The 127,421-nt window shown below is 34.9% G+C and overlaps 12 protein-coding genes across 13 annotated transcripts; 5 read left to right on the forward strand and 7 right to left on the reverse strand.

Moving 5' to 3' along the window:
- The first annotated feature begins 3,096 nt into the window (after positions 1–3,096).
- Positions 3,097–34,494, forward strand: LOC120345335 (uncharacterized). Of its 2 annotated transcripts, none has more exons than XM_039414747.2 (27): positions 3,097–3,395; positions 4,223–4,409; positions 4,481–4,884; positions 5,036–9,907; positions 10,436–10,577; positions 12,781–12,844; positions 13,606–13,695; positions 14,433–14,620; positions 15,611–15,758; positions 17,165–17,271; positions 17,747–17,915; positions 18,981–19,130; positions 21,848–22,010; positions 23,190–23,303; positions 23,757–23,805; positions 24,371–24,444; positions 25,381–25,496; positions 25,951–26,083; positions 26,508–26,615; positions 27,191–27,334; positions 28,239–28,419; positions 28,972–29,116; positions 29,677–29,861; positions 30,330–30,484; positions 31,020–31,092; positions 31,668–31,820; positions 32,428–34,494. In XM_039414747.2, the coding sequence occupies exons 1-27, from the start codon at positions 3,234–3,236 to the stop codon at positions 32,496–32,498; spliced, it is 8,547 nt and encodes a 2,848-aa protein (XP_039270681.2). In that variant the 5' UTR covers positions 3,097–3,233; the 3' UTR covers positions 32,499–34,494. The 2 variants fall into 2 exon arrangements, with proteins under 2 accessions (XP_039270681.2, XP_039270682.2); XM_039414748.2 differs by having other exon boundaries at positions 14,436–14,620.
- Positions 34,495–35,976: 1,482 nt separating this feature from the next.
- Positions 35,977–37,849, forward strand: LOC120345338 (T-complex protein 1 subunit theta-like). Its single transcript, XM_039414753.2, has one exon. The coding sequence runs from the start codon at positions 36,042–36,044 to the stop codon at positions 37,692–37,694; it is 1,653 nt and encodes a 550-aa protein (XP_039270687.2). The 5' UTR covers positions 35,977–36,041; the 3' UTR covers positions 37,695–37,849.
- A 963-nt stretch (positions 37,850–38,812) lies between these two features.
- LOC120345341 (endoplasmic reticulum-Golgi intermediate compartment protein 2-like) lies at positions 38,813–41,562 on the reverse strand. The gene is made up of 5 exons (XM_039414755.2): positions 40,753–41,562; positions 40,542–40,680; positions 39,890–40,095; positions 39,460–39,677; positions 38,813–39,386 (listed from the first exon to the last, which is right to left on the reverse strand). The coding sequence occupies exons 1-5, from the start codon at positions 40,929–40,931 to the stop codon at positions 38,995–38,997; spliced, it is 1,134 nt and encodes a 377-aa protein (XP_039270689.2). The 5' UTR covers positions 40,932–41,562; the 3' UTR covers positions 38,813–38,994.
- A 231-nt stretch (positions 41,563–41,793) lies between these two features.
- On the forward strand, positions 41,794–43,679 carry LOC120345340 (shieldin complex subunit 2-like). The gene is made up of 2 exons (XM_039414754.2): positions 41,794–43,463; positions 43,541–43,679. Exons 1-2 carry the CDS (start codon positions 42,168–42,170, stop codon positions 43,661–43,663), a joined length of 1,419 nt encoding a protein of 472 aa, XP_039270688.2. The 5' UTR covers positions 41,794–42,167; the 3' UTR covers positions 43,664–43,679.
- A 55-nt stretch (positions 43,680–43,734) lies between these two features.
- Positions 43,735–51,796, reverse strand: LOC120345348 (ADP-ribosylation factor-related protein 1-like). The gene is made up of 6 exons (XM_078115093.1): positions 51,059–51,796; positions 46,230–46,338; positions 45,513–45,600; positions 45,243–45,407; positions 44,929–45,100; positions 43,735–44,766 (listed from the first exon to the last, which is right to left on the reverse strand). Exons 2-6 carry the CDS (start codon positions 46,320–46,322, stop codon positions 44,679–44,681), a joined length of 606 nt encoding a protein of 201 aa, XP_077971219.1. The 5' UTR covers positions 46,323–46,338; positions 51,059–51,796; the 3' UTR covers positions 43,735–44,678.
- A 2,527-nt stretch (positions 51,797–54,323) lies between these two features.
- On the forward strand, positions 54,324–91,279 carry LOC120345336 (AP-3 complex subunit beta-1-like). The gene is made up of 25 exons (XM_039414751.2): positions 54,324–54,503; positions 54,992–55,067; positions 55,661–55,831; positions 55,924–56,084; positions 56,971–57,037; positions 57,621–57,803; positions 58,545–58,697; positions 59,549–59,701; positions 73,612–73,746; positions 75,148–75,280; positions 75,365–75,474; positions 76,257–76,433; positions 78,645–78,834; positions 78,921–79,039; positions 79,527–79,644; positions 81,378–81,527; positions 82,329–82,487; positions 84,586–84,707; positions 85,387–85,469; positions 85,790–85,895; positions 88,566–88,608; positions 88,975–89,059; positions 89,358–89,455; positions 89,878–90,013; positions 90,352–91,279. Exons 1-25 carry the CDS (start codon positions 54,400–54,402, stop codon positions 90,506–90,508), a joined length of 3,189 nt encoding a protein of 1,062 aa, XP_039270685.2. The 5' UTR covers positions 54,324–54,399; the 3' UTR covers positions 90,509–91,279.
- LOC120345344 (uncharacterized) lies at positions 61,285–65,360 on the reverse strand. Its single transcript, XM_078115091.1, has 5 exons — positions 64,115–65,360; positions 63,570–63,632; positions 62,683–62,869; positions 62,152–62,262; positions 61,285–61,585 (listed from the first exon to the last, which is right to left on the reverse strand). The coding sequence occupies exons 1-5, from the start codon at positions 64,307–64,309 to the stop codon at positions 61,383–61,385; spliced, it is 759 nt and encodes a 252-aa protein (XP_077971217.1). The 5' UTR covers positions 64,310–65,360; the 3' UTR covers positions 61,285–61,382.
- LOC120345343 (uncharacterized) lies at positions 65,418–68,271 on the reverse strand. The gene is made up of 5 exons (XM_078115092.1): positions 68,009–68,271; positions 67,314–67,484; positions 67,087–67,231; positions 66,551–66,691; positions 65,418–65,919 (listed from the first exon to the last, which is right to left on the reverse strand). The coding sequence occupies exons 1-5, from the start codon at positions 68,033–68,035 to the stop codon at positions 65,714–65,716; spliced, it is 690 nt and encodes a 229-aa protein (XP_077971218.1). The 5' UTR covers positions 68,036–68,271; the 3' UTR covers positions 65,418–65,713.
- Positions 69,098–73,636, reverse strand: LOC120345347 (uncharacterized). Its single transcript, XM_039414763.2, has 5 exons — positions 73,509–73,636; positions 72,622–72,735; positions 71,676–71,859; positions 70,729–70,884; positions 69,098–70,286 (listed from the first exon to the last, which is right to left on the reverse strand). Exons 1-5 carry the CDS (start codon positions 73,512–73,514, stop codon positions 70,108–70,110), a joined length of 639 nt encoding a protein of 212 aa, XP_039270697.2. The 5' UTR covers positions 73,515–73,636; the 3' UTR covers positions 69,098–70,107.
- Positions 91,280–92,159: 880 nt separating the features above from the next.
- LOC120345549 (uncharacterized) lies at positions 92,160–94,731 on the reverse strand. The gene is made up of 3 exons (XM_039415036.2): positions 94,196–94,731; positions 93,227–93,407; positions 92,160–92,916 (listed from the first exon to the last, which is right to left on the reverse strand). The coding sequence occupies exons 1-3, from the start codon at positions 94,462–94,464 to the stop codon at positions 92,398–92,400; spliced, it is 969 nt and encodes a 322-aa protein (XP_039270970.2). The 5' UTR covers positions 94,465–94,731; the 3' UTR covers positions 92,160–92,397.
- Positions 94,732–100,235: 5,504 nt separating this feature from the next.
- LOC120346097 (sphingolipid delta(4)-desaturase/C4-monooxygenase DES2-like) lies at positions 100,236–102,419 on the forward strand. Its single transcript, XM_039415748.2, has one exon. It carries the CDS (start codon positions 100,317–100,319, stop codon positions 101,454–101,456), a length of 1,140 nt encoding a protein of 379 aa, XP_039271682.1. The 5' UTR covers positions 100,236–100,316; the 3' UTR covers positions 101,457–102,419.
- A 12,314-nt stretch (positions 102,420–114,733) lies between these two features.
- LOC120345982 (T-complex protein 1 subunit delta-like) lies at positions 114,734–116,870 on the reverse strand. Its single transcript, XM_039415604.2, has 3 exons — positions 115,708–116,870; positions 115,193–115,423; positions 114,734–115,118 (listed from the first exon to the last, which is right to left on the reverse strand). Exons 1-3 carry the CDS (start codon positions 116,818–116,820, stop codon positions 114,852–114,854), a joined length of 1,611 nt encoding a protein of 536 aa, XP_039271538.2. The 5' UTR covers positions 116,821–116,870; the 3' UTR covers positions 114,734–114,851.
- Positions 116,871–127,421: the final 10,551 nt, after the last annotated feature.

The raw sequence follows: 127,421 nt of genomic DNA on the forward strand, positions 1-127,421 counted from the left end.
GGAATTTGAATCGTGCAATAACTTTGAATTAGTGAAGAGGTTATCTACTTTTAATTACTCTGTCGTAACTAATTTATTTTTTGTATGTTTTGCAGCTCTTTCAGTAAAAGAGACGCTATAAATAAAAGACAATTTGCCTCAGAATTGATGAACTTTTATCTGTTGTATGGCGACAAATAAAATATTTACTTTGAACTTTTAAATAAATCCAAAATACATATTATTACAAAGGTACCATATATTTGTATAACTTTTGTTGAATGATGATACATGCTAAAAATAAAACACACTTTCGAAAGCACAAGTGTGTTATAACATACACGAAATAAGCAAAAAAGATATTTCGATGCGAAAGAATTTTCAACACAGTCATGTAAAAGAAATTTGTATATACACTTATCTAAGTTGGAAGAAAGAAATGAAGGAGTACCACAATAATAACATGTGATAGCAATACTCTATAACAGGGGTCACCAACCCGTTGCCCGCGGGCACCAAGTTAGAGTCTAATATTTGACACGATATTTGAATATTTTGCCCAGCCCTATATTAAACTTGCTTTCTATGTATTTTGTAAATTTTAACCTAAATCAGAACTTTGCTGGTGTTCAAGTTTGGTAAAAACGTTTGCGGCCCGCAATAAATTTTCTCATGAGAAAGTGGTCCACGACACTAAATAGGTTGGGTAGGCCTGATATAGAATGTATTAGTTCTCAATCGAGCAGCTTTGAATTATTGCAACAATTAACTTTTGAGTTGACTAAATTATGTCAGCAACTCTTCATCTTTCATACTGTATGTATTCGCTGGACAAGTTTGTAGTGCTACCATATCTTGTCTTTAAAGATCGCTACTGCCCAGTGCCTACCCAAAACGAAGCGAGGCGGGCATGTTTTCGCCCGTTTTATATTTTACGTCCACAATGCAATGAAAAACGGCAACAAAAGGAGCGTTCGACGGGAATGGTGGTGAGGTGATATTTTGATAACGGCTTGATACATCATAGCGGCCGGAGTAAAAACACACAAAATGGTACGTTGTTAGTATAAGGTTGAGAACCACTGCTGTAATAAACGGGGCACGGGAAAGAAGGTTATTACCTCGATTTGCACAAATTCCCGAAGGAATCCAAGAGCAACGTTTACATAGCTAAATATTAAACTATTTCGTCGACATAAACATATATATAACATCTGAACAATAAGTTTTTTTACTTGTAGGATGGGCGAGGTGTACCGTTTTTTGAAAAAGGTTAAAAAGGTGTAGCCTACCATGAAAAAAAGGTTGACGAGCACTGCTCTACAGTGAACTATTGCACTGAGCAGGAAATAAGGTATAACAGACAACATTTGGGTAAAATAACGTAACGTGCAGAGACAATTAAAAAAGTTAAATAACGATTCATATGACCACTTCATGTCCTATAAACAAGTCATAATAAAGGTGGCACTTGCATATCTCGAATACCCATCTTCTCGTTCAGTGAAGTTTATTTTATCGGCTCAGTCTGTAATATTGGTTTTCCCCCTTCCCGAGGCGAAGAAGAACAAATATATCTATTTTTGATTAGTTTGTATTATGGAGTTTTCAAAATAAACTATCTATGGAATTCCTAACCACAGCTACCGGTATGACGTTGCCTCTCATATATCCGCTTATATCTGAGACTTTCTGTGGCCCATAGGGATAGCTGTCAACGCTTGTTTTTGTAGCTTGTAATTTTATTGGCTTATCATAATATTTTTTTTATAAACTGTGGCATTTTTTTTGTTACACTTGTTCTGAATTCCGCAAACACGTAATTGAACTTCATGCATGAGTTCAGGTGACGTCAGGAAGTCTATGGCGTCTCGGAGTTCCCAGGAATGCTACGGGCTTATCGACAACAACAAAGTCAAGAAGGTAAAATTACGACTCGAGCGAAGCAAGATTTCATGGATTCAATCCCAGAATCCGGTTTCAATATAGTATATATTGGTCTGCAATGAATGTGTCGATGAAAACTTTTTGAAATTGTTACAATACAAATAAAATATCGGTCTACTGTGTTCTCTAATCACAAACAAGTGAACAAAGACTACCGTACCGGTAGTGGCTGTGCTGCTGTGCATGGCGGTATCGTACTGGCAGTACTGGAGGTGGAGAGTAATGAGATTTTGTCAAAATAGCCTAGTCCACTCATTTCTTGTAATTTATAGTCTAGTATAAGCGGTTTCAGAGTGGAAAAGTACTTTCAAAACATGCAACAGAAATTGGGTACCGGTATTTCAGTATTTACCGGCAGACCGGTATCTTCTGTTATTTAGGATAGGATAGGATTTACATATTTATCCCGGGGGAGAGGAAAGCCGATAAGACGGCTTATCCATATGGCGAACCACGGCCTCTCGTCCGGTTACCATTCCAAGTCGGCTATGGGATTAGTTTTTTACTGTATTGTTTGTTTTCGGAAGCATGGACTTGGTGGTGGAGGAAGCCGTAACCGACCAGCGGTTACGTGAACCACCCAACGACGGCGAGGAGTCCAGCAATCCTCTCGCACATAACCACCCCTGCATGGGATTCGAACCTGCGAACCCACGCAGAGTAATTAGAGGTGCGGTGGCGAGCGTATTCCTAACGCTTAGCCCGTTGAGCCACACCGCTTTCAAACTTGGCTGCTTGGTGGAATGGAAATATTTCTCGAACCATTGGTTGTCGTACTTGTTAAAACATGAAAGCAGTTGTCACAAAAAGTATTTTTTCAAACTGACTCAATTATTCTGGACTATAAGATTATTTAATTATGATGGTTTATTCTAACTGTCTAGTAAAACAGGTAAATAGTTTTTGTTCTAAGAACCAGGACAAGTCAATAAAAATATCACTTAATTCCATAAGTCAAGCCAATTAATAAATCAATTCTGGAGAATTGAAAATTCAACCACAGGGAATTCGAAAATATTGCTCAAGTTTGTCTCAATATCAATAGTACAGTAGTAACATGCCAAATTGCAAATTGTGACTTCACAGTTTTGCGAAAAAACACTCAGTTTGAATTTGTATCTCTGTTGCAGCAACCTATGTTTTACTGAATTTTTTCTTTGTCATTATTCAGCTATGAATTTAGTTATACTAGATTAAATATACGAGTGGGTTTTTTGGTTTCAATACCCTTTTTCTGATGGCACTTAAGTGATGTGTACTCGAGGTTATGATATTCATGATTGCACAAATCTATCAGAAAAACCATCATGGAACAAGAAGTTCGAAGTAGCGATATCTTCACCATGTTGGCAAGCTTAATAGATCCACAGTCTGGTGGCTTACAAAGCAGTCAAAACAATAATAATAACAGTAATCCCACCATTCCTATGCATATCAGTGTATCCCAAGCAGATTCAACGGAAAGTCAGGTAAACTTAAATTTTTGATCATTTGTTCTATTGTTTTGTCAATTATCTTGTACATATATTTAGTTGGAGTATTTCCCTTTTTTTCTTTCGATCTTTTGTAGTAAGCACCGCCCTAAAAAAACACCGTCGTCACTGTTCAAAATAAACATTAGTAATTATTCTTTTACAATTATTATTCATTGGTGGAATTCAGCGCCATGGTTAGGGTTAGTGAACGTGTGATTACTTAAAACATGACAAGCGCAATCTACAGTACTCAAAAAACGTGGGGAAGTTGTTTTTATATCACATATATATCACATTGTTCGCATAGGTGGTGGTGCTTTTACCAAAGCGCCATTTATTTATTTGGACTCATTCGTATGCTTTTCTGATTTGTTTTTGTATACGTTTACCCATTTAGTCCAGTGTTTCTTTACCTTCTATGTTCACGGATACCTTCATATTTCTAAAAAAAACAGCTCTTTGTTCCTTTTGCTAATTGCCGAACTAGATATCATGATGAAATTAATGTAATCATTGTCAAAAAGTATGCAGAATTTACCAACAAATAGTTCATGAATAGAATAATTCTTTATCATGTGTAATTTATTATCCAAACTTTTTATATAATGTGAAAGTTGTTGTTTTCCTTTAACATGAATATCAAATTGATGGCTGAGTTGTAGCACTAGTTTACAATGTTGGAACTTGATTGAATACCCCAAGACTTCTTTGCGTTTAATATAGCGACATAAAAATACTTATTCATTCAATTATTATTATTTGTTGTATAATATTTCATTAAATATATGAAATTTAATCCGAGCATATACTTCTTATACCAGGTTGGAATGAGTTCAACTATGTTGAATATTGCATGTCAGGCTTCAACATCAAATGAAATGCCTGGTTTAACAAGATCTGTAGCTAATAATGGAATTGCCGGTATGGAAAGGATGTCGGCATTTATGCATTCAAATTTTGGAAACCCGGGCGGTAGCATTGATGCTATTTGCACTGGACCACTTCGAGGTATAATATTACATCCTATGTCTATTTATTTATCGAAAGGCATTGTTGAAAATATTTTTTTCTTTATTTAGATGCAATTTATGAGTCTGCTAGCCATCTGGGATCTGTACCTGAGATCAGCAGTGGTTTGAATTCCAGAATATCTCAATATGCCCCAAACACAATGGATTTCACAAGTTCACAAAATCATGCTGCAATAATGGAAGCTTTAAACACTGTTGACACTGCTGCTAGTTTTCCAGAACAGCACAATGAGAGGTTCTCACAATCTTATGTATCTTTGCTTCATCAACAAACTGTAACGACCGGTAGTGGTCGCTGGGCTGGTGATCAGTCATCGACTGGGTTAACAAGCTCAAGAAGACAGAATGGAAATGCTGGTGTTTCAAAGCAACGTGTAGTCAGTTCAAGAAGTTCCGTTGTAAATGACCATCATTCTTCCGCAAGCAATATTCAATCGACAGCAAAAATCAAGGTAATGAAGTAATATTACCCATTGTTATTATTTTGGATAAACAGTTAGGCTATAGGAGTAAATTTATGCAAACTTTGTTATGAAGAATTTCATTGTATTTACGGTTAACTAACTTATCAACTAATAAATCATATTCTTTATATGAATTTAGGTGCAAAATTCTTCGCACCACTTTCCTGCCAATACAGAAGGTCGTAACATGCACAATTCTGAAAATCGAACAGGGAGGGGAAACATAGAATCACATCAATCTGCTAATCTCCATAGCATTCAAATGAATTCTGAGGATGTGGTAGAGGACCGCAGTAAAGAAAAGAAACTGACAACAACGCCGATTCCATCCGATGCTGACAAATCCAGCTGCAGTAGTACTTCCTCGGGTAGCATCAGCGGCCCAGAACATTCTCCCGAGCATGTAACAGATCATCATGTGTCTTCAAGCAGAATCGATTTATTTCAACATCAAGTTGAAAACAATAAGAAAAATTTTAGCAACAGCCATGCATATCAGGTTAATCAGGAAAGCCACACTGCATCATTGAATGGGGGTAACTCTAAAAACTATCCTTGCTATGGCAACATGAATGTGCTGAACTTTGGAACTATCAATTTTTCTCCAGTTATGGGCAATACAGCTACGGATTTAGGTAATGGAATTAGACCGATCAACAACCAGAATGAATCTGCTATCGCTTCAAACAACGCTTTATCAGAAACACCAGGAGAGAACATATTTGAAGGTGCATTGCCATCTTCTAACAAACAAACTGAACCAAGGGTTGGTATCCCTGGAAAAAGCGCTCTTTCTAGTGCCAGCTCTTATGCACAAATGCAAACTGTTTCTGTCGTTCCCCAACTATCCAATGTTTCTCATCTTCCATCACATAAGTCTAAAAAGTCTGTGAATATCCAAATTGATCCGAAAACAAATACAATTTCAGAAATGGCTGGCATGGGTTCATCATTATTGGATAAGCATAGAGAAAAACAAAAAAAGAATCGAAATCAAAAACACAAACTTGTGCAACAGAGGAGTTTTCAACAAGAGGTACATGGGCTGGGACAAAATATTCTTAGTGGTGGGGGCATTGGACAATCCAGTAATTTAAAACCAAAAATGAATGCAGATCCAACTAAAAAGAACAACCCAAACAGCCAATCATATCAAATGAATTGGATGACACAACCGGGGATCTTACCACCCCATATGAATATTGATCAGTTAAAAGCAGCTGGCCAACATTTCAGCATTCCTATGAGTTCCACAAGAGAAGGTGTTAATAAACCTATTAAAAATAGTACAATGGATGTGTATAAACCTGGAATGGCTCCGAAAAAGCCACGTCAATGGCAAACTGTTACTGCAGTTCAAGGCCCCAAACTTCCTCCTATGCTTTCGGAGCAAGATCGCATACCAAAACGTGGACGACCATCAAAGAAAATGATGCAGCAGAATTTAAAAGTCAAAAAAGATGCAGAAAAAGAGAAACCACCTTTGACTCTTACACAGATACCAGTTGCCCCTGAACCTGAATCATCACAATCGCAGCCAACTCAACCGCCCACAAATCTTGTTTCAATGTACACGATCAATGATAAGGGGCATATGGAGGAAATTGCTCCCAAGGTGAAAGAGAATAGAAGAAGTAAAGAGAGAACACAAGCTTTTTTAAAATTTCTTGATGAAATTAAGTCTGCTTCCAAACAACAAATGATTGTAAATCCTAAGTTTAGCGAGAAGGCAAAAACAAGTACAGAAAAAAATGTAAAAAGAAAACCGCGGGCTAGAACGAAAGTATTTGGTCGTCCTGTGTCTCAGCCACTCACTGACAGTGGCATCACCGAAACAATGTACACATTTTCTGCTCTTGCTCATCAGTATAAAATTTCAAGTTCAATTGTTGAAAGAGCAACAGAAAACTTGCTGAAATCAGCAGCGTTAAAAAGAAACAAAGAGCAGAGCTCTATGTTGGCTGTGCAACAGCGTACAAGTGACAAAAACAAAGGTGCTATGACAAAAAATTCTAAAAGTAGTAATTTGTCAGCTGCTAGTCACTGTGAAATGACTAAAACCAGTTCAAGCCAGTCAGTTACCAGTTCTGCCGTACCAGTACCTAAAGTGGCTGCTGATAAAATACCCATCACTTCATTCAAAAAGGTTCGTGATTCCGGTGAAACCAGAAGTGCAGAATTAATCAGCAGCACTACCAGCAATTCTGTGAATAAACCAATAAACAATAGCAGTAGCCAAAATGTAGTGGGAAACAACATCACTACTACCAGTTCAGTTCATGTGAATAGCAATAAACCACAAATTGCAGTCGCTCAAAATATAAATGAAAACGAAAATGTACCTATAGTAGTGACAGAAAATGCAGCGGAGTTTTCGACCAACGTTAACAAGGGTAAACACAAAAAGAAGAAACACAAAAAGCACAAGAAACACAAACATCCGGATATATCTTCAAGCAAGAAAAAGAAGAAAGATAAAGAAAAGAAAAAGAAATTAAAGAAAAAGTTCAAAACAAAGCTAGGCTACAGTCTAACACCATCATCAAGCGTTTCGCTTGTAAAACCACCAACCAAACCGCAACTTGGTTCCGAGCTTGATATACCAGATTTCCAAAACATTGCACAGAAAGAACAAGAAGCAAAATCTGGACTTTTAGCCCAAGGCAGTAACGAGGCATTTTCATTGAATTTCAGGCAATCTGACAGAACAGATAATTCCAATCCGTGGCAACAAGATGATATCGGTCATGATATTGATGACAGTTCATCAGATGAAGCGAGTGTATCGCCTGAATCTTTGGTGGATAGATCTTCGGAATCGTTTACGACTTCTGCTTCCACAAATGGCTTATCATCATTTGCACAATACAGTAATTCAAGGATAGGATTTGGTACTTTTTCTGCTGATAAATCGTCTGTCAGTACATACTTTCAAGATAAAGGTGTTATGGTTCCTGCCCTGGTTTCACCTACAGCTGATCATTCCGACTCTTTCACAACCCAAAGTCAGACACAAACCACCAAGAAGCACTCAAAACACAAAAAGAAGAAATTTTTTCGAAAGTCTAAAAATATTTGTGACCCGGCCTTTCTTGTCATTTTGGATGAACTTCTCCAAGGTTTTGAGCATCTTAAGTTAGGACCACTGCGAAAGCAACAACGAGATCGTCAATCAACTTCAAACACAAATGTATTTTTTTCCATTGGTGTTAACGACTCTTCTCAGAACAAACTTGGGATATTTCGCAATATAACTACTATAGCTAGGAGTGAGAGGGGATCAAATGTTGTCAAAGGAACGGTGTTTAATTCAAGCAATGAATCGGTGAAAGTGTCAAGTTTAAAGCCGGTTTCTGATAGCTCGCTGAATAGGTCTTCTTCTAAAAACAACACGATTTTCTCGTCTCCAACATCAAGCATTCAGCCTGAAAATCATCAAACTGGGCCGGTTGAGGTTACTAAAAGTATCGCAACGTCCAACTCCTTGCCAAACAACACCAAACACGTTCATCAAGGTGATATATCTTCTCAAAATACACAGGGTGCAATTGTGCTAACTAAAAGAAAAAGAGGGTGGCCCAGAGGTAAACCAAGAGGTCCAAAAGCAAAGAAAGGCAAAGTTTCATCAAAGCTTGCCAAATCAATCCAGAAGACCACCAACAACTTGCCAAATCACAAATCCAATTCCATCAATATTTCTCCCAGGTCAAATGACTCGTTAGGCATTGCTGTTAAAAAGATAAGCAAAAAAACAAATGATTCTGAAGTATCTCCAAGACCTAATGTACCAACAGCTAAATATGATTCAAAATCACTAAGCAATATTCCAGCCCATTCAGAAGCGGATAATACTTCTTCTAAAGATACTGTATCCCAGGGTAAAACTATTGAAAATACATTCAATGACAAAGTTTTAGGTGAATCACTTATGCAGCAAATTAGAATGGCAATTGAAGCCAGTCTTCCATCAACAATAGACAAAGATGCCATAACTAAATCTGTGGACGTGGCAGTGCAAAATTATCTGGATAATATGAATAAAACCCAACAAGAGGATTTTGGCAACAAAATTTTAACTCAAGCCAGTAGTACTTTAAGTGAAAAACAAAGTGGTTCAAGAGCACAAGTTTTTACGAGTGTGTCACCAAAACTCAATGCTGACAAACATCCAAAGAAAGTTTGGGCTTGCAAACATCAAGATACTGAGGTCATCAAGACCTCAGACATTGTCCCAGTTACACCTAAAAAACGTCCAGGTAGGCCACGCAAAAACCCATTAAATGTAAGCTCCGATTCTGCTCAAGGTACACATCAAGTTTCTCAAACGTCACTCCAAAAAGAATCATTTAGTGATATCATCCAACGAAAAGTTCCAACGACCAGTGCCACAGTGATTCCAAGGAAAGGGAGAATATCTGCTATCCGACCGCAGAGCAAACGTTTGAAACCTACCGCGAGAAAACTTGTTGCTCGTGCTAGGAGCGATATCACCAGGCGAACAGCTTCAAATTTACCTGCTCCGTTCCATAATGAACCAATGTCGAAGGAAGATGCTTTGGTTTCTCTAAAAGCAATAAGTTCATCTAAAGCAGTTAAAATGAAACTAGTGAAAGGTTATTTAAGCGATTTTGAGCCAGGATTGTATTCAGAATCTGATGTGGAAGATCATATGAAAGAAATAATAAACATTACTGTTGAAATGTACACATGGGACGTATACAAAGAATTCGAAAAAGCTTGTTTTGAGGTTGAAAGAGAAATGGGATTTATGGATGACTCCGATTTAGGTAAACCTAAAAATCTCGCTGTAAAGAAAAGCATCGAATCAGTCGTTGAGAAGTTAAAAAACAAACAAGCACAGAATATACACAGTGTTGCGACTGTTCTACTTGAACTACATGATGCACCCAATGATGACAGAACTCAAGAATTTGAAAATGTTTCTGACGAAGAAATAAATTCACATGAGAGGTCTATTCTTAAGAAAAGCTCCAATCAAATTATTAACAAGGTGGGTAATTAATTTTTATTTTGTAATTAGACATTATATGGAGTAATGAGTTAAACATAACTCAACTCAAATAAGCTATTTAGATACTTGAATATGATCAATTACCAAATTGATTATTTATGATATTTTTATTTATTTTGATCAATTAACAGTCCAATTTATTTACTGTGATGAACCAACACAGAAATAAACAAGTTTGTACTCGGGGACTTCAGCAGGGTCAAATGACGTGACTGTGTAAAGTCTTGCTATATTTTGAAGACACAAACCACCACATTAACTTGTTACTGATAAATATGATGAATACAAAACCAGTTGTTATTAAGTTCATTCTGTAAAGATAAGCTTTTTTTCGTCTAAAATATTTTGACGTTTAAATATATGCAAATAAAAAAAAAATTTCTGGGATTAATTTGAATGACATCTTGTTTTACCCTCTAACTTTATCTCATTTATTATATCTCTTTGTCTCCGAATATTGTCAAGTTTTTTTTATTTTTTATATATTGCATAAAAAATTTTTTTCAGGTGAAAAAAAATGACAATCTTGCCAGAACTGTTTCAATAAAACGTCCTCGTGGAAGACCAAGGAGAATAGTAGAAGGAGAGACTCCGGTGAAAAAAATGAAAATTTTGAGCGATGATAAGAAGAAAAGAAAATTAGAGAAAGGTATAGTGAAATTGTATTGTATACTATCTGAGATTTTAATCATTTTCGATCTGATATAGCTCTGCATATTTTCTCATTTTTTTTATTTTAATTTATTCTAAGTTACAATTTTAACATATTTTTCGAATATTTGTTTCGTATAAGGAAATAATCTTATAAAAGATGATCCAAAGAACATAACCTAGATAATATGCAACATATTTTAAAAAGAAAATAACTTTTGTACAAAGCGTCCCAGCTTAATAAAACTTGTGGGTACGATCTTACACAAACAGAAGTTCAAGTGTTATATAAATGTTCTCCATTTTCGTAGAAATATTTAAAAAAAATTATGCGTTATGGTTGTGGGTCAGTTTGTATTATGCTATATTAATGATGCAACTCCATTTACACATTCTAGTTTGTGGCAAAATAAGTCTTCATTAAAGTGACTAATATCAATAAATCAACTTGGATGCACAATAAACCTCTCATTCAACATTAGGTTATGAAAAATGGCATATTCTTGGTTCATACCACAGTCTGATCCCAGCACATAACTCGTGGGTTGTGGTTACACTAAATTGGTTGCTCTTTTCTCCCTAATGACAGCAGAAGAGACCTACGCATAAACATGTTTGTTATAAGTTTTAAAAACCTTGCATTGACTTTTGTCTAATTGATAATGAACAAGTTTAATTCTGATTTGGCCATAGTTATGACAATCCTAATTAATGTTTTATTATATAAAATTCAATTGAAAAATTAACGTTAACCTATTTATAGATTTGTATTTCTAAATGTTGACAAATTACCTTTGAATCTATTCATATTATTACACATTTGACCTGATGAGAATTCAAAATATATTTTAGCTTTTCAAGGGAATGCAAATCATTATATTTATTTTCATCAAAATTCGAAATACTGTGAATAAACAAATTGGAAGAGCAAGAGAATTATTAGTTAAATCTTTTAATTTTATATTAATCTTGGATACTTCACAGTTTTAGTTGAAGTGGCTCTAACTTAATTAGGATACTGTTGAAAATGGATATTGATAGTTCGGAAATTGATTATATTCAATGTACTATTTAGAAAATCATCATTATAGGCAATCATGATCTGACTGTATGATAAAAATTGGCTTCATTTAACTTTTACACTTCGAAGGAAGTAGGAAATAAATGCTTATTTTGAAATTTTCGCATTACCTTTATATAATCGCTGCAAATATCTAACAATTTTGGCAAATTTGTCTATTAGAATTTTTTCAGTATTTCTATCTGTTCATGCTTCTTATTTTTGAAAGGCGCCCGGAACAGGAAATCTTTTGGTTTTGACTTCCTCTGTTTGCAGAATAATCTAGCGATATTTGAATCTCAATAAAATAGCATTTTACTGACTGAAGCAGTTTCAAGCATTTATTCCTAGTATTGTTCTGATAGAGGAACTGTAAACTGAAACATGAATTTCTATCCATCAGCAGTTTTCAATATTAACTATGACTTCTACATGTTGGTTCTATGAAATGAGAACTCCGTCCACATCGCAAATTAGTTATAGTCTAAGGAAATTTATTATTTGTCAATAATAATGATATATATTATAGTGAATGGATTATTATATCATTATATTGTATACATATGAATGTAATTAATAATATATTGGTGTTTCCTAACTCAATTATTTTGTTTGGTTATGAATAGATTACATATGCTAAAATGAAACAAAACTTTTAACTTCGTTACTATCAGATCGTTTTAATTAAATCCTATGACCACCCCTTCACCCAGGTTGTAATAAACTGGGTAGACAATGCCGAACCGAAAATATTTTGGTTCTTCCAATAAATAGAAGCGTTTTACATATCGTTAGATATCGATGGCTGTTTGTTCAGGGCAAAAAGCCAGACTGAGCGTCGTATAAAAATAATTCTCATACTATACTCATAGATAGTAATTTTTGCCTCAATGTGTACACAAATCCATTATTCTGAATCTCCCTTCCTGCAGAGATAATGTGGGGTTACTATAAAATATTATTCATTTACTGTATTTTTCAAATCACCCAAAATATTTTCATTATTATGTGATGCCATTTTTAGTAGTACTGCCACTAGTAGAATATTTTATTAAGTATAGTGGGTGGCATCTGCCCTGAGGGAAAGTGAAGATTATATGTTTTTCAATACTCTAATTTCATCTTTTCCTGATATTTGTAGAAGAGAAAAAACAGGCAAAAAACAAACATCACAAACAAGTCAAGATATCTGCAACAAATACAAGGTATCGGGTTATGTTTTCATACTTAGTTATTGTACTAACAAACATAACACTTGAGTTTATGGTAATATTGTAATTATGATGTTCCCGGAATTTGGATATGTGTGTTATATCATAAGAATATCTTTCAATTTAGACAACCTTATGTTACTACATTCCATTTCAAATACTCAAAAACTTGCTAATAGTTTTACGCAGAATGCATTTGGACATTTTGCTGGACATAATTGAGAAATAAGGGCTATTTTACATTGTGGTTTATTAGAAAATTCTTTGGGAACATACAATACTATCTGCTAAAAACGAAAAAGGCAGCATATTCATGTCCCAGTTAGTTGTAAGTTGTAACTTGTAACTCAAATATTTGCCATTTCCACAAATGTGTAGGATTTCAAGATGGAATGAGATGTTCATATTTATCTTTGGGGAGAGCAAAGCCGATAAGGTGTATTAACTATATGGTGAACCAAGGGTCTCTCGTTCAGTACCAGTTCATGTTGGTTTTAAGAATGGTTAACCTGTTATTTATTTCAGTGTTTGCTTGATCACGGAGAAAGTCATTACTGGCCAGTTACTGACCTCTCCATGATGGTGAGGTGTCCTGTAATCCTCTTTCTCATAATTATTCCTCATAAGTTTCAAACAACTATAAGTCTTTGTAGATCTTAGCACAATGGTATTATTCCATGCAACTCTATCTTGTGGATTTTTCAATTGAATATTACTATTTTACATTCCGATTAACTTCCTCATTCTATTTTCAGTAAAGAGGAGTCGAATCCCGAAATTTCCACAAAAAAACCCGTTTTGCAAGCTGGTTTATATTCTTCAACATTTAAGAAAAATCAGAAAAGGTAATTAGCATGTAACAACAGATATAACGTTATATGGCCTGATATTAGAAGCTTTGAAGCCTAGGAAAAATTAGCAATAGACTAATGGTTATTGCGACTAAGTTGACTCTTGTTTCTGACTTCAATTTGATGAAAATTTAGAATTTTGATCCCTGAACTCCTTTGGGAATTAATATCATGATAATATATGCTTATGCAGGAGCAGTAGAAATACAATCAGTAATATTATAAAAACATGGAGATGTTTGCCCGGTCATCGTTTCTTAACGTGGTTTACTTTTATATCGTTCCCACTTACATGGAATTTTTTTTTAATTTTATGATATGCAACCTTCTTTAATAAACTGTTAATTAGGCTTAATTAATGCTCAGTCAATTAGGTAAATTAAATTTTTTGAATTTCTGAAGAAATTTTTGCCTTCAATTTCCTAGTGTCCGAGTGGATTATTAGTTTATTAATCTTTAATTTAAATATTTTTGAATGTTTGCATTAAATATCATTGCATTGAAATTTCCTTTATGGAGGTGTCACTGTCAAGTACAATGTACAAATTCCATGCCTGCCACTTCACTTAGGTATCATATAACTGGGTATCTAATGCTAAATTTGGAAAACTCTAAAAACTGGTCTTCTAGTAATTTAGTACCGGTGCTGACGTATCTGTGACCACCAAAGCCTTTTTCATATCAAAGTTGTGAGAATCATTCACAAAAAATAATTTTTTTTATTATTTCAGCAGCATAAGTTCAGCCAAGGATTCTGCCAATTTATCACCTAAGCTTCCTCCACCATATGATGCCGGTCTTTATTTTCGTTCAACTTTAAAAGATTTTCAACTTCCGTACGATGTATGGTGGATGTATAAGCATAAAAAAATAACTGTCAGTCAGAATCCATCAACTTCGTTCGTGAAAATCACAAAAAGTAAGTTACTTAAGACTTTATTGGTTTCGTCTTATTTCCCAATCGGGGCAGAATTTAGCTTTGTATTTGCTGCAGTATTACGTTTATTCTTTACTTCTTTATTATTACTATATTACTATTAATAATATCCATAATGTTCACACAATAAACTTCTTAAACTGCACAAAAGCGGAAGTGCCACTTGCGCATACCGACTAGGTGAGGGCCCAAAAAAGATTGAATGAATGAAGTAATTTAATGCATAATGAGGGAGGGAATAAAGACTTTCAAAATAGGCAAAGGAAGGAAATAAATAAACAAGGTTGGGAACCACTGGTTCAGTGGCACCTTAGGGAGGTACCTTAGGTTTTCAATCTTAATCAATAAATAAACAAAATTATTGCATCGATTATTACCCAATAGCAGTTACTAACCTGTATTGAAGATATGGATTGATACATTGTAAATAGTTTCTCGGGTCTCAGAATTTGAATTTTTGTTATTAATATTTTGATATAAAGCTATAAATTGAACTCAAACTGAAAAATGAATAAGTTATGTCATCTGTTTCCAAAATATTCTCAAATGCCAAAATGTGAGAAAATATTCATGTAATCAACTAATTTCAAGGTAACTTATCAAGGTTAGACTCTGCATCGCCTATACTGTGTTTTAGTGATTTCAAGTGCTTGACGAAATAACAGAGCTTGACATATGCCATTCCCATAGAAACAGTAGCTTTCATCATATTCTAAAAATAAATGATGTGGTTGCTATTCTAGCGATTTAGGAGTCTTACCACACTAATACAAATGTATTTCTGTAACATTTTGTCTGTCAAAAAGGTAAAAAAAAATTATCACCATGGCAACTGCTTTGCATAAAAGTTTTATTTGCTTCTCTGGCATTGATTTTTCTAACATTGTATCTTAAGTGCTTGTTATTGAATTTATTTAAATGTTCAGTCTTTCAACCTCTTTTGACCAAAATCTTTTTTTCTCCTATCAAAAGATATTTACACCGGTTCACGACCCTCTGTCGATGCAAGTGATCAAATATGTACCTGCAACCCAGATATGAAAGAAGCTTGTGGAAAAGAATGTTTGAACAGATCGATGCTTTTTGAATGCCAGCCATCATCCTGCCCATGTGGATCAAGGTATGGTTGTTTGCTTGAGAAGCGATGCTTTTATGACATGTTCCAGGGATGTTGTCAATGACTTGAATATGTAATTCACATTTATTTAATTTCAATTTTTGATATTCAATTTTTTGATATTCGAATTTCTTATATGTTGCCATTCCACGGATTTTGGTCTGAAAGGCCTTGTACAAGCTACCACTGATTATGAGGAACTACTATTTTTGGAAGAACCGTAATTTTACCGTTTTGGCATTGGCTACTCAATTTATTACACTCTAGTTGAGGTGGTGGACATGCGATTTGAACCAGAATTGTGAAACCTGCGATGGCAACACGGTCAAGTTTCAGGCTTTAACCACTAGGCCATCTCCCATTGAATGAATCTAAAATGGTCCAACTTGAAAAATTACCATTCTAAGAAAATTTAAGTTCTCTCTGTGTGACCAAAACTGCCTTCATTAAATTTCTGACAATTATAAAAAGTAGATGACCAATCAAATGTTTGTTTATTAACTTGATATTTTTCAGGTTATTTTGAAGGAATCGGATAATAAAAGCGGTAAAATAAACCATGTAACCGCGTATTGGTTTAAATTTGAATGACATTGTGCATTACTCACCGCAATAATAAGTCTGAAAATGCCCTGCCTGGGGGGTTTCATATTGATTGTCTAATTTTATCAACTAATTGTCAATAGTTCATCACGCTTTCTAGTGTTCTGTTTTTCCAATAGTTTGTAATCCTAGTCTGTGGTTTTAAAGGTGTTTAAAACAAGGATTCGGTGTCCAGGGAAATTTACATTCGATCCATATTCCCAAATCAGAGATGAACAAAAATTTGACTACGACTCTAGATTGATGTAAATTTCGACTTAGATTCTAACTCTTGAGGAATCCATGTTTTGAATAAGAATTTGGCAAATGAAAGCCTTTTTTGAATAGAAATTTTAATAGGAATGTTTTGTCAACCAATTTTTTATTTTGTGTTGTTTCCGAAAATTTAGACTTTAAATATTAAAAGTCGTTAATCCGACTTCGGGAATCCAAAATTTCAACTTTGATCTCTGGGGAGTTTGAAAATTAGACTTCAATGAAAACATGTAAAATTCTGATTCTACAGCCTACTCTGCGACCTCTTAACAGGGGCGCACTCAGGGGGGGGATTTTACGGGTCGGAACCCCCCTTTCGAAATGTAAAAAAAAGTATTTTTCTGTAACATACATTGCAATTTTTCGTAGCTTGAAACGCTCTTTGACCTTCATGACCTCTGAAAACCCACATTTCCCAGCTTCCGGTAGCGGGTTAGACGCTGGCAATTGAAATTTTCAGCCCCCCCCCTCCCCCCCCCCCTTTGACCATTCCTGGTTACACTCCTGTCTCTTTATTTTGAGATATATTTTTAATGAATATGTTATCACAGGTGCACAAATCAAGTCATCCAGAAGGGTAGTTGGTATAATGGCTTGGAACGTTTCAAAACTAAAGACCGAGGTTGGGGCATTCGAAGTAATGGACGAATAAACAAAGGTAATAATAAGCTTTCAGGTTGAGGAAATAGATAGTTGGGTGTTTGAAATTGCTAGAATTCTAATTTACTTAGAATAATATAGTATTTACTTAAAATTAAAAGTAACGCTAAAACAGTCTTTATTGTTGACATTTAAAACGAGTGACACCGATTCCCAATTTCATTTTGATTTACTTTTTTTAAGACTATTGTCTTAACTTTATGTAGGATGTTGATCATATTGATATTGTAATATTCTCAAATACGAAATAAAATTTTTTGCGGGGAAACAATAAAAATCCTTTGGGGTTGAAAAATGCTTGTTTAAATTAAAATTGTCTATTAATGTTGACTTTAGTAAGCCTGCAAAATCAGATAGACTTCAACTCAGTGCCAAATTAATCGACGGAAAATAATAAAAAATTATAATAAATTCGATGTGCGTTTCAGTGTTGTTTCTATTCTCGACTGTAATAATCATTTGTTCTTTGTAAGGTTCATTCATATTGGAATATGTGGGTGAAGTCTTGAGTGAAGCAGAGTTTCGCATTCGTACAATCGAGCTCTATCATGCTTACAACGATCATTTTTGTGTTCAACTTGACGCAACAACCGTCATTGATGGTTACAGGATGGCTAATGAAGGACGTTTTGTTAATCACAGGTATGTTATATATAATAGTTTTTTTCCAACTTTTTTCATCACGACCCACTTGGCCTTACTAACTTTTTTGCGATACCTGTGAACTAAAATAAACTTGCGTTGCGTTGACTTGCGCGTTCAGTTAGGCAACAGGAAAACGAGTTTTGGCTATCTGCTTACAAATTATATTCAATTATTGGTACAAACGCCATTAAAACAATTCAGCCATTTGCATCTCCATGGCTCCGTAAACACGTATTTTTTGCTCTGACTGAAATTAAAAGCAAAAAGGGAGCGACGGAACCTCGTTTCAATTGTTTCTCAAAGCAGGCACACACATCGCATTAACATTTGCAGAATAATTTGTTTAATTAGTGTTTTTTCTCAAGTGTGCCGCAAGAATTTTTTTATTTGCTTAGTGTGCTGCGAGCGAAAAAAGTTTTGAAATCACTGGTCCAGGTAGTATTAGAGTGATAAATAAGAATAACATGTTGTTTATTTCAAACAATCGGGTCATTGTGAACAAACATTGCTTTTCTCCATTCTGGATTCTCAAATATTAGTCAGTTTATCAGACTGTATCATATCAATTTATTCCACACTTACGCTCATACCATTATGCCTATATATGTTTATTCATTTTAAAGAAAATTAGTGTAAACCATGGCACTCACTAAGAAGTAAACGAGAATATCGGTCAAAGACCGAAGACTTATCGATCAAAAGTTAGGGGATCCCCCAAACAGCGCTCTTACTCCATAGTGACACCTTGTGTCCCATCACTAATTAATTAATAACTCGCTAATTATACGACATAATTCGCCCAAAATCAATAGGCTCCTGGTCCGAGATAAGATGAATGCACATGCAAAATCTGGAGCAGATTCAATCTCGCTTTCGTGAGACAAGAACACTTATGAACAAAATTGCGACCATGGGTGACCACAGAAATGCCAATAGTTGCCAAAACCATATAATATTGTAGTGGTGCACTCCACCCAGGGGACACTGATTAATACAAGATTTTAAATGAAGTCTTTTTATAATAAATTTTGGCATGAAAATTTTTCTCTATTATATTCACAGTTGTGAACCGAATTGTGAGATGCAGAAGTGGTGTGTTAACGGTGAATACAGAATTGGATTATTTGCTCTTCGACAAATACAACTGAACGAAGAACTGACGTATGACTACAATTTTCATGCTTATGATATCGATGCAAGACAAGTTTGCAGGTTAATATTTTAACAAATTATATCTTTGTTATTTTTGTCCACCAAAACATGCAATCAAGTAATCAACTTTACTTATTAGATACGAGACAACGTTTAGACATCATAGATAATCATGCCAATTTTTATTGTCAGTATATAGTCCGTTAGGCAGTCACAGGCTGAAAACAGATAATTTACTGTAATGATTTAGTGTCTTAAAAGCGAAAATTTTTAGTAGTTGCTATTAGAGATGTGCTTAGCTTATTAGTGTTAGTACTAAGAATTCTTTTGCAATTGGTTTAAGATTCAGTATAAACTTGATACATTTTCCTTTATTTCTTTTATTTCAAAAGTTTACCGCGAGAGATCAACATTTTGATCACATATTTCTTTAAAAGTTTTCAGGCAATGATTTTCAATTTAATATATTTTTATTTTAAAGAATATATTTTTGGAAAACTCTTAATAGAAGTACAGGGTGTCTCAAAAGTAAGTATACTTTATTAATTTTAAACAACTTTTCAGGTACACATCATAGAGCGGTCATTTCTTCAGGAAACAAAGTATGGATAAGTAGTAAAATTTAGGTATTGTTTGCATTTTCCATCAACCCACACAATGACAAAGAGATTAAACGCAAGCAATGAGGTGCAAAATTGCTGTTTGGCAAAAAGCATATAAATCAGTAAGGCAATCTAGCACCTCTTTAACAGAGAATTTGGAATTCATTTGGCTCCTAAACGAAGAACACTTTATGCAATTCATCAGACATTTAACGAAACGTGATCTGTAGTTGATGCACAAAGATCAGGAAGACCAAGGAGTGAACACTCTTGAGGAAACATTCAGAGCCAAATGACTTTCAAATTCTCTGTTAAAGAGGCGCTGAGTTTGTCTTACTGTTTATATGCTTCTTGCCAAACAGCAATTTTGCACCTCATTTTGGGTTAATCACCTCGTCATTCTGTGAGTTGATAAAAACTGCAAACGATACCTAAATTTTACTACTTATCCATACGCTGTTTTCTGAAGAAATGAACGTTTTATGATAACTACCTGAAAAGCAAATCGAAATTAAAAGTGTATACTTACTTTTGAGACACCCTGTATATTTTATATCTATTTTAGAAGAGTCCTATTTTAATCAGATATCTTAGCAGGACATTAAGTCTTCAACAGTCAAGATTTCAAAACAGCAACATTGCAGTATTGTATAGTCTGACAGATGGCAGTGGTATTGGCAGGACAGGTATAGTGCTTATGGAACCCTTTGATAAGTGTATACTCAAAATAAGCGTCAAGTCAGAAATTGAGTGATATTCTATGTGGTAAATCTTTAATGGAGTAGTGTTACTCATCTTGAATTCATTTCCATTGTTATGTAAATAATAACTCTGAGAATGTATTGATTTTTATATGTATTTAATAAACGTATATTCCACCCGCAATAGATAATTTCTCTATTAATAATTATGATTATGAATGTCTGTATCCCATTATTTTGGTGTTCTGGAATTTTGCGTTGTCATGACTTTTGAACGAATCAATATGAATTGCATTAACTGCTAACTTCTACTCAGTAAATCGCACATAACTTATGATTTTATTGTGAATATACTGTGTAAAATAAAAACAGTTAGTTTTTGTCACCTCAATTTAAGAGTAATATAAATTCAGAGAGAGTGATTTTTTTTAATTTGTCCAAACCCAAATCCTTGAGATGTTTAGACAGATATCATATTATATGGATTGCAATTCTAACTAATATCATCTGTCATGAAAAAATTCTAGTCTTGAACAGGTTCTCAAACTGGACCCTTGTCCCGTCATCCCCCCTCGAGGACTCGAGTAATGGCCGTTCACGATGAATACATTCATTTAGAGTAAATTGAATCTGATTCCTTCGATTCTCTGACTGTATTTATTCTTCGGCTTTCATGTATTGGCTTATATATTATTAAACATAGTGCAAAAAATAACTGATCGAAACGAGTTAACGCAAAAGTTTCTTGAAAGCAACAAGATTTCATTTATTGGATTACACATACCAATACATATACTTACCGTATATATTATTAAACGTGGTGCAAAAAATAACTGCTCGTAACAAGGTAACCCCAAACCAGATAATCTTGTAGAAGACCAGGGGCCAATAATAGTATTGAGTGAGTGTCCTGGGAAAGGGGCCTTGGATTAGAGCTAGGATCTGAAGCCTGAACCCGAATTTTGGGTCGGGTCTGGCCTGAAATGTCAATCATTACGTTCGGGTCGGGTCGGGCTTCTCTATCGCTGACTTTTTTTTCAAATAAATAAATGTTTATAAAAAATATATACCAAAATTATATGTGGATACTAAACTAAGGAATACTTGTTATAAAAGAAATAATTTGAATAAAACAGAGAAGAAGCTGTAATTGACATTTCCATGACCTTTTAACTCCTGAAAATATCCATTGCAAAATTTTCGGGGCTTATTTTAAGAACTACTAAATAAAATATGAAATATCGGGTTTGCTTCGGGCTTGGGCCTGCAAATCCAGTTGATCAGTCGGGCTCGGGTCAGGTTTAATACCCACGGGCCCGGGTCGATCGATCTTACCCGATCCCGATCTTACCTCTATCATGGATCATGAAAGTCTGAGAACCATTGGTTTTGAGTAAAATTTCCTATTCTCTGATCTGCTGTGTTAGAATATTCTTTTCTGCTTTAACTTTTTATCCAACTTTTTCCATATCAGATGTGGATCGCAACATTGTCGTGGATTCATTGGCGGAAGAGATCAATGTTCTTTAGCTTCAATCAATAACAATGAAGATTTGTCTTCTGCTCAACCATCAGTCAGTGTTAAGTCTGCAAAACTCGGATTGAAACGCACAAAAGGAGCATCGCGTCACACGAAGGTATTTGTAAACTTCGTTTCATTGTAGATTAACATACAAATATATTCATAATTTGCAAACCGATACCTTGTCTGTGATTCGCTAAGAGAATGACCAAGCCAGACGTTTCCCAAACTGGAGTACATGCAGGGGCGCAGCCATCAGGGCGGTTACATGGGTCGTAACCAGTGGTGGGATTCAACCGGTTCGCTCCGGTTCTATAGAATCGTCTCACAGAATTTTATGAGATCAGCGAACCGGTTAGCACTACTGGTTACTGTCAATGTTTTGTTTGTAACAGAACCAGCTGAAAAATATGACTTTTGTGATAGAACCGGCTGACAAAAAATATAAATCCCACCACTGGTCGTAACCCCTCGTTTGAGAATTTTTTTTCATGCGAAATTTCTTCCACAAAAAGCAACAGCGTCGTTTTACGGTCGCGCATCATGGTTTCGTGGTCAAAACGATATTATTCTGTGTATTATCACCGTAGCGGAATTAACACTGCCAGACTTTTTTCGTCTTTACGATATGGTCTCTTTTTTATTTGACGCTGATAATGATAAATAACAATGCGTAATTGTTGATTGCAATTCAGTAAGGTGTATTTTCTTTTCTCTGTATGAAACAGACATGAAACGAATTTAACTGCTGTTATGGGCTCTTAAAAGGAAAGAAGGGTCAGTGGCGTAGCATCCACCCCCGCGGTCTCGGGGGGCCCACAGCGCAAAGGGGCCCAAGCAGTTAGAATTTAGAAATTTAAGCCGCAAAACCAAAAGCTGCATTGCAAAACCAGTAATGCACATCTTATAACGTTGATGTTAGTTCTGCTCAAATCGTTTTGTTATGTAACAATGCCAGGGAGTCGTCGATTTTCGGCGTCTTGTGGTTTGATCGCACCGGCAAAATTACGAAGGCTGTCAGAATGATGTCGAAAGCAAAACCTCTCAGTGGCGCACAAAAACGCAGAAAAGGGGCAGAAGAGAAAAAACGTATAAAAATAATCAAAGTAACCAGGATAAACGGCAAATTTTAGGTTACTATTGCCTTTTTATAGGGACATGTTATTAAAGCAAAATAGGTTTTATTAACATAAATTTACAACTGGTCAGATTATGGTTTAAGTAACAAATTAATAAAAAGTGCATGAGAATGAACATTAGCAGTAAGTATGCAATCAATTATATTTTATGACAGGATGATGATATTGGAACGAAAGAATTCAGTATCCTGCAGATGAAGCCAATATCAAAACAAGATAAAGAATTCATCAGATTCCGACAGTTATTTCTTCTTCGCAATTTAACACAGGTTAGAAATTTTTCGTTGTATCATATTTTTGTTTAATGAATGTTGGACTAAATTTGCTTCTAACACAGTATTCTGTATTATTGTCAAAGTTTTACAATATATTAATATACTGTAGTTTACCTTTTTTGAGATCTTTTCACGTTAATGGAATTAAATTTTCTCGATTCCTTGGATACCAACTAAATATTTTTATTTGAGATTACTTTACTGATGCCAGAGTGTTTACTCAAAGTGCAAAATTGATTTACAACATTACAAGCGTAAAAATTTACTTATGTAGTAATAGTATAGTTCAGTTTGGGAAACCAATAACCTGAAACATTTGACTGTTTAGCTGTTCTAATACCTGACATGGACTGGACAGACAGTGAATAATTTGCAACATTATAAAGTTGTCATATCGAATTTCTCTTCCCTGGGATGATATCCTCATATTTATTATTTATATCACAGGTGAAGAAAAAAGAGGAACAACTTATGAAAGTGAAGAAAAATGAATCAGGTATATTTTTGAATGATTTCGTAATTTTGATGCTTTTGTTGTAAATACGACATCCCAAGTATCCACTCTTGTCAATCTCGTCTCAGTTCACGAGTTTATGATTTTCAACAGTCTCATTGCCTTTCTTGCTTTATATTCAAAAATTTCTGCATTCATAGGGCATACATTGACTCATTTGTTGATTTCTCAACCATTTATTCGAAAATCGTGACTAAATTTATGCAGCTTAGTAGATTATTTTTATAAAAAGAAAGAAAATTTCCATTTTTAACTGTTAATATTGGATTGAAAAAATAGAATTGATTTTTCAAAGTTCCTTGGATATGCAGCAAAATTCCTCCTTTTCAAATTTTTAAACTTTTTTTTTTTCAATCTTTATGGGGTCTGAGACAAAATTCTAACTAACATCATCAACTGCTTGCACATACCAAAGTAATTGGTGTGCACAATACTACACCAATTCTGAACACCATTAAATAATAACAATGAAGGTAACTGAGAGATGAAAGGTAGGGAAACTTTCTTTACATGAAGATAAGTTTTTTATACAAATTCTGTTATTTAGATGACTCATCAGCAATGTCATCTTCTAACACCAAGTCCAAGTCAAAACTGAAGAAAACTCAGCATTCAAAAGAGGTGAGCTTAAGTTCTATTGGTAATCCTTTCTCCATAACTAGTTTCAATTTAATGATTTTTCATTTTTTTTTCTGTTGGACAGGAATGTCCATGGGGGATTTAAATATTTGAATCGATTCAAAATTATTTATATTCGATATTCTGAATTTTATAAAAAATTTCAAATAGTATCTTTTGAATAATAAAGTCTAAGAGTATAACCGAATTTCATTCCTGAAAGTTGTGAATATAGAAAATCAGTCATAACATTGTTTATCTCAGGTTTCTTGATTTTCCTAATTTAAGCTCATTGGTTATAACTATCGGTAGAGGTTATATTTGTGTTAGTGTGCAAGACTCTTTAATTGCACATCATTGATTATATATTGATTTCACATTTTCCTCGTCAAACACAACGCAATTTAGAGTATATTTAACATTCTAAATTCAAAAGTATTATTTTTAAAGTGTACTTGAAATAGTTGATTATTCGGATTTGACCATCGCTACCATTGAATGAATATTTATCTAAACATATTTGTAACTTTTATATTATAATATTTATGTGTATCATTCATTACTGTTATAGTATATTATAATCAACATGCCCAAATTTGACAATACACAAATAAATCATTCTTCTTTGTGAAAATGATCACTCGGTCATTTAAGTTGGAACGGACTTAATTTGTTTGTTGTCTTGCGTGGTATCAAAAGTGACAGACTTTAGTACCAAGTTCAGCTTCAGATTTACTGTTTAAAATTTTGGTCTTACTCGTAGTCGCCATTACTGTTGGAGAATCATCAAAAAAGAAAAAGAAAATCTGCGATTGTATTCTGCTGAAGCATCAACTGAAAAAATCTTGCTTCTTTTATAATCTATTATTTGAGTTTGGATCCCATATTTACTTATTTATATTTATATATAAACTTATCTTTTGCACTTTAATTTCATAGGAAAGTGAAAAAATCGAAGCAGCATTAACAGAAATGTATACTGCCATTGCAACATGCAAAGATCAGAACGGAGTATCAGTTGCAATTCCATTTATGAACTTGCCATCGAAAAAGAAGTAATTTTTATTTGATTATTTTTTTATTGCAGTTGCTTTTTGTAGACCAGGTTACCAGCCTGTTCAGTGCAGTAGGCCTTCTGATTGAAAGTTATGAACACCATTAAATGAAAGTAGTTAAAACAGTACAATTGGTCTCTAATGGAAGAAATGCTTTTCGTCAAAACTACACACAGAAATTGCACCCCTTACTCAAGAACACACAATGTTTTATTTTCTTGATTTTGTAAAGGTACTAACTTGAAAAATCCTTTAATGAAAATAAACCTATTCATTCATATAAGATCTCTCATTCCCCGTAGAAGTATATTAAATTATTATATGAAAAATTCCGGGTATATTTTTCATCATGTAAAACTCACAGATCCCCCTAATCATTCTGTGAAGCCCTGGTTGGAAACCGCTGTCCCAGATTACTAATAGATTCAGGGTAACAAAAACTTCTTATTTTCAGGAACCCAGAGTATTATGAAAGAATATCAGATCCCATTGATTTGAGTGTGATTGAACGAAACATCGTGTCTAATCATTACAAAGATATTGAAACATTTAATAGTGATGTTCAAAGGGTCTTCAAGAATGCTGAAGTGAGGACTTTACTAGTATATTTTGTAATATTCTAGGCCAGAATGAACCATGCTGTATAGTAAAGTTATTCTTGATTAGATAATTAAAAGAACACAATTGCTTTAATGGGTATTCATCACTGGAGATGTTTATAAAAAAGCTCACATTTTTAGATTCTCCCTTGTGTCCTACTTTATATTACGTATTATTTCAAATAAATGAAGTAGATTTATTGTGTAGTAAATTAAGTTTCATTATGCATTTAATTCAACAAAAATTTCATTTGAACAAATTAGAAATACAGTAAAATTTACAGAAATTTTTCGTTTGATCCCATATTTTAAAATTTGAATCTGCTCATTGGTCATTGAGAATTTTGAAAAATACTTTCATGGCTGTCTTTTTGTATATTTAATATTTGGTAAATTGCATTACAATATTTAGAAATATCATGGAAGAAAATCCACACTGGGTAAAGATGTTAGTCGTCTGCGTAAAGCATATGCCAACGCAAGAGGTGCTGCCATGTTGCTGCTTAACGGACACAAAAAGGTAATTATTTCGAGTTCCATAGTTCCATTAGTGATTCAGGAGCAGTTAACTTGCCACAAAACTTACAAGTGAATGATGAAGAATACTATATTTTTTTTTTTTTTAAATTTGGAGCGATGGCGGCTTAACTATGTTGACATAGCAAAGTAAAAATCTCAGTTGCAAAACCCATTTTCCCCACCTTACCTAATGTGTAATGATAGTGAAGTAGATAGTGCCAGAGCACAAAGATGCAGTTTCTTTCGAAATTAGTAGTATTAATCAGTGTCTGCTTGTCTAATTGTCCCTATTTGGTGTAAAAGGTGTGAAAACGCATTGTATGAAAATGTTGACGAAAATTTTGATTTTCATCTCTGATTTGAACAATCTAACTTCGTAAAATCACCCAAATTCTAATGTTTGCCGATACATGCAGTATTGTGAAAATACTTCATTTTTTGCATAAAAATAAATATCACTTGAGCTCATTTGTAATATGAATGTGGAATTTTCAAACTGTAAACCTAGAATTTCCTGGAATGTCTATATATTGTTTAGACTCAGATATGAACTCACAGCATTTAATCTGAATTCAGGTTGCAGCCTCGTCAGAACTATCGAGCGAAGAAGACATTGATGAGGCAGATGAACATATTCACAGAAAAAATGAAGATCATATTCGATGTATCTGTGGTATATACAAAGATGAAGGATTGATGGTACAATGTGAGAAATGCTATGTAAGTAGAAAGTTAAATATTATTAATCACATTAATATAATAGATGATTTATCAGAAAATCTCGGCTCTTGGTTCCTTCCAAATCCTTCAAATTTGACTGACATCTTGTTTTAACATGAGTTAGTGTAAAAAGCTTTTTATTGCGACCCACATTGATCCCTTTCGCGACCCAGGGGGGTCGGACCCCCCAGTTTAAGGAATTGCGCTCTAGATAATTTAGACTTTAATCTGAATATTATTTCCAGTGTTGATGACCCCAGGGTTAGTTTATTAGACCAGACCAAGTCGGTGTCACAGGTTGAAGATCTAAGGTTTAAGGCCTGACGGACGATGTATAAAATTCAGTAGACAATGGTAGAGAATATAGCTTCGATTTTCCTGAAAACTTAATAGGCATTTACCTATCACTAGCTGTTTTCTAGAGCCTTGTTCTGAGCAAACAAAATACTGTTATTAATGTTTATATTGTCAAAGAACTCTCATTTTCAATGTCACATGAATATAATTGGACACGGAGTGGACATATGGATTGTTTTGTTATTATGTTGCTGTTGTTGTTCTTGTTCTTATTGTTCTTTGTCTCAGAAAAATATCGCTTTTCTCTTCGATTACTGGACCAATTGCTTTAAAATTTTCAGTGCTTGGAGATTTTTGCTAGAAGGCTATTACTTTCATTCATTTCTAATATTCCGGTGAGCTGTATGGGATTCGCTTTTTTGTGTGCTATGACATCATCAAAATTTGCCATCACATGGCGATTTCATGACAACATATTTGCCGATCACGTGCTCAGCGACCGATACTATTCCGTGTCCATATACGAGTATTTGAGCATCGCTCTCTTGTTATAATTATAACATATATTTGTAAAATCATCATTGATTGTTTGATCACAATACAATAGGTGTGGCAACATTGTGATTGTATGGGTGTGAAGCCAGGCAACACAGACTGTTACATGTGTGAAGAATGCGATCCTCGACCTTTCTCAAGAGAAATCAAGGTTATTCCTCCACCTCCCCACACTCCAACTGGACATACTTTTTATATGACATTGCTTCGGGACAATCTTCTAGTAAAACAAGGTTAGTATGTTTTCTCTTCTTAATCAAATTCACTTAAACAATTGTGGTTGAAGGAAGATTGAAATCCTATAGATCAATATTTCCATCTATAGTTTTTTTGCTTTTACAAGCAATTTGATTTGAACAAGAAATTCATGTATAACCACTTGATATACCTGACCCATTTATATTCGTATCAAGGGAATTACAGTATAATAAGTTGTATGTGTAAAAATTATTTTGTAATATTGTCTATCTGCGATAGTTCCTCATACCAAATGATACGATTGATATGTCTTAACCACAGAGTCGGGAATGGGTAGGATTGTTAGGATATTAACCCCTAAATTGAGTTTCTGTAGAACATTTGACTGGGAAGAGTTGTGAGAATTCCAAGTTTTACTCTACCCTTGTCTTCGTGCCTGATCACTTTTCCCAGCTAAGTTTTCATTTTTAAGTGAGTTTCTATGATAGGTTATTGAAGCAAATTCAAAATTATCTCTAATTTATCATTTCAATTAGTTGAAATTTAATTAAAGTAGTCCATTTTTTATGCTGTTTACCTATATTCAGGTGATTGTGCGTATCTGATGAGAGATCACAGATTACGTCAGAACAGCAATACTCTTTCTATGCGAGCATCAAACAGAAAACTTACTAACATTCCACAAGATAAACTTGATATTTTCCGGATCGAGCAGTTATGGACTGATGAGAGGTACGACTTGTATTATGAATTATAGCATCTAGTTTATGTTTATTCTTTTTCTATTATTTATACTGTGTTTTTATGACATTTTCCTGATCCATTGAGGAATTTATTCTGTACTAACATACCACAGTATTATATGTAGCACAATAGTTTAGAGCAAAGCTCATGAATCTAACCCTAGAGTTTGTATTTATTTGCTGGTAAAAGAGCCGGAGACGAAGTTTTATTTTGAACTCTCATGTGTATTGAGCCGGTACTCAGGTACACTAAGGCAATAATTTTATTCAGATTTTCCTTATTTTAGTTTTATTACGAGTTCGGGGACTATCTGTGTTAGCCAATATACCTCTGCCCATAGATTTCAGTCCCTTTACACAACTTGATTTAAAGTAGGCGAACAAAATTAGTTACCTCCATATTGGCACACATACTTCTGGAGCGCCGGCAAAAATACAGATAATGTCATTTCAGAATTTATTGCATAATTCACCACCAAAAAGAGAAATACTTGCTAGCATAAAGACATGTTGGTTTAACCGTTATTTTTCTTTTTTTCTTCTATACAGAGGTGACAAATATGCATATGGTCATCATTTTCTGAGACCACATGAAACTCATCATTCTCCCTCTCGTACATTCTATCACAACGAATTATTTGCTTCTCCTTTTAATGAAATCATCCCATTAGAAGCAGTTGTTGGATTATGTTGTGTGATGGATCTTTATACATATTGCAAAGGAAAGCCAAAAGGTAAATCAATCTTTAATTTCATATGTAAGCTATATTATTATTGACACCTTCACTACTGCTGGCTACGATCGTCGACATACGCACAAGGTTACTTGCAGTTATATGTCTTTTGTCAATAAAATGTGGGGTATTTTCAGTCCTCCAATCTGCAGCGAAGGGTACATGAAATATGTAGGAAAATTCAGCAGTGGGTTAAGAGTTAAGATTTGTACCAAACGTAGCTTCGGGCGTGGTACTGGCTGATTGCTATGTAATCACTTACTATTTTGAAAATTTTTTATTCGTTCTGACCACTCGGTAAAAGATCATGCCATTGTCGAGATTTCAATATTTATTACAAAAATTTAGCATTATATTTATTTCGTAATTTCGATTATATGGTGTGCTTGTTAGATAGCCAACGAAATTAGATAACGAGATTTTTGGTTTCTCAAAATTGCTTGAATTAAAATATTTCTATTCCACTAGATTACAAGATGTCTGACATATTCATTTGCGATTTCCGAGTGGATAAAGCAGCCGGCTTATTCACAAGGATTACGAAGAAACGTTTTCCTATCTGCACCAAACCCCATGTGTTTGACATGTATAAGCATAGAATATGTCCAAAGAAGAATTTTCAAGTATGTATGATTTTTCATATGCTACCATTTTTTACTCTTCTGTAGATTTCTATGTAGCCATGATGATGTGTGCAACTTCTCAATACAGGAGGGCCAGATACAAATAACTGGGTAGAATCGCGGACCGTGCTTTTATTTAACATAGGCTCCTAAAGAGTTACAGCACGAAAATTTTGGCTATTGACCTGACATGCGTTGTTCGCTTTGCACAAGCTAGCTAGCTGTTAGGGCATTGTAACGTTATAAGCACTGATAAGAAATGGGATTAAGCAAGGCTTTGCATCGCAAAGGGATGAGAATTACTCACACATACCAGATTAAACTAAATGAACACTTTGTTTCGCAGGCGCACTCTATTCAAAATTGGCACTTTTCTGCGAGCTGTACGATTTTTCCTTGTTGGCTGCATTTGGGCCGCAGGTTGCAAACCCTTGATGTAGCTCATAAATTTCACATTTTCAATCTATGTAGCTTCAAGGATTGCTATAAACCTGTATATTTAATACCAAATATTTTTCAACTAATTTTCAAACAGCCACATCAAGTTCCAGAACACTACAAAAAATCATCAGGGCGGCCACCTGCGAATACTGAATCATTACATGAAGGTATAAAGTTTTTAAATTTGTTTTCCAATAATTACCTTCAGGAAATGTTTCACTTTTAAGTAAGTTTATTCATATTCGAGCAATAGATTCAATCGTATTTGTAATTCATATATCCTCTGAAAAAAATCAATTTTTGCCTTTTTGGCACCGCCACACGATGCTCCAGAAGTATGCGCACCAAGATGTCGCACAACCTGAATTCTAACCGATACACACATACTATGTTCAGGTCGTGCGCCATCTTGGTGCGCATACTTCTGGAAGTCCGACATTTTGCCCCTTTGGCACCGCCTAACCTGTCTTATGAACAAATTTAACAGTGCAATGTTGGTTATCAATTTTATTTTATTCATAAATCTACCCCAACCCTGCATTTCCTTTGCTTTTACTTTACAATATAAGTTTTAAAGTTGGTTTTTGCGTTTATAAGAAGCTTAAAGAAATCGAATTATACCCAAACTGGGGCGCCCAATAGATCACTTCTTTTCCCTGCATGGGACATTTTCATTTTATTAAAGTACCTGTATATTTTATTTGATGTCAATTATACAATGAAACACTATTTTTATTTACAGATGTACAAAGTATAGATTCTGAGTATTGCCACGTAAACAATAACGAAACGGAACATGAAGATGACAATAGAGATGAAATACATGTTGGGTCTTCTATTTGGAGAAAAAGACAAAGATTGAATAGAATTGCTCACCAGCTCTTGAGTAAACAAGGTAATAGTTATATTGTTTAGATATAGTAATCGGACAAAAAAAAACATATAAATCGGTTTGTTAGTTATTCTTGTATGGACAAATGCCCAAATCTTTACTGCTACTGAAGCCAAAGGCAATTTTATATGCCCACACCTTGATACTCATGTAGTATGTGAACCAAGATGGCGGAGACCGGAACGTAGTATGTGTACCCGGTTAGGGTTAGGCCATAATTTCTCGTACATTTACTACGTGAGTCACTTGGCTAGTCCCCGAACTCTTAATAAAACTAAAATAAGGAAAATTGGAATAAAATTATGTCTTAACTCCAACCTGAATGGTACACATACTACGTTAGTACCATTTAATGAAGTGAGATTTTTAAGAGAATTCACTTAGAACAATGTCACACATCTATTCAGAAATAAAGGAGACTCATTTCTAAGCGAAGTTATGCAATTCTACTCAGAAGTTACTCATTACTCAGTAAAGTTACACACACTCATAAATTTAAAAGACCTATTTCAGTGACATAGGTTTTATTTGTGTATATGTTAAACATGTCCTGATGTAAACAATTTTGTACAGTATACTTGTAAAATTTAATTTAATATCATCGAAACAGCTGATGTCTCGTATTCGGTGGAGCCCGGGAATACTAAACGTCAGAGAAAGAAATCTCAGCTATCAGTGTAAAGTCTCAGTCAAAAAAGATGGAAGGACACAAACTTTGTTTCATGTGAATGAGGGTTACGCAAAGAATAATAATCCATACAAGATAACCTGGAAATGTGTTTGTATAATATTGAAGCTTCTTCTGTGCAAAGGCCAAAATTGCTCATTTTTTTATTCTCGCTTCGACTAAATATTTTGGGAAATTTCCCTAAAGTTCACAGACTATTTTATAATGTTGAATTTATGATCGACTTCTTGGGTATCTGGAGTAGATTTGAATGGAACTTGCACGCAGTCTGTACTTGTCTGAACTCTCCTTCTTGGGTAGTTTCAGTATTTTTTCTTCTTTCTTTTTTTCAGCAGTATTTTTTCTTGTAATCATCCTGTTGTTCGCGCACTTAATCCCCTGCATGTCAATTACTCATCTTTAGATTGCTAGCCTGGTACTATGTGATGAATTGTTGGCAAAGTAGATTGAAGCTCTATCCGCCTATAAAGTTCGTCTACCTGAAGTTTATCATAGCTGGAAATCCTACTCACCATACATAAATGACTTTCTGATTGACGGACATTTTTGGTGTTCCTGAAGTATGCGTACCAAGATGGCGGACACCAGAACGTAGTATGTGTAGGGTTGGGCCATAATCTTATTCCAATTTTCCTTTCTTTAGTTCTGTTAAGAGTTCAGGAACTAAACAAGGGACTCCCATAGTATTTGTACCTGAAACTATGGCCTAACCCTAACCTGATACACATACTACGTTTTAGTGTCTGCCATCTTGGTATGCATACTTCATAAGTACCCATTTTGTTATAAAAACCTTTCATTAACCTCGTTAGATTACTCATGATTAGACAATTGTGTTGTACTACCTTCAGATTCTGCGAAGTAGAACTATGTTAGAATACTGTTTTGAATGCCAATTCTATTGTGAGTGTCATGGAACTTATACGCTTTACTAATATGCTACTTGTCCGTTTGCAGCATCCATGAATATAAATATATTATGTCACAAGTACCAAAAATAATGAATGATGAAATATTAGTTTATTGTTATGGAATCTGATCTTTGATGCAAGAAGATCGAAATGCATCAGAAATTTAGATACTTTTTATGATTAAAGTTGGCTAGTCGACCAAAGTTGTAAATGCAAACTTTTGCCTGAAATTGATATGTTTGAAGGATTGTGTATGTTTGTAATGTGAAACATATTTACAGAGATTCTGGTTAATATCTGTACTTAGAAATGGTGTGGTCTCCTAATGTAATGTTTCATTTTAGTTTGGAATCTGCCATAATTATTTGTTGATTATGTCAAAAATGAACGGTTCCAAGATTTTAGAATTCTAGTGGAGTGAGGAAAGAGTTTGTTGGTTGCTCCCTCAACTGATCTATTTTTACTCGTGTATCGGTAATCAAATTTGCTGTGTGGTGTATCGTATCATATGGAAGAGGAATGTAACATGTTTGAGCTTAAGATCCAGTTTAATGATATACAATTTGAGTGATACTTCTATGGATAATGCCAGTTACCTGTGCTGACTTTTCAGTTATTGTTAATCATGCTTTCAGCTGAACACTTTTCTGTATACTCCAATTATTATCATCGCTAGCCTCAATGCTCTGTTGCAATTTTGTTCCCCTTGGGATTCCCATATGCTCTTCACAAATATCTTGTATACACGTTTTAAATCAGTCTTTCATGTTTTAATCATTTTATGGTTCTTTCATGTTCCCTGCATAATTTTATGAACTTGCTCTGATCATTGATTAAGCTTTTCTTTTGTGCTATATTGTATAATGATTTTCATGCAGCTTTTAGAGATGTGCGCAGTTCTGCACGATCATAAATTTGTTGCTTTCAATGCTCTGTATGAGTGTGATGTATAATATACATATATATACTGTATGATTTTCATGATTTCCAGCGGTGTATATGCAAACCTCCGAAAGAGAAAAATGAACCTTTGAAGATATTGAAACCGTTTCTCCAAGCACAAATAAGCCTACAACAGAAAAAGAAGTATGTCAGGCAACCTATTTCAGATTTTTGGCGTGTGTCATTTTTTGAGACTTAAGAGGGTGCTTGATTCTCAGTCTGCAATATTGTTATTCAAAAAAATTGATTAAAGGTGCAGAAAGGTTGAGATATCGACAGGTAAGGTAACATTTTGAGACGCGACTTGCAGAAATGATTTCAACTAATATTAAGACGAAAACCGGGCACAAATACGGGAAACCATCTAATTATCGCAGACTCTATAAAGAAGAATATGTTAATGTATCACCAATGACTATCTTTAGTAATTTATTAACAAAAGAAAACATGGTTACCAACAATAAAATTATGTATAAAGGCTTCGGTATTCTAAATCTATAAATATACAAAACAAAGTTATAAGCGAGAAATGACGTTTAGATAGTTACACAAACAAGAGTATTCATAGAAGTATTTTGCGCCCATGGTATAACATAATGTTAACTACATACTGGAAAAGATACAAGATATTATAAATAAACGATAAAAAACATAGATGGCCAATCCAAGAAAAAATGATAACCGTACAAATACTCGCCACAAAACACTCCCATTTTTGCGCGTAGGAACTATAATGGTCGATCTTTCTGGAAAAAACGTTGGCCATGTTATGGACTCGAAATACTAACGCACGTTTCGTTGCGATGCGCGGGTTTCGCGTACTTTTGACTGTCATGTGCATTTCTTGTTTGTAGGTTTGCGGTGTACATCGTATTTGTGTGTAAATCTCATTATTTAGGGCCACCAAAGCAGTTTAAGTATGTTTTGATACATTAGCTATACTGATGTATGGAACGGGAAGATATAAAAATAAACGGGTTGGCAAGCGATTTTTTGACTTGGGGCTTTGCAGTCAGTCATGCGGTACCGGTACCGTAGTTAAATGCCTGTTGAATTGTAAATCCAGAAAGAAAATATTGAAAAAAGGGGTTGGCATGCATCAGTTGACTACATCTCTGAATGTTACAATTTACAGATACCGGTATAGGACACCCACGGCCACACATGCAGACAGTGAGACAACATACTGACATAGGCAGAAAGGGGTGTGGTTATATCGTACATTTGGATTTTGTTGCCCTGTGTCGACGTTGACCTTAGTCCTACAGTCCTGGTCGTCAGAAGGAGATTTATGAGCCCACAGTGTCATGTTCTATTCTAAGTTGTTAAAGTTATGAAATTTACCATAATTCTTAATAGAGTAATAACTGAATAATGTAATGTGTTGGCCATCCTCCTTTCCCCACCATTTCTTTAAAAATCTTCTGTTTTATATTTATACTACTGTACTAGCCCACTTACATCAGTTAATCGAGTCCACTTTAAACTCCAACGTTTTTCATAGTCAAAAAGGATACTCACTTCATTAAATTTGATTAACTATTACCGTACTGTATTAAGTTGATAAAGGCTTATACATATCATTATGACACAGTTTATATGTCAAAAGTAATAATTAATATTTTCTTCATTAGAAGGCTAAAACTATACTGCACTGTATTAGGATAAAATCAAAGTAACAAAATGGCTTTTAGAATTCCAAAAGCGCCGGGTTTTGCACAGATGATGAAAGATGGCGCGAAGCATTTTCACGGACTAGAAGAAGCCGTATATAGAAATATAACTGCTTGCAAAGAATTAGCAGCAACTACCAAGTCTTCATTTGGGCCTCATGGTATGAATAAAATGGTCATCAATCACTTAGAAAAACTTTTTGTGACAAATGATGCTGCTACTGTAATTAAAGAATTAGAAGTTCAACATCCAGCAGCTAAAATGGTTGTACTTGCCTCACAGATGTGTGAGCAAGAAGTGGGAGATGGAACAAATTTTGTTTTAATTTTTGCTGGGGCTCTTCTTCAACATGCGGAAGAATTACTTCGAATGGGATTGTCAATACCTGAAGTGATTGAAGGATATGAACAAGCAGGAGAGAAAGCTTTAGATATACTAAAAGACCTTGTTCACCGTGAAGTAAAAGACCTTCGTGATCGAGAGGAAGTTGCAAAATCTCTGCGCACAGCAATCGCTAGTAAACAATATGGAAATGAAGATTTTCTTGCTGGTTTGATTGCTAATGCATGTGTTTCAATTCTGCCTCCTGAAAGTCTAAGCTTCAATGTAGACAATGTTCGCTCAACTAAAATTCTTGGTGGAGGAGTGGGCGGCTCGAAGCTGATCCATGGCATGGTGTTCCAAAGAGAATGTGAAGGAGATGTCACAAAAGTAACCGGAGCAAATATCGCTATATACAGCTGCCCTTTTGATATGCTGGCTACCGAAACCAAGGGTACAGTTTTGATAAAAAATGCTGAAGAGTTGAAGAATTTTAGCAAAGGCGAAGAAAACCTTTTTGAAAAGTATGTCAAAGAGATTGTTGATAGCGGCATTAACTGCATTGTTACTGGTGGAAAAGTGAGCGACCTCGGTCTCCATTTTGCAAATAAGTATAAGTTAATGATTGTCAGACTGCAATCGAAATTTGATCTAAGAAGACTTTGTAGAACTGTAAAAGGCACTGCTCTACCAAGACTGACTGCTCCTACACCCACAGAAACGGGCCATTGTTCCAGTGTTTGCACAGATGAAGTAGGAGACACAACTGTTGTAGTATTCGAAAAGGCACAACAAGACAGAAGTGCTGTATGCACACTTGTTTTGCGTGCAGCTACGGATAACATAATGGATGACTTGGAGAGAGCTGTAGATGATGGAGTAAATAATTTTAAAGTTTACACAAGAGATCGCCAGCTTGTTCCTGGAGCTGGAGCCACAGAAATAGAGCTTGGCAAGAAAATTTCTTCATTTGGTGAGTCATGCCCAGGACTGGAGCAATATGCCATTCAAAAATTTGGTCAATCTCTGGAAGTGGTCCCTCGTGCACTTGCTGATAATGCGGGCCTCAATCCAACTAAAATAGTGTCGGAGTTGTATGCTGCACATCAAGAAGATGGCAACGCAGCCATTGGAGTTGATATCGAGGAAGGAGGTACCTTGAATGCTTCTGAGGCATGTATATGGGATTCCTATCTGGTGAAATATTGGGGAATACGTCTTGCTACGAATGCGGCGATCACTGTGTTACGAGTAGATCAAATTATTATGGCAAAGCCAGCAGGTGGCCCGAGAGCTCCCAAGAAGCAAGGCGACTGGGACAAGGATCCAGATGAAAACTAGACATTAAAACGTGAAGGGTCAAGTGCTACCTGTGTCATCTACCCGAAGCTGGTCCACATCGAAAGTGTTTGTGAATTATATTCTGGATGTTTTTGCATGAATTTTGTAGAACTTTCGTAGTATCGGACTGCTCAAATATAAATCAGCTCCATCCATTTCTTCGAATTACTAGGGATGTTTGAACTTGACCTACTTCATATTTGAACAAATCTTGTTAGTTATTTTGAGTTTTAATTGGACAAGTTCTGTGGTAGTTTGAATAGGGTGTTAAAAGTAATATTTCAACTAGGGCTGTTAACCCTTTTCGTGCGGTGGGCATGTATACGTACCAACGACAAAAGTCGCTAGATTGCGGCGGGTACGTTGATGTACTCCACTGTTTCATTTAGCAATCGGTCGCAAACTGTTGGTCCAGTTTTTTCGGGTTTTAGTTTATTGATAAGAAGTCTTCTTCGAGATTAACATAAGCGACGGTAAATATCGCTTTCGTTTACGACGGGAATTTTATTTGCGGCGGAACGAGGGAGTGTTTTTGAAATTTATGCAAATTTTGGTGTTTTTTGGGTTGTAATAGAAGACATTATCCCTTCCATCAACCAAAGTATTTTGAGTTGGATCACGAAATTGCTACAGCAATATTATGCTATTGTTTGCCAACCACGAAGCGGTAACATTAAAGGATTTAGCGAACATTTCTATTTTTTATCACGGTTTGAAGTTTCAACTTCCAAGAAAAAAAAAATGCATTTTTTCTATCCGGTTTGTGACTCAGACGTCAGTGAGCAGCAGAGGATCATTAGTTTTTCGTTAGTCGATCGATTAGTTGTGGGGGTACAAATGCATAAAATTGGCGTAGCAAATACGATTATTTAATAAAAAATAAAAATCGCATGGAAAGGGTTGGGTGTTAATATATAACTACGATTCCAACCAGCGTTTTAAAGATGAATTCTGTACCTGATAACTCATCTCACACCTGTCTATGGGTATCTTATTTCTGATGCTTTTGATTGTATTGTTCAGACCTCCTGTTGTTACTACAAAGCTCATATCAGGCATTTGTCAACCTACAAACATGTAATGACAGCGCGATCTTCAGATAGCCAGACTCGGTCAAATAGTGCTCCCAGCCTCCCATGAATATTTATTGAAATACTTTCACATCAAATTGTTCTAAACACAGTAGGCTATAATGTCTGCATAGAATACATAAAATTTCGGCATCAACAGTACCTATATTCAACAGGAAGTCACTAGACTTTGTTGTAAAACAACACTCTTAAGAAAGTGCGCATCACTATCAGCTCACACTATTATTAACGGGTGCACTATCAGACAAAAGAGTTGCAGTTTTTAAAGTTGCTGCATTAGTTTTGCTTGAGAGGTCAGTTCGCTTTTGTTTTGTATAATCAGATACAATCCCAATCAGGATATTTATAATATGTGATGTTGCAAATATGCCACCTACAATTCCGCACAACCGTACAAAAAATCTCCCAAGTGGCATTGACTGCTCTTGAATCTCTACTGCAATTGGTGAGAAGCTATACTTGAAAAATATTCCAGCAATTCCCATACTATTGTCAGTCAATGTCGATTGCTCGGACACAGAGAATTGATAAGTGTTTGTGTTGAATCGCCTTGAAGATATATGCGTTGCTACAGCATTTATGTAATACTGGAAAGTAGCACCTGGAAGGATTTGATAATATCATAAGAATGCTCAAAATATTAATCCAATCAATAAACACACAATTAAAGTCACCTTGAACATTAGTGAGATGTTCATCTCCATCTAAAACATTGATAAATCCGACTTTCATGTCCCCGAATGAAAAATGATTGATTCGATGCGAAAAGTTGTAATTTACATTGTTTGCTAAAAATGACAAGTGAGCATGTCCACCTCGCAGTGGTATAGATTTTCCAGCCACAATATGGAAATTACCAGACACTTTGTTCACCAATACATTTCCATAGAATCTGAAATTATCAAAATTATTCTGTTTACAAAAGTGAAAACAGGCCTGAGAATTAAAAAAATATCGAGAGGTTTAACATTTTTAGTTTAGTAAAATAACACTGCGAATCACTCAAAGATGGACAGTGAAACACTATTACAAAGCTTGAAAAAATGCTTGCTTGTTTGTTGATTTAATTGAAAAATAAGTAAATTTATGAAGCAAATTCTACACCTGCATGCATCAAATGGTCCCAAAGAGGAATCCTTCTCTGCCTGAAAATATATCTGTGTAGCATTGAACCCATGTTTTATAGCAATTTCACTAATTTTAGTTCCATCATCTTCATCTAATAGCACAGCCTTTTTCTTCAATAATGAATCTCTCAAAAATGATTCCTCTGGAGAAAGTTCAAAGTTTACTTGCTTCTCTTTTATTTCCTGAATTAATATATCAATACATAGTGGAAATATAACATGTAAAACTTTTAGTAATGCTTTGTCCAGGCCACAGACATGTCAGATAAAAAATGTTGGTTTCAAACAGAATTTAATTGAAGTTGAATGCACTCTTTCATAATGAGATATCCAGAAATGTCCAAAATCCTATTTTACAATCTAATTGATCAATAGACAATAACCTATTTTTTCATGCAAGAAATCACAGATAATTCAGTCAGACAAACACAAATTAATATGCATTATTGACAAGAAGTCGCGAAGGAACAGAGCCGATTACCAAAAATCTGCGACACGAAGATTTAAAACGAGTCAAAAACCAAACTTATGAAGTATTCATATCATCATTAAAAATAAAGCTATTCATACAACCAAATATGCATATCAAGTCGACTCCATAATAGTATAACACTAATACAATGACTTACTTCTGTAAAGACCCAGGCTTGGCCAGTAACGTCCACAACATCAGCTCCTATTAATCTGCAATCCGATGCTACAGTGATGTCAAAATTGAGCCAAACTTTTTCATTATATTCCACATCAACTTGGTATTTGAATTTCAACCTGCAGAACAAAAACATTTATATTGATTCAAGGCCATATATCAAGTATAAAGTCTGAATATAAACAATTTACCTTGTGTCCAAAAAAAATCCAACTTCAGAGATGACCAATATGAATATAAGCAAAAATGTGCATATGGATATGGCTCCACCTCTCGCAGATGTTTCCGAATAAGATTCTGGAATCTTGGGAAATGCATCGAGCTCCTTGACTGTAGTCAGAACAGTACGTGGACCTCTGTGACGAAGCATTACGTACAGACATAGACAACACTATATTATTCAGATATTTCTGAATTGTGGAATTATATACTTTCTAAAAATCCGTAGTTGCACCATAAATGATAGAAATTGTAAGTTCTAGTTTAGAATGATTGCTAAAAAATTACTAGTCTTAATTACTATCCTGTCAACTCTGTATCCATCACGGCTAAATATAAAATAGTCTTGTAACCATACCAAGTAACGCTAGCAGCGCAACTCAGCTTCAACTCAATGTAGTGTACCGCTCGTTTTCTGTTCACTTTGCTTATACCCGAAGGCCGGGGATGAATCGGAAACATCGTACTTGATCCATCGAAGAGTGTTCTCAGTGATTAGGTTCAGTTTAGTAATGTCTTTTATACTATAAACATAAAATATTTAAATAAAAAAAATTCGCAGTCCTATTTTCTCCTAATTTTATATTTATTTTATCTCTCCATATTCTATGAATGCAGTCAAATTCAAGAATTTGTCAGTTTAGCTACTTATAATATTACATATGTAATTATCATATTTTTACTGGTAATAACATTGTTTACGAATAAAAAATTTCTCATATTACTTGGAAATTCTTGTTTACCAATCCTCGTAAGTTCTTGGTAAGTGTTAATGCCCCTGCTGTTGCATTTGCATGCGGGTTGTAGTTTATAACGGACACTATCTACATTTCGGCATGATGCGTCTTTTTAGTTACATTTTTTATAATAAAAGCTATTTACGTCACAAACTTAGGGAGAAAGTTTACTTCATCCCACTGCACTAGTTATCTTTGGTGACATAAACCAATGACATATCAACAGTGACGTATCTACTTAAAATGGCGCCCATAGCAAAGTCTAAAATTGCGCCCCCTTGATACTTGTATGACGATTTGTAATGATTATTAATGGATTAGGATACTTCTACGTTAATATTTGTTATTAAGTTTCAGTTTTTCCCAATGTCAAATTATTTCATTGAAACGTTTTATTATTAATACTTTTCGCCGTTTTTGCACCTTTGTTCAAACGGCGCCCATGGCACGAGCCATGGCTGCCATACCCTAGATACGCCACTGCAAATTAACTGCATTAACATGTCATTGGTTGAGATCACAAGCCGTCGTCGGCAATTTGCTGGCTCTAGCTAGCGCTAGGGTGTACAAACTGTTTCCAGGAGTCTAGTACTTCTTTGGCTGTACATCAAGGTTGAGGGCAAGGCACTAAGCTCTAGAATTATGTAAATATGGATTTTGGATATATAGATGAAGATTCTATGAAGTTGTGCATAGCTGAAATGTATGACAATTTCGAGACGAGACAGCAAAAAATTATTCAACAACAAGTGTTGAAAAAAGATTTTCTGTCAATGGAAGAAAATCACAACTTATTAACAACAGCAACTAGTCAATCCTTTTTGACCCAGAAATCGGTTTCTGCGAAAAGTTGTGCACCAGAAGTTCTAACTTCAGGCAACGCAGATCTGGCATGCACTTTAGATTTATCTTCTTTAACAGAAGATAAAGTTGAATTGGAAGGAGTTCTTGTGGTGAAGCAAACTTATCCAATTAGAGAGGTGTGGATACAAAAAAGAAAAGCCTGGATACCAACTGCCATGATAGTGGTTTGTGATGCTTCCGCCAATGAGAAGGAGCTTATTATGTGGGGAAAGCAATGCAAGAATATTTTACTCTTGACAACAGGCACTATATTATATGCACGAAATCTGATTGTTAGAAAATTTAGAGAAAACTGTGTGTTGAATATGACAAAAAACAGTGTGTGTTCTGTAATTGGATCATTTGATGATGTTCCCAATGAAACAAAATTAGGTGATTCATTACAAGCATTCATTAACCGCATTGAAGCTCATAAAACTCATTTTAGTTGGTATAAGCAAAATAATGTGGCTTACAAACCTAGGGCAATCAGATTCTGCAATTACAATGAACTTAAGCCAGGCAGTCTCACACATACACAAGCAGAAATAGTTTCAATAAGTTCATCTAGCAAGTCAACAACTGACCATAATCCTATGAGAATTACGGTATCATTGCCTGAAAATACACAACCGTGTGCACTATTTTTACATGGAAGTGCACAGATCTGGAGAAAAAAACTTGTTTTGCTGAGAAAATATATGTGGGAGTTCTTTTACTTGGCTTGTAGCTGTTCTAATGATGGTGACACAATAGAGTTGCACACAACAATCATTTCTACTGCTAAACCCATCTTCGATGATATTTCAGACACTAAAACTTCAAACATTTCTATAACCAGTGTTAAACAATTTGATAATTTAATTAAATTTAAAGAGTTACACTGTGAAGTGCAGTTATGTGGCATAGTAACGAAATCAGTAATTTGCCAACTTGGTAGTAGACAATTGTTATTGACAAATGAAACACCCATTCATTTGATAGAAAGGGTGATAAATAAATGCTTTAAAGTTGGGCATAATGATGATACCTTTACAACACAAAGCTACTTTGAAAATGGAGAAAGTGCAACTCCTATTAATTTAATCATTCCAACAAATGAGGTATGTATGTCGAAAATGGCACGATATCTTTGGCGAGCTAAGCTATTCTTAATCATTTATAATTTTGTTCTTTATAGATTGGAGTTCTCACTATGCAAGTAAAGAAGCTTCTTTTTCAGAAGAACTCTATAGAAGTGAAATTAGAAGACACAATTGTTATATTCACTGGTTTTGTCAGTGATGAAACATCTAAAAACTGACTTCTGATTTACTGAATGATCGCCATATTTCAGACAAGCTAGTTGGGAATATTGGCACTCTCAGTGAAGTCCTATTTTTTTTTTATTCTGTTGTCTCAGCTTGATATAAATATTAGGCGAAACCTCTGAAATATTTATTCTAATCCTGAAATGATTTCAACCATTCCATTTGTAGATAAATGCTATAAATATATTTATTGCACAACATATACTATTTGACATTAGGTATTTCACAATCACGCAGACACAGGCAGATGAGCATATTTCACTATGGAACTTTGACAAGATGTCATTTTTACACTGGGGAGAGATATAACCATCTCATACCGGGAAGACCTGCCCCAAAATGGCCAATCACAGTGAGAGTCGCACCAGTAATATATTACATCAGGGGTCGGCAACCTTTTGTCGATCGCGGGCCAAAATTAGGGGTTTCACATCACTGGCGGGCCGCACATATTTTTAGAAAGTTGAAACCGAACGGATGATATTTTTTATAACCAGAATCAAGCAGTGACACATCTCTCGAATAGAATATTATAGCCTTATTTCCTCATTGCATTGCATCTCAAAAAATTCCAATCGAATATTTTCAATATATTTTCGGCACCATTGAACCCTTTGCACTTAGCATCAACTTTTCTGCGTTTCATTGCCATTTGTCTAATATTAATCAAATTATAGACTCATTGAATGAGTAATTGTAAATTTTATACCTGTTAGATTATAATATAATTTAGTCTACATGTGTCACACAATAAATTCTGTTACGTAAAGAATATAATCTTCAAACCACTGTTTTGTTACTATGATTCAGTGAAGTGTCGCGGGCCGTAGGTTGCCGACCCCTGTATCCTGCTCAACCCTTATGAATGAGATAGTTTCATCCGAATATTGAGTGTTAAGCGACAATTAGTATCAGAAACAAGGAGGAAAATACTTGTGCCCTTGGAGTTTAAGCAAACATTTCGGACAGTGTTTAGATACTGTAAGAAATGGATCGATGTTATTTTAATCATGCACCATCTTTCTGTCTCGGTGGCCTGTAAGGATTTCTTTGAACACATTTCACCATCCATTCAATGCCTTCATTCACACCTTGACTGTGAAAAGCAAAATAGGTGAGTTAAGTGCATTATGTCAAACTGAGAGAAAGTTACATTAATTATAAGAGTTATTCGGCATCTTTGTGATAAGAAAACCGTTATTAGGGTATATCATGATATAGTGAACAGCTACTAATAATAAAATTAGAATCCTCTTACCCTGTTAGAGCAGATACAGATCTTATCATACAATCTCGGTTGCCAATATGAGTGGAGGAATCATGAAAAGCCTTCTTAATATCCAAGACTGTAGCGCATGATAATACATCTTGCTTGTTTGCCAACACCAGTAAGGGAACAGTATCAAGTGCTTCACTCCGCAACATATTGTCTGCGATAAACAGATTTAGTTTTAACACATAAATAGACTTCTAAAATCTTAAGCTTACAAAAGGTCCCAATACTTTTCATTCATTCCCGAAATATTCTATGAATAATAAAAGTTTGTAATATGTTTCTATATAACCACTTACCGAAAGCTTGCTTTGATTCTTGTATCCTATCAACATCGACAGAATCTACAAGGTAAATGATGCCATGTGATTCCGCAAAATATTTATCCCAAAGACTTTGTAATTCTTCTTGTCCACCAAGATCCCAAAACATAAGCCTTGATCCACTGATGTCAATCTTTCCAACTAGTGAAAATTTATACATATATAATTTATATATATATATGTTTTTCAGGGGTTAATGGCCTAAAAATGAATACATCAAATTATCTAATGTTTGAAAATACTTACTATTCAGGCCAACTGTTGTTGTAATTTTCCCCAAATTCATTCCTTTGTAATTTTTTGTAAATTTTGTTTTGGTTTGCTCCAAAAATGTCTATTGAAATATATCAATGCATAGTTATGTACAATGAATGGTACATTTTCTAATAATAATCCAAAAATATTGGGCCAAAACGGAGAAAATATAAAAAAAAACAAGCAAAGATTTCCAATTTATATTTATTACGTTGCAGTAAAATGAATCTAGCTCAAGTTCCAAAGTTATTCAATACTATGAGAGTCATTAATGTCAACAACATCTGAACATGTATCATTGTCCTTGGAAAATATTAGTATTACAAATACTGAAACATTAGCAGTACTGTAATAATATGTATCATATATTCTCTACACCAGGGTTTCACAAACTGGGGTTCGCACCGATAGAAAAAGAGTCTGAAACATATACCAATAGATCATAATCTTATCGAATTTCAGTTAGTATATAAGTTTATCTGGGTGTCGCTGCTCGTTAACCAATTTCGGGTTCTTGCGCCACCTTTCACCCTGAAATGCCATATTCTTTTCTTTCTATTGTCCGCATCAGGTGTATTTTCTTTATAGTGATAAAATATACACTGATTACTGATTTATTTCGACTCCATAATCAGCATAACTGACAATAAAATGAAGGATGAATTAAATGAGCACAGATATTAGCAAGAATTAGTTGATAAAGCTTACCGTTTTTCCAGCATTGTCAAGTCCCAGAATTAAGATACAATATTCGTCTTTCTTCAGAGCATGTCGCAGTAATCCCGAAAGCAAAGTGTACATTTTTAGTTTTGAAATTCTGATCAAATTGGTAATATAGGAAAATTAGTGAAAAGTATTATATAAAAATCATATTATCAGCCATTTATTCGTTCGTTTTGTTTTATAACTGTATAATCAAAAACTCTGGCATATAACGAATCGTATACGAATAAATCGAAATATACTCATACGTTTAATAGCGATACCGTACTACAGAACTAATTATAAGCGCACATCTCAAAAATATGTATGTAAACCCTAAACGGCGTCAAGCCATCTATCTGTCTATAGATCAACGTCTATTATTGCCAGGTATTACAAATGGATGTTACCACCACCTTTGACCCTAAAACAATCATAGTTTCACCATAAATAAATACTGACGTAAATATATACTAGATACTGATCATGTCTAGGAATAAGATAATTGGACACGTAGTGGACATAACGATCGTTTCAGAATTTTGTTGTTATTGTTATTATTTGTCTCCGTCAACACCAATTGCTTTGAAATTTTCAGTGGTTAAAGATAACAATTTTCTCCAGAAGGCTGTTACTTTTTTTTTCGCTATGACGCCATCAAAATTATGTGACTCTACGTGTCCATATATTTGAGCATGGCTCTCTTGTTCAGAAAATATTCTAGTCCAGTTTATTCCAGTGAGTTCCCTCACTGTAGGTAACGTTGGAATTAGGCTGGTTTCATTATCAATTTTGTCACAGAAATAGCAGTATATTTTACATTGATTCGTGAATTAGCGGGTGCAATGAATTACATCCGGTATAAATGGAGTAACATAAATGAGGTGTCGCAAAAAAGACATGTTTTGATTGCGAGTAATATACCTGTATTAGAGACTTCGAATAATGTGTGTCTGGTTACAAACACACAAATAACTTAGAAAAACCAGCCTATGTCACCCCAAATCGCCATAGCTCTTGAGTAATGCTTGCCTGTCCTTGCAAATTTTCGTAGAATACAAGCAAATTGTTCCTCGGAATATATTGTAATTTCGTAGTAAAATTTCTGTTTTTCCCATTGATCAGTTGTGAAATTAGGGGAACTGACAGCACAAATTAAACGAGGTTTCATTGTTTCCCTGTAAATACAAACATTTAACTAGGGAATGTATGTAACCTACATTGTATGCTGAGACGTAATTTCAGTATGTTATAGTTGTTATTTGTGCTTGTATTCTACAAAAATTGGCAATTAAGATCAGAAAACATTAAACCTTCAGATTCTCGTATTTTAATTTTTTTCGGTTAAAATTGCCTGTTGGGGTGGGACAATTATCAAAAGTGTATGTTTATTTTACTTACTTAGCACGGTCATGTTTGATTGTCCATAAAACATTACCTAACTAAACTTGCTCAAATCTACGACTTATTACTTATCGATTTTAATCGGTAGATCGTGAGATATCGCGTGCATCTAACAGACAAACAGACAAATACCTATCAACATACTTACCGATTAAAATCGATAAGTAATAGGTATATATAGCAGTTGTTCTCAACCTTTTATGGCTCATGGCCCCCTTCCAGCGCCTCTTTGCACTCGTGGGCTCCCTGTTCGCCATCTCAAAAAACTAAACGTGCTGGATTGTATTATGTTTTAACGACCTTTTATGGAATGCAAAATCAAACCACAGACAAGAAAGTAAAAGCTTTTCAGTATACAATCAATGAGAATCTTGCGCTTGGGACTGTCGGACGAGGTTCTTTATGTTAGAAACCGACTTTGATATAGATAGACTAATGTCACTGTCAACACCAAGACGGTTTTAGATTTTGTTTTGATGGCAACAAGATCAGAAGAACCATATTCGCACACATAAGTTGCGGAAAATTGAAGTAGCAGTGAAGGAGCTTTCTTGCTAAAGTAGTGGGTAAGAATGTGATATGCATTGAGCAAATTCTTTGTCATCTCGATTTACTTTGGTTAAGCCAAAGCCAACGTAATTGTCCCTTCAATTTGGGCATTGGGAATTTACAGATGGGTTTTTGCGTCTATAATATGATAGCGAAGGTTATCTCGCAGTGTAGTGAAAACTACAGGATAGACGGCCTGCCGGCGAACTCTTTTGATTGGTAGATTCCAAATCCCATTATGATCAAACAATTCACACACAAGAAAGTGAATACACCCTGCGATCTCAAATAACCTATTCAGGCAATGAAACAGTGGTGAACGCTGAACGGGAAATTTTATGAGGAAAGTATGCAAACGAAGTCGCTTTATGGTCAATTATCAGCCTTGTGTCGTGGCCCTCCATGAACTGCTTCGTGGCCCCCTTAGGGTGCCACCGGCCCCCGGTTGAGAACCACTGATATATAGTATGAATATTAAATATATATGGCGGGCTATTTGCAAGTAATAGTGATTGTTCGCCCTTGATACTATACTTGCGAGAAAGACAAAATTCTGTTGTATGATCAATTCAACATTTGAATCTTCCATAACGCAGTCTTGTAATTTATTCGGTGCAGGTATGATATAACCATAAAGTTCAAACAACCTTTCGTTACTATTGAAGTTTTTAGTATTCCTATCGTAACATGAAATATAATATGGCAAACAGGCGAAAACGTTTACAGTATTTCAATTATTCAGATTGCAAGCGTCGTCCGAGGTACAATGTTGACCCGACCAAGCATGTCCCATCGCTTGCTGCGAAGATAAATCTCTCGGCAAAATTAAATATTTTTGTCATTATTCACCAGTTTTGGCAAGTGTACATCTAATATATATATATATGTATGAATATTGTATTATTATTAACGAAATCTCTTCACTTCAATATTTATACCAGTTTGTGGATTTAATGCACCGTCGCTATCCTCGAGAACTTTCGTTAAACGCTACGATTTTCATTTTTAAGGGCTATGAGATTCTGGACAGATTCCTAGTGTGTTACGACGATGAGTACATTCTTCGGTGAAAGAAATGAGTGTTTTCAATAACTCAAATGTAATAAAGCATGTGGAGAATAAAAATTAAAGAAAAACAATAGCATTTGGTTTTCACTAAAATAGCCCGGGATTTCGTTCGAGAGTTGTAGGTCAAACCAGTTAATGTCAAACTCAAGTGTTGATATCCGCCCAAGAAAGACATATATATCAACAAATTCATAACTGTGTGGATACCAGACGCGTCCAACTGTATTTTTCGATTACTGCAACTGCGCTAAGACACTTACGATAACAGAATAAGGGCTGATTTATACTTTTTATATATAGGCTACATTTTGTAAACCTAGCTAAAAATAGCACACAAATCTACAGAAAACAAGCAAATGTTTCAAGGTGTCCGAGAATAGGTTTACCATATATATGAAACAATAAAAACCGGAAACTAATACGACAAACCTTGGTTCGATTCCTAGTTTTAGTAATATTTAACACATATAAGTATTAGTAAACCAAACCACTGGAAAATGTGTACTTTTTTTCACAGTATATAGATATTTTAACGGCAGTGGCGTTAACGTCAGGTGTTAAATTGATGTATTAAACATGAGTTATTTTGAAACAGCAATTAGGCATTCCTCTCTGTGAACTCGTGAAGCGAGTCGCAAATCAGTGATAAATGGACTGCCTCCTTTAAATTAAAAACAAAAAAAATTTTTCACGAATTTTGAATAAAAAATATCATTATGAATGCCGTACTGCATAACCATTCAAGTCTACCCGACGTCACTTTCGATTGCTAGACCAGCGGTTCCTAAAGGATGCGCCGCGGCGAGTTGCTAAGTGCGCTACGAATATCAATTGAATTTTGTTAATCCCTGGAAGGTTCTCTCTATACTTCATCATTGCAAAATTTTCAACGCTCATTTTGAGAGTGTTTTGGAGGGTTGGCGCTTACGAACTGGTTTACATGTTCAAAACTATTATTTTTATTTAAAAATATAAACCACGTGCCGCTTATAAGTACTGATAGCTTTTTTTAAGGCTAGTCTATCGCAGCGTTTGCGGTATCAATTTTTGATTATTGTAACTACACTAAATGTCATCGGAAGACACAATATTAATTGAGGTATTTGATTTGCAACTATTCTTTGGAAACACAACAAAACAAGAGAGCTATGCTAGTAATACAAGTATTATCGTAAATATATAGGTATTATTACTATAAAAGTAATAGCCCTCTAGCGAAAAATATAATCTTTACTCACTAATAATTTTAAAGCAATTAATTCAGTAATCAAGAATAAAAGCGATTTTTTCAAAACGATACGAAGAAGAATAAGACCAACAAGAAGTTAAGAACAAGAACAAGATTACCAAAAATATGAAAACGATTCATAGGCCCACTCACGTGTCCAACAACAAAAACGAGGCATTGTTTACAGCCACGCCTGAATATCTGTCTGAGCGAAAGAAGTGTCTGAGCCAGGGATTCCCAAGCTTTTTTCACGACGACCCACCCCAAAGACAACTTTCAAATGTGCAGTGCGACCCCAGGTCAATATCTATATATATTCATGAAACTTTAGAGCTCCTTCCACTGGAATTTTGAGTTTGATCATGTGGTGGTATTAAGTACAAGAGAGCTATGCTCAAATATATGGACACGTAGAGTCACATAATTTTGATGACGTCATAGCGAAAAAAAAGTAATAGCCTTCTGGAGAAAATTTTTATCTTTAACCACTAAAAATTTCAAAGCAATTGGTCCAGTATTCGAAGAGAAAAGCTACTTTTAAAAACGTGTCAAGCGGTACTGAGTTAGCAGTCAGGCAGCATCTTACCTGTACACTGTAGGCCATATACGGTAATTGATCACAGAACAGTTGTTCCCTTGCAAATTTTATGTTGTTTACACTTTAGGACAGATAATTGATCAGAACAATTCTTCCCTTTCAAATTTTATGTTGTTTCCAGTAGACTCTCATCAAAATAAACAAATATAGTAGGCTACAAGTGCTACAACGCTTGCATTACTGCACTGGTAGGACCGTGAAAGAATAAGTTACGGTAATTTCATTGTGGTAAGACACCGGTACCGGCACCAGTATCGTACTTACGTACTGAGCTACCAGTACCGGTTAGCAGTCAGCCAGCATCTTACCTGTACACTGTAGGCCATATACGGTACCGTAATTGATCACAGAACAGTTGTTCCCTTGCAAATTTTATGTTGTTTACACTTTAGGACAGATAATTGATCACAGAACAATTCTTCCCTTTCAAATTTTATGTTGTTTCCAGTAGACTCTCGTCAAAATAAACAAATATAGTAGGCTACAAGTGCTACAACGCTTGCATTACTGCACTGGTAGGACCGTGAAAGAATAAGTTACGGTAATTTCATTGTGGTAAGACACCAGTACCAGTATCGTACTTACGTACTGAGCTACCAGTACCGGTACCGAACCTGTAGGTCTGATATTCCGTTCCGCATACGATAGGCTATAAAACTTGCATTGCAGCATTAGTAATACCGCGGAAGGAATAAGTCAATTTCACTGCGTTACGGTACCTGTATGGCAACTTACCAGTACCGACCTACAGTAGCTGTAGTACTGAGCAAGACAATCGATCGCGAAACCGCTTGAAATAAGTGTAAAACAGTGTTCCCATGAGTAAAAATAAATACCGCGAAATTTTGTATGAAATATCATATCTCATAGGATTCATATAAAATTTAAGAATAAACAAAAGTAATAGCCTTCTAGCGAAAAAATTAATCTTTAACCACTGAAAATTTCAAAGCAATTGGTCCAGTATTCGAAGAGAAAAGCGACTTTTTAAAAACGTGTCAAAGAACAACAAGAACAAGAACAACAACAACATAATATTGAAACGATCGTTATGTCCACTACGTGTCCAAAAACAAGCGAAAACCAAACAGTGATGTCACAATAAGCACCTACATTGTTTATAGCAAAAGCATAGAGAGATGCCTATGGGCCTGTTTTATAGTAAGCCATGGTACAAACTGTTAAATTTATCATGGTTTGTAAAATCTTAGATGTGTTATACATCCATACTCTACAATACCTCAGCGACCCCACCGACCCCTTAACATTTCTGCGACCCTACCTACTTATCACTCCGACCCAATTTGGGGTCGCGACCCCCGGTTTGGGAACCCCTGGTCTGAGCGGTGGCATAAATTCTAATTGTTACATCATTGTCAACTCATTGCTGCTTTGAAATTGGCACTAAAATAAATAAGGAAATCGATGCTCGGGGTAACATCCATAGCAGCATTTTTTTTTTTTTTGTGTCTTTCCCAAAGTCTCAATACGGACAGGAAGAACTCTCCGGGTTAGAGGTCAGAGAAACATTGATTGCGTTTGCAGGTTTGAAGATTTTCATTTTTTTCATATTCTGATATTCTTGATGTCATATTCAGTGGTGGGATTCAAGTTTTTTGTCAGCCGGTTCCATCACAAAAGTCATATTTTTCAGCCGGTTCTGTTACAAAAGTCATGTTTTTATTCAGTAATGCTAACGGGTTCGCTGATCTTATAAAATTCCATTTGACGGTTCTATAGAACCGGCTGAATCCCACCAATGTATATATTGATACAAGTTGCACTAATCTACCTTTCAGTATTATGCTCTACCGTAGTCTATCTCTCAATAACTTTGTGAAATTTTTCTGTTATTCTGTATGTTCGAGGCCCAATCTCGATTCTGTGACTTGAAAACTCTTGACTTTAAAAATTGCTCGGATATCATAGGGACCGAACCAGTAGACTACCAGTATCGCCTGGTTTTTCTGTTTTTGGCTACTGGCCTATGTCAGCCTGAGATGAACATATCGACAAGACAGCTTAAGCTTTACAGCTTTATATTTCAATATTCAGATATTTGAACTCCACAACTTTATCATGCTGTCATAGACATAGAGAAATAGACAAACTGTCTCATACAGATTACGTACCTATTTCAGTTCCAAATAAGTACCGTAACTTAGGCCTAGCTGTTTTTGTGTTTTCCAATTTGTCCACGTTTTTTAAAAATAGCTAATAAATCTTGCTGTCTTTAGCATTCAGGCATTCCCTTTTCAAAGTTAGCCCATATTCATTTTGTTTTTGAAGTCGTTCTGGAAGTTTACATTTCAATAAGAATAATTATCCTGTTATTAATATTTTCATGAACAGTTTTATGTAAATGTCTGAATTATCCAGGGAATGTCAGAATGTGGTGGAAATGGTTGTACATATTCAGATTTTATTATATTTTTGAAAAAAAATTTCCGAATATCTCCAGTTTTTAGTTACATTTTTATGCAAATATCCATCTTGACAATAAAAGAATTCAATGCTGCAATAAGAAAAATACAATTTCAACCTCGAACCGATTTAAAACATACAGAAATAAAATTAACATTGTTTTTATATTAAAAATTTGGGAGTCATACTCCGATCACACTAAGGAAAAAATACAATTTACATTTTCTATAATCATTATGTGTAGGCTACCTTATTTTTCGTTTGATCATGAATATGGTTTTGAGTATGGCCTGGAAGATTAAAGAATTGTAACATAACTATTACCAATTGGACCCGCCAGTATCTAGTTGCTACCTATAATAATTTGATTCTAACAATTGCTTTCTATCATCTATTACAGAGTTTCCCAACCTATGGGTCGGGGTCGCTATGGGCCGCCTGCAAATTTTCTTGGGTCGCTTGTTTTTTCAACAAAATTTAGTTTGCGGCCATTACAGTACTACATGCCGTTAATAAAATTTATTTTTCTAAATATTAAATTTTTTAAATTTTAAAATAATTTGGGGGCTCAAAAAAAGTTGACAACCACTGATCTATTACAAATTACAATAATATCGTTTCACAACAGGCATCGTTTTTAAACGTTGACTTGTTATCAATTATTTTAATTTTACCAGCATCCTTGCTCGCATACTTGTGAATCCACGTTTTTTTTATTTTGGGGTGTAGAATTGAATAAAAAAATAAATCTGGATTATTCTGGTATGTGTTTTTGAATTCGGACTAACGAAAAAATTTCATGACATAGTTATTTTGAAACATTCAGACTCAATAATATAACAGTTTTATTTTTAGTGGTTTTTAATGTTAATTTAAGCTGCTGAACTTCACTTCTTTGCTATAAAATGTCTTACAACAATGATGGGTTATCATCTATGGGTGGAGGAGGAGATGTTGAAGTTGAAACCGATCCATCTGCGGGAGGACTTTTCACTATGGATTTTAAGAAGTGAGTTGTGGGTTGACATTTTAACAGAATCTTCGACTCTTGGTACCCAAGCTTACTCATAATAGTAGGCTATTCATAATTAGTTCGTCCATTACTATATTTGGTCCTCCCATAGTGTGTATACCAGGTTAGGGTTATGCTATATTTTTATTCCGATTTTCCCTATTTTTTTTTTTCTATTACAAGTTAGGGGACTGTCTGTGTTAGCCAAGTGAATATAGCCCCTACCCATAGGCTTCCGCCCCTTTATGCAACTTGATGTAAAATAGCCAAACAAAGTTAGTAACCTCCATATTGGTACACATACTTCTGAAGCACCCTGTAGGTCAATTGAAAATAATTGTTTTTATATTCACTGTATACACTGTATTGTGATGATTGAGACATTTTTTATTCTTCGAATATTCTTGCAGTTCAAAGTTAATATTATGTAAACAAAGACCATGGTGACATACCGGTAATAACTTTTATCTGGTATTTATTTCCAGGCACGAGGATCTGAAGAATATGTTGGATTCCAATAAAGATGGACTGAAACTGGATGCCATGAAAAGAATAATTGGGGTAAGAAATTCTAGATTGTGTTGTTCAATAAAGAAGTACAACATGATGTGTATTGCGAATTTCTGTGAGATTCTGTACAATGTTAATTACTTTTTGCTCAAATTTATCTGAATTATTTTATATTTTGTAATACAGTGGGCAGGGATGTCCAAAACGATTCAAATATTTGAATTCATTCAAAATTCAATTCTATATTGTAACATATTGAATTTAGGAATAATTTAGAACATTTTTATTTAAAGACAAGAATATGAAAATGTACGATGTCTCAACTTGTAAAAAACATACAGAGAAAACAATCATCTTTATATTTGTATCATTTTAAGTATAATCACCATGAAGATATAGTGATTTTTGCATTTTCCACATGAACGTGCCCCTAGTCTAGAATTTATTCAAATTTCATATAACAATGTATTCGAAATAGCGAAATATTCGGTTCTTGCTTCTGACAGTGGGATTGGGATGAGCCTTGTACGAACCCAAAGCTTGACTTTTAGATTTCCACTCTCAGACAGTATTGAACACAAGGTTTTGTAATAATTCCAGATATAAGCTTCATCTTCTGACAAGACTACTATTCCTTATTTCAGATGATAGCTAAAGGAAAGAATGCCTCGCATTTGTTTCCAGCAGTTGTTAAGAATGTCGCATCAAAAAATATTGAATTGAAAAAGTTAGTTTACGTCTATCTAGAAAGATACGCAGAAGAACAACAGGACTTAGCTTTGCTGTCAATATCTACTTTTCAAAGGGGATTGAAGGTATTTTCTTGTTCCTTTGTGTTTTACCACAATATTATACATTTGAACATACATTTCTATGTTATATTGTTCTCCTATGAACTGCTTTGCAGGACCAAAATCAACTTATTCGAGCTAGTGCTTTGCGAGTGCTTTCCAGCATTCGAGTTTCGATTATTGTTCCTATCATGATGCTTGCAATCAAAGAAGCTGTTAACGATATGTCACCATTTGTTCGGAAAACTGCAGCACATGCAATTCCTAAACTATACAGGTGAGTTGAAAGTTTAATATGGGAAATCATATTTAATAGATTTTTCGAATTATTGAATGTCTAATCAAATATTTTTACTTGCTTTTAATGCTAAAGTTCGACTATTAGGTACAATTATGGGTAGTTGTTATTTCCTTTAAGCAGGGCTTATAGGAAATAACCTGGATCCATGGAACTGTGACGAAGCCAAGCTTCATACAAATAAATTTTTCAATATTTCAAAATTTGAAATCCTCTGATCATGATTTTGATCATGCGGGAAGCCCATTTCTGAGGTAAAAATGACGGAGCTGGAGCCACAGTTTGAATATACTGGAAGCTGTAGCTGTAGCCATTGTGATCTCAAACTAACTCTTCAGCTCTGCCTAAAAAGCAGTTGTAATTTGTATGATGTTTTCCTAAAATGAATGTTTTATAATTCGTGTGTTTGTATATTGTTATTGACTGAAACATTAGTTGATTTCAGCATTAGAAATTACAAAATTGAGCAGCATATATGAGCAATAATTTTGTTGCCAGTTAATGAAAAGTTTTTGAGATAACTTTCAATATTCAAAATACAATAAATCAATATACATGATAGTGGAATAAATAATTTGTAGATTATCGCAAATTGGTTTTTACTGATAGTTTATGGATACTAAATTATTTACTTGGAATGCATACTTATGTGGAGTTTTGTGAGATATCTCATACAAATAAATAGTCTCCTTTCACACAAAAATCAGCCTACTATTTGGTCAATGTTTTCATTGTTCAGTTTCCCATGCAAACATTAATAATCTAAGCTGACAGATAAGAAAGCAAGCAATAGGTTGTGCAAGATCTCTCCATATTTTTGTATTTGTTTACTACTCATGTTTTATTAATTTATATTTTTTTGAAGTCTTGATCCTGAGCAAAAAGAAAATTTGATAGAAGTATTGGAGAAGTTGCTCAATGATAGAACAACAGTAAGATCAATAATATTGATATTATATATTGATTTATGACATATTTATTGGAATTTGAAGAACATATTGGTAGGCTACCTTATAATTCCATATCCTTACCACAGTGCATATATGTATATATACAATACCTTCTATACTTTTGAATCGTATATATGATATTTATTAATTTTGGCATGGCAATAAAATTATCTTCCCAACTTTGGTACAAAGACAACAACGACTCTGACTGACATCTCTTACAATTGGTTGAATACTCTTTCAATTAAAGATGTGTTTATATAAAAAACCACAAATGTATTTTATGATGTTGATGGTTTTATGAGATTATTGGCCGATCGACCTATGAAAATCAAATTTGAAATCCAGTTTAGATTTTCACAAGAATCAAATTATGTAGACAATTTTACTCCGCAAAGTATGATTTGAATTACTATATTGTAAATTAAAAAACAATAACTGTTCGAATTCATGAAAAATAATTTCCAAAATTTATTCAAACCAACTTCTTTGGACATTTCTAGTTATGATGCTGTTGTCTTTTTTTTTATATTCACTGAAGTTTCAAATGTTTTATATTTTTTAGCTCGTAGCTGGGAGCGTAGTGATGGCATTTCAAGAACTTTGCCCGGATCGCATTGATCTCATGCACAAGCATTATCGAAAATTATGTGGACTACTGGTTGATGTCGATGAATGGGGACAAATTACTATTATAGATATGCTCACTAAATATGCAAGAACTCAATTTCTTGATCCTAATAAAGGAGTGAGTAATATTGTTTTATTTGGGGTGGTTTTCATAAGTTTTAAAAGGAATAAAAATTATTTTTGAATATTGATAATGATGCCGGACGCATTTTAGTCTACCTGACTACCTGATATCTAAGCTGAGATAGAAATTTTCAAATCGGATTATGTATTTTACTTCTAATGGGGGGCAACTGAAGGGAATATAATATGACGAAAATTGAAAAAGTTGACAAAGTATTCTCAATGCATAATTAACAAGTTTTTGTGGTCAACATTTTCATCAACCAGGGGTCTGAAATCGTTTTTCAAGGGGCTGTAAGTCTTGCGAGAACTTTCCTGCTCCACACAGAGGCTTCCAAGAAAATATATTGATAATCGTCAGATATGAGCTCTTCAGTATTGTCTATACCAAGCTGCTTGACCATTGCATTTTAGACTTATTCATTTATACTTGTAGCTTTTTCATAGAAAAATGTACAAATGTTTACTTTAAACTACCGGTAGTTCTTTTTATCCTCCTATATATTAAATCATATAAGCTTTGAAAGAAATTTCCTGATTCCGAACTTTTCATATCTTTCAATTATTAAAATTTCACTGCGACTCTTCAGGGATATTATTTTTTATAAATCTAGTATCTGATGACTTAATACTTTTGCAAATTGCAATGTTTCAATTTGGAGTAAAAAGTAAATACAATTTATTGGAATTTCACAGGAAGAAAGTTTGCTAATTTCGAATAATTTTATTACTACAGGAAGCTGATATGGAAATTGCAAATAGACCTTTTTATGAAGATGAAGAGGAGATAGAAGAGAAGCATGATACAAAGCCTAAATATGTGATGGATGAAGATCACCAACTTCTTCTTAGATGTGCAAAACCTTTGCTGCAGAGTAGAAATGCATCTGTAAGTATTTGCTTTTGTCATTAGTTCCATGGAGATATCTGCGGTTGACGCTCCAGAAGTGTATGTACCAATATGGAGGTAACTAATTGTATTCGCCTATTTTACATCAAGTTGTGTAAAGGGACGGAAGCGTATGGGTAGGGGGTATGTTCACTTGGCTAACACAGACAGTTCCCGAACTGGTAATGGAACTAAAAAAGTAAAATCTGAATAAAATTATGACCTAACCCACTATGGGAGTACCCTGCGGTTTACATCTACAATTTACTATATTTTTAATTTGTTTTGTTCCTCTCCTTCAAGAACTTTTCATGCCCAGTTATTTAATGAAACTTGGAAACCAAAATGCCTAAAACCAATTATTTATAATCTCATGGTATAAAATGTTTTCTAAAAAGTAGTATATGGGGGCATGTTATTGTTGGAGCCTGACAAATTTGTATCTCGGATGACTATTACATAAATGAAGAACTTGTTCATCCAAGAGAGCTCTCTTTCAGTGTACTCCCTGACAAGAAATTTTTACGGAAAAAGGTTTTTTGAAGAATTTCAGTTGTGTGAAATTGACTATTGCATTGCTGTTTTCTTGATTATATTCATTGGATTGCTTCAAGTCTCTTGTCCTTTGACATCTACTGGTGCATGAATGTTTTCAGTGCCTTGGTATTTTAAACTTTGCTCAGAGCTGAGTCTCTTCGAATTAGTGTGTGTGTCCTTTCTTTGAACAAATGATCTTAATAAAGACATTTTGTAATAGTCAAAATTCAATATGGAACAAATTTCAGATGCTTTATTTTGAATCTATTCGAAGACATGCAACAGTCTATGATAAATTGAATTTCTAATTCTAGGTTGTGATGGCCGTTGCTCAGATGTTTTATCATATTGCACCAAGATCAGAGTTAGTTTATGTCGCAAAACCTCTTATTCGTCTACTGAGAGGACATCGAGAGGTTCAAGCTGTTGTGCTGCAGAATATTGCAACAATGACTTTGAAGAAAAAGGTAAGTTTTATGAGAGTTCAGAAAGTAGTATAAATTTGATTAATGGGAAATAACAATTTTGAAGGGTTTCAAAAGTTTGATGGTGGAAAGGAGCCATACATTCAGAACTGAATCAAATAATGAATGCATCTGAGAATTGTTATATTCAATATAGCCTAATCTTGCTTTTAAGAAATATTTAAAGTATTTCCATTAGAAAATTTGTCAATTGTAGCATTGGACATCTGAATATATTTGATGTGCCCTATATGAAAATATTATTTCAGAATGGTGAATTATGAAATTTCAGCCATCCCTGCCATATGACTTCCATAATATAGAATACCTTATTGAAAGCAGCATTGTGAATCTATTGGGGTACAGTATCAATCATAGAACCATGCCTTGTTATGTACCTATAAAATATTAATATTGGAAAGGATTTACATCTAAGGAGAGTAAAGAGTAAGATGATATCTTGGCTTAATCATATTGATCTGGTGATGTTTTAATAAAAGTAAAATATGAAAATTTTTATAAAGAACTAAAAGTTTATTATCAATGTGTTACTGTGTTCGCTTGCTGGGCGATCATTTCATGTATGTTGACAATTTTTTCAGTTATATGATTTTTGAAAATTAGATACATGAATTGTGAGGTGACCGTACATTTGAACCCACGTACATTTGAACCCATGTGTATATCCACGGGTTCAATCTATATGCGGGTGCTAAAACCCATGGGTTAGGGTTAGTGTGGGTTCAACTATCCGAAAAACAAAAAAAATTTCATAGGTGCAATAGCATACAGGTGCAATTGCCATGGGTTCAAATGTACGTGGGTTCAAATGTAATGGAACCGAATTGTGATAGTGAAATAGTATGTACTGGTAGGTTACTTGGCAATCATCTTAATCGTATGCAAGGGTTAGTTATGTATTTAATAAGATGCAATTCAGATAGCCTTTTTTGTGGAAAGCTATCAGACTGCCATATAGTCAGCAAGTCTGACTTTTAGATCAGCTGCACAAGATGTGCACTGCCAATTTTGATCACTAGGTGTCACTATTGAGTCATATAATCTCTGGTTTATTTTTGTTGCTGTTACTAGTGAGACAGCAGTAAAGTGACAAGTCCCTTGGTATTGGTGAAATGTACTATTCTACCATCTGCTGTCTCTAACGATTATTATATACTCCCTAACTGTTTGTAACATGTGGTATGCAATGTAATGTCACATTCTGAATATACACTTGAGATGCTTCAGGTGTAAGAATAGGTTGAAGCTAGGATCAAAACTTGCTATTTATTTGTTTCCGTATTCTCATGATGTATTTGTGTTGGAATAATGCAGTTGCGGGAAAGCTGTATTTTCCTTCTGATGAAAAAATAGGATTTTTGTCTATTGCATCAACAGACACTATGACTTTGTGGTGGTGGCCTCTGCTGCTCTTATACCTGTTTATTAACTCTAGAGAGAAAGCAGCAAATTTGTGATGCTTTTGAACAATCAGCAAAGTTTCTCTACTCATTACTCTCTCACTATTGAAATAATAAACCACCTCTGAATTATTACCCAATTTAAACATCACATAGAAGTGTTGGTTCTACAGCATAATAATTTATTTTGCTATTAATAGCAATAACTAGGATAATGAAGGATCAAATCGTGATCTGATCATTCCATAACGAACAAAACATGGTTATGTCAGGATCGGCATATGTAAGGCACAATCCATAGCTATCTTGACTTTTCTTATACGCACAACGTCGTTTATTGGGTCTCCATCTCCGTCGTCTATGTAGATTGGTGTGTCTACAGCTATTTTCACTTGTTCACAATTCATTCCTGACATTGATAAAGTCAAGCAATTCATTTTATAGAATGTCTGGAACAATTGACTGTCTGAAATTCAAAAATTGCAAAAGTGTTGTATTAAACTGACCTGATAATAAATTTTTTTGGTACACAACTTTGAGACAACAACCAGTCCATATTAACTAATTGATTATATATATACATGTGGGTGGGTAGGGCTTTTCATTTCTAATCTTGTATTCGAATCGAATAGTTGATTATTTGAATCAGTTCAAACAAAAATTTTGAATAGTCGCCATATTTTTTGTTGTTTGTAATAGGTCGAGGTGACTTAGTCAATTTTTTTTAGGAAGCCATAGTTTTAAAATGCAGTGCTAACATATGATTTTTTCTTTCAAATGAGTTATTGAGAAAACATGTTTGAAAACATGTTTCTCTTTGTGTATGAAGATTGAACTGTCTGAGTAACAGATTCTATTTTTTTCAAGTAATTTATGTGTCTGGAGGTTTCATAGCAATAAAAAAAGGCACAAACAATTTTTTGTATTCAAGATTCAGTTCGAAAAAAATATTAATTCTGTAATTGAGCTAGGGTTAAAAAAAGCTAGACAAGATGTTACATAAATAAGTTTCTGTATTTTCGATTCACTTACCTATATCGTGGAAGAGTTCTACTATATTTCCGTTCATGTCTTCTGCTTCCAATGTCTCTACAGGATGTTCTTCCTCAAATCCTTGGCATGGATTACCATGTGTACCTGTTCCTACAAATTATAAAATTATCTTATTTGTTATAAGGTCATCGCACAATGATTTTTTTGTGGTATGAGGACTATTTATAATAAAAATACAACGTTAATCATTTAATTCTTTCAATGTTCACTTTGAATCTGAGTAACATTTAACAGGGCTATGTAGTCCTGTAGAGTTTTGTTATCAATGTCTGAGTTAAAAAAATTTCAGACTTCTTATGATGATAATCAAGGTCAAAAATTCTGATAGGCACTCAAAAAAATCATTAAATTGACTAAGAATTCTCAATACACAATTAAATCTAAGTTTTTCGCGTTCAACTTCTGATTTTTTCGGAGTTCAGAGTTAGAGTCATAGTCAAAATTTTTGTCATTCTGGAATCGCAACCAAGTTCGTTTTTTGAATGATCTGTAGTTTGGAGCTTGACTAACCAGCGAATCTTTTAGAACGTGATCCTCTACTCCATTGCTGTCTTCTTTTTTGTTTCTCATTACACAAATATTGATTAATGTATGTTGGTATTATACTGGGCTTCCAAGCTGGGTGTAGGGTGTAATAGCAGGAACGTAGATGCCTATATTTTTCTTCGTGACATGTATATGCATTCACAGGACCAGTCTGTAAAACAGAAATGCATTGAAATATAAAAACACTATGTGTTAGTATCATTATCATGAATAGCCTAACTAGGAATGTCGTTATCTCGTAAGTTTTGTTTTCAAAATTTTCTCCTGCAGTGCTTTAAATCTTTTTAAAAAAACTATGCGAACTTGAGAAATACATGAACACAGGGGTTCAATGAATGACTACGGTACCGGTAGCGTATGTGACTTTAACTAGAATCTGTTATCTGATCGTTTGAAAAGCTTCATACCAAACTCGCAATTGTGCAAATTCAATTTTGAAGGCCAGATTGTTTTAAAATATCGTCACTAGTTCGAGAACTAGCAATTAACATCAACTATATGCTGACACCTCGATCTCGTAACAAAAGTTATCAATTTAAAGTGTATACATACAGCATATAAAATAGCTTAGCGTCTGTGACTTAAATAATAACAGCAAAATTTGGGGTGTAACATCGAGTCCCACACGACGTTTGAGGGAATTTAAAAAAAAAATAAGGGTAATAGCCTCTGGTGGAAATTAGGAATTGATAGATTCATTTGTTCTAAATAACAACGGCACTTCTTGTCCAATGAAGAGAATTCCTCCGAAAAATAGTAATTTAAAATTCCTAATTTTTAGTGATTTTGAATTTCATTTCAACTGGATTTCATGCCATTGTTGTGACTTCTATATTCACGAAAGTACTTACCACTGGTGGATATTTAGGAGATCTCTTGGGCCATGGTGGTCTTCGTCTTAATTGTGATGAGATCTGTAACATAATATTATTTATTATAAATGTATTTATAGATTCGGATGTCGAAATTTCACACTTTTAATGGAGTCAAAGTTTTCTACTGACATTCTAAAATAGACTTGCATAAGCCAAAATATAAAAGGGCTCTGTAGTTGAGTCAAATTCAAACAACACAAGTATGAACTTGTCCCTGACAGAACAGCTCTGTTTTGAATGCAATATGAAAAAATATTTTTTGGTATAGACTGTCAAAAATGTATTCCTAATTTGGTTCTGTTTTTTAAAAATATTTTCCTGATAATTTCCCAGTTATAGTAATTGAAAGGTAAAATGAACATTATCCAATTATTTTTCTATTTTGTAAAATTATCACAATTTTGAATGGGTTTATTTGAAAACTACAATTAGAAAATATTTTAAATTTGGAAGAGCAGATAAATGTTATTCCAATTGATACTCTTATCATATTTCAAACAAATTGTGAAACCAAAACTTACCTCTGCGAGTGCCAATGCAGGAAATATGGTGCTTGGTTTGATTCCTGGTGTTAATCCCGTTTCGTCCGGATAATCATTTTGTGCCCTTACTTTACTGAAATATGATAGAAGGAGTAACACTGCCAAATTGGTTCTGGTTGTATTTCTCAATTGAAACATGTTACCAATTCTATGTGATAGACTAAAAAAATCCATAATGCTATGCTGGATTTTCTTCTGTTTGAAGATAAATTTCAAAAATATCTTTTAGTTATCAACCTGTGCTTCTCACTTAAAATATAAAAATAAAATTCATACTTTTGTTTTCTAACATCATCTCTATAATACTATACCACACACTGGCTTGTGTCCACTCTTTATATGGTTGGATTACTTTTATGCTCATAACGTTTGCGGTTCAAGCCTTTCATGCTGTAAAATAGCCCCAAGCTATTTATTTAAGGATTGTTTGAGCCTAAAAAATTTTTTCTAGTGGTGATATGAAGAAGTTATGTTTTTCAGAAGAAGACTAATAACGCTATGTCAATTTGACTCAATTTGAACCTGCTCAAAAATAAACCGCTGTCTTTTACGTCACACATCCTGTTGCATCAACACACTCTATGCCAGGATTTTTGTTGTACTTATACTGTCATGAATATTGAAAAGAAATCTTTGTTTCCCAAATTTAATAGAAGTTTAATGTCATTACCAAGTATTTCTCTGAAAATTCTTTTTCAGCAATGCAGCATTTATTGTGGTTGTATTGCTAAGTTAGTCATAATATGTTGTCTCCAAAATATGTTAAGATGTGTGCTGTATATACAATTTCACTGTAAATGATCTCTAGGAATTGCAGCTTAAAGTGGCTTTTGCACAAGACAATGGAATTTTAATATCTAAGGTTTATCGGGATAAGGAAACTTTTTTCCAATTTGACAAGTGATGAAATCAAATACGCAAAAATAAAATATTTAACAGAATTTTGAGAATTACAGAGAAATTTTTCGATATCAAGATATGATATATTTTTTCCGCATTCGGCAAGAGATGTCATGCTTCTTAGATTGTTATGGCTGTTTATAAATCAAACCCTATCTTGTCCATTGCTAACCGAAGGGGGGAATCAATGGTGCACATTTGAACAGGTTAATCACATATTATGTGGGTTCAAAACTACTTGGAATTTTATCATTAGCCCTCTTATGCATTCGATTTTACTATATAATTATTTTCACTGCGTCGGATTCCCTCACAGATTACGCAAAACAGATATTATTGAAGTTCCATTCTCAATGATCCTTACCCACTCAATCAGCACAAATTGACTAAACTAATCCTTTATTTTCGAAAAAATAGCACTTTATTAATAAGCTGCTGTTAAATTTGATGAGTTGTTATAGTTGATTATTATAATATATACAAGGAGGCCCATCTTTTACTATTCTTTTATATTTTTAAGAATTTATCAGTGTTTTATTATATACAAGAATATTGCCTTATGAGAATCTTTTACTATTCCATATATTATATTGAAATTAGACATTGAATTTTAAACAATTTGGTATGCTTTATTATCACTTCTTGGATGAAAGATCTCAATCAGACTTAGCCATTGGATTAATTCCAAGATATTCTGTTGACAGTCAGACAGCATGACAGGTCAACATCCACTGTTTTGGTGATATAATCATCATTGTTCAAGTCATCGTTGGCATACACGAGCAAATTCATCCGAACACAGAGTGCATTGCATGATAATCCAGCCCATCCAAAGTCTGAATCGTTGTCGCAATTTGTGTAGTAAACTTGAATGATGTCTTGAGCTGAAAAGATTAATTTTAAATTATGTTAGAAATAGTACATATTATGCAACATTGAATAAGATGCAATTACCGTTATTTAAATTAATTTATTTGTCAAATTTAGAAATTTTTGTAAGAAATTCTAAATTTTTAATATGAAATTTTTCATTATAGTTAAATTATGAAAAATTTGGGCGACATGAATTAAGAACTATGAATATTCAGATCCAATTTCATGCCAAACATTACCAATATCAGACTTTAGACCAGTGTTTCACCAACTTTCATTATTCGGGCCGCCCTTATAAAATCTTCAAGACCTGTGGTTATTCTATGAAAAAATACCTAATTAGGCTTCTACTGCGTTTCCATCAGTTATTTTATGTGCGACTCCTAATTAATAAATAAAAAACCATAAACGAACAAGAGGAATAAATATAGTGCAGTCGAAGAATTGAACAAATCGCAAGCAATTTACTTTACAATTTAAATTAATGTAGTTATCCTGAATGACACATGGCTCACTAGGAGGCCGAGGGTTCACTTTGAGAATCCCTGCCCTAGACTATGCAGTTGAAATTGGGGGAAAAAATTGAAAATGCTTAAAATTATTCAATTATCTGATAATATAATATTTGTATGAAATACTTACGAATGCAGTGATATAATGTCCAAATTTTATCAGGGTTGAATGAATCTCTCGCTGTTACCACTGTGATTGGGTTTGGTTGGCTTGCTGTACATTCAGGTAGTGGGGTCAATGATCTTTTCGTTCTTGTATGAGAATGCTGACCTATTTGGTATAAACCATTGGATTACTAAATAAAAATAAAAAGTGCTATACGACTATCTACTACGAGATATTCCAAAGGCTGCCTCCAGAATCAGATTTACAAATTTCTGTTGAAATTTTATGTTCGCTTCTTTATTTTAGAATGCTTGAACTTGAGATTTTGACTTTCGAAACTTTGACACCGGTTTCAACTTTGAGATTTGGTATAAATTTTAGTGTAAAATATTACTAATGTCATTTATTTTTAAAGAATAAAACATTTGGTACTATCTCTAATTAAAGTATGCCAATATCGAGATGTCTAGGTGACCTCGAAATGCTGTAATAATAAGGCAGTTGTGATATGTAGTTTTTTTATCATTTCAAAGTATGATATAAATTTATAATGATTTGACTTGTATTCGTCGGCCATCTGTTGTTATCAGATAACGGGCAACTGGGTAGTATTTCTCTTTGCATGTTCTGTATTGCTCTTGCACATGGTTTGAGTCTTCGTAGCTCACTGTATTGTCTGCATAAAGCCATAGTTAATGGCACATTCTGGAAAAAAAAGTATTTTAAAATTAAAATTGTTTGTTAGAATAGAAAGAGATCTTTGTGAATTGTTTTCAATGAAACTCACCAAAAATCCTTTCTTTTTAAAAAGCTTTTTGTCATATGGAGGTGGGTGCACTGGAACTTTAGTGCCTGGATAATAGTAAGGTGTTGATGGGCTGGGGGGATTGAAGTGGTATATCTTGTTCCCCGATGCCAATCCTACAGTAAAGCTGAGGAACATCAAAATTCGTATCATCTAAAATTAAAAAAAATTATTCAGCATTGTTTTTTTATACATCGCTCCATCATTCCTTTAGTTCCTAAGAAGGCACTGTGCAAACATCTACTGATATTTGGAGCTACTATTTTTGAAAGACGCAAAATTTTTCTGGTTCGGCATTGCACTTTTTATAACACTCTTGACATGAGGTGTCGAGGGGAGAACTTAAAACCTGAGATTTGTAGCATTTGATGTCAGCAAGTTAAGTTTATTAACGCTTTTACTGCTAGACCAGCAGGCCCACTAAGTTTGTAGCAAATTAGATTTATTAACGCAGTAAGTTAAAGAATTCTGGTTGATATAAATAACATTACCCCCATGTCATATATGGATAGTGTATGGTAATAAATTGTCAGAGAGGCATTTTTATGGTTAATTTTTAAATTCTATTAAGTTGCATGTTATACTTATTGATTATTGAAGAGTTCCATTTCTTACTTAGTTAGCCAGAATCACATTAATATTTCAACAACGGAAAAATTGAATTACGCCATACTTACCGTACTCCAATCTTGTCTCATTATCATAGATCTCTTTTGAATAACCAAATGACTTTGCCTCTGTTGAATTCTAATTTATTGACTAGTTCAGGTCATATATATATATCACTCTTGATCTTATCAGTATCTCGATTTTAATCCATATTTTTTTTCAAATTGGAATTTGTTCATGAAAATTTTTAGGTACTTTCACGTTCAAAAACATGCTAAATCTGAAAAAGGTTCTTTCTTGTTTTCGATTCGGTATTTATAACTTGCCCCGGGCATTGTTATATTAGCAATATTGCCGTGTCATACTGCATACTAGTCTCGCTGCGGGTTTTTATCCTCTTCACTAAAGAGCTAATACCTGTGACATTTGATTGGATTAGTAAGAGTATTTATTAAGACATAATTACAAATTTATAAAGTCTTTTTCTAAATAACAATCAGTTCTGGTTCAAAATACTCATCTTCCTACTTATTAAACAGCTTATTCAATTATTATTTAACTGGCAAGCAATGGTTAATTTCACTCTCATAAAAGACTTGGCTAACCATTGGATTCTATGTTAATAGTTTGTAACTCATGTCTCCTGTGTGTTATTCCCTTAAGTTAATATTGAACACAAAGTCTGATATTGTTTTATTCAATTCTTGATATTGTCAGGGTGATTGTTGTTGTTGAAATACTTTTGACTAACTAATTGACTAATCAATTTCAAACCTTCAGAGCCTAAGATGGAAAAGTCGCTGGAAGGTTATTGTGGGACCCAATATTTCACCCTAATTTTGGCCTGAACTTTTATTCTGGCACGCCAGCATATTTTTAGCAAACTCTGTGCTTTAAGTTTCAACTCTACCAGTACCGATACACGACCTTCACGTCCTGAGCATAGTTCTCTTGTTATCATTCATATGTATAAGCAAGAATTTAGGTCTCTTGCATGCTTGCATCCCGTGTACATATGAATCTTCCGCTACCATATTTTCATTACGTAATTGTAACAAATTGGGCTATTTAATTATATATTTAATGTCTTTACAATGCAAAATGTTATCTACAACAATGCTACATCTTGCATAATTTTACATTTTCTTATACTGCTGCAATAGTAATACATGTTTTTATTTTGCTAAATGAGAGCAATATATACAAAACAAAATAGTATACTGAGCACATATATGAGCACAAATTATCAAATGAATCATAGCTCAGTGGTGCAAATTTTCAACTTCAAAATCTATATTTGTAGTAAAAATAGATCCAAAAATAGCCAAAAAAAAACTGAATATAGATTAAATATAGTTTCTCAGTTAATGATTCAAAAACTCAACAAAATTTTTAAAAGAACTGATCTGGTAATTGAATAGGGTCAATCATTGTGATCATAATTATTGTGCCATTTAGCAACTACCAATTACCGGTATAATCCATAATCGCAAAAAGCAATATGTTTATTGATCATTTTAGCTTTCTGTCAAAGGAGGCTCGTATATGCTATAACTTTTTGTTATCAAGATTTGTTCTTCTCTGAGAGAGGGGTCTAAGTCGAATTTTTTTCTAACCCGGAGATTCTATTTATTCTTCAGAAATGACAGCAAGACGCCAATCTCCATTGATCAACACAATATTTTGCAAACCGCTACTTAGCTTAGAAATTTGGGTGCCTTTACATTTGACGTTGTCAGATAATATATCATATTGAAACATTATCAAATGACATTGTATGTATATATATATAATACAATTTTATTATATTTTCTGACTGGAACATGTTGAAGAGATAAGGTATTTCTAATAAATATACAAGAAGTATATATTAATGTGTACAATTAGGAAGAATAAAAGAGAAAGTTGCAAAAATTCAACGTAGGAATGATAAACGTTTTTGTTAATTTGTCTCTCACAATATTGTTCTTTTGCTACTTTAACGCAAACTACTAAAAGCATACAAATCTGAAATATACAATCCTTATTAAATGAAATTTTGTAACAATAATTCTGAAGTTATTTTAAAATCCTCATTTCATGTAGTAAATGCAAAGTTTTTGGTCTACTCTACTTCTGTGTTTTCTTCTGTGTAAACACTCTCTTGATATTTGTAGAGAAGTGTTTACTAACGCATCAGCACGCATGTGGCTGGAATCCATATATTTCTTACTTCAAGTGTGTAGGAGTCGGGTGGAAAAACTGCAGCCTTGTGCATAATGTGTTGTAATCTGCATTCATATCCTGTTGTTGATAACGCTGGTGTTATACATCCAAACAGATAGAATGTTTTGTAGAGATGATTGTCTATAGAAATTTAATTTATTAAATAAAATTTATAATAATATATAAATTAGGTACGGTTCAAAGGCACACATCATAAACAGAATTCAGGGAAATTTTAGAAAAATTCTGTGATATCATACGGGATTACTGATATCACTAACATTCTCATTTTTTGAATTTTTCATATAATGGTTTAGGAGAGAAAACTTGGTCCCGTAGTATATGTACCAAGTTCGGGTTAGGCCAAAATTTCATTACGATTTTCCTTATTTTAGTTCTATTTTGAGTTCGGGGACTGTCTGTGTTAGCCAAGTGATCACCTGTCCATAGCTGTCATTCCCTTTACACAACTTGTCGGTAAAAGTAGACGAACAAAGTTACCTCCATATTGGTACCAAACTTCTGGAGCGCCCAAAGAAGTCTAATGAAGAGCAATTCTCAACTTGAGTACTGAAATACTTACTGACGTCCTGGTACACTTCCACTTCATTACCATCAGTATCATTAGCATAAACGATAACACTTGACGCTGGTGAAGAAGCTGTACAGGGATTGTAAATAGAGCTTGAACGTTTTCTTCTTTTTTTTGTAACAGGCTCATTTTGATCTTCTTCTTTTACTAAAAAATTTAATAGTCAGAATAAAGATTTCTAATTATCATAAATTTACCGCTCATCTTTTGCTCTAAAATTTACCCTGCACAAGCGAACACTGTTATCTAACAATATGTGAGGAGCCATCATTTTTTGGGGGACCAATATCTTTTTACTCCGGAAGTGTGTATCTAATTTATTACACTTTAGGTGAGGTGGCGGGAATGGGATTTGAACACGAGAAATTTACTTTTTCCATCGTCTTGTTTTATGATAGATGAGCCGGAATAGAGATTATTAAGAGTTCCACCACATTCAACATTGGAATGCTTAATATGACTATTCAGACTAATTTTTTTTACCAAATAACAATGCACATTGGGTGCTTTTTAAACTCTATGTTGTGTAGTATTATGTAGAATTTCATCAAAAATTTAAGAATAATTTTGTCACCTTAATTAAATTTACTATCGGACGCAAGTATGAAAAATCTGTAAACAGTAAGCAAGTGTGCCTAGTAATTCAGAGTATTTAAATTACTTTCCACATAATATTGCCAACCTAACGTATATATAAGCTGATTGGTCTTATCAAAGGCAAAACTGTGTACACAACTAAATTAACTATGTTTCGTACACAGTTTTGCTGCTATATAACGAGAATAAAGAATGTGCTTTGAAGTCAAAATGTACATAATTAACAAAGCTTCATGCATCAATCTAGCAGGGAAATGTTTATACGGGTAGTATTTTGCGGTTCCCTTGATTGAATTAAAAAAAAATTTGTTTTTCAAACAGTATTATACTCATTATCTCACCATTTTCAGCTGCCAAAACTTCCTGAGTCAAATCTGTTAGTTCGCCACAGTTCTTGTTTTTGATATCTACACTTGCTGTTGCCACCATTTGTATTGTTTCATTGCAAGCTACTATGCAGCTTTTTAACCATGGGTGTTTTTCACATATATGATTCAAAGCTTTCAATTGAGTGCTGTTTTCAATCTAAAGAAAATTTATTTTGTTTGAAAACGTTAATAAAATGTCAACTTTCTTATATTTTATTGTTCAGAACAAGAATGCCAAAACCGAATAATATACTCAGGACGTGTGGCACAGGGCGGAGATAATAATTTTTTTTATCACCCTGAACCGTGTGTCCAGTGTAAAATACTTGTTATTATGCGGCCATCAGCGACGAGCCCCTAAATAAAGATATTGAAGAAGTAAATCCACAACTCAAATTTTTGACTCAAAATGATGAAGTGAATACTAACACTGAAAAACGATGTTAAAAAATAACAACGAAAAACACATTAAATTTTGTTTTATGAACCCCACGGACGATAAAAAAAAACAATGTGCTAGAATCTAGACACTGTAAACCGCCAAAAAACACATTACCGGTAAGTTAGGTTGAGAATTATGTTACGTGAGTTACCACTGAACACAATTAAAATAAGATGGCAAGACATTTTAAATGCTCGTATCGGTAATGGAATATATTTTTGCGGAACAGAGATATCCTTATCCACTGAAAAAGTCTGGTCTTTTAAGGAATGGCATAAATCGTGAGTCTAATATATCAGAAAATGAAATTTTGGACACTTACATATTTGTAATTGTTCTTAAACGTAAATTCCTTCATGTATAATAATATTTTTATGTACCGGATGCATTATAATTTGTGTAACATAATTTTGTAGCAATTATAATAGCACTGAGTTTTAGAATGATTTTTATAGTTGTTATGAAAGTTATATTTACATTAAATGAGTAGTTTTGCCTCTTCAGTTCGTCATCTTTTGCTTTTTTCTCTTCCAATGATTTACAGGTGATCATGCTCGTAGAGATTGTGATGATGAAAATAATCCAAACAATCTAAATTGAAAGAAAAAATCGTTGGAAAAAATATAGCAATTGGAATTTATTGTAATATGATATGTACAATATGTAGAAAATGCTATTTTTAACAAGAAAATATATTTACAAAATATTGAAGAAGTTAAATTTTACTGAACATGGTAGCGATGGCGTAGTGGATTAAGTCATTAGACTCAATTATGTCGGCTTTAAACATATTAGCTGACCTTATGATTGTTAATATAATTTTTTTCCATATTTAATTTATATATTACCGTTATATTAATTTAAAATTGTATACGCGTGCATACAGTAAAATATATGTAAATATATACATATATATATATATATACTTGATCAAAAAACTTCAAATTAAATTTATATGAAATATATATGTTTATGAATAGTATATAGCAGGAGTGTGAAACAGGCGGCCTGCATGCCACGACTCGGCCCACCAATCCATTCAGTGCGGCCCTTGTCAAAACTCAAGATTTTTCCCCATCGAGCATCAAATCATAATTCGACAGTTTATGATATAACTTATATATAAGATGATGACAACGAACTATGCACAAATACAAAATTTTAAATGTTCCACCAAAATGTTATTTCAATTAAAATTGTGCATTGTGAGAATTTTTTATTTTGTTGTGTACGTGGAAAAACTAATTTTTTTGTGTGGCTCAGCTAAATGTCGGAAGTTGGTTATATGGCCCACTGTCGAAAAATGTTGCACACCCCTGATAGAAAGCAAACATGAATTTGTTACAATCCAATAAATTTCTTACCTTCATTTTTATATCTTGTAATACCGTATTTGTCGAAGAAATATTCAAGTTTAATATAAATCTGAAAATATTAAAAATAATATATTTATTTTGTTTTTTACAGGGAATTTTTGAACCTTTCTTGAAGAGTTTCTATGTTAGATCAACCGATCCAACTCATGTCCGAATCCTGAAGCTTGAAGCATTAACTAACCTTGCTTCTGAAACGAACATTTCGACAATATTACGAGAATTCCAGGTAAATTTTGTAAATTGAATTCAAATCGTAAAAACCGAATGTTCCATAATTATAAAAATCATATTCATGCCGCTATATATTATATTTTTTTTATGCTCTTCAAGTATTCAAGGGCAATATATATCGCCTATTTCGAAGTATCGGCTAATCTTAATCCTCAAAACTTCTAAATTTTCTGTCCTACCCCTATCTTTCTATCTGCCTTATATATAATATTCCTGTCTGCAGAATTTTGATTTAGATATTTCGCGCTTCAGATGTCCCCTCGTTCGTTTTGGATCATTGACCAAGCGTCTGTTGACAAAATACCTCATTACTACATTTTGGAAACATCGTGCTCTTAAAAATACTGGTTTTAATTTATCATCTCTATTGTAGAAATGTAATATCAGTTTGGACTTTTAATTCTATCTATTTTCGTTTCATGATTTTTTTTCGATTTAAGAATGGTATTAGTCACACTTTATTTGGGGAAAAGTCATTGGATAAAAAGAAAGATGTTTGCTAGAAAATTCCGTCGTGCAGTTTACACCTCGCACGGCGAGTCATACCGTGCCTAACAGTGAAATAAACTTACTCCCACATAAAGGGTACCTAAAGATTCATCACACTAATGACTACTATTTTTTGACTTAAACTTTCAAAATATTTGAAATATTTGTTCTCCTGCAACCACTCACTGATTTACTGTTTTTAAATGTATACTGGTAGTGGCTGAAATTTGTCTCTTATGACCAATGTTCTTACTCAAGAGCCAGCACATGTACTTTCTGTATTGATATCTCATATTGTGGTATTTTTATATGCGTCATATTTTGCGTCATTCCTTTAAAATGTAATGCCTGTGTCATGAATGCCATTTTAATGGGGAGTAATATCTTTTATCACCCTTTAGCAAACACTACCTGATGTAACAATTGCAAAAAGTATGATATTAATCCTCCCTTTTGTTCCCATCTATTCATCACATTGCTACTTTCTCTCAGACAAGTTTATATTGCACCACATTTATTGTTATCATCACGTCGTTGATGGACTCCCACGCCTCTCTACCATCGTGATCTAAAACCCCATACCGGCCCTAAATCACGTTATACGACAAATCCGATCATCCGTCAGCCCATCTGTTCTACTCTATTTTTAATCACTCCATCTACAAGTTTACGCAACACTTATCTAGTGAGTTATGAATCTCATTCTATTCTTTCAGTTGACATATAATTACTGACACTGTGACAACAACCTGCTGAGGTTTTTCGCTGGGAAATTCTGCCAACGCCTTTTCATAAATCCCCCCATTGTCTCCTTTGTTAATTTATCTAGAAATTACATTTTATTGCTTCTTTTCACACCATATTTTCTATTGTTTCCGCTTCTTAAAAATGTCAAATTTCATTACAGACTTACGTAAGAAGTTCTGACAAGCAGTTCGTGGCTCACACAATACAGGCGATCGGAAGGTGCGCTACCAACATTGCAGAAGTGACAGACACGTGTCTGTCTGGTCTTGTCGGCTTGCTTTCAAATCGAGATGGTCAGCACATTTCTTGTTTATATTATTATTGAATATGAATTTTTATTTGAAATTGACTTTTATTATAAATTTTTCACTTCACAGAAAGTGTCGTTGCCGAAAGCATTGTCGTCATCAAAAAACTACTTCAAATGAATCCATCGCAACACAGCGAGATAATTAATCACATGTCAAAATTATTTGACAACATTCAAGTATGTTCTTTTCAACGCCTTTTATTTGTCCGTTTGTAATAAAATACTTTTTTGAAGTGCCAACACCCAGTTTACCCAAGATTTCCTCACAATGAAACGGCTTATGTGATGATATTTAATAGGCTTATGGGATATTTAAATTATTTTTTTGGTTTAACAATTTCATTGTCGCCTTTAACCAAAATGTTTCATGGTTGATCGAAATTTTAATAACTGTATCGACCCGGTTACTCTACCTTTGTTTACTTTTCAATTGAAATTGTAAATCTTATACACTGTGAGTAAAATATGTCTAAATCGAAAAAAAAAGATTTATTTCGAAATTATGTCTTTTTTTATGTTAATATTTTTTTATTTTCTGGACATATTACGAAATGGAGAAGTTCTTCAATAATAGTAAATGTTCATGATTTTAGGAAAAATGTATAATATTTTACTTTCAAATCTCATCTGTTTGTGTATGATTGTAGCTGAAACTTCCATTAATCTGGGACGCCTTGCACAAAAGTTTTGTAAATTGAATATTGTATTTATGTATTTTTGATTGTACGACCCAAAAAACAGAACCCAGTCATTTTTTCACATATTCAAGAAAGAACATAACTTGTGGGCAAAGCGTCCTAGATTAATTACTGAAACATGAATTCAAGTGCTAATAAATTACTTCATTTTCATAGAAGTAATCAAGAAATTCATGTGTTCCATTTTTTTTATCTGTAATTTGTTTTAACTCATTGAAAATGCTTATTCATTAAGTCCCTCTCCTATTTTGATATTTTTAGGTTGGAATGGCCAGAGCTAGTATATTGTGGTTAATTGGTGAATACAGTGAGTACGTACCAAAAATTGCACCAGATGTTTTGCGAAGAGTTGCTAAAAATTTTACTTCGGAAGAAGACATCGTCAAGCTTCAGGCTATAAATCTAGCGGCAAAATTGTTCGTGACTAATTATAAGCAAGTGGGTGATTAAAATGCACGAATTAAAAATAAAGTTACCGCTATTTTGAATTACTGATTACTTTCATTTTTCCATATGCAGGATTAACGGATTTAATAATGCCTGAGGTTATTATTATTGTCTAGAAATTGAAAAGTACCTCGGCTTTCGAAAATATGCTCGCGTGCGATACAATCACGATCTTTTTTTTCGCCTTGTTCACGAATAACCATAATTGCTTAATTATTATGTATATTGCATCAGCAAAAAATGTATTTTTTAATTTTTCTACTAGTAAATATAATTACCTACTTATATATTTGATTAATTATTTTAAAGAAAATTTACACCACTAGAAAAGCTCAATTAAAATGTTAGATATCAAGTGGACTCGTAGGCTATTCATTACTTCTTTGTAATATATGAAACTTCTTTTATTAGGATGACGGAAAGAGTCTAGGATATTACTACTAGTAATGCGTTCAAAAAATATTTCATTTTTATTGGCATAAAAATACCTGGACATATTTGGTGAAAATTAGTCTACTAAAAGATTTAAAGATAGTAGTATATTTTACTTTTTTAGACTAAATATTCGCCATAAAGCTAGATATCATATTTGAGGTCAGAATAACCTTTTTGCAAATAACAAGATGAATCGCAAGATTGATATCTATGTAGATTATTTTGACTCAACCTTTTAGCCAGTAAACAAAATTGGTTTTTCGAGTTCACTTAATCGCTTTAAGACTCTAATATGCTATCAATATTTATTCTAGCAAAAACCATGATGCTTATCTATAGTAGATGAACCTGAATACCCATTCATCAAATATTCAATAATGAAGTCGACAAAAGTTTGAGGTTTTATCCAAAAATGGATATATGGAGGTTACACAAAGTCTTTTTTAAATTACATAAAGAATTTATCGGTTACCTTTAGTTTGTTGGTCCCCACAGATGTATAAATGAACTGAAAAACTCAAAGAAACACTGATTAAAATAAAACGAACCAAGTTTGAAAGATATATTGAAAAGAGACTCCATAACAAAATTGAAAACGTAACAGGATTTTATAAAGATAAATAACATTGCAAAGATGAATTTCGTGTGTGAAATGCTGAAGTCGTATTATTAAAGTATTATCCAACACCACAAATATTATGGGGAAAATGCGGCTGACATTTATGTCATCATGAAAAGTCCTTCCAAGTATACTTACGTATTATGTATGAATGGCTGCCTATGTTAATCGTTTTTTAAAAGCCTTTCATTGTTAACAAAAATCTGTACAGACAACCGCAGATAGGTGAGGGTATACTATAATTTGGAAATACCGGAACCTCCCCTTTTCAGCATTGTCTACCCAATTTGTTACATCCCGGGTGGGGTGGTGGACATGGGTTATTAAGTCTAATGTTTTAACTACTAGGCCACTTGCTTAGAGAGAAATATTGCTGCACAACTTCCAAAAAAAAAATTTTTTTTCGACTCATCTATTTGCTTCTGCAATAAATTTTTGCAAAAAATGTGTCTCAGTCTAATCTGTTTATTTTCAAAACATGTTAATACCACAATACATCGTGCATCAGATCTGAAAATTGCCGTTTCCATACCATCAGATAAGATTTTAATAAAATGCTTTTTTTTTTAGCTCAAATGGATTGCAAAAACCACTGTTTGGTGCTATTTATAATTTACTGCAGTGGTGCCGTCCTGTGTTTGTCAATGCCTGAAATATCTTTATCTGATATATCTAGTCTTTGTTGAAGTTTCAATCGTGAATGACCCTTTTTGGTGCTAAATATTTACAGTGATAAAATTTTTGTATTTCAATCTAATTTTTAATTGTTTTTTCATGATTTTGCTGATTAAATTTTTGTTTAGATAAGCATGTGTTTCTATTTGACAATGCTTTATTCTTTTACTGGTTATACTTTTCGTAAAGTTGTATGAAATTGTTCTGGTCATTTATATTGGAATATTGATAAGCGTTATTTAATACCAAGTCATGGAAAGTTACATTTTTCTTGAATAAAAATGTGCCTTTGTGAGCTATGTTTGGAATTTTTTTTCTCATTTTAGTGTTCATTGTCTCATTTATTTTCGTCATGTTCTCAAAAGGTCAAAAAAAGAATTACATTCTGAATACCACATACAATAGTTCAGCATTTTGCAAGCTAATACCTAATTCTATCGCTAGGTAACCATGTGTATCATTTCATATCACAGACCAAACTTTTGACGCAATACGTTCTGCAACTTGCTAAATACGACCAAAATTATGACATTCGTGACCGTGCACGCTTCATACGACACCTAATCCTGCCAAGCTCTGAAAATGGAGGGGTCTTGCAAAAACATGCCAAGAAAATTCTACTCTCACCCAAGCCAGCACCTGTTCTAGAATCACCTTTTAAAAGTATGTTGATTTTATATAACAGTACGTTACTTTCGTATTTTTACTGTTTCATAAAATTTAATGATTTCTCGTAAAATCTTTTATAGACAGAGACCAATTTCAGCTTGGCTCGCTATCTCATAGTATCAACTCAGAGGCAAATGGTTATCAGAAACTTCCGGATTTTCCAGAAACTAAGCCTGATACTTCTGTTAGAAATGTTGAGGTAATTTTCCTATTTATTACATCTCCTTTTTTACTACAAGATGAGCTATCGAAAAATATCTTGCAGGCTTTTCAAGACAACTTATGCCTTGGAAGACCAAGTCAGTATCGCAACCTATCCAAGTCTTCTTGCGAGACAATTTCATTTGATGAAAGAATAAGAATGCGCCCCGAATTAATTATCTTGACCAAATAGTCTTTTGGATAAGTTTTGCAAAGAACTATGATTTACTCAATTTAAGCAGCTTATATATCGGATAGATCAAATCAGAGCTTCCAACTCCTTGGCTCAATTTAGGTGCTTTTTGTGCAAGAAGTTTGTTGGTCCATCTTCGCCCCATTTAATTTTTCAAGTGGTCAATGTGACCACATTAAAAGTTAGTGTCGGGCAGTACAGCAATTTTAAATTGATAAAGTATCCAAATTTTATCGTTACAAATTTTTAAATTCATTTTGCCTGATAAATTCCAATACGAATAAATTACCAGGTTCCTACATGGACAAAGAAATCAAGACCAGGACAAACCAAGAAACCTGCCAAAGTGAAATCATTTTATTCTGATAAATCAAGCGAAAGTGAATCTGGAAGTGCAACTGAAGATTCTGGTCAGTAATAACTAGTATTCAGATATTTTGATTTTGGAATGTAATTATTATTTGGAAATTCAAGCTTGAGTCATAGTTAAAATACTTAAATTACAACATACATACATTCTAGGCGCTCCAGAAGTATGTGTACCAATATGGAGGTAACTACTTTTGTTTGCCTACTTTACACCAAGTTATATAAATGGACTGAAACCTATGGGCCGGGGGTATCTTCAGTGGTGGGATTTAGCTGGTTCGTACCGGTTCTATAGAACCGTCTCGCAGAATTTTATGAGATCAGCGAACCGGTTAGCATTACTAAAAAAACATGTAACAGAACCGGCCGAAAAATACGACTTTGTTGATGGAAGCGGCTGACAAAAAATTTGAGTACAAAATCTGACAAAAAAACGGGAGTACCACATTATGAACATTCCTGGCCCACCCTCTGTAATCACATTTGTAAACTCAATGCTATGAATTTTGCATCATATTTAATATAGATAATTGCAATAGCAACTTACAGTACCCAAAAAGAATTTTACTTTACAATAACACATTGTAATATCATTCTTATTGTAATTTCATAAGTTTAATGGAAGTAAAGTAAATATTAGAATCGGGATATGCAAACAGATCCATATTACTTTAACAACTGCTATTTCAACAGGAAGACATTTAAAATTACGTTATTGGCATGTTATTCTGATATAAAACTTAATGAACCCATTTTATAAGCTTTCGGCATATATTTTTATCAATAAATTGGTCATTTCGAATCAAATGTATATGGAAGTGTTAGATGTCAAAATTCATGTTGTGATACATTACCTTAAAGTTCAATAAAGTTTAACGTTCACTATTTACTAAAGAATTGCCCACCCATTTTTACACCCTGAGGGGATGAGTATTTGTTTTGAACCCATAATCCCCAATCTGATGTCAAAATAGTCTAACGATATAACACTGGGATGTGCAACATTTTTTGTCGGTGGGCCGTATCACCGACATCAGACATCTAGCCGGCCACACAAAAAAATTAGTTTTTCTATTTATACAACGAATTATTGGTGGGACACTTGAAATTTCTAGTTTTCATAACATTTGTTAACAATGTTAGAGAAGAAAATGCGGCTACCGCTCAGCTTTACAGTAATGAAAGCGGCGTGCAACATTGCACAAGATTCAATGCAGCTATTGGAGCAAATAACATGTATTTTTACCCATGTAAGCGCCTTTTTAAACATAAACTGTTAGATTAGGATTTTTTGCTTGAGTATTGACAAGTGCCACACGAAATGGCTTGGCGGGCCTGTTCTGCACCCCTGCTCTAACATCCTGCCACAAATTCCATTTTGTGTGCTTATTTTAATCATTTAATCGAGTTTTATAACTACCGTACTCAAACACATTGTATGCTATTCGCTGTGACCGCTACGTTTCAAATCAGTTTATCGCCTACTGTTCAACAATCATTCTATCTGAAGTATTTTTTTACTGCTTGGTTGGCGTCCGTCACTCTTCTATAGTAGATTAGTTATGATTTACCACCATTAGTTGTTTCTATTTGATTTCCCCTGAATATTTTTTACATTGGAGAATTACAAAAATTGAGTTGAAATCTAACCTTTTGCTATCGCCTTCATTTCTAAATCAGGCCGCAAAAAAGCGCAAGCATTTTACTATCGACCCTTTCGCTTCTATCTGCCAATGACTAAATATTCTTTGACTGTAACTTCTCTATTCTCCAGAATCTGATTCAGGCTCAGGAAGCGAGTCAGGGTCGGCGTCGAGCGACGAGGAAAGCACGGAAGGACCTGATTCAAGAGTGAGTGACTCTGATGCATTGAGTCAACCACCTCGAACAAAAGAACCCAGCTCTGATGAACAGTCGGATTCTGGTAAGCACCCAAGATTTTTCTGACTCAATGTTAAGCAATTTGAAAGTTTAAGGTAATTTCTGTTGTTGTTGTCAGCATATCTGGCAAATAAATATGTGATAAACCTATAAATTCTGAAAAACATTATGACTAACCTGTAAAAAATTTTCTATTGCATTTTTTATTGTTTTTTAAATAAGAAATTTAGAGATTTTCATTATAGAGATATTGTATTTTATGTAATTTCTGATTGAATTATTCCTTAGATGATAATAGAAATAAAAAAATAATGAAACCATTTTTTTGATACAGATGTGTGATTGATTTTTTTTTAAGTATTTCTTATAGTGCATATAAATAATATACTTTTTTAAGTTCTAATTGAAACTTCGACAATTATTGTTATTGAGACCAGAATTGCTAAAAAATTAGAACATTAAAATTTCTTGATTGTCCGCAAGCTGGTGTAATTTACATGCTTCGTTTCTCACTTAGACATTTTGTGTGGTGATGCCAACAAAATTAAAAATTGAAATTACTTGCAGTGGTTTGGCAACCGGATGTCAGCATTGTTTGTCTGAATAAGTGGTTAAAGATTGTTGTTGTCGCTAAAAGACAGTTACTTTTATTCAACTCAAAAAATTCTGTGGGCTCAATATGATTCGTTTTTCACTTCGACATTTTGTGTGGTGAAGTTAACAAAATTAAAACGACTTGTAGGGGTCCCGCAACCCGATGACATCATTGCTCTCTTGTTTGTCTGTATATTTTGTTCAGCAGTTTGTCTAAGTCTGAGTTTTGGTAAATATTAACATTTTTCAGGATCATCTGATTCATACTCTGAGTCTAGTTCAGGAACAGATTCTGATGCTTCGTCCTCTCCACCTCCATCTCCTTCACCAACAAAAAAGAAAGCAACAAAAAATGTCGTAAATAAAACTAAAGAAAAGAAACCAGTATCATTACTTGACTTGGATGATTGTAAGTTTTGGAAAAAAAATTTTTTTTTTTAATTCACATGTGTGCTACGTGCAGGGTTGTTTAATATGGGACAATTATTTGAATACATTCTAGATTTATTAAATTCTTGACTTTTCGAATTCTTTGTGAAAAGTTTTTTTGCCCTCAAGGCATATACACATTTACAAGTGTTCTATTAGCTTGTAACAAACTGTAATACACATCACCAAAGCAGCACCCCCACAGAAACATGTGAACAAATAATAATTACCAAGTAACAGCAAGTAATGGCGCAAATGATTACAATTGTGTGGTAAAGTAATCAGAGCAAACCATTCACAATTTTTCATTTGGAAATGTGCCATATATGGCATTATGGCAAATAGACTTATTATGATTATACATTTACCGGTAATTAGGGCTGTCCAAGCGAACCAAATATTCGAAATCGAATCGAATCGCAAATTATTCGAATCGTTTTTCGGCTAATTTTCGAATCGCTAAAATTAGGTACCGGTACATAAAGCGGAAACCACCTTTACGGGATGTTTTTCATCGGGCAAGCGGCGGCGCTCCGAGCTCAGACCACTCTCGCTCCCGGCTTGCTTAATTGGTTTCCCGATATTTCTCTCGCCTTCATTTTGTGATAAACATGTCATTACTAATGCCCGCCCGGTGGCACGTGATTAGCCATTTCATGCATGGTCATCATAACAAGGTATAGTCGATCGTGACGTTTTTGAGAGAGAACAAGGAGAAAAAGGAGACAATTTAGAAAACGATAGTTCTATAAATAGAATCGATTTGAAGCTGTTGAGTTAGTTATCATAGGAACATGGTACAGGCAACTCAAAGCTGAAACAGGTGTTTTGGGATCCTTATGATGGCAATACCTTCTTTAAATGGAATTTGTAATTTCTCATGATGGCATTACTGTATTATCCATCTATATACCAAGACAAATAATTGCACTCTTGCATTTTGATGGCTGTTGTACACTAACAATATTATAGTCCTCAAATAATATTGTCATCAAACTAGCTTGGAATTTTTAAATGCAATTTTGAACTTGAGCAACAGTTTTATCTATATTGATGGTTGTTATTATATTGCTGAAATTTACACAAAAAAACATAAAGACTAGTGAATAGGATTAAAATAGCATCTACAGGCTTTATATGTCCTACTAAAACTGAATCCATCAAAATTGAGATTGCAATTTTTGAATAGTGCAATTTTTACTCTTAACACTCACAGTTTTCGAGACCCAAATTTTGGAGTTCTCCAATTTTTTTGACCAGTTCATACAAGCGTGTGATCTCCTTTGATGTAACTGCACATACGTTACCACAACATCGAAGGGCAGGCGTTTATTGTATAATAGAGACAGATTTACTATTGCGCAACAATATTCGATTATTCGGTTCGATTCGGCGAAAATATTCGATTCGATTCGAATCAAAAAATTATTCGATTTTGGACAGCCCTACCGGTAATACTTCCCTATTATGCTACATTATATGTGCAGAAAGATTCATGATTCATATCTATTACGATAACTTTTGACCATGTAAAAATAGAAACGAGAATATCGGTTAGAAACCGAAGACTTATCGATCGATAGTTAGGGGATCCCCCAAAACAGAAACTGCAGTTTCGATTCATCCGCTCTTGTAACTTGCGCACTGCGCATCGCACACACACACTCGGCGGGTTTCAAAATTCTCTCGCTTTACAAAAATCTAGATCACTATATCAATAATTGATTGATAACTCGCTAATTATACGACATAATTCGCCCAAAATCAATAGGATTCTGGTCCGAGATAAGATGAATGCACATGCAAAATCTGGAGCAGATTCAATCCCGCTTTCGTGAGATATCGCGTGCATCTAACAGACACACACACACACAGACAGACATACAGACAGACATACAAATACCTATCAATATACTTACCGATCTTAAGATCGATAAGTAACAACGACTACCGACTTGGTAGTCGTACCGAGGTACTACTGTATTCAAATTAATTCTAAAATGCACTCGGGATAATAGGTTATTCGATTTTGACTATTCATAGTTGGTTTTGTTATCTTTCCTAATCTTATTTTTCAGTCGGCGGATCCCAAGTTACTAACTCAGTGTCATCAACAACCCCAGCTCAGATCTTATCACCTTTGACAGCTGATTTGCAAGGACTTTCGCTCGATAATACTTCGAACAATACATCTGGAATGGTAAAGTGCTATAAATTTTAAATACAAAATCATAGAATGAAAGGTTTTGTTACTGTACATTTAATGAAACCGTAGAATTGGCGCTTTCGTTAGAACCATCTTGATTGTACTGTTGAATTATGCCCATACCATTTTTTAAAACAAAGTTTTATATTACAATATCTAGAATTCATAATGTCATTTAATCGAATTGGTTGGGCTTAGGCCATCATTTTTTTCCCATTTTCCTTATTTTAGTTCTATTATGTGTTCGGGGACTGTATGTGTTAGCCAACTAAATATAACCCCTGCCCATAGGTTTCAATCAGTCCAGTTACACAACTTGATGTAAAGTAGGTAAACATACCTCCATATTGGTACACACATTTCTGGAGCGCCATGGAATGAATCAATGGTCAATGCAATGGTATAGCTTTCCATGTTTTGACTTATTTTCCTTAAACCCTTACTTCCTGTTCCAAGAAAGCTATTTTGCATAAGATAAAAACCTTATTTTTTTTTAAACAATTCAATTGATACTACAACTTTAATAATAATTTTGCGAAGTTTTTTGATAATTCAGCAACATTTGATCTCGTACTTCTGGGCTTTAAGGCCTTTAACATAATTAAAAATTGCTACAGGTTTAGATAAGTTTTTGTTTTCCTTGTAGAAGTTACAGAAAGATTCCTTTTTTCAGGATTACTCATTCAATTCTCATACTCCCCAGAAATATGAGCTTTTACATAGAATGACTGGAGAAGGATTATCAGCATCATATAGGTATTGTAGTACATACCGATAATTTATTAAGATATTAGAAAGTACTTTAGAAATTGACATTTGTCAATTTTTCTTTTATAATCCAAATTCATATGACATTTTCCAATTTGATGTTATCAATCATATTGCTGTATAAATTATATTTTTGTATAGAATATTTAAAATATAAATAATTAGCAATGCAGATTTTGGGAGTATCAAGCCAATCTTATAAGAACATTGTCAGTTTACTTACCTAAGTCAATGGAGGAAACAGGGAAAACACATTTTTTTTTGTTGAATGAAATCTATTTTTTCTGAACAAGTTTTATTTATTCCAGGTATACAAGACGACCCTGTATATACAGCAATAAGATGGTTTCAATTGAACTCATGGTAACAAATCATGGTGATGCTCCAATTAATAATATTCGAATGGGGAATAAGGTCAGTATTTAGAATTGTTTAATCATGATTCTTATGAACTGGAATCTTGAATCTGGATGATTATTATTTATAAATCAAAATTAGAGACGGGGAAGTTATCAGGTTATTTGATTCAAATAGATTAATCATTAATAAATTAATATTAAAAGAAATTTTTGGCAAATGATGGCTACTTTGAATTAAAAAAAAAGTGTCACATTCCAGTGCGTATCTACACAATAGCACCTTTCAAATATGTAAGGGCCGATAACTTGCTGTCTGTTACTTATATAAGGAAATTGTTTAATTATAAACAAGTAATTGTTCAAATTTTTTAAGTATTCAAAAATGCCGACCATAAGCTTAAATACTGCTATTTTTGTGAAGTTAAATGCCCTATTAATATATTTTTAAACAATTATTGATGCGGTGGGCTTTATTAATAAGACCTTGAAAATCATGAACTCTTTTTATATAAAACTGATTCCTATATATCCTGGGGGAGATGAAAGAGTTAATAATACCAGTTCATGCTCAACAAGGTTAAAACACTCTGTGAAACAACCTTATCAAGCAAGAAACTAGGAAGAATGGGGTTTCTTGTAAAGTGAAAAGTAAAATCAGTTTTGCGTCTAGCATTGTGGTCATCAGTTGGCCACCGCTGCTCTAAGGAGTTCAGCAATCATTTTTGCACATAATAATCCCAGCAAGCTCAAACAGAGATTTGATGGAAAGTGTGTTCTTGAACCTTTGTCTGATGAGCCATGCATTGCCAGCCAACCAACTGTGAATAATTTATTATCGTTGCATTTTTAAAGTCGCAGAATTATTATAGAATATATGTAACACACAGAAGGTATAGGAGTTCTGTCATTTAACTTTTTTTCCTTCTTTCATTTTACCATTGCTGGACATTATGGATTGGAACAAATGCAGTATATTGATGTATGTAACTTAATGCATATAGCATGTCAATCAGCTAGTCAGTAGTCTGTGCTTTGAAGTGAAAAACTGCAGCACTGCACCTTTGCTGTGTTTTTTTGTTTAAGCTTTACTAGTCATTGATAACTTGCTTCAGAAACTTTTCTAGCAAAATAATTACTACTTAATCCGTCAGTATATGGATATCATCATAAATTGTATGTTTATCGGAATGGATAATTGATAAACATTTAAAATTTATTATAGTCTAGGTCGGCAATTCTCAAACTTTCATGATCTGTAGTCCCTTTCAAAAGACCTTCTACATTTGTGACCCCGTTGTCCTTGTATGAAAATATCTAATTTGGCTTTCAACACATTTCCATTCGTTATTTTATGCACCACACTTAATGATAAAATTAAACGAATCTCTGTCAACTTCTTCACACTAATGCATCATGAATGATACCTAGTGAAGGCCCTTTCTCAGGGTCCCCATAGACCCGATTTACGGCCCTGGGGAGCCAAGGGGCCAGTGCGAGAAATCTGGTCTAGGTGGAATTATTTTGTGTGATGTGTAGAAGATAGTTGTAATGAAAAAGCAATTGGTCGAGTTGATTTTCTTTAAAGTTGGATAACTTGGGAGCAACTCAAACAAGCCTGTCATGTAATAATCCGAATGCTGTCTTTCACAACACTGATTGAATGAAAAAGGGCAATCTAATGCATTACTTAAGACTTTATTTTGCGTTTCGAAACTTTTTTTAACTAAGCCAGTTATAGATCCCTTCACATAGTGCAAAATAGTATAGCTCGGCGACAACCAAATGTCTCACTTAATGTTTGTCCATGCACTCTTTGGTGTTCGTATAGTTTCTGATAGCTTACTAGGTAGACACTTCACAAACATCATTGATAGCTAACATCAAATAATAAGTTTGTAAATTCGCAGCTGTAATTGTATTGTATCTAAAGTTCATTTATTCTTTGGAAAATTTAAAACAAAAAAATACAGCAATAGCATCAATATGTGCATCACTAGTTCTCATTTTTTGATTTATTCAAGAGTATCTTAATTTCACTGACTTCGGAACGTCATTCACCTAATACTATTCATTTGCGTTTGAAGAAACATAAATAATATAGATTCAAAAAATGTTGTAAGCTATAATGTGTGATCAGAAAAACGAAATCGTAATCAACTATCTGAATGAAGCTATATGTTTAACAACTCACTCATGTCAAGTCACTTTGACCATTGGCTGTTTAATATGTTCAAATGGAAATCGTGCTCTATTTTTTTTACAGCAGCGATTTTTTAGCCATATACAAATTCTGCTTTTATGTTGCAATTTTCTGATGATTGTTTTTTTACTGAAATTTGAGGTACTCCTCATTGAAATACTATAATTCCAGTCAGCCTTTGATTTAGTTGCTAAAAAACGGATAATTTATGCCACATTTGATTGAATAGTTGGACATGGTATTGAGAATAGAACTCCGTCAAACAGCTAACATTTTAAACTTTGTGATTTTCCATTTCTCACATTAAATATTGTTGTTGCTGTGATTGCACAGAGCACATTGAAGTTGCAACCTTTTGCTATGCTTGTGCTGTTTGAAATTTTCTGTATTTATGCAATATAACCAATATGCTTCCAGTGTTACTGCATGGATGTTCTTCTTATGGATGGTCCTAAGCTAATGTTAATATTGGTACTTTTTGCGTCATTTGATTTGCTGAGTAACTTACTTATTTTTTGTTTACAGAAATTGCAAGGTGGATTACAGGTTCATGACTTTGATCAAATTGGTGAGTTTTTCTCTGGTATTTTGCGCTCAAACAATATTTTCAAACAAACTGGCTCATGAATTTTCTGGTATAAGTGCTCAAATAGGTCAACACTTTATTTTCATTTGTGTTTCTAAGTTTTTCTTCTCTACTTTCTGATTTATGTATCACACTGTTTGTAGATGTATTTTGTAGTTTATTATTATTTTCAACCGCGTAGAAAGCATTATTTGGGTAGCTTTTCCGTTCGTAGTATTACAGTTTAGGTAGGGAAACTTTACAAGACTGAATGCAGTATTGTACATTGCACGCATGTATGTGGGCATTATTAATCCCGAGATTTTTTAGAAAAATCCAATTTGTCCTCATTATGATTTTGTTTTTAAGATGTGCTTGCACCTGGAGCATCTTTGTCTTCTACGATGGGAGTTGATTTTTGTGATACTACTCAACCACTTATATTTGACTTATGGTATGTATTGGTAATATATTGTGTATATGGGTACTCTTGAAGTCTGTGAAATAAAATGGCAGACACCGGAACGTAGTATGTGTACCAGGTTAGGGTTAGACCATAATTTCAGGTACAAATACTACGGGAGTCACTTGGCTAGTCCCCGAACTCGAATAGAACTAAAATAAGGAAAACTGGAATGAAATTATGGCCTGACTCTAACTTGGTACACATACTACGTTCCAGTGTCCGCCCTCTTGGTTCACATACTGTCAGCAGTAATTTAAATAATAATATAGGTCATTTTTATTAACAGTACTGAGACGAGAAAATTCAATGTTCAAATCAAAATACCAGTCGGTGAACTTGTCAAACCAACAACAATGCATGAAACAGAATATATTAAGCAACAAGGTAAGTTAATTGCACCTTACAATATTCAAGGGAAATTAAATAGTTGTTAATTTGCCACTATTTTTCATCCTTGCTTTAGGTAATAAGGCCATATATATGGATAGTAAATGAATTTGTCATTATGATGCTTTTTATATACGTGTTTCTCCAAACAATGCTTTGTACAAGCCCACTGCTATGTAGGAAGCTACTTATTTTGGAAAGACTGGAATTTTTCTGGTTCAGCATTGTGTACTCAATTTTGTTACACAGGATATTTTTTCTTGTTGTGCCATCATAGCTAAGTCCAATGCTTTAACCACTTTGCGCCCCCATACCACTGTATACCATGTATGTACTTTTCGTTTCAACATACTTTCTCCATAATATTATTTGCACAAAAGTTAACAGCATACTAGATCATATTCAACATATCATTCCAGGTAAACTAGGGGGAATGAATGAAAACACCGGTAAATTGAATCTTCCTTCTTCTCTCGATGACAAAGAAATTTGTAAACGAATCACCCATGTACTGAACGTTTGTAGAGTTCCATCAACACAGGATAATATATACAGGTAATGTTGATTTTTTCTTTGTAGATAAGCTGTTATTTGGAACTATTATTTTTTGTATGCTTTCACACCTATAACTCACTGAAAAACTCTGGTCAGGAAGCATCTTTTAGTTTTGCAATGACCAGAATTTTTTGCCATGCGTTGTTGAATCACATTACACTTGATGTATTATTTTTGAATTTACCTCAAAATCATGTTGTGAATGAATTAAATTGGCCCAATAATATAATTCATGTAAAATTATAGTTACTTTTAATGTTCTTTTTGGAATTCATGAAAAATCAATTTCTCAAGTATATGCTTAAACAAATGTCTGATTATATTTTTACTCTACTTAGATTTGCTGGTAAAACAGCTTCTTGTGAATCTGTTCTGCTGGTTTGTTTTGACCAATCAAGTGGAGATTCTACTTCGAAGCTTCAAGTCCATTGTGACAAGATGGTAATTGGTTCAATGATATTCAAGCAAATCAAAGAAAAATTATCTGAACAATAAAAGGATAGAGGGAGAAATCAGTGCAATTCAAATAGGCTGTATTTTGTTTCTTGTAACAGTGAATGTCTGTCATTATACTTTGTAATATGTTGATGTGGGTCAGGGGTTCTCAACGTTTATTATCTAACCCTTCGCAAAGTGAATTTGATTTCTACAAATACTCGTGATGACTCATTAGGACAAAAATGTACTTGAAGAATGAAGATGTTTCAAATTAATTAAATATGTTGAATTGAGTAACCAAAATGCAATTTTTTCATTCATAACCAACAAACGGATGGGAGAGCGTAATAACATTTATTTCGCAATCTGTTATGTGCTCAATGATACATTTGATCAAGTAATGAAAGGAAACGAATTGCATGTAGCAGATAAAAGTGCTAGTTTCTTGCTTCTCTCAAAACTCCAATGCAGGTCAAATCTACCCCTGGTCGAGAACCCCTGATGTAGATGTTATATGGTGCTAGGAAGCAGCTTTAGTGTTTTTCTTATTATCTCTTAACTATATTTGAATTAATAATATTACGCTTTCTATGTTTATTGCCAGATAGTTAGGGACATGTCTGTCTCTCACTAGGATATTTCAAAATAATTAGTTTAGGCAAGTTTGAAAACGCTATGTAACTTTGTGGTTTGAGGTAAGCAGAGATACATTTCTTAATGTGTATGTTGGTTTTGATGTCAGTTGCCAATCATGCTTTCATGAAGTGTTTGTCCCTATATATTACTGTATATTAATCCTCAAATATATATGAATGCTGCTATTAAAAATGGCAATAATTTTGCGAAGGGTGGTGCATCTTGCAAAGTGTTAGAAAAACTCTTGCTATCACACATATGATTATCCTACACGGGCTCACGGGTTCAAAATCCTGTGTGAAACTTCTTAGCGGTGGGTCATGTAACTGCGGTTTCCTCCACCATCGAGCCCACGCATTGACTAATCCCATATCTGACATGTACTGTCAACTGGATGTGGGGCTTTGGCTTTCCCCTCAGGATAAAAACACCACCACACCACAATGAGAGCTAATTCTGGAACTTGCTAGGAGTATATACTATCCTAACTGCAGGGACATTCGACAAGATATGTTTAGTTGTGATTGTGACCCTTTAGAGCAGTGGTACTCAACCTTTTATGACTCGTGGCCCCCTTTCGGAGGCTTTTAGCACTCATGGCCCCCACTTTAATATTTCAGAGGTATTAATAGGGATTTTCATTGATAGATTCCAAATCCCATTATGTTAAAACAATTTGCACAAAAGAGAGCGAAAACACCCTGCGAAATAACCTTGTTGAGCAGCAAACTAGGAAAAACTGAGATTTCTTTTAAAGTGAAAAGTAAATTCAGATTTCAGCCCCTCCTTGTGGCCCCCCTCCAACTCCTCTGTGGCCCCCTTAGGAAGCCGAGGGCCCTCAGGCCCCCGGTTAAGAACTTTAGACGTCAGTAATCCCAACAACTCTGACTTCTTGCAGTCAGATCCAGTTGTTCAAATACCCATGCTATTGTACAGACTTTTTCCAAGCATCAGGTTAGATACATACACAAGTCATCAGAAATACCTGGGGCTGCTATATACTGCTTACACCTCCGCTAGTGCTTTACTACTGGTCTGGTCTGGTCTTCACTTACCAAACAAGACTACTCAATTTGCTATAACCATTCAGAAAAAATTCTTTAAAGCTTTAAAATCTGTATCAGCCATGTTATTAAGTTGAGTATGATTGAGATATATGAAAATACTTTAGCATGGCAGTTTCGAAATGTCATTGCAACAAGAAATTATCACGAGATCTGGAAACTTTCAGTTCGGACTTCGCATCCTTGGGCCACTGAGCAACCGAGCAAATCTGACCTGCGAATCAGGATTTTACAGTTATAATTCTGTTATAACCTATATAGAAATTCATCATCTTCATTATAAAAAGTTTTTCCATCATTTGTTTTAATAATATTCAAACTGTCGGTTTCTTCATCGAGATCTTCAATTTCCTCATATTCTTCATCTTTCTTCTCTTCCATGTCCTGCCACTCATCTTCTTCATTGTAGAGGTAAGCATAAAATTCACAATCGTCATCATCAATCCAAGAGACACCAGAATCTCCTTCAGAGTTAGCAGGCCGCCTTGTTAACTTTTTATCACTCAATTTGACTGAACCTTTTTCATAGCCGTCAAACCATGTACTGACATTCTTCCAGTCAGGTAGACCCCATGTTTGTTCTTTGGGGGCAATATTTTGATCCTTCTCATTTTCGAAAAGCACCACTGACTTATTGTCAGTATCAGTTTTATACAGAGGTGATGGTAATTTCCCAATGCCACGATTCTCTCGTACTTTTGCATCCAATCTCTCACGTTCCTCTGGGCTTAAAACATTCTTGCTGTGTAGAACTTTTCTCATCACCTGTGATGAATAGGTATAGCTGTTAAAAAAGCTACAAACTGCTTTACCACAAGAATAAAATACGCTGTAATAGAGGTGCATTTAGATACTTATCTTCTCTAGATTACTTATATCAAAATCACAAAACTGTTGGCAAATATTCTCTCCCCAAACCAGGTTTTGCATATTAATATTACAATCAAAATTTTCCAAGTCAGACAATGATATTCATGTCGTAATTAGTATTTTTCAAGTAGTAAAGCCAGGTTTTAACTTCCATGCATCCAAAAAGGATGGAAATAAAAAATATATTGTTTTCTTGTGAACCAACCTCTTGAGGAACTTGAAATGAGTATGCTAGTGTCTCTATGTTCCATTCATCTGGATTAGTTTGCCGCAAGAAACGAGCATGTTCCATCTGCTTCCATGTAAGCAATCGTGGACCTGGTCCCTTATTAAAATCTTTTATTTTTTTCCAATGTTTATATGCACTTCTTCTTCTTTGAGCTTCCCTGTAATAACAAATAATCAATCTTTAAACCTTTTGCTGAAAATTTAAACACAATTATTGCTATTGTAAAGACCAGGGGTGTCAAACTTGTGGTCCGCGGGCCTCATGTGGCCCCAGAGAACTTCCAATGCGGCCCTCGAATGCTTAACAAGAATTGTGATATTTTGTGTTTTTTTTATCTAAATGTAATACATTTTTCAAATCTTTTAATGTGAATTTTTTTTGTTTTTAATTTTTCCAATTATGGATACACCTCAAGCTAGCAAAAGAATACTTGAAAAAAAAGTTGCATTTTTGAAGAAAAATGGGGTTTGCAATATTTCTGCATTTATCAAAATTATAAAGCACATTGTCTAATTTGTCATATTTCCACCAGTACAATGAAAGAATACAATATAAGTAGACATTGTCAGAAGAATCTCAGCAGTCAATATGATCAAGCTTAAACAGAAAATTTTTATGTGTTTGTATATTATTATAATTATACAAAAATCAGTCAACAAGCAGTCCTATACCACGTAATTGTAGGAAAAATGTCGCAAAAAGCCTGTCATTCGTTAGTTTACTGATCTATACATGAAATGATAACGAAATATATTTGTATTACTAAAATTAAACAAACATTCTCAAAGATCCAGATTAATCGATGATCATGTAACCTCGTTAATTAGAATTGGTACTGTAAAATCATTTTAGCCTGATATTAGACAGACAAATTCCAAAATTGTTTTACTATAGAAATCAGATATTATGGATATTTGCACATATCTGCATGCGGTTTTATAATACCTTAGAAGCTCATCTTGGAAATCCGTCTCATCCACATCATCGTTCGGTTCGCGAGTTCTCTCATCTTGCCTTTGAATAATATCATGGGCGAAGGAGTTGTCCACTCGGAAACGTTTTTTAAGTTGCGCAATATACTTGTTATGGAACACTTGTTTTCTTTTTGCTGCCAGTATTTCAGGGGCTGTGTGTAAATGTCTCAACTCATCTTTCAATCGGCGCGAGCATTGATGACAAAATAATCTGGTAAGAACTGCAACCGCTGAAGACATTTATGGTTAAAATTACCTCTCACTTCCTGAGCGTCCTTCCAGAAATCTCAACTGATGGATTTGTTTCCCCGACCTTCGACCTTTTTTTTGTTTTGCCGACAACAGCAAGAAGATGTTTATAATGACTCTAAAGACCAAAACTTATTGATGCATCTAGTGTGACTCCTTGGGATCACCGTTATTGGACAATGGACTGTTCAGTCGGCTGCATGTCAATAACCTTTATTGATACTTAATACTGTATATTTAACCATTTGCCGTCAAAAAATACCGACAACTATCTTTGACCTAGGATTTAGGATAGAATTTACATGTTTATCCCGGGGGAGAGGAAAGCCGATAAGACGGCTTATCCATATGGCGAACCACGGCCTCTCGTCCGGTTACCATTCCAAGTCGGGTATGGGATTAGTTATATTGTTTTGTTTTCGGAAGCATGGACTTGATGGTGGAGGAAGCCGTAACCGACCAGCGGTTACGTGAACCACCCAACGACGGCGAGGAGTCCAGCAATCCTCTCGCACATAATCATCCCTGCATGAGATTCGAACCTGCGAACCCACGCAGAGTAACAGAGTACGGTGGCGAGCGTATTCCTAACGCTTAGCCCGTTGAGCCACACCGCCGCGCCAGAACTCCGGCGCACACTGAAAATTTTTCAGTGTGCCATATTTAAAGAGAAAATATTCCATAGGCAAATCGATTTGATCATTTTTTTTTACTTGCACCAAAATTGACACATACCTATAAGAAACATTCAAAATGGGAAAATTAGTCAATGTTTATCGTTAATTGATAATTAGCCATTGTTACGAATACGTGTAAGGGTACCAACCAACATCTATCATGTGGCGTGGAGTCCATCAATATTCAATAGTGTGTTTAAGAAAGAACCCTGGAAAATTGTGAAAGTCGGTTTTATGCAACCCTGGTTGCAGCATAAGTCATCAATGGTTGCAGGTGAGACAATAACCTACTGTTTATGATTCATTTTGATGGTAATTCTAATAGTATGTAATCAAGTAGTGGTTCTAGTTCAACTGAACAATTATGTTATTTCAGAAAAGGGCCTAGGTAGGTGAATCGCTTCATCAGTGAATAGCTAATATCCAGAGTTCAGGGGAGACAATAACCTACTGTTTATATTTCATTTTGATGGTAATTCTAATAGTATATAATCAAGCAGTGGTTCTAGAACTGACTAATTATGTTATTTCATAAGAGGGCCGAGGTAGGCGGATCTCGTTATCTGTGAATAGCTATAATATCCAGAGTTCACCTGAAAGCGATATAGAAATATCTTAATCATAGAAACATAGACTAACAACATAAAAAATGAAGCCACCCGCAACCATATCGACATCATATTACCAAATTTATCAAAAGCGATTATTGCTGAATCGAAGACGGTCAGGTTTTGTCGGAGATCACCAGACACAGGGAGAGGAGTTGGTAGCATAGAAGCCATATTGGGAGGGGGGGCAAAATAAGGCTGACGAAATGCGGTCGTTGCGTATCAAGTTAGGGCTGACGTAATACGATCAGTGCGTTTCAGATTAAGGATGACAAAATACGGTCGGTGCGTGTCAGATAGGGGGTGACGAAAAACGGTGGTTGCGTGGTGTCAAGTTAGCGGTGACAAAATACGGTCGCTGCGAAGAAACCTTAATGATTTGATTTCCGCATGTCAGAATAGTAGCATCACGTTTTGAACTAGACCTGTATAATATCAAACATAGCATATATTCTGGTAATTTCATGACAAATATATATGTATCATAGGTAAAAGTGGTTTTGTATTTGAACTTAATTTACCACAATTATCTTTTTACTTTTTAGATAGATAATACAGCGATATTGAACGTCTAATACGTTTAAAGCAAGTATAGGGGTGACGAAATGCGGTTGTTGTGTGTCAAAATGGGGGTGACGAAATAGGGTCGTTGAGTCAAGTTAGGGGTGGTGAAATACGGTCGGTGCGTGTCAGATTGGGGGTAACGAAATACGGTCGTTGCGTGGTGTCAGGTTAGGAGTGACGAAATACGGTCGGTGGTGGTGTCAGATTAGGGGTGACTAAATACGGTCGAGGCGTGTCAGAATGTAGATGGCAAAATATCAGTGGAAGTGTTAAGTTACCGTAAATCTGGCAGTAGGGTGCCGGTACGCAATCAGTGACAGCGAGCTGGATGAAATTAAGAATCACTAAAATTTGAGAATGAAATTCGCCGAGTATTTATATGTTTATTGTAGCAATTGAGCATCTGTTAATTACTATCAACCTAAATAACGATGTGAGGGTATTCCGGTAGTGACGCCAGGTAATATAGAATTAAATAGACATTATTCATGAAATCGGCGATTACAAACCTTGAAAAGGTATTGGAAGTTATGATTCATGAAATGGTGCACGCATCTGGTGTTTTATTGCATGAATGAGGAACCGATCACGGACCAAAATTTCGGAAAAGAGCACGCCGTATTGTAGAAACAGTCAACGCTCAAAGGAACAATCTTCTCTCGGAACTTCGCGCCCTAGATGTAACATTCAATGAAATTCAAAAATCAAAAACGGAGGCACAGTTCGGAGGCCAACGTTATGAAATAAATCTGCATATTTATTATATTGTTGTACAATGTTGTCTTAAATACGTTTGTGTTCGTCGGGAGCTTTAAAACAAGATATGAAAAACGAATAACAGAATATTTTACAGTTGAATTAGTTTTAAGAAAATTTCCATGTCCTCAAATAGTGTCAAATTTTTTTTTTCCTATTTCTAATATTTTATGTTACTTAAATATGCATGAAAATGACATGAAAAAACATGTTTTATTTCATCGTGGTGATTTAATTTAAATTTGACGTACGACTGGGATCACTCTGCATAGAGAGACTAAAATTAACGAAATCTCTCTATGCAGAAGGATCGAGTCGTATGCCAAATTTAAATTAAATCAAAATCAGCTAATTAAATTTAACTAAACATTGTAAATAATTCTTAAAGTTTTTTTCGAATTTTTTCGATTATTATTTTGAGTAGAATTTTTAATTTGAAGATATGTTTGATATATTATTACGTTTTGCTCTTCAAGTCTTGAACGTCTCGAAATAGTAACAGATTCCTCATATTTCTTAAGGCATTTAGAATGTGATATTGTAGGTTTGTCCGAGACCATCAATAACTTTTAGAATAATAATTTACACTGCAATAGTCAAGTTGTTCGAGTGTTAAAGTTCGGAGCAACAAAGTAGGTATAAAAAAAGCAATCATATCAAAATTGAGCTTAAATGTTTTCGTATGAATAAGGTCTACAAGCATCATGTAAATATTAGGAAGAATACCCATGTTAGAATGAAATTTACTCTGGTTTTTTATTCTTTTAGTTAGGAACCGAATTCTATGAGAATGTTTTTAAGAGATGAAACGCTATTCAGAAGATGTTAAGTAAATGAAACGCATTCTTCAGTGCCAGGTGGTCCAACCTTTTTGGCCGAAGGGCGCGGCGGTATGGCTCAACGGGCTAAGCGTTAGGAATACGCTCGCCACCGCACCTCTGATTACTCTGCGTGGGTTCGCAGGTTTGAATCCCATGCAGGGATGGTTATGTGCGAGAGGATTGCTGGACTCCTCGCCGTCGTTGGGTGTCGCTGCTTGAAGACCTTTATAGGTCCCTCGCGACTCCAGTCACACAATTAACATGATCAGTATATTTCATTTATTGTAACAGTTTTCTATATGCTTGTTTTTTGTGTTGACAAATAAAAGATTGATTGATTGATCACGTAACCGCTGGTCAGTTACGGCTTCCTCCACCACCAAGTCCATGCTTTCGAAAAAACAAACAATATAACTAATCCCATACCCGACTTATAATGGTAACCGTACGAGAGGCCGTGGTTCGCCATATAGATAAGCCATCTTATCGGCTTTCCTCTCCCCAGGATAAATATGTAAATCCTAATCCTAGTTCACTAATGATCGCGCGGGGCCACTTGACTTGGTGGTTTTGTTCTAGTTTTTACTACGCCGACTGCAGATTAATGAAAAGCAAACAAAACCCCCAAACCGAAATTATAAGCACAATGAAAATACGAAAATACAATGAAGTCAAAAGTTTTTACTACGCCTATATATTTCAATGTCAAGTAGGACACCGCTTTTATCCAATACGTTTGTCAATATTCGGTGTGATGAACGAGGTAGCAATGCAGAGCGAATTTTTCATTAGAGAAATTAGTGATCTCAGGGGGATTTGACATGGTTCGTTCATCTGTGAAAACACTTGCTCGCACAAGTAAGTGCTGTCAAATATTGAGGTCATGAAAACTGCCTCTTCGAGCTTCGCAGAAAAAAAAGACAGGAAATAAAATTGAATTACATGGCTGACGATAAAAATAAATTCAAACATCTCTCTCCAGCAATTACGCCCACGAAGGGACATCAATGGCTCAGATTTATGAAAAACATTGGGATTCGAATAATATCGCGCGGGCCTCTCGGAAACCTTCGGCGGATCACATGTGACCCGCAGGCCATGGGCTGGACCAAAGCGTATATATAAATGAGTTGGACGACCCTGCCTTAGTGCCAGAACAGTACGATTTCAAAGTTGGAATACGTTGCGGATAGCTTACTTTGAAATAACAAAAAATATTTCCTGTAAAAAAATTTCACCCATGTAGGGCACAGGAGGAAGAAAGCACAGAAAATCAGTGGTATTGCTCTCTTTGTGAAATGTTGGACTATTTGATATACATAAATTCTGAAGTTACTCCCAAATTGATTTGAAGTAAGGAGTAAAATAAACGCTTACGTGCGGTCGGAGGCGTATGCCAACCCACTCGCATTCCGCTAACACCGTTCGCATGTGACGTCGACTCGTGATTTATAGTTTTTCAAACGCCGGGGCAGCGTGACTGTCGGTCACAAGATAAGGTTTACGTTTGGTATTGTTTAATTGCGCAACGTCATAGTTTGTGTTGAACCTGCTCTAGGGCGTTCGAAGCACCTTAGTGACGATCATATCGTCCACTTCCGTTACCCAGCGATGTTGCTTTGTCATATGTATGAGTATTATGGTGCGTCAGTGCGTGATGATACCGTACTTTTTCGTAGACAAGATTTTCCAGTCGAGTTTACAGGTTTGGATATTATTTGCAGGTAAGAACTGACCTTGCATAATTGTGAGACTAGGAAGTACTTGAAGATTATGGTATTAAATATTTTAACAAACCTAAATAGTCTACTGAAATATTAATCTGATTAAAAAACGCAGCGACGCACTTTGTTGTGTGCGAGAACAGATCCTGAAATCGGGTACGGTAATTACCGGTACCGGTACTGATATGAACTGAAAGCGCATAAGGAAAAACAAAATAATGTATTGGCAGAGTATCGGTACTATCATATCGGCGCAGCGGTGAGGCTCATCATGCTAAGCGTAAGGAATACGCTCGCCACCGCACCTCTGATTACTCTGCTTGGGTTCGCAGGTTTGAATCCCATGCGGCATGTGGGGATGGTTATATGCTCGGGACAAATATGTAAATTCTATCCTATTCTAACAGCTATCGTATTACTTTGATTCCAAGTTTAATTCAGATTATTATCGAGACAAGTATGCGCAATCTGCCTTTGTGCCAGACGCCCTGGTAACCCCAAGCCTACATATTCATGTATTTCACACAAAGTAACATATTTAAACTTGTTCGTTATCATTACAAAAATTTTTACTTTAAATTCCCAAATATATATTGTGACATATGACTTGTCCATATCGTGAAAAACATATATTTTTATCATTAATCATTTATTAATGTACAGCAGTTTCTTACTTTAAAAACTAGCTCAAACATGGGTGGTCAAATTAGCAGAGAAGATTTCGAATGGGTATATTCCGATCAACCACACTCTGATCGTCGAAAGAAAATGTTGAAAGAATATCCACAAATAAAATCATTGTTTGGCTATGATCCTCATTTCAAATATATCGTAGCTGCAATGGTGGCTGCACAGGTTGTTGCTTGTTACTTAATTCAAGATCTTCCTTGGATATGGGTTATATTCTGGGCCTATGTATTTGGAGGAGCTGTGAATCATTCGATGACACTTGCAATTCATGATATATCACACAACACAGTATTCGGAACTAGCAAAGCGAAATGGAACCGGTATTTTGGAATGTTCGCTAATTTACCAATTGGTGTTCCGATGTCAATAGGTTTCAAAAAGTATCACGTTGATCATCATCGCTTTCTTGGAGGTGATGGATTAGACACGGATATCCCTACTGAGTGGGAAGGTAGATTTTTCTCAAACAGTCCAATGAAAGTGTTGTGGTTGATATTGAACCCATTTTTTTACGCACTTCGTCCCATGTTGGTAAAACCAAAGCCAATGACCCTTCTTGAACTCCACAATACAATATTTCAGCTGGCTTTCGATGGCGCTATTCTCTATTTTTGGGGTGCGAAACCAGTTATGTATTTGCTTTCTGGATCAATCTTATGTCTTGGACTTCATCCGATAGCTGGTCACTTTATTTCCGAGCATTATATGTTTTTGAAAGGCCATGAAACGTATTCTTATTATGGTTGTCTGAATAGAATCACATTCAATGTGGGTTATCATATGGAACACCATGATTTTCCAGCAATTCCTGGATGCAGTCTTCCAATGATGAAAAAGATCGCTCCAGATTATTATGATAACATACCAACACATGATTCCTGGTGTCGAGTCTTATACGACTTCATCTTTGACCCCACGATTGGACCACGTGCTAGGGTGAAGCGCTCTTTTGATTCACAGGACAAGCTCATCACTGCACCTGAAAATAAAGAACCAGTGAAGAAATCCATGAATGGTTTTACAAACCATGAAGTTAATGGTCACATGGAGAAATATCTCAGTGATGGAATTACACGACGAATGATGTCAGACATGCACACAAAGCTGGGGTTTACGAAGAGAAACGTACAATATAGTGTTTGATAGGTTCTTAATACTGTAATTGATTATGTATTGATTTGCACTCTTATTTTATCATTTCACAAAAGATTATAAATATTAAATGGTTGCATTTTATAATTTTTTTTAATCACACAAATTTATATATTTTAAATAATTAAAGCTCATGGCATCGCCTAACCAAACAAATAGCCTTCATATCTGAAGCTTTTCTTGTCTTTTTGACCTCTATATTCTATGTGTCTGAGTGTCTCTTTGAAAAAAAAAATTTATTTAAATCTGGCTGAAGATAAGAAGAGACCTTTTTCATAAATATTATGCAACAAGCTGATTTAGGAAATTGTTTTAAATCTGCTTGCAATGAATCATTTTAGTGATTTCCATTTGTCAACCTTACTTTTGAAATATTATCCAAATAATATAATGAACCTCAATTTTCTTTACAAAGAGTTGTATTTGTAATTAAACTAATCTTGCCATGAACAAGAATTAGGCATTTTACTATGTATTTTTTGAAAAATAATGCAGTTAATTCAAATTATATAATTGTGAAATTACTTTGCAATTTATGCAAACTTTAAAACCTCTACTTGAAATATGAACCTACCAAAGTTGTATTTCATGCATATCATTGGAAAAATGCCTCTTCGTGTTCATGGAGCAAACCCTTTTACATCTTCATTATTATAATTTTCACTAAATGTTGTTGCGTGGTAGAGCCATACATGTGAAGCTAGAACCAGAAAAGATGGACAGAGTAAATGAAGCCAGAAATATATAAATATTAAACATTTTTGTGTATTTTGAATTTCAATCTGTACCAAAAATCGTAATGCAAAATGCTTGCAAAGATTACGCCCGAAAAGGGTTGACTGGCTTTTTTCCGGCATCCATCATATTTTTTTTGTTATGACAGCTTCCAGAGATATGAAACCTTGCAGTAATTATGGTTTAATTTGTGATAGATAATAAATGTATTGTAACTGATTCCGTTTCCAGTCTGAAAATTGTTCCATAACTGTAATCGAAAGATTAACCGTTTTCTTGAATTGGGCATGTAAGAAGTACTATTAGATCTGAAATTACTTTTGGCGAGATGTCGTGGGTTCGTTTGTGCGGGAGACATTTTATTCACTAATCATAATCATACCAGCAAGCAGTGGCGGCGCGTCAATAGAGCCAACCGGGGCATTTTCGGTATAATAAAAAATATTCGAAAAATACCTCAATATCGGTTGCACAGACTGTCTACACTAGCCATATTCTCCCGACATGGTTCATTTTTCGCTCGCAAAGCTGCCGCTGGAACAAAAATTAGAGGTACAACGTCTTGGGCCTTATCAACCAAAAAAGGGAAGCGTCGGCGTACATTCTGCGCAGAAACTTGGTATAAAAAACACGAATGGTTGTGTTACAGCGAGGACAAAAATGCACTTTTTTTTGTTTTTATTGCCTACTTTTTGCTACCGCCCGTGACTCACGTTGGTGTAAATTTGGTTTTAGAGATCTTAAACATCTTTCCAAGCGTGCCAGGGATCATCAATCTTCTATGTAGCATCTGTACAATGCAGTAAAATACGGAACATTCGGAAATGTTAATATTGCAGCACAGTTGGATGAAGGACGCGCGGTTTCTATTCGTCGGCACAACCATAACGTCGAGAAAACCGCCATGTTCTCGGTCGATTGATAGATGTTTTGAAGTTGAGCTGTCCCTCCGTGGGCACGATGAACGGGCTGACTCTTCTAATAGAGGGGTATTTTTGGATATGGTGGGATACACCGCATCCCTAGATACAGTATTGAGTGATCATCTTGATGCCGCAACTGTTTCGAAAGGGACATCTAAGGATATCCAAAATGATTTGCTCGACTCAATGTATAAAATTTATTTACAACATTTGGCTCTGGAAATTGAGAATTGCCAGTTCCTTTCGATTCAGTCTGACGAGATAACTGACATCACGTGCGTTTCCCAATTGGCTGTGATTTTTCAGTTTGTGAAAGATGGTAAACCTACCGAGAGATTTCACAGCTTTGTACCAATCGTTGATCGCACGGCTTGCGGGATATCGGCTGTACTGAAAGAAGTGTTACAGCCTTACAACGCGAAATCAAAATTGATAGCTCAAACTTATGACGGCGCGGCAGTCATGAGTGGGTCGAAACATGGTGTTCAAGTTTATATAAAAAAAGATTTTCCTCATGCGCATTTTTTACATTGTTATGCACACCAATTTAACCTCGTTATTAAAAATATGTGTCTTGATACCCCTCTCGTCCATATATTTTTTGCAAATGTTTCGGGGTTTTCTTCATTTTTTTCCGTTTCGCCGAAGCGCTCTGACCTCCTTCGCCAGATATGCAGCCGCCGTCTCCCAGCTTGTGCACCAACACATTGGAACTTCCAATCACGCGTGGTGCAGGGCGTGTCCGAAATTAGGTCTGAGCTCATTGAGTGTTTCAATGGCATTCAGAGCTATCCGGTTTGGGACGAACGCTCTGTGAGGGAGGCGGCAGGTCTAAAGCGTCTGCTAGATTCTAGCAGCTAGAAGATGGTGAGTTTTCATTTTTTCTCCGCAATATTCACGTGGATGTATTATACGGCGCATTGCAATCAAGGCTAATGGATGGAGCGTCTGTGCAGTCGTGTATTTCAGACTTCTGCGATGCTGTATCTCGTATCCGGGAAACAATAAAATACGACGACACATGGAGTGCTTCTTTACGTCGCGGGCAAACAACGCAGCGTTTGATTTTGTCTGCAAAGGAATGCTGTGACCATCTGGTGAATCAAATAGGCGATCGTCTGCGCACTGAACACCTTGCCGCGTTCTCTTCGATGAACCCCAAAAATTTTTCAAAATTTGCACGTCAATTTCCCATCCATTTGTTGGCTACTGTCTCCAAATTTTACCCCATGATAAATGTGGGTAAATTGGAAAATGAATTGCGATGTATATACACCAATCAAACTTTTTTGAACATCACATCAACTTGCGCGCTCTATGGGTTCCTCATAGATAACACTCTAGTAACTACCTTTGCGGCGTCAAAATTTCTGGACATCATTTTGACGACGCCTGTTTCTTCCGCCGACGCAGAGCGAACATTCAGCACGCTGAAGCGTATTAAAACGTATCTCAGAAACACAATGAAGCAAGATAGATTAAATTCCTTGGCTGTTTTATCCATTCACAGAGACGTTATTTCTGGGATGCATGACTTTAATCAGCGCGTTATTGAGCATTTTGCTTCCAAGAAACCGCGGCGTGTTGCATATATGTTCAAGCAGTAGAAGTCTAGCAGCATATATATCTATGAGTGAGCGACGCATGTCCTTATCTTTGCATTACCTTTCCTTTCTTCATAGTAACGTTTCAAACCTTATTTTAGGTTTTGTCTGCTTTCCCGAAGTTTCTGTTAATATGTCATTGTATTTATCTGGGTAAATATTGCCTTTCCTTTTGAAAGAGGTTTCAAAATAAACTATATCTATATTTATTAATCCCTTGACTTGGACCGGTTTTAAAGACACTTTCTTATCGTTAAAAATTGTCGCTTTTGCCAACTGGTTGTTACCGATGGAATGGTTTTTATACTCATAAAATGATGGGAGAACTTACAGCGCTCATCCTGGGGTGACTTGGTTCCGCAGTAGCTTGCCTCGGTTGTCAAAATGACCACGCGCCGCCACTGCCAGCAAGTACATATAAGCGATATTGAATATAAATACTGTAGATGCCACCGTTATGATAATTTTGTCTCTTGAGTCATCAGTCAAAAAGGGTTCGTCATAGGTCCACTTTATATCTAAAAAATTAAGAGACCATACGTGAAAAGTTGTAGAATCTCAGATAGCCCGTAACACAAAAATATTGATGGTAACGGGATGCTATTTGTATTTCTACATTTCATAAACGGCCACAGATTTTGATGGGTTACCTCGAATGAGGGAATATACCCAAATACCATTCTGTGACGGACACTCTCAGAATTAGAGACGCACTGAGTTACGCTGTGATAAGCATTGTACAAAATTTTTATACAACTTTTTTATATTTTCAATAGGGTTACCATAGGATAGAATTTACATATTTATCCCGAGGAGAGGAAAGCCGATAAGACGGCTTAACCATATGGCGAACCACGGCCTCTCGTCTCTCATTCTATGTCGGGTATGGGATTAGTTAGTTATTTGTTTTCGGAAGCATGGACTTGATGGTGCAGGAAGCCGTAACCGTCCAGCGGTTACGTGAACCACCCCACGACTAGGGCTGGGCATTTCGAATCGAATATTCGAATCGAATCGAATAGTAAATTATTCGAATCGGTTCAGAGCTAAATTTCGAATCGCCGCCATCTTGTTTTTATCTTTCCGTTAATGGTCGAGGTGAATTTCCCAATTTTATTTTCATCGGAGTCATAGTTTTTCAACGAAATTCTAACATATGATTATTTTCTGTAGTGAGTTATTGATAAAACGTGTTTGTTATTCTGTGTGAACGCTCAGCAATCTATCTGAGTGATTTATTCTATGTCTTCAGTAATTCATTTGTTAAGAGGACCAATTATACTATAATAAAGTCGGTTAAAATTAAAGTATTCGATTCGATTCGAAAAAATTATTCGATTCGATTCTGAAATCACAAGGTATTCGAAAATGCCCAGCCCTACCCACGACCCGACGAGACACAATCCCTGACAAATTTCGCAGTCATGTTTGCCAATTTTTGCGAGTAAAATACTTTTATTATGGTATAAATTGCATCGGAATCGACGCTGCTGTGGATTTTTCGTGGGAGGAGGGTGACCCAACCAAAACAGCAAAATAGAATTTCCCGGATTACGTGAAGATTCACGTCTCAAAATGACTTTGCAAGACGGTTGTTTTAAAATTTTGGGTCGGCCTCCAACATTAAAAATCCCGCCTTTTTCTTTGCAAGAGCTGCACAGCGGTGTTGCTTATCGTGCTAAGCGTTAGGGATACGCTCGCCACCGCATCCTTGATTACTCTGCGCGGGTTCGCAATTCGAATCCCACGCGGGGATTGTTATGTGCGAGAGATTTGCTGAACTGCTCTCCGCCGCAGGGTGGCTTAGTCACAAATTAGTCAAGTCACAAATTTCCCTCGGCATATGTTTTGTGCCGCGAGGACAACGATAATTATATACTTTATTGTTCTCAAGCAACCATGGATGGCACTTGTGTTGTGAGATACGAGTTATACATAATCATGTGTGACGAGAAGCTAAAATAAATAAAGGAGTGAATACATGACCTAAATTTCTTGATTGAAAAGCGACATTATGAAATACTAAAAATAAAACGGAAACACCATTTAAGTTTTATTTCAGGATAGCCCGTGACAGATTGAAGATGATTTTTAGACATTGCAAATCACAAAAACATTTTGACGCGACTATGATATAGGTGTATAATACCGTAATTACGGTAATTTAAAAAAAGGAAAAGTATATTTAATTCAGTTTTTTTAAATAAATTTACTCTGTGGGATATTATCGCTGACATATGGTTTTTTCCTACCGTGATGTCCTCAAAATAATGAGTGGCAGCATTGCGATGGAGCGGAATAATTGTTGCAGCAACAGCTCAGATATGTTTTTAAATTGCAAAAATACGAATTAAAACAACATATATTCGTACATGTTTATGTCCACAGTTTGCGTTGGTATTTTGGAGCATTGATACTATTTATATTGTCGCAATTAAATCAACAAAGCAACACATTTCGTTTGGTGGAGATTTCGAGGTGATGAATATGTATGTTTCATATATACACTTTATATGTATATTTATTGTCGTTAATTAAATTCCGGGATTTTATAGAAGATCTTGGGAATTTTATAACAACTATAACGAATTCGCAAGAGCGCAATAATATGTATATATATATATATATATCAAAGCTAAATATAAAGAGGTAGTTTATCTAACATTATTATGTTTGCAGATTGCCGTGTTATTTTAGATCGGTAATGTTCTTATATGGTGGACCAATCGCGAAATACGTTGAACACAATTAGATTAAAATTGAAAGACCGTTTGGATTCCCCTATAGTTGTTATGGATTGAATATTACGCTACAAGAAAAGTCATTATAGGCTATTTTGACTAATGCTTAAACGGGGCGACCGCTCAGAAGCCGTTGTATGGTAATTTGATATTCCGATGTTGATGCGATTTTGCTGCCCGTCTTATTGGGAGTGTATATGCGAAAACCCATTTTTCAGGCACAAAAACGGGCCTCGTCTTATTTGCCGGGTAGAGTTATTCGCCGGGAAATACGGTATGTAAATCCTATCCTCAGAAGGCATTAACATGTTCGATTCATTGTCCTTCAACCTATTACTGTGATCCACTAAATATCTAAATATCGCAGAAAGAGTGCCAACTGAGATTAAATCATGACGTTTTTCTTGTGTTTTTGGATTCTTATATTATTATGTGAGATTAGATAAATTGCTCGCTGGAAATTTATTTGTATGAAAGGGGTAATTGAGCTTTTGGTAATTCGATCTAGGAGTAATTATATATACTAAAGATTCTGGAAACCACTGCAATCTACATTAAAAATTACAAAGTTTAATCTTCAACACTATTCAAATTCTTAATGAAAAAAAATGTTTTTGGATTTCAAAAAAAATCCAAAATTTTAAGCTAAACGTAATGCATAATTGAAACATCCCGAACATTTGAGCACCTTTTAACATTTCATACTGAGAAAGATTTAGCCACTTAAATCCGGGTATCTCAAAAATGTCGTGTCCCTCTTGTTTCCATAATATCATTATTATTGAAGTGCTTTTGTTTCGAGGCCAAAAAAATGTTTATCCGGTGAAATTTTGCATGCGCGGAAATTTTTGTCAGCGTTTAGTTTTATCAAAAATCATGCTTTGACTATAGATGCACGCTTTATTCACCTTTGATTCTGGATTTGGCTTAACAATCACAGGAAATGGTTACAAAAAAATCGCCATGTGGATTGAAATAGACGATAGAACGCATGGGTAATCGTAGTTGGTTTGCTTTCGTTGATTTGCTTTCTTTGTATCAAATAAATTCAAGACCTGGATGATTGGCGTTGATAAGATAATATTATTTTATCATCATAAACAATACAAATAGAACATATTCGTTAACGCCATATAAATAAAATGTTTTGTCTTTTCAAATTTGTATATTTATGGGCGAATACCAATCTTTGACGGTCTTGTTACATGCATACCGCTTTCTGCGTGCATGAGGGTGGTATAGATCAGGGCTTCCAAGACTAAGGGCCGCGGCCCCGCGAAACGAATTTTAGGGGCCAGAAAGAGAACACCAATTCTACACAAGTACTATATCGATTTAAATTTTTGGACTCGATTCGAAACACCTAAAACTGGTTTTAAACAAAAATCTCACGATTCCTATTGAATACATCATCATACCGTTGTTTTTCTGAAAATAAGACATTGTCTTCAATTTTTTTTTTCACTAAATAACACCAGGACTTATTTTGGGGGATTTCTTTTATTTTCATTTTCAAAAAACAAAATTACAGAAAAATACGAGATTTTTAAAAATACAAAATATGAAAACCGATTTTCATTTACTTGTAAATGAATTTGTATTTACTTGTACCACGTTTTTATTTAAAATAACTGCTAAACATGGATTCTTAACCATTTAAAACGAGTAGGAAAGATTTTGCTATGGACTACTTCAAAAAAAAATTGCGCTATCGACTAGGTCTTATATATTTGAAGGGGCGGGCTTATATTAGAATCATTTTTAAAATTCAGGTTAGGTCTTATTTTCGGAGAAAAGGGTAGAATCATCGCGCTTGCATAACAATATCTATTCTGGTCGTAAAACCCGATTTGTGCGTGCTTGCATAACAATGTCGGCTTCAATCGTTAAGCCAGCGGTCCCCGAAGACGAATCTCTATAAGTGCGCCTCGAAAATTGAGAGATTTACGTTCAAATAATAACCAATATATGATTGAATATTTTACATGGTTTATTTATTCTAAATGTTTTATTTTATTTTTATTATTTTAAACGATGTGTATAAGAATCAATAACTTCATTTCACCCTTGTTTTGTAGGGTCTATTGTAACGCAACAGTAGAAGTAAACCCTTGCTGCAGTTTCGTATGCAGCACTTTATTCATTTGCTCTTTGTATTTGTTAACCGAGTTTAGCTAACGTGGGTGATTTTGTTTAGCATTTAAACGGAATACCAGGCAGTGTTAAAAAAGAGAAGTCAACCGTTTGCCTTTATTCCTTACATTGCCTACATGTTTATAAACTTTAAAAGGCATGAAGTACACATTGACGATGACAAAATTGTGTTTTATTCAAAGACAGCATGTTTTTCGAGTCCGCCGTGAGTTTTTTCCTGATAATTTTGCGTCAGACAAACCGCGGCCTCATGCTAAATTTGTTAAGAGCGAGTAACAATGCCAGAATAGGACCATGCTGTCGGTGGCCAAACTTCGTAATTCATTATGATTGAGGCCCGCATTGACAAACAGCGAGCTACGACTGGACTTGCTGTGCGGTATGACGAAGTCTCACCCATCACACCGATGAGTGAGGTTCATATGAACAAATGCGTGTTTGTTTTTGTTATCGAATAAGCCCACTAAAATATGAAAATTCACTGTATCATTGAAATATCAAAAATGTATATTTCGAACTGTTTAGCATAATTAGTTTGCGCTTTGTATTTCCATGATGATTTATTTTAATTTTTTGAACAGTATTTTACAAAGTTCTTATAATTTTGAAAAATGATGTACTTCCCTACCCAACGTGATTGTTACACGTCTAAGAATATTTTTTTTCTTCATACAAATTCAAATATACCAAAATCTGTAGGGAGTGTTTGGCGAGCCAGTATTTGTTGGCGTCATCCTCTTCGATTGTCTATGCTGGAGCATGACGAAATTGCAGATTAAGTCAGGGTTATTATCAAATTATGTTTTAGTTTCCTATTTGAACAGTCCCTTAGCTAGTTGTTGATGGTAAACTTTGTCAACTTTATGATATCTTTTGCCAATGTTCAGAATCTAATAAAGTAAAAATAATGGCTCGTTCACGGTGGTCCAGATCCTTGAAAATAGTAATCGCAATCGTTACTCGCAAATATCATTTGTTAGGGATTAGTTTTGGGGAATAACAATAGACATTGCCGATCTCAGGTGTGGAAGCATTAATAAATTTTCAACCCAAATTGTATTAAATGTGTATGCTGCTACCAAAAGCAAAACTACGAATACCAAAATAGAGCATATTGGTTGCGGTCGAAAATGATTTGCTTATTACCGAGCAATATTTTTGTTACATATTATGCTTAACAATACAAAAAATGTGATTCAGAATTTCCAATACCTGTTAACTGCTTCAAGAAATGTTAACAGAACAAACCAGAAATTGCACTCATGCAGTTTAGTTGTGTCAAATAGCTATCGCTAGGAACAATACGTCATATCTGTAATAATTTTTTAAGATAGAAATCACAATATGTAATTCACTTTTACTATTTACAAGAGAATCGTATATCAGCATCAAGACGTCCGCAGTAAAAGCTCAGAACATCAGATACTGTGTGTGTTTTTTTCACACACTAGGCAACAGATAATTGTTCTCTGTATGTAAAATATCGGCATTGCTGATCTAATTAGATTTACTTCAATAAGAAGCAAAATTTCTCATACTCAAAGTTCGAGGCCAGCATTCCAATATGTTATATAGGTGAAATATAACTAGGTACAAATAAGAAATATAAGTATCCATCAATAATATGATCAATAAAAGTAGTTAAATGTATATTTGATGTCTATGAACTATGCTTCACCAAATTACTCGAATCTGGCCCTTCTGTAATAATAAAAGATTGCACAAACCTTCGTTAGATCATGATCTAACTCAGTGTTTCTCAATCTGAGTCCGCGGGGCGTTTAAATGAGCCCTCAGCAAGCAATGCCTTTTCAGAAACTTTATGCAGCAATAGTATAGTTTATGTAGGTCACAAACCTTTTTAGTCTCGCGGGCCACTCTCACATTTGGAAATTCGTTGCGGGTCGCCAACGGTTTTATCAAATTAATTGTCGCGTAATAAGGCGTATACGATTGCAGTTGGCTAAAATCGCCGATTGTTTTCGCCAGCGTGACATTTTATTTATGCCGTAAACACCTTTACGTCGGTGTTTATTCTCCCTAAGTCACAAATTTCCCTCAACATAAGTAGTCTATATTATGTCTTGTGACACGACAACGATGATAATTACTTTTTTTGTACTCTCACAGAATTGGAAGTTATTAGGTGAAAGTTATTATACATTCGTTCGGGATGGCGGCAGACAAATAAAGGAGTGGTTCCGCGACGCAAATTTTTCGATTAAAAAGCCGTAATATAAAATACTGGAAATAAAACCGAGAACAATATGGGTTTTGTTGTAGGAGGTTCGCGACAGATAATAAACGCTTCTTCGGGCATTGCAAATCACAAATTTTCGTGTGCTGAAATCGAAACACAGTCAACTAACTGTTCGCGGGATTTATTGCCGTCAAAAATTTTCGTGTTAACATTATGCAAGGTTAGAAACGCGACGTTTTCCCGGATTGTGATGATATATTGTATAAGATAATCAACCCAAAGTATATTCAATCAATTTTGATTTCCCTAGAATAAATTTTACGCCGTGAGATTTTATAGCAATGCATCACTATACGTTGAAAAAGTCGGCTCTATTAACAAGTAGCGTAATCGCGGCAACTCTTCCAAAAGTCGTTCCGCGGGGATTTCGAGGCGATGAACATTTATTTTTGATTTACTAATATACTTTATATGCATTTTTATTGTACTAAATTAAATTGTACTCTGTGGGATGTCAAAACAGATCTGAAGATTTTTCTAACGGCAATAACGAATTCGCAGGATCGCAAAACTACGCATCAAAACTAAATGCAATCAGGCAGTTTATCTGATATTTTAATCTCCACAGATTGACGTGATATTTTGGAGTACTAATGTTAATATTTCGTCGTAAGAAGACGCAACAGCGAGTTACGCAAACACAATCAAATTACGGCAATATAACAAGTCATTTTAGATTCTTTTTGCTGTCAAGGATTTAATATCTTACGTGACAGAAAAGTCATTCATTATACGTTGAAAAAGTCTGGACTTTTATGGAGCGCATAATCGCGGCCACTGTTCCATGAGGGAATGGAAAATTCCGATTTGCCCCCCCCCCCCCCTCTCACACAGAGTTCGCTTAGGACAATTAACGCATCTTTGAGTCCGCAAAGTTAGTTTTACACTGGTGAGAAAATAGTACGCGACCAAAAAATGTTGGGAAACGCTGGTCTAACTTCTCCAGACAAACAAGGTTCCGTCGTCCCAGCCACAAATGTTTTTTATTTTTTGAATGCCAGTTTGTACAAAATATTGCCATGATCTTCTTTTAATCAGTGTCCTTAATTGATTTAAAAGGTATTGCCCGATTTTCTGTCTTGTCTATATTTTATTGTGTTCTTTCGACTGTTTTTGGTGGACGGGCACGTTTTCAACTTTTTCATTAAGTTATGTCTGTCCTCCGGATCCTCTGAATTATGTTTGTTGTTGTTTTATCTCTTTCAGAGCGACCAAAATAAAATTGATTGAAATATGAAAGATCAATGGTCAATTGAAATTATTACAATAAATTTCGAAAATAATATAGATAGATGTGTAGAACTGTGCATTACATTATATTTGAACCACGTTCCATTCCACGGATAGGAAACTGTTGCCCGTTTTGATGCATCGGCAACAGTCAATCAGGATTTTGCTTTCACCTATTAGAATAGTTATTGTTGTTGAAAATTTAAGATACCAAGGGATTCCTCAATTGTGTAAATTTGAGTGTCGAACGTGAATGGTATAGTTTATTAGTTGTGCTTGGGTGAATATTCAGTACAATTATGGTAGGATGTGTTCATGAGTATTGATTGCAGTAATTCATATGTAACCGGGGAATGTTCAGGTCACTGATCTGCTAATTCTTTTTTCAGATGTTTGAAAAGTGGCACAATTATATATAATATATATATATTTTTGCACTATTGTTTTTGAGCTACTTCCGTGCATGCTATATATACAGTTTTCATAAACCTTAAATTTTCAATTATATTTGTGTTTTTAGTAATGCACGAATCTTTTTCTATATAAATACAACAAATTTTCATGTAACATTATGTTTTTCCATTGAAAATATTGCACAAATGTCAACCGCAGGCACAAATGTCTTTTTCTTTTTTAAATGCTAGTTTGTATAAAGTATTGCCATGATCTTCTTTTTATCTCACATCCTAAATTGATTTAAAAGGTATTGCCCGATTTTCTATCTTGTCTTTATTTTATTGTGTTCTTTTGGATGTTTTGGTGGACGGACGCGTACTCGTACGTTTTTAGATCTTTCTTGAGTTATGCAGGATATTTAAATGGATATCGTTTCCATATTTTGTATATTTGAAAATCTCGTAATTCTCTACTTTGTAATTTTGTTTTTGATAACTGAAAATAAAAGACATCCCCCAAAATACATGGAAACATAGCGATGTGATAATGGGCAGGGTCGCACGGTGATGGGATGTTTACAATCTGTCACAGAACAGACTAAAATTAGATATCTGAAATCGAAACGGTTGTGTAAACAAGCTTATAATAGCCTGCTGCTTACGAAGACACAAAAAGCAAATCAAAAATTAAGTAGGCTATACAATAAGAGTAATCTCAGTGTCCGATGAAAATTGTATTAATTGAATTGTCACTCATTAAAGCAATAACAGCTAAACGAGATAGCGATTAGAGACCGCCGACTTATCGATCAGGCGACGTGTATCATTTGCTCTGACTCAATAGCGACACCGCGTGTCCCGTCACTAATTAACTAATAACTCGCTAATTCTACGACATAATTCATCCAAAATCAGTAGGCTTCTGGTCCGAGATATGAATGCACATGCGAAATTTGGAGCAGATTCAACCTCGCTTTTGTGAGATATCGCGTAACATACGAAAGTGTCTTAACAGAAAGTCTACAACTCAACCTGCAGCAAGCTACACATGAATAGGCTCCAATTTTCTAAAAGAATCTTTCAATTTCCTTTGAATCTAGGGCCCTATTTGCGACATATTTGTTTGGTACAGCAAGAGGCCTAAACTTAACATAAGCGTGATCGTTGGTAATTAACATTCTTTCCCTGCCAAAACACGATACCAACTCAATCGAGCCTGAAAATCATGCATTTTGTTTTGAAAAGATTTACTATAGGAACAGTATCACAAACGTCTAATTCATGCATACACTGTGTAGATGGCGGGTCTGAAAGGTTATTCAGGATAACTGTAACGCAACAGACTCATCCTCTGGTGTTGACTATGTCATCAATTTTGAGAATACTACGTACAGTCTCAGTGGCCAACTCAAGGGCACTGGTGGTCACAAGTAGTGGTTGCACAACACTTTCCTCAACCATGTCGGATATTCCACCACGTCGCACATTGACTCCAGTATTGTGATCTCCTTTCACATGACGATTCCTCAACTCAGTCACAGTGCTTATGGGATTCAAGCCTGCATTTTCTGCTAGTGTGTAAGGAACTACCTCCATAGCATCAGCATATTGCTAAATAGAAATGTAAATTTTACAACAATGTAGTGAATAATCAAAAATTGAAAACTGAAAAAAAAAATACTCACAGTAAAGCAATATGCTTCCATACCACTCAGTGTATGTGCATGCCGAGCCAATCGAATAGCAAGTTCTGTTTCTGGGGCTCCTCCACCTGCAATGGTTGCTCGTTTCTTGACTAGGCATCTGATAACACATAATGCATCATGAATAGATCGCTCTGCTTCGTTCAAAACTAATTTGTTTGATCCACGTAATAATACAGACACAGTCTTCCCCACTGAACTTGCGCCGGAGACCTGGAAATAAAGAGTTCGAAAAAGTTAAGTTTTATTACATAAAAATCATTTGTATAAATTTTTGCAGACCAGACCAACACCGACTCGATCAAAATAGATCAGACTTTTGTTGTTGGTCATGCCAACTCAAATGCATATACAAAATCACTATAATAAAAACAAGACATAATGAGACCAATCCAATATGCACATTCTGAAGATATTTCAGTTTTTCCAAAGTACAAAAATATCTTAGCGAGTTTGCAATCCAACGAGAATATAAAATAGATGAAATAAAGAATCACCTTGACAACACGGCCAGATCCCAAACTGCTTTCCTCCACAAGCTCTGCTGCAGCTAACATGTCAGGGGTAAAATGATCGATGCTTGCAATAGGTTTACATCCGATTGTCTTGCAGATAAACTCAATTTCCTCTCGCTCAATATCTCTCACAACTAATATCTTCATCTTGTTCAAGAAATGCAATGCAAGATCACTCAGTGCATCTCGGAGGATTGATTTCTGTATCAACAAGACATTGCATCCAGCTTTCTTGATTTGCTTCACCAAATTTAAAGTGTACTGACGCTCTTCACGAAGAACTCTGTCCATTTGTGTATAGTCAGAAACTATGACTTGATTTTCCATGTCTGTTTTCGGAGGTGACAAGCAAAATTGTATCAATCCAATTTTAGCTTTTTCAACACGTTGAAGACCAGAGGATCCACTTGCTGTTCGTTGAGTCAAGACGAGACCATCAACCAATACTGTATCTTCAATGGTTCCTCCAAGCTTGGGAATAATCTTAACATCACGCAGATCCACGTTGGTGGCAACACTAGGATCAATGACTTTCAAAATAGAATCTACTGCAAGAGGAGCAAGAAGATTTGAATATTGAGAAACAACTTTGGAATTGAGTGAAGTTGAGGCACTTTTTAGGAGGGTCTCACGATCTGACAATTCAACCTTCTCAGACATTTCTGTTAAGATTTCCACAGATTTCTCCGCACACTTTTGGAAAGCATCAGAAATTATAGTGGCATGAATACCACGATTCAGAAGCTTTGACGCAGCATCGAGCAAACTACCAGCAAGCACAACAACAGATGTTGTTCCATCCCCAGCTTCAATATCCTGTGCTTTTGAAAGCTCCACTAACATTCTAGCAGCAGGGTGGAGAACCTTCATCTGCTTCAATATTGTTGCTCCATCATTGGTGATTGTCACATCACCCTTCTCATCTTGGATCATCTTATCCATTCCCTTAGGACCCAAGCTTGTTCGAATTGCATCAGCAACAGCTTTGGCTGCGGTGATATTACTTTCTCTTATTTGGGTTGGTTTTTCTTTATCTTCAAATCTACCAGCCCTCCCAGTATGCATGCCTTTCTTTAATTTTGCAGGGGGAACCATCGTAACACAGAAGTTGAAAATTAACTATCTTTATTTATACCATTTTTAATGATTTTGCCAATTTCACAAGAAAAAAAAAGTTTGTTAATTTCAAATTTAGGTACCTAATTCAGTAATTAGACAAACTTCAAAACTTGCAACTGTGCACATAGTTCACTTAATTTTAATATCCCCATGCTGTATGTACATTTTTATACAGTACAGCACACTATACAAATCGGGTGACATTGTCCTGTTTCAGAGAAACCCATTTTACAGATGATCAGACACCCCTCCTTTGGGAGACGTCTGGACTTTGATGTACCTCAATATCGTTAATAATACAGTATAATGAAGTTGCGCAAAATACTACAAAAAGCGCAATCTAGTAACATCATCATTGAATTCCTTGGGAAAAAAGAATCCGATTTACCTAAGGAGAAAAAATTTTACCGTAGCATTCGACAGATTTTTTTGCAAAAACGGCAATTTTTGTCATGTGACGGCCACGATTAATTTAGATTATTATTGAGACAAGCATGGCGCGATATGAAGCTTCTGACGTGGTCCCAGACGCCCCTCGTTTGTGAGACACATGGAGTGTTTGTTTTATTGAGCCAAATGGAGGGAAATTCTTGGAATTTGGATAGTGTGCTGTACTGTTATACAGCAATTTAAGAGCATTTAAACTTTCTCTAGGTGATCGCTCCCACCTCAATTCACTTGATAATGAAAGAGTTTAAACAAAAATTGTACAATCATTTAGATGCTGTATCTAATAATTAATAGTTACCTATACAGCTATATGTCCATCAAATCCTAATGAAAAGCATTGGAAATTTTTGGAATGCAACTAATTCAAAGTGTCAAAAATATCAGGTAGGCCTATGGCCACCCAAACATTTGCGATATGATAGGAAAGCCGCGATGACATCACAAACTCATGAACATTGATAATTTTCCTTTTGGGCACAAGCATTGTCTCCAAATATATGTCTGTATGTTGGTAGGCTACCAATGAAAAATTCCCTCAAGTCTTATATCAGTAAGCCCTAGACCAGTGGTCTGCAACCTTTTTTCAGTGACGGCAGGACGGACCGGTAAAGCCTGACCAAAATTTTGGCGTACCACCTTTATACAAATTACAGACGAACTGATCTAATGTAATAAATTATATGCGTTAGAAAAGTTATGTTGACAATACATTCAAAAACAAAGGTAATACTATTCACGTAACGTGTTTCTTACGTTCGTCCTACTTCGATATTTGGTTTTTGTAGTTGTAAATTTTGAAAACCTGACCTCACAAAAAGGTACCGTAACAATGCTGTATTAGGGCACTGTACGTTTTTTGTGTCACCTTTCTGCGAACCGGTAGTAACCTTTCCGCGGCTCGGTGGTTGCCGTCCACTACCCTAGACAACATTCCGAAATAGCAAAACTGGTCACCCGCCCATCAGTCTCATACGAAGTGGAATTTCAGAGACCACCAATCCAAGCTCCCAAGTCCCAACTGTTGAAACAGCCATGCTTCGCCCACCAGCAAAGCGCTACAGCGAACGAACGAGAACGTTCTACAGAAGTTTGCCTGTATGTGACGTCATATTTCTTCTTTTTAAACGCAAAAATACATGGTGATCGCCAGCAAAGTCAATATAATTAGTCACTTTGGTCGCCAGGGCATTTGTCAAATCGTAAATAATTACTAATACAAACAGGTATTCATTTTTACAAAGTTTTAGGCATATGTATATCACACTTATAGATGCTCATAATGTCGTCCATGCACTTCGGGGCATGTCTTATTCTAGAAGTCCAAGCTCATGTAGCGTTTTGAAGGTTAATCTGTCCGATATTGTTCCAACCTGTTTTTTAAATCATCATTTGTAAATATAAATAGCTGTTTGACAATTTTCTGTTGTTCTAGCGACCACCCTGTAGTATGTACGTTGTTTGCCTCAAAATGTAAAAATATGTCGCGTGTTTAAATATCATCTGAAGTTTGGGCAAAGTAACCTGCCTTGTGACCATAGGATAGGATTTACATATTTATCCCAAAAGAGAGGAAAGCCGATAAGACGGTCTAACCATAGGCAAACCACGGCCTCTCGTCCGGTTACCATTCCACGTCGGGTAAGGGGTTAGTTAGGTATTTGTTTTCGGAAGCATGGACGTTTTTCTATAGTGATCTAATAATAATTTATCAATTTAATAAACAACATAATAACAAAATACTCCATAGATTCATTTCGTGTCCAATAATCATATTTATTTTTTTGTCAAACTCCACGCATTGTGTGTCAAGATTTCACTTATTGATGACTTATGGATTTCACTTTTATGAATTAATGAGCCAAGCTTTTCGGAAAGATGTTTCTGATTTGTACGAGTCAGAAATGCCACCACGTCATCAAAGTAAGCCAAATAGGCTACTGATATTGATGGCCATGTCAATTAGAGACACTTCTTTAAACGAAATACCCCTACTCCCAGGTCGTTGGTTATTGCCGAAGAGAGTGACAGTGTCATGAGCCAGTAGATAGTGCAGGGGTGCGTCTTCACGAATGCGTATACTTGCCAAGTCTGTAGAACATTCAATGATTACGTCTATTTAAATCAAGTAGTTTTGTACAATGAACTTTGTGTATTACAATATTAAACATGTGCATTCAAATATAATGAGTGTTCACGCCATATAGTGTGAAATTGGTGAGGAACCTGTCATTTTTTAACATGATGGAAAATGATGGGTATCAACTTCTGCGAGGTTATTTTCTACCTACTAGATAGTCGAAAGGAAACAATATAAAGGTACTGACAGAGAGTTACAGAATAAATGACTATAAAATGTGAAAAGGCACATACAATATGTCTATCAAATCTTGGGGCAAATTCTAAAAAAGGGGTTTGTAAAAAGTGTTCATATATCACCAATCGTATTAAATATCTATCAGTTTTTCATCAAATGATCACGCTATCTTCCTAAATAGAGCATAAACAAGTTTTGAACCATCTCAATTTAGAAGCGTACGGCGCAACAATTCTGACTTCTTTCTCTCAATCGAATTGGGCATTGAAATCTGAAACGTGAACATTAGTTATAGACTACATACTTGAACATTAGTTATATTTTTATATGAAGATTCATAGTACAGTTAATCCGGAAACTTTCAGAGTCATTATAGGCCTTTCAAAATTTTGAAATCGAACATAAGATAATAAGGTGCTCCCGAAGTATGCGAACCAAGATGGCGGACATCGGAACGTAACATGGGTAACAGGTTAGGTTTAGGCGATAATTTTTTTCCAATTTTCCTTATTTTAGTCCTATTATCAGGTCGAAGACTAGCCAAGAGCCTCCCGTAGTATTTATACCTAAAATTATGGCCTAACCCTAACCTAGTACACATATTACATTCCGATGTCCGCCATCTTGGTTCGCATACTTCGGGAGCCCCGGTAATAATATCATGAAGCGGTTCCATTACATTTGAACCCGCGTACATTTGAACCCATGACAATTGCACCTGTGGAATTTTTTTTGTTTCACGGATAGTTAAACCCATACTAACCCTAACCCATGTGTTTTAGCACCCGCATATAGATTGAACCCGTGGATATACGCATGGGTTCAAATGTACATGGGTTCAAATGTACGGTCACCTCATGAAGCATTCACAAGAGTGTTTATTCTTAATAACTTTGTGTAACTTTCAAAAAGAGTTGTCGCACTGTAAATCCACAGCTATATAAGGCTTATAAATAACAGTTGATGATAACACATATTACCTCTTTAGGCTTGCACGTAATTGACAAAAATCAATTCCGTAATTACGGCCAAATCGATTACGTAATGACCCCGTAATTGCGATATTTTTTCACACATTTTAACCTATCATAACAACCAATTGAATCCACTTCATTTTCGATTGGGACATCGGGTTTGGGTTTTCATATTCCTGGCAGTACTACACGCCGGCGACAGATGTTAAGACAAGTGAATTCAAATTAATTTTATTCTGATTTTTATCTTTTGTGCTAGCTTTGATTTCCTTTATCGCCTTCGCAAATTAACCGTCTAAATTTTATGTGATCAATTTTATCATCACCGACACTGGTATACGGATATTAATGGAACGATAGTTGACTTTTTTAAAATCGTATTAAAAAAATGTCGGGTTTCCAATTTATCAATGCCACGACGAGCGTATTCTCTCGTTTGATTATACCTGCGCTTGCCTCGCGAAGAAGACTTGTTATTGCACCGTTTTTAACATTATTCGATCTTACTACCTAGTCAGCATTTTATAATAATTATTGATGCCGACTTATTGACGTTATTCCGATTACTATGCTTCATTTTGCTTTAAATCATTTCGCGGCCTAAATGTTGTAACATTATTTGCGCATAATTTAAATACCGTACTTATATGATATGGCTTTTCCGAAAATACAAAGTTATATCGCAAAAAAATGCATATTGTGACATTTATTTTGCACTCACGAAAAAATTAACTTATTTTTCTAACTCAAGTCGACGATCCTATCGGCCAAGATTGACACAAATTTGGTCGAGTGTCGGTGGTTTTCAAGAATCAAAATAAGTTGCCGCATTTGGTAAAGACAGGTAATCATATTTGGCCGAAATATTGCGAGGCATTGTGGAAAATATATTGAGCAAGGACAAGTCCGGACTGATATAAAACGATAAAACCGGTAACAGAACATCAAGGTTATGTAATTGAAAATGGTTCTCGCACAGAATGAACACACTGGCTCATACTTGATAGTAGGTAAATTGAGAATATTGAACTGTTAAAAACAAAAAAACGATCGTCAAAATTCTTAAATCTCGTTGCCTTGGTTAAATATATTCCAATGATCAGGACATTTTCAATTAAATACTGCACAAAGATAGTTATACTTTAAACATTTAGGCTACAAATTAGCTTTTTTTTTAAATTTCAATCATGCATTGTGGTGGAGAAATCCCACTATTTAAATACGGGTAACTATTAGAATAGGATTCTGGATTCGATTTAAGTATTCTAAAACAGTGGTTCCCAACCGCCGGTCCGCGGACCGTCAACGGTCCGCAAAGGATTTTTACGTTTACTAAATATCCCGTTTACCGATGCCGAAAAGACGAAGTTACGTTGGTTCATTACGTAATTTATCTTCCGTCGTCATATTGCTATTTGATAAGCGCGACATTAATTATCACGGTGACGTATTGACAAGAGAGAGAAAAGTGAGAAAAACGGTTGCAAATACCGAAGCTCTAACTTCTTCTACTTTTTAAACTTTCACTTTTTACAATCGACGGAATTGACTGCTTTAAAGAGAGCTCGTTTCAATCGCGAAAGCGCTCCAATAATTACGACTTTACGTAATTCGTAACTTCCCTTCCGTAACTCGAAATAATTCCGTAAATTACGCGCAAGCCTATTGTAGTATCGGTGTCCAATTTTAGACTGAAACCATCACTACCTGACCCACCGAAACAATTTTTATTTCTTGATAGGGTCGTCTTGAAGTTGCTTTCGTTAAAGCACAATGGACACTTTATCTCCACCAATCCACAGTAATCACAAGTTACTTTGTCATTACGATAAGCATCAATAAATGGATGCTGAGGATGTATTATCAAGTCACGCAATGGTGGTGGAATGGTCGTAACCGATCAGTGGTCATGTGAACCACCCTCGGTGGGAGTAGAGCTGCAATCCTCTCTGTAATTGAAACCTGGGAAACTCCCAGGGTGATTTGGCGAGCGTATTCCTAGATGGCGAATTCAATTGAATTCTGGTTATTTTTTGCATGACCACTGGTGTTAAACTTTAGTTATCTATTCAACCTTTCACACTTAGTAATAGATTACCTGCTAATTAGGGAAACAATACCTTATAGCAATTGATTATTAATTCCTTACTGTCTTACACAAGTCAAGTCTGCAACTGCAAGTAGGCCTACTAATAACAGTAGTTTGTCATCTGCTTTCCATTGAAATGAGGGAGCTTGTGAATATTTAAAGAAATTGATAACGGCACACTATCACTCACCATCAACGAAGTGCTGTCCGCAAACAGTGAAACACATGTAAGATGGCTACTGGACTTGACACCAAGCAGTTCTGCCAATGCAATAGGCCAGGGATGGCGAACTTTTTCAATGAATGGGTCAAAAATTATATTTTTATCGTGGAACAGAAGAGAGTGGGTCACAGATATTTAATCCATGTCTGCATCTGTATCAGAAACTTCTGAAACAAATCTCATAAGCTGGTGTTGGTGTGGTTTTGGCTTTACTTTACTTTTTATATCACTCGATTTTATGAAATTAGAGTACGAAAACACGCATATGAATTACCCAAAATGTTTAGGATGATACGGCAAATTATTTTACGGTTCCAAAGAGTTTGGATGAAATCTCAATCTGATTTAGTTATATTGTTCGATCAGCTTTCTACCACATTAAAGCACTTTTACAATGCCACATTGTTATTTCAGATAACTAGGTTTTTATTTCAAGTCTGGAAGATTTTGTTTTCTCAACGGCATTGTAGGCGAGAAACAATAAAATTCAGAGTAGCATCTAGTTTTCGTATAACCCCTAAAACAGTCTGCAGATGCACTTCCGAAGGAGACAAGGCGTTACCAGAAATGAACAGACCAATTGCATTGTTATGTCATAAACGATGTCGGGGCAATAGCTGAATAACGGTACACAGCGGTGCAGACATGCGTTCAAGATTGTGGGTTTTGAAAATTACCACACCGGCCCAGAAATTAACAATTTGAATGTGAGCGATGGCTGCCCTGACTGCCCAACTGACGGTTCATTATATATATTAGTTTAGCTATTGTTAGATTAATTTAAGACCGGTTTTATCAATTTTTGTTATTGATATCACATTTTATTTTATTCGTGCCTTGGCGGGTCACGAATAAAACGCGGTGGGTCACTTTGTGACCCGCGGGTCAGTGGTTCGCCATCCCTGCAATAGGCAATAGATGATATCCACATTGCGCGACGTTCCGGATCTTTTGAAATCAGTGGAATATAACTGAAGATCCATTTCGTTGTCTATGCTATACGTACAGCCAACGGAACAATACGAAATAACCATTTTCAACAGCCAAACAAAACGGAAACGTATAATCCGACTTGCGACTGACAGAAGCCGAATGGACGTTTTTGTTTTATTGCCGTCCAGTAACAAAGTCACGTGACCCGTGCAAGTCCTGTATATGTAGAGGTTAGATATGCGGATAGGCAATTTCACAATGCCTTACCTTCCTAGAGTAATCCTCCAAGTTTTATCTATACACTTCTTGTTTTTCGATGTATTTCACGTGCAACTTTTGATTTCTCTAAATTTTTATTCGGTATAAGAAAATTCGACTTGCTATGAGTTTAGCCTCACGGAAAAAAAGTATTCATAAATGCAAATGAGCCAGTCACATACAATGATAATTATACATGCAAAATTTAACCCACGATTATTTTATGAATTTTGATTTGTAAATGAATAAACCTTTCTACGTGGTATGGATTTGATGATATTAAAAAAAAAATAACGAAACAACCGCGGGTTCATAACCAAAAAAAGGTTGGATCTCATGAGGTGGGCTTCGGTATATTTTTTTCGCCCAACCACGCCTTTTGAATTTTTGTTGCTTTAGATTAGAACATTTAAATTCTAAATAAATAAAGTTTGATGAGAGTGGAGGATAAAGCGTCATACAATGGTCATCCCTTTTTCTATGACAAAGATTTCCTACAATCTATATATATATATATATATATATATTGCCTTTTCGCGCTTTACAGTAATTAATTAGGGCCAAGTGTAGGAAGATGTGAACGATATTTCGTTTATATGCTAGACCAGCGTTTCCCAAACTTTTTCGGCCACGGAACACTTGCACTTTTTATCTCGTCTCGCGGAACACAAACAATTGAAAGAGTAAAATTGATGAAGAAAAACGGTGTAATGTAGCGGTTCCCAATCTCGTGGCGAGTTGCCAAATGCGCCGCGAGAACCAACAGAATTGTGTTAAACATACCTAAAAAATAATTGAATATTTTGCATATTGCATTTAATATAAATGTTTTATTGTTTATTAACCTAAATGCTCTGTATATAAATCAATTCATTCAGTTTACCATTCTATGTCGTTTACTTTCCCTTACTTAGTGTTTGCCTCTAATGTTACGTCTAATGGAGATAAAAGTACTTGCAGCAGTTTATTTATCCACTAAATAGAGTTTAGCAAAAATGAGAAATTTTTTCAGCATTTCAAGGTAAAACCAGGCAAATGTGGAGGCGGAATATCGAAAGGTCAGTTGGGCGACCAGTTAACGTTCCATAGATCGTCATGGCGACCATTTTAGACGCGTTTTTTATATTTTTTTCCCATGGAACACTTCGAAGACGCTCGTGGAACACTAGTGTTCCGGGGAACACAGTTTAGGAAACGCTGCGCTAGACAAATGACGGGTTTACAAATAGCTGTTTAATCTCGACACATATGAACGACATGCGAAGAGCAATTATTAAAGCACGGAAATAAATGACATATATACCTTTAAAACACTCACGATTCCTAGCTTTATTTTTTTAGTTATTCGCTCATTCGACGTAATAAACCCATCTGTACATCCTGTTGACTGCCGCATTATATATTGGTTTTTCACCATGACGTTTATGCAATATTTTAAAACGAAAAATTAATTCTACAGCCCACGACCTTACGTCATCAACAATCACTACCACATAATGAAGAGAAAAACAATATAGGGTTTTCTCCCTAATTAAGATTATACCTGAAAGACCATGTCAACTTGCTTTGATCTCCCTTAATAAAAGTTTTATACCCTATAATAATTTCCGAAACGTGCTGATATTACGGTACCGGTAACGCGTCTGTGTTCTCACAGTAATAAAATTTATCGTCGGGTTCTTAATATGCCGTGTGCTTCACGTCCCTCTCATATAAAACACCCGGTGTTTATGGCGGCCATTGCGCCTATTAAGTCCATTTTGACATCATGGACATTTGTTTATAAATGCAGTATGTGTGTGTAAGTCTGGCTGTACCGGTATGTGCGTTTTGGTAAATAAGCTAGTTATGCGTATTACGTATTTGCGTCATACGTAACATCGCGTTATAAAAATTGTGCTAACTTTTCGCGCACTTCTACATTGCCCCTAGCAATTTTGCCTACTCATAATGTCGGAATAAATTTGCCTGGGAAACAATCTGTAGTTTAGTGGTAGACATAGTCTAAAATATATTGACATGCTATAAACAACCGAGCAGCTGATTGTGTTTATTAAAGAGCCATCGAGCGTGGGTAGAAGAAGATTATGGAGAGATGCTGGATTTGAAGTGATAACGTACCGCTATAACCATGACTCATCAGCCTGACCTTCTGCGTCCGCAAGTGGAATGTATGTGCAGATGTTGCGGTACGGTACCGGTACCGGTATGCTGTATTCGCGATCAGTGAATTAAGAGATTAGCAATCTATTCGTGCATGCATGTACCGTACATGTTCAATATTTGGTGGACTCGTACACTAACTGACTAAGACATGCAATGCCGACTTGGTTCCGTTTTGCACAGTTGTTTCTAATGTTGGTTTTTATAGGCATACGGTACCGGTATGCCAGTCTGCAGTAGTGTAGGAATAATTCCTGACACAGTTTTGCAGTTACGGAAAGTTATTGACCGAATGTTTTTTCATGGCTGACTGCTGTTTTCACATTGTATTCCTGTATTCTATAGGTACCGGTAACAGAATTTATTGTGAGACATGTGTAGACTAAATTATATTATAACCTAAGACGCAGAAAAAGTTGATGCCGAGTGCAGCGGCTTCAATAGCACAGAAAATATTCAATGCATTGAGGGAATAAAATTTATACCGGTATTTTATTCGTTAGATGTAGGCTATCACTGCTTTACTTTTTTATAAAAAAGTATCTTATTGAACAAAAACTCTATCCAAATTTGACAAATCATACAAAAAAATTCACATCGATGTTTGGAAGTAGGTTACCTATTATGCTGCATATGCGTGCGTTTCAAAAACGAACATTACAAAAAACAAGTTAAGAACTAGGATTAGTGATACTCATTTAGAAAATGTTTCATTAATCTTGGCTTCATCCATCAAGTGTGATGCAACAGAACGTGTCACATTAAATGTCATTTGTAATTTTTTTTACTCTTTGTAGGTCGAATGAGTTGAGTTCACGAGTTGTCGCAGTCTTCACGTGCTGCTTAAAATCTAAAATTTTGAACTTCTGATATGTTTGAAAAAATTAAGATTCATCGGCCATTCGTTGGTTTTTTAAATTTCTGAAAACATGTGCGGCCCACCAAGACTTGCACCCCTTAATTTTGGCCCGCAAGCGACAAAAGGTTGCCGACCTCTGGTCCAGACAGAGATTGGAAAAAATGAATTTATACCAATCTTATCATCTTTAGAAAGTATTCAAAATAATCTTTTATCGATTCACTAATAATGTTTCCTTTGTCATTACACGTCTTTTTGGAACTTTCAGTTACAGAAATAGATTTGTCACGTGTTAATTTGTTGTGAATTGACCT

This window comes from Styela clava, chromosome 8 (assembly GCF_964204865.1).
Source record: "Styela clava chromosome 8, kaStyClav1.hap1.2, whole genome shotgun sequence".
Lineage (NCBI taxonomy): Eukaryota > Metazoa > Chordata > Ascidiacea > Stolidobranchia > Styelidae > Styela > Styela clava.

Bases quoted from the DNA above. Each gene is read 5' to 3' on its own strand.
- LOC120345335 (XM_039414747.2), top strand. From the start codon at position 3,234: ATGGAACAAGAAGTTCGAAGTAGCGATATCTTCACCATGTTGGCAAGC. The intron at 13,696-14,432 runs GTAATTAGCATG...TTATTATTTCAG, and splicing joins TTTAAGAAAAATCAGAAAAG to CAGCATAAGTTCAGCCAAGG. The intron at 26,084-26,507 runs GTGAGGACTTTA...TACAATATTTAG, and splicing joins GGGTCTTCAAGAATGCTGAA to AAATATCATGGAAGAAAATC.
- LOC120345338 (XM_039414753.2), top strand. From the start codon at position 36,042: ATGGCTTTTAGAATTCCAAAAGCGCCGGGTTTTGCACAGATGATGAAA.
- LOC120345341 (XM_039414755.2), bottom strand. From the start codon at position 40,931: ATGCTTCGTCACAGAGGTCCACGTACTGTTCTGACTACAGTCAAGGAG. The intron at 40,096-40,541 runs GTAAGTCATTGT...ATATTAATTCAG, and splicing joins AAGCCTGGGTCTTTACAGAA to GAAATAAAAGAGAAGCAAGT. The intron at 39,678-39,889 runs GTGTAGAATTTG...TGATAATTTCAG, and splicing joins GGACCATTTGATGCATGCAG to ATTCTATGGAAATGTATTGG.
- LOC120345340 (XM_039414754.2), top strand. From the start codon at position 42,168: ATGGATTTTGGATATATAGATGAAGATTCTATGAAGTTGTGCATAGCT. The intron at 43,464-43,540 runs GTATGTATGTCG...TGTTCTTTATAG, and splicing joins TAATCATTCCAACAAATGAG to ATTGGAGTTCTCACTATGCA.
- LOC120345348 (XM_078115093.1), bottom strand. From the start codon at position 46,322: ATGTACACTTTGCTTTCGGGATTACTGCGACATGCTCTGAAGAAAGAC. The intron at 45,408-45,512 runs GTAAGTATTTTC...AATTTTCACTAG, and splicing joins AACAACAGTTGGCCTGAATA to TTGGAAAGATTGACATCAGT. The intron at 45,101-45,242 runs GTAAGTGGTTAT...TGTTTATCGCAG, and splicing joins AGAATCAAAGCAAGCTTTCG to ACAATATGTTGCGGAGTGAA.
- LOC120345336 (XM_039414751.2), top strand. From the start codon at position 54,400: ATGTCTTACAACAATGATGGGTTATCATCTATGGGTGGAGGAGGAGAT. The intron at 57,038-57,620 runs GTAAGATCAATA...TATATTTTTTAG, and splicing joins TGCTCAATGATAGAACAACA to CTCGTAGCTGGGAGCGTAGT. The intron at 58,698-59,548 runs GTAAGTATTTGC...TTCTAATTCTAG, and splicing joins TGCAGAGTAGAAATGCATCT to GTTGTGATGGCCGTTGCTCA.
- LOC120345344 (XM_078115091.1), bottom strand. From the start codon at position 64,309: ATGGATTTTTTTAGTCTATCACATAGAATTGGTAACATGTTTCAATTG. The intron at 62,870-63,569 runs GTAAGTACTTTC...TCTGTTTTACAG, and splicing joins CTCCTAAATATCCACCAGTG to ACTGGTCCTGTGAATGCATA. The intron at 62,263-62,682 runs GTTAGTCAAGCT...TATAATTTGTAG, and splicing joins ACGTTCTAAAAGATTCGCTG to GAACAGGTACACATGGTAAT.
- LOC120345343 (XM_078115092.1), bottom strand. From the start codon at position 68,035: ATGATAATGAGACAAGATTGGAGTACG. The intron at 67,232-67,313 runs GTGAGTTTCATT...TTTTTTTTCCAG, and splicing joins TTAAAAAGAAAGGATTTTTG to AATGTGCCATTAACTATGGC. The intron at 65,920-66,550 runs GTAAGTATTTCA...TAATCTTTTCAG, and splicing joins GACATTATATCACTGCATTC to CTCAAGACATCATTCAAGTT.
- LOC120345347 (XM_039414763.2), bottom strand. The intron at 70,885-71,675 runs GTGAGATAATGA...TAAATTTTTTAG, and splicing joins AGTTTTGGCAGCTGAAAATG to TAAAAGAAGAAGATCAAAAT. The intron at 70,287-70,728 runs GTAAGTATTTCA...AAATTTCTATAG, and splicing joins GGAAGTGTACCAGGACGTCA to ACAATCATCTCTACAAAACA.
- LOC120345549 (XM_039415036.2), bottom strand. From the start codon at position 94,464: ATGTCTTCAGCGGTTGCAGTTCTTACCAGATTATTTTGTCATCAATGC. The intron at 93,408-94,195 runs GTATTATAAAAC...TTGTTATTACAG, and splicing joins TTCCAAGATGAGCTTCTAAG to GGAAGCTCAAAGAAGAAGAA. The intron at 92,917-93,226 runs GTTGGTTCACAA...TATTCATCACAG, and splicing joins CATTTCAAGTTCCTCAAGAG to GTGATGAGAAAAGTTCTACA.
- LOC120346097 (XM_039415748.2), top strand. From the start codon at position 100,317: ATGGGTGGTCAAATTAGCAGAGAAGATTTCGAATGGGTATATTCCGAT.
- LOC120345982 (XM_039415604.2), bottom strand. From the start codon at position 116,820: ATGGTTCCCCCTGCAAAATTAAAGAAAGGCATGCATACTGGGAGGGCT. The intron at 115,424-115,707 runs GTGATTCTTTAT...CTTTATTTCCAG, and splicing joins GATCTGGCCGTGTTGTCAAG to GTCTCCGGCGCAAGTTCAGT. The intron at 115,119-115,192 runs GTGAGTATTTTT...ATTTCTATTTAG, and splicing joins TGGAAGCATATTGCTTTACT to CAATATGCTGATGCTATGGA.